Source organism: Aristolochia californica, unplaced genomic scaffold (assembly GCF_029961685.1).
Source record: "Aristolochia californica isolate CCGP_79_NKW_82.1479 unplaced genomic scaffold, dmAriCali1.0.hap1 SCAF_15, whole genome shotgun sequence".
NCBI classification, from domain to species: domain Eukaryota; kingdom Viridiplantae; phylum Streptophyta; class Magnoliopsida; order Piperales; family Aristolochiaceae; genus Aristolochia; species Aristolochia californica.
Window position 1 is genome coordinate 24161573 of NW_027181826.1, and position 141044 is coordinate 24302616.

At 36.8% G+C, this 141044-nt stretch overlaps 12 protein-coding genes and 1 long non-coding RNA gene across 21 annotated transcripts in view; 5 read left to right on the forward strand and 8 right to left on the reverse strand.

Annotated features, from left to right (window-relative positions):
* Positions 1-347: 347 nt before the first annotated feature.
* On the reverse strand, positions 348-1042 carry LOC137951286 (cell number regulator 10-like). Its single transcript, XM_068797872.1, has 4 exons — positions 979-1042; positions 794-892; positions 505-717; positions 348-400 (listed from the first exon to the last, which is right to left on the reverse strand). Exons 1-4 carry the CDS (start codon positions 1040-1042, stop codon positions 348-350), a joined length of 429 nt encoding a protein of 142 aa, XP_068653973.1.
* A 388-nt stretch (positions 1043-1430) lies between these two features.
* LOC137951644 (membralin-like protein At1g60995) lies at positions 1431-18865 on the reverse strand. The gene is made up of 14 exons (XM_068798455.1): positions 18380-18865; positions 17718-17780; positions 15594-15995; positions 8304-8367; positions 8134-8195; positions 7825-7919; positions 7659-7738; positions 5184-5270; positions 4738-4854; positions 4563-4648; positions 4324-4430; positions 4146-4237; positions 3769-3845; positions 1431-2201 (listed from the first exon to the last, which is right to left on the reverse strand). Exons 1-14 carry the CDS (start codon positions 18542-18544, stop codon positions 1788-1790), a joined length of 1911 nt encoding a protein of 636 aa, XP_068654556.1. The 5' UTR covers positions 18545-18865; the 3' UTR covers positions 1431-1787.
* A 1797-nt stretch (positions 18866-20662) lies between these two features.
* Positions 20663-29610, forward strand: LOC137951678 (anaphase-promoting complex subunit 5). Its single transcript, XM_068798509.1, has 20 exons — positions 20663-20833; positions 21078-21237; positions 21329-21450; positions 21628-21871; positions 23200-23359; positions 23488-23566; positions 23720-23805; positions 24577-24709; positions 24813-24845; positions 24992-25246; positions 25366-25443; positions 25534-25790; positions 25997-26056; positions 26298-26365; positions 26560-26665; positions 26759-26900; positions 27033-27131; positions 27207-27471; positions 28827-28894; positions 28994-29610. Exons 1-20 carry the CDS (start codon positions 20663-20665, stop codon positions 29141-29143), a joined length of 2736 nt encoding a protein of 911 aa, XP_068654610.1. The 3' UTR covers positions 29144-29610.
* A 1596-nt stretch (positions 29611-31206) lies between these two features.
* Positions 31207-34771, reverse strand: LOC137952177 (uncharacterized). Of its 2 annotated transcripts, XR_011112196.1 has the most exons (4): positions 34221-34771; positions 32596-32784; positions 31846-32396; positions 31207-31607 (listed from the first exon to the last, which is right to left on the reverse strand). XR_011112196.1 is itself a non-coding variant. In XM_068799248.1 (3 exons), the coding sequence occupies exons 1-3, from the start codon at positions 34398-34400 to the stop codon at positions 31908-31910; spliced, it is 858 nt and encodes a 285-aa protein (XP_068655349.1). In that variant the 5' UTR covers positions 34401-34771; the 3' UTR covers positions 31207-31907. The 2 variants fall into 2 exon arrangements, 1 of the variants encoding a protein (XP_068655349.1); XM_068799248.1 differs by having other exon boundaries at positions 31207-32396.
* An 18286-nt stretch (positions 34772-53057) lies between these two features.
* On the forward strand, positions 53058-59620 carry LOC137951519 (probable potassium transporter 13). Its single transcript, XM_068798221.1, has 9 exons — positions 53058-53368; positions 54748-54982; positions 55066-55314; positions 56130-56180; positions 56445-56705; positions 56786-56838; positions 57332-57446; positions 57576-57830; positions 58287-59620. The coding sequence occupies exons 1-9, from the start codon at positions 53324-53326 to the stop codon at positions 59255-59257; spliced, it is 2235 nt and encodes a 744-aa protein (XP_068654322.1). The 5' UTR covers positions 53058-53323; the 3' UTR covers positions 59258-59620.
* Positions 59621-59997: 377 nt separating this feature from the next.
* Positions 59998-61061, forward strand: LOC137952212 (uncharacterized). The gene has a single exon (XM_068799290.1). The coding sequence runs from the start codon at positions 60221-60223 to the stop codon at positions 60824-60826; it is 606 nt and encodes a 201-aa protein (XP_068655391.1). The 5' UTR covers positions 59998-60220; the 3' UTR covers positions 60827-61061.
* Positions 61062-69041: 7980 nt separating this feature from the next.
* Positions 69042-76970, reverse strand: LOC137952012 (snRNA-activating protein complex subunit). Of its 2 annotated transcripts, none has more exons than XM_068799054.1 (12): positions 76857-76970; positions 75871-76078; positions 75535-75587; positions 74800-74866; positions 74656-74717; positions 74216-74372; positions 71635-71723; positions 71452-71542; positions 70632-70727; positions 70290-70415; positions 69937-70200; positions 69042-69460 (listed from the first exon to the last, which is right to left on the reverse strand). In XM_068799054.1, the coding sequence occupies exons 2-12, from the start codon at positions 76009-76011 to the stop codon at positions 69176-69178; spliced, it is 1431 nt and encodes a 476-aa protein (XP_068655155.1). In that variant the 5' UTR covers positions 76012-76078; positions 76857-76970; the 3' UTR covers positions 69042-69175. The 2 variants fall into 2 exon arrangements, with proteins under 2 accessions (XP_068655155.1, XP_068655154.1); XM_068799053.1 differs by having other exon boundaries at positions 75871-76101.
* A 2020-nt stretch (positions 76971-78990) lies between these two features.
* LOC137951422 (probable LRR receptor-like serine/threonine-protein kinase At1g56140) lies at positions 78991-86001 on the reverse strand. The gene is made up of 23 exons (XM_068798071.1): positions 85920-86001; positions 85755-85826; positions 85517-85588; positions 85265-85336; positions 84878-84949; positions 84491-84562; positions 84319-84390; positions 83860-83931; positions 83702-83776; positions 83541-83612; positions 83326-83397; positions 83161-83226; positions 82923-82988; positions 82664-82708; positions 82316-82377; positions 81471-81847; positions 81132-81330; positions 80895-81050; positions 80684-80802; positions 80382-80592; positions 80037-80268; positions 79704-79854; positions 78991-79617 (listed from the first exon to the last, which is right to left on the reverse strand). Exons 3-23 carry the CDS (start codon positions 85525-85527, stop codon positions 79222-79224), a joined length of 2670 nt encoding a protein of 889 aa, XP_068654172.1. The 5' UTR covers positions 85528-85588; positions 85755-85826; positions 85920-86001; the 3' UTR covers positions 78991-79221.
* A 3901-nt stretch (positions 86002-89902) lies between these two features.
* Positions 89903-99477, reverse strand: LOC137951423 (uncharacterized). 2 transcript variants are annotated; one of them, XR_011112128.1, is made up of 3 exons: positions 99418-99477; positions 98425-98655; positions 89903-90187 (listed from the first exon to the last, which is right to left on the reverse strand). It is a non-coding gene; the product is annotated as an uncharacterized lncRNA (long non-coding RNA). The 2 variants fall into 2 exon arrangements; XR_011112127.1 differs by having other exon boundaries at positions 98425-98693; positions 99418-99442.
* Positions 99478-101604: 2127 nt separating this feature from the next.
* On the reverse strand, positions 101605-109705 carry LOC137951421 (probable LRR receptor-like serine/threonine-protein kinase At1g56140). The gene is made up of 24 exons (XM_068798070.1): positions 109528-109705; positions 108408-108594; positions 108253-108324; positions 108015-108086; positions 107799-107870; positions 107409-107480; positions 107023-107094; positions 106851-106922; positions 106393-106464; positions 106235-106309; positions 106074-106145; positions 105859-105930; positions 105689-105754; positions 105451-105516; positions 105192-105236; positions 104842-104903; positions 103992-104368; positions 103657-103852; positions 103420-103575; positions 103209-103327; positions 102908-103118; positions 102564-102795; positions 102231-102381; positions 101605-102144 (listed from the first exon to the last, which is right to left on the reverse strand). Exons 1-24 carry the CDS (start codon positions 109625-109627, stop codon positions 101767-101769), a joined length of 3069 nt encoding a protein of 1022 aa, XP_068654171.1. The 5' UTR covers positions 109628-109705; the 3' UTR covers positions 101605-101766.
* An 11535-nt stretch (positions 109706-121240) lies between these two features.
* Positions 121241-130109, reverse strand: LOC137951681 (COP1-interactive protein 1). Of its 6 annotated transcripts, none has more exons than XM_068798520.1 (10): positions 129976-130109; positions 129783-129876; positions 128897-129056; positions 128025-128147; positions 123443-126691; positions 123095-123337; positions 122867-123025; positions 122441-122599; positions 122169-122309; positions 121241-121678 (listed from the first exon to the last, which is right to left on the reverse strand). In XM_068798520.1, exons 4-10 carry the CDS (start codon positions 128118-128120, stop codon positions 121436-121438), a joined length of 4290 nt encoding a protein of 1429 aa, XP_068654621.1. In that variant the 5' UTR covers positions 128121-128147; positions 128897-129056; positions 129783-129876; positions 129976-130109; the 3' UTR covers positions 121241-121435. The 6 variants fall into 6 exon arrangements, with proteins under 6 accessions (XP_068654621.1, XP_068654622.1, XP_068654620.1 ...); XM_068798521.1 differs by having other exon boundaries at positions 129770-129876; XM_068798519.1 differs by lacking the exon at positions 128897-129056 and having other exon boundaries at positions 129990-130109.
* A 2216-nt stretch (positions 130110-132325) lies between these two features.
* LOC137951682 (pentatricopeptide repeat-containing protein At2g35130) lies at positions 132326-136397 on the forward strand. The gene is made up of 8 exons (XM_068798523.1): positions 132326-132558; positions 133137-133336; positions 133429-133661; positions 133796-134045; positions 134549-134694; positions 134808-135013; positions 135108-135232; positions 135614-136397. Coding segments are annotated over exons 1-8 (1809 nt in total). The 5' UTR covers positions 132326-132556; the 3' UTR covers positions 136261-136397.
* Positions 136398-139226: 2829 nt separating this feature from the next.
* LOC137951934 (glycine cleavage system H protein 2, mitochondrial-like) overlaps positions 139227-141044 on the forward strand; it is a 2607-nt gene continuing 789 nt past the window's right edge. The window contains exons 1-3 of the mRNA XM_068798929.1: positions 139227-139347; positions 140619-140707; positions 140796-140966. Coding sequence (XP_068655030.1) covers positions 139272-139347; positions 140619-140707; positions 140796-140966 — 336 coding nt within the window. The 5' untranslated portion in view covers positions 139227-139271. The remainder of the gene's footprint in view (positions 139348-140618; positions 140708-140795; positions 140967-141044) is intronic.

Genomic DNA, 141044 nt, shown 5'->3' on the forward strand with positions numbered 1-141044 from the left:
ATCAACAGGAAGCCTTGTTCTATTATTGAAGGTAAGATTCCTATTCAGGTCATGTCACCATTTGTTCATTTGTTTCCTGTACCACCTTGTGTGTTTGATTGTGTCTGTTTTACTCATGTTTTGGGGTCACCCAAGGATAAAACGTGTCTCATCAGGCAGTCAAATATGTCTTCTTAGGATATTTTTGAACATAAAAACGGTACAAATATTTTTATCAATGTAATATAAAAACATTTGTATCTGAGAATATTATATTTTTCGAGAATATCCCGTTCATCTTATTTATCTAATTCGAATGGCCGAATGAAATCAAACCAACAGAGGCCTCCCCATTGATTATGTTTCCATCATTTACGCATTGAAGCCAGCATTGGAGCAGCTTTGGGTGGACCTGTCCAGCCTATTGTGTATGAACCAACAAAAGTAGTTTCTTCATTAGCACCAACCAGGTAAAAAACAGGGTAGATAAAATAAATGAAACAAGAGAACAAGTATCATCTTTACCATTGGAAGGGTCCAACCCGCGGTTCTTGAGCTCTTCATGTTCCTGGCAGAGTGCGCAAGCCTCACAGCAGAAGTGAACACAACAGTCGTTGCATGGCTCAGGAGGCAGCCCTCCGAAGTTAGTTCTCAACTTCTCTCTATACATGCAGGAGTAGATCCACTGGCACCCAGTCATCATCAACAGTGCATATATGCAACCTTGTTTGCAACAAGCTGGAGCGAAAATCATCAACAAACTGTTAACTGCTAAGAAATATTCTTTATTTGTATGTTGGTGTGAGTTACTTACAACTTCGTCCTTCATCAACCATCTCGGCAATCTGTCCAAAGGTGATACATGGGCAGCAACATGTAATCAAACCTGCAAAATCATTCGAACCTGATCTTTCTGGTACAGGAAATAAACAAGCAAAGTGAAAAAATGGAAAAACCGTATAGGTTGAGCTATAGTACAAGTGCATGGTGACCTGCAACCACAGAACTGTGCTGTCCACACAGGTGACTTGGGCTTAAACATGAACATGGCTGCCGCGAACATGATATACCAGTTTTACGGAGTAATATGCAGCTACCTCTGGTTCAGTCCTATATAAGTTTGTTGCGTTTGAAGAGAAGAAGCTTCAATTGAAATATTTTAATCTTCACGGGGACAGCTTTGAAGTCATGCCGATGTTTACGAGTTTGAAAGATGGAAAACTGCCGGCTTGATCTTGATGTTGAAACATATTGCTATTATATAAGAACAATTTAAAAAAAACAATGATACCAATGTAAATTATAATTTAGACTGCAGACCTTCATCATGAATAATCAAAATTTTAAACAGGGACTAATCCATACATTTATTGGCTAAGAATTATGAACCATTCAATCTAATTACCGAAAAGAAAGAAAAAAAAAAAGACGAGTACCTACAAAAAGTTGCAACTTTGCTCTGTGAAGGTATCAGGTTAAGTCGAGAAGTATTTACAGAATTCACCTTGTTTTTCACTATACTAAAAACTGTGGTCTTTTGATTACGTATGTATAACTTGTTCTTGTATAATTACAAACTCGAGCCACCAAAGCACACTTGAATAGGAATGATACAATTGGTTCAAATTTCTCACACAGGAAGTTCTCCTTCACCAAAAATCCTGATTCATTTGGACGGTTTACTTGTTGGGATGGCTCAGTATAAACTCGAGAAAAGCTGTAAATTTCTTATATCAGGAAGTTCTTCTCCACCAAGAATTCTGATTCATTGAACGGTTTACTTGTTGTGAAGATTCATCATAGACTTGTTAGGTGTCTCGCATATCCCTGAACATGGAGAAAAAGGAGACATGGCTCTCTGGAGTACCTCCTAGGATTCCCAACAGTAAAGAACTGAAAGGGTTTAGTGAATTTGAGTTGGGAGAGGTGCCTGGTTGTGGTGAACCAGCCGGTGGGAACTGGAGTGACCTGCTTGTTGTATCTGTGTTATCGGTGACCAACGGTTCTTGAGGACTGGAGCTTCCTGGGCCATCAACAACGGGATCAGGTTGGTCACTGGCCGAATTGAAATCAGCTGCAGGTCTAGTGCTGGAGGCATCATTAGCAGGTATTGTGTTCCTCATGTTCACCCTTGCAATGTGCAATGTTGACGTGAGAATTGAAGAGGTGATATGAATGCCAGGCTGCTGCCGGTTCCACATGAATCTCTCCAAGGCTGGAACCTGATTATAAAGATATGTAAGCAAAAACTGGATAAATTCAGTTGGTAGTGATAGTTTCACATGTTGAAATAGACTAGGATATTTTCTTGTCCACGCAGCTACCGAAGTCAACCCAATTCAAATAAATGGAGATCAGGTTACACATCCTAGGTTCAGTGTTGATGCCCTCAAAAGGCAAAGCACAAAATTAAGATTGCAAAGGCTGGGACCGGCATCAGACAATCATAAATGTTTAACTGAACAACTAATATCTTATAGAGGCTAAGTTAGTTGAGTATAAACTTTTCACTTAAGAGTTCTGTTATAAAACCCAGACCGGACCAACTGGTTGAACCACATTCAACCAGAACTGGCCCCACGTCCAGGTTATGGTCAGTAAAACCCAGGGAAAGGGGAAAACCCGGCTGAACTTGCGGGGTTTGCCGGTTAAACCAGCAACCCAAGTGATCCAGCTAGATAGCCAGGTAACAACCATGTGAGAGGGAAAATTGACCGCTTTAGGTTTTATAACATTGATTTAGAGTAAACAACTACTGTAAAATTTCTACAACAAAGCCTCTTCTGGAGGATCTCCCAATCCAAGGAAAAAAGTTTATGATATTGTTCAGTTGGTTCGTTTGTCAAGAGGTTGGCCAATACAACCTAAAAGACTAATCGGTTAAGTGCGGAAAGTCACCGCTCACAAGAGTGGACGGAACCACTCTGACACCCACCCCGCCCATTCCAACTTAATCAAGAGAGATGGACTGGAACCACCTCTGACACCCACCCCGCCCCTTACCGCTCCCCGCAGGATTCGAAGGCAGGACGTGCCGAACCGGGCTCTGATACCATGTCAAGAGGCTGGCCAATACAACCTAAAAAACTAGTTATTTAAGTGCAGAAAGCCAACCTACTCAAGAGAGGTGGACTGGAACTACCTCTGACACCCACCCGCCCCTTACCGCTCCCCGCGGGATTCAAAGGCGGGACGTGTCGGACCTGGCTCTGATACCACGTCAAGATGCTAGCCAATACAACCTAAAAGACTAATCGGTTAAGTGCGGAAAGCCACCGCTCACAAGAGTGGACGAAACCACTCTAACACCCACCCCGCCCCTTATCGCTCCCCGAGGGATTCAAAGGTAGGACGTGCCGAACCTAGCTCTGATACCATGTCAAGAGGCTGGCCAATACAACCTAAAAGACTAGTTGTTTAAGTGCAGAAAGCCAACCTACTCAAGAGAGGTGGACTGGAACCACCTCTGACACCCACCCCGCCCCTTACCGCTCCCCGCGGGATTCGAAAGCGAGACGTTCCGGACCTGGCTCTGATACCACGTCAAGATGCTAACCAATACAACCTAAAAGACTAGTCGGTTAAGTGCGGAAAGCCACCACTCACAAGAGTGGACTCTAACATCGTTAAGAAACAGATTAGGCAAACATAACTATATTTTATACTCTAAACCTTATGTAAGCTAAGTATTCAAGAATGCATGAATGCTTTTTAGGCATTACAAGTTTTAAAAACTGGACCAAACAAATGAACATACAGTGGAATCCAGATGCAATAGAAAATAATCACCTCAAAGTGGTTCCAGAAATAAAGGATCAAGTGATACATGAACGCTGCAGTTGTTGCAAAAGCCAAATATGAAAAACCTGAGAAAGTGACAGTGACAGGGAAAGACAGACAGAAATTAGCCAACATGCAGTGGAAAAATGACAAACTGAATGCAAGTTTGATAGACTAACAGAAAATTGAAAAATGAATCCAGGATTCCAACTTAATAGACAACTAAACGGTTGGACATGCCAACGTAATCTAGCAAATTCCATGAAATCATTCCTGGGAGGAGTGCATTTTACAGTACCAAAGATAAAATGAAAGAGCACCATTATTTTGGTCCACATCAGAAAGGAGAAAGATGAAATTCTGAGATTAGAAGAGAGGAGTCATACCATAAGGGTAAGAAAAGAAGTAAATGTGAAACACCACGAAATAGAGCAAGAAGAATCGAGGAAAGAACTGTATTGACAATGGGGTCTGGACACTGCAAAACCCGTAAGTCATAATAATGTTAGATTACAATAATTGCATGTGAGATACGTGAGTGTGTAAGAGAGAGAAAGAGAGAACCTTATCAATGAAAATAACTCGCATAACCAGACAAGAATTAAGACCATGAAAGCAAGCAACTGGTCGTCATAAAACTCAAACAGAAAAAATAGGGTTCCAATCATAATCTGCAAGAATAGCAGCTTATTTTATTAGTAATAAAATAATAATAAAAACTGAAACAGTCAATATTATGTCCCCCAAACAAAATATTCTTTCAAGTGGCAGCAATATTAGTTGAAGTAGGAACAGTAACTAACAGGCACAAAGACAAGCGACTCAATCACGTGCACAAAGACTAGCTGAAATGTGGGAAGCTGATGTCGAGCATGGTGTTGGAGCTGCACTGCAAAAGTTTAAGTTTAAAAAACTCATTCATGCTTTCAATAGATAACTACATAAAGAACACATGACAGGCCCAGGACTACTACTGACCTGTAAACTTCAGCATACGTGACTGTGTCTCCCTCAAAGTGAAGGAGACTGACATAGTTGTGGTAAAAAAGACAAACAATGACATGATAAGCACACCACACTTGGTCACAAGGTAACCTACAGAATCAATGAAAAAATTTTAATCCACAAATTGAGTATTCCATCTTTCATTTTATTTTCAGGAAGAAAAAAACAGAGGAAAGAAAAGAAAGTGAATCTTGATGACTGTTGCTAATCTGAAGGTAATTGCACAAGCAAGTAGCAAAGAGGAGTCTACGCCTAAGTAGCTTGGGTACCAAAAAGTTACCTTATGAATTTGCAACAAATTCTAAAGAAACTAGTCACCATATTTCACTTTATAATACGAATCATAGATGTTCTACACAGACTTCCCTATCATGAAATCAGAAAAATTCATCCATTGGTCAGGAAATGGCCCAACATACCTTCAAAACCTTTAGAACCTTCCACTGGTTCATATGCATAACTAAGATCATATATCTTCTCCCTTCTCTGAAAGTTATACAGATATCCTGCATGATTTCTCCAATAGGTAGATAAATAAGCCAAATTAAAACACCCAATACAATGATTTGAATGTCATCAAATGAATCAAACAAAGAGCAAAAAATGTGAATATAGACCAATCCCACTGTATATATATAGAAACAATATTTTTTTAATCATGTATAGCCAAAAGAAACAAATTTAAAGAATAATATAAACCTAAATCTCTATCTGATCCTTGGCCCAATAAAAAAAAATTCCACTGGTCTTTCAAAGTGTCAAACCTCCAGAAATCCCCAAGAAATACATAAGAGAAACAATTCCATCTAGGGGTGGGCAAAAGTCGGATCAGGTTCAGGTGTTTGAAAACTTGAACCCTGACCCTGAAAAAATCCAAACAATAACCACTCCCACAACCCCAAGCACAACCCAATCTCTATCCCCGGCCCATCCCCGTATCCTTGACCCATCCCCACTTTGGCCAATGACCCAATCTACCATTCATTTAATATTTAAAATTTTGATTTAATATAAAAAAACATTTATATTACAGAATAAAAATTAATAAAAAATGCCCCCAAAAAATAAGAAAATCTTTCTTTTATTTTTAAATATATATAATTGTAATTTTAAAAAAGAGTATATAAGTTAATTAGGTCGGGTTTGGTAAAACTCATCCTTGCCCCAAATGCCCATGGTTTTTTTCCCCAACCCTCTCCCAGTTCCACAGATGAGGAAGAAAACCCGAACATAAGTTTTTTAGGTTGGATCAGATCAGGTTCCTTGTTTAACCCGACCCAATGCCCACCCCTAATTCCATCCATCAAAATTGAGGAGGCAAAATGCAATTAATCCACTCTTGCACGTAAATTTCACCAACAGAATTCAGAAATATTTTTTTCATTTTGAAAATGTTTTAGACATAGAATTCAATAATTAAGGAATGTGAGATATCCAACATTTAACTTTCTTCTCAGTTCTAAGAGCAAACAATGAAGCAATCCAATAAAATATTAGTAAGTGCATTAAGAGCAATCATTGACCTTAGAGGCCTAGGCAGAAAATTGGATATGAAGTTAAATTGCTAATTTAACTCTCTCACTTTTTTTGTCTTAGAAAAGAGTTACACCAAATAATCTTTGCTACAAAACACAAGTTTTGAATCTTTTTAGCTCTAAAGTTGCAATATTAATTGCCCTGGAATTCATGATGTGCCACTTAGAGCGCGACAAGACGTCTTTCACATGCTTCGACGTGTGGATGGTACATTGGGCATGATGATAACCATTAGGGAGATGGCATTTCATGCTGTGCAGTAGCAAACTAAAGTGTCAATGAGGGAACTGAAGCATTCACACTTCAGTCCACATTTCATGCAATAAATGATTTCACAATGCAAACATGGGTTTCACACTATTGTCTACCACAGCATTCACGCAATGGTCCACTGGATCGTCAAGGCGTAGACCCAAGTGTTCATGCATTGGTGTTGCATTTCATGCTTAGGTAACAAGATCAGGAATGTGCATAATGCTGGTAAATATAACGTATCGATCGATACATTTTGGATTTTGCCCTGCCTGATACACATCTGTATCAGCTGATACATATTGGATTTTTCTCTGCCAGTACACATTTGTATTGGCCGATACAGGCTGATACAGGCCGATATAGGGGGAATGTATTAGCCAATACATAACAGATTCTGAGCTCCAATATGTATCAGGAATTCAATACACCTATCGCTACACATGGTTCATGCTACAATAACCAAAGCATTCACATTATGGTTCCATCTTTCACACCGTGGTTCTGCCTCTTAATATTTGTTAAACTTTTCTTTTTTTTTAGTGTTACTTATACACGCATACCACCTTTACCCCTGGTAGGACTTGAACCCCAAGACCTCACACTAGAAACTCCCCTTACAATTGCACCAAACATGACACATGCGTGTTACTTGTGGAGCATGCAAGGAGAGACATCTAGCTCCCAGATTTGTATCACAAACAGTCCAGAACCCAATAGGTGCAGGAGGGGCCAATCCTATCATATACAAGGGGAAAACTTAGGTGGGTAAATTACATCTATAGCTAGATTGAAAGAGGATATATTAATCTTCTAACCGTTTAGGTACCTTCTTCTTTTTACTTCAATTTGCAAATCCAGCTTATGTGCATGCATACCACCATCAATAAATTATATTCCTTTGGTATATGATATAAATAATGAAAATGACCCTAAATCCAAAACTAAAACCACTCTTTCAGTAAGTGGGTATGCATATTGCCTCTAAGTACTTTAACATAGTTCTTTCTTTCAATTAAGCACACATTTTAGTTTACCTATATAAAAAAGGCAAGCAGTCATCAAGAAAATCTAAAAGGGCAAATAGAATATATAAAAATTCTTACCTTGACCAGAAAAGCTTAACAGACTATTCATTAAAATAGTATCATAACCAATTAGACCGTTTATGAGAAGTTGCTGCCACCTGCAAAACAAAACTAACCTATAATCTTATACTAAAGATGTGTGCTTCATTCCAAGAAAAGACTCGGTACCACCATGTTACTTGACCTGTTGCCAAAGCAGGAATGTTGAGCAGAAATGGTAATGTTTATTGTTCGTACATTATGCTGAGATTTAGCATCTTCAGTTAGCCCGAAATACCCCTGATCAAAATATATAACACATTCATAAACTTCCTCTACAAGGTTCATTGTCTACAGGAAAACTTCAACTAGAATGCATCTATATGTTAGATATGGTAGTGAAAAACTCCAAAGAAACTGCTTCTATTGTTTCACTCTTGGAGGCATAGACTATCCATGTTCCTTTCTAAAACAAAATTCATTTAAACAAAGAATTCTTAAAGGAAAGTACTACCTTCTCAACTGCATAAAGATATGTTGGTTCAAATGTTTTGCTTCTGTTCTCAAGCCACTGAACTGCAGGCAAAAAGAATAGTTCATTTTATTTTTTCAAATCAGTGAACCTTTATCAAAATAAAAGAGATACTGGAATCAACACTAATGTATCTAAAAATGATCCACTACCTTCCAAATGGTTGCTATTTGATGACTTTGAATTATCCAGATGCATATCAGATCCTGCAGTATTCTGCAGTACAAACTACATTTTAAAGACCCATTGAGTACATGTATACTAATGCTCAAACTCCACAGGATCTACAGACACATAATTATCATTTATCTAATTCTCATGAGTTAACAACTTGAACAATTTAATTAAAATTACATTTACATAATTCAGCCTCACTATGAAACTCTTTTTTCCTTTTATGTGTAAAATAGTGCCTTTCCAACTTTCTTGCATTCGGAAACCTTCAATCACAGAAAGAGGCTTACTCCCTAGATACATAATTTTTATCTTATGTAACTAACACAAATTACTTACCAAATTATTGTAATTATATATACTTAAAATACTTATCTCATCAGATGGCATATTCCTGTAAAGAGAACAATCATTACAAACACAACTTTTTTTTTTTGTGAAATGTGATTTTATTAAGAGAACAAAAGGAGGAGCTAACTCCTAACAACAAGAGATTGCAAGGAGGCTCTTTGTTTGGCTAAAACATTAGCCACAGAATTTGCTGATCTCGGAATGAGAGACCAAAAATAGTCAAATAAATTGACAATATCCATAATTTCAAAAAAGGCGTCCCAATGGCGCCGCGGAGGCGCAAAGGAATTCTCACACCAACCAATCACCACCTTGGAGTCTCCCTCAATCAGGATGGGCCCGGAGCAATGATCGCGGAAAACACATAGTCCATTAAGTAGGCTTTGAAGCTCGGCCGTCGTGGAGTCCGCAATACCAAGAGGGCTGGAGAAGGAAACGATCTAGTTCCGAAGAGAATCAAGAATCACGCCGCCAAAACCCACTAAGCCAGGGTTACCGAAATAAGATCCGTCAAAGTTCAACTTAAGGACACCAACAGGTGGAGAGGTCCACTCAGAAATAACTGGGGCTTCAAAGAAGTGTGGAGCTGGGCAAGACACCTCCAATTATTTCTGATGGAAGATCTCGAGAAGGGGGCAAAGGCTTTTCGAGAGTGAAGCCAAGTAGCAATATTGCCTGAGATGGTTTCAATGATTCTATCTTGATAGCTGAACTTGGCATTGAATCCCCTTTGATTGCGCTCTAGCCAAAGCCCAAGGGGATGAATGCGGAGAGGGCAGAGATCATAAATTTTCCAAAACTCGGGACAAGAGTCCCTACAAGCATTTGGCAAGGGGCGGCCAAGTCTTCTGGGAAGTAGAGATGGAGCCCAATTCGGCTAATAATCGACGTTCAAATCTCCCAAGAGAAAGGGCACAAGAGAAGGATGTGGCTAACAGTTTCTTCATTGGCATGGCAGAAAGGGCAAATGGGGTCAACCCCAAGCTGGCCACAAATTTTGAGATTATTAGCTGAGAGAATCTTGTTGCGATATGCACACCACATGAAAAATTTTATTTTAGGGGAGCGCTAAGATGCCAGTCAACTCCAATGCATGCTTGGGACCACGAGTAATCCCGCCTCGAATAACAAGGTAAGCGGAGGAGACAGAGACTGAGCCACTTTTATCTGGCCACTAGATTAATTTATCTAATTTGTTAGCTTGAATTCTGGCTGGTTGTAAAGCGTCCAAAAGGCAACTGGCTTCAAGACCTTTTAGTTCTGATAAACCACGACGAGGTTGAATTTTCCATCCCCCATTATCGGCGACCTTAGCAATGGTAATATTCCTTAATCTTGAAATTCTGAAGCGGCTAGGAAAGTGTTCTGAAGAGGCATATCACCCAACCACCAGTCTTCCCAAAATCTGATATGATGGCCATCACCCACATAGAATCGGACTGCCGATGAGAAAATTGGAGTAAGGAGATAGAGAGATCTCCGTATAGGAGATAATTGCCTTCTGTTTCCCCCTTTGGTCCACCAATTCGAAGTAATGCCGAGCTTTGATAGCACCATATTTTTCCAGAGGTTTAAAGCAGATGAGTTGAGTCTCCAAATCCATTTTAAGGAGCAAGGCACAGTTCATGTCTTTGGTAAGCTGGATTCCGAGACCTCCAAGGCTCTTTGGGAGGCAGACTTCCTCCCAACTGACCAAATGGCACTTGAAATCAGGGCTGCTTCCTTTCCTGAGAAAACCCTTCTTCATCTTATCCAGTTGCTGACAAATAGAAGTTGCACAAGGCCAGAGGGATAAATAATGGTTTGGAATGCCAGCAATGCATGATTTTAAAAGAGTCAACCCTCCAGCCTTGCTTAGTAACCGACCCTTTCAGGATGCAACCCGCAATTCCATCTTTTCAATAACTGGAGTCCAGAGGTCTCTGCAAATACGGCCCGTGAACTGAGGAAGACCGAGGTAATACAAGGGGTGGAAGAGATCGAGCAACCAAGTACTTCCACCATTTCTGAGAGGGAATTTGGGTTGATATTGAACCCAATCAAGGAGGTTTTACCCCAATTTACTTTCTGACCTGAGCAGATTTCGAAAAGTCCCAAAACCGCCTTTACTTTTCTGATGTTGGCCATTATTCCTGCTCCGAAGATCAAGGTGTCATCCGCATATTGAAGGACAAGAATATTGAAAGCCGAGGAACTACTAGTTGGATGTAGCCATCCACATTCTCTGGCCGGAAATAGTATAGCAGAGAGGAATTCCACCAAAATGTTGAAGATGAGAGGGGAGAGAGGATCTCCCTGTCTCAATCCCCTCAAGCCATTAAAGCATCTGCAAGATGTACCATTCAAGACTAGAGAATACGTTGAGGAGTATACGTAGTTCCTAATCCAATATCTCCAACGATCTCCGAAGCCCATGCAAGTCATGATGTCGTCCAAAAGGGCCCAGTTTACCTGATCGAAAGCCTTTTCTAAATCCAGCTTTCGTGTAAACGTCGGTTCCTTCAAACAGGTAAAATGGTCAAACAACTCATGTGCCGCCATATTGGAGTTCAAAATGTTTCTACCCTTCAAGAAAGCACTCTGACCATGGTTGATAACTAGAGGGAGCATAGTTTTGAGCCGGTTTGCAAGGAATCTAGCAATAATCATGTAAGTGCATGAGATCAGACTGATAGGACGAAAGTCACCTGGGGTCTCAACATTTCTCTTATTGGGGATCAGGGAGATAAAAGAGGCCCCCATGCTACGAAAGGAGATGTCATTCTTAAAAAATCCCTCAACCATGTTATAAATATCTCCCTTGATAATTGGCCAAGCACGGTGGTAGAATTCATCATTGAATCCATCTAGGCCCAGTGCCCAGTCACAAGCCATGCCCATGACTGCCTTTTCAATTTCCTTCTGAGAGAAAGGAGCTTCGACAAGAGATGAAGCAGAGTGAGGGAGGTGGCCAAAATGAAGTTGTTGAACTTTGGGTCAATTAAGATAATTATCAGTTAATAAATCTGTGAAAAAACTGAGCAACTCATTAGTAATTTGAATCTTATCCGACGTTACCTCGTTATTGATGCATAAAAAGGTAATTCGATTGGATCTCTTCCTCATCAATGCAAGGGAGTGGAAAAATTTTGTACTGGCATCTCCATCAGTTAGCCATTTAAAACAGGCTCTCTGCCTCCAGTTGATTCTTTCCTGAACTAGGATAAATTGCAACTCCGTTTGAAGCGAAAGACGAGTGGAAAATTCAAATTGAGTTAGATATCTTTGCTCTTCTAATGAATCTAACTCAGCGATGCGGTTGAGGAGAGAGGACTTTTTTATTTCTAGTTGATTGACGACGCCGGAAGGACCATTCCTTAGCTTTATCAAAAGAGGCCACTCTGGTCTACCCCAAGCCAGCAAGCTAGACCACCAGTTTTTCAAAAGCACATCAAAATCAGCATCCAAGAGCAAGGTGTTTTTGAATCTGAATGGGGGGGGGACCCCATCTTCCACACGAGGTGGATAATAGGATGGGCCAGTGATCGGATCCTACCCGATTGAGGACTCTTCCGGAAATATCATAATAAAGATAAAGCCAAATTGAATCGGCAAGAAAACGATCCAACTTCGAGAGGATAGGGTCTTTCCCAAGAGGATGATCTCTTCCAATTCTCCATTACCGATGAAGTCAATAAAACCTTCATAGAAGATGAGATGTGAGTAGTTGAAAGTAGCTTTTCGTCGCAGAAACGAGTAGCATTGAAATCTCCAGCAAAAATCCATGGTAGAGGCCATTGGAGTTGAAAGTCAGTGAGCTCCTCCCAGAAATTCCTTCCCTCGCGATAATGATTAGGACCGTAGACTCTAGCGAGACACCACTGAGAATCAGAACAACGATCACGGAAATGAATCCCCACCGAGTAAGTTTTGTGAGTGGTGTTGATTGCATCAAATAGGGAGCTATCCCATAGCACCATGATTCCACTAGGATGGCCGATCGAATTTACGGTCTACCATTGCAGTGAGGGGCAATTCCCAAGGTCACGGGCGAGGTTGTCGTTCGGACTTTGACATTTTGTTTCTTGGAGCACCACAATAGAAGGCTTGAATTGTGTTAGGAGGCGACAAATAATTGCTCGCTTTTGTGAAGACCCTACTCAGACATTCCAAGAGATCAAGATCATTTGGAACTGATTTATTGAACTCCCACATCATCTTTCCTTCCTGGAATCTATCCATGGAAAACCACTCCCAAGAGACAAGCCAGATTCATCATGTTTTGACATGTTTCCTTGTCATGCCAACTTCGTTCAGATTGTAGCTCTGCTGCCATCCTCTCAGTTGGAGGGAGGGGAGGGTTGAAATGGTTAGGGGGGGATGATCTGCTAGCCAAAGCAGCCTCTGATTGGTAACGGGCGGGCCCACTTTTTTTCCTTCTTTGATAGGTAGCCAAAACTAGAGGAGTTGGAAGATCCAAGTTGAGCTTGGTGTTAGGATTGGGCTCAGGTTTTTGATGGTAGTGTTATTGGATGTCCTGGTCCAGCAGGAGCAGGTGGTATATTCAGAGGTCACAATGGAGACCCCATTCTTTCTTATGCGGGTTCGGTGGGCATTGCCGATTCTAATACTGTTGAAGTTAGTGCTCTGCTGTTTGGCCTCCAAATCTTCAGAGATTGTCTCCATGGCAAGTTAATCATTGAAGGCAACTCGAAGACGGTTATTAGTTGGTGTTCCAAAGATAGCCTCCCCCCTTGGCGCCACTGGCCCATCACTGATAGTATTGCTGACATTGTATCTTCTTTGCATTGTAATTGGAATCTCATTCCTAGATCAGCCAACTCTCTGACTGATAAATTGGCTAAATTTGGAACTTCCCAACAATCTCTCATTGTATAGGAAGGATTCCCTCCTTTGTAATTTGCTCTTTTGAGCTTTTGTCTTAATAAAAATCAGCATCATTTCAAAAAAAAAAAAAAAAAGGATTGGGCTCAGGTTCTGATGTGGTCTCTGGATCTTGAACAACGAGTGGGGGAGGCATTTCAGGTGGCTTCTGTGTCCTGGGGATGAGGCTGGGTGTTGTTTTTTCCATGGTGTTTTGAGGGGTTGGTGTGTCCGTTGCCAGGAGGGGGGGGGGGGGTTGGTTTTGCCATGGTTCCAAGTAAATCATGTCTGGACAAGGGCTGAAACCATCGGAATTGTTATCCTCATGGTAGCTGAAAAGGGGGTTTTAGAAGGCTGGGGTGAAGAAGTTTGTTTGATGGTTATCTGGTGGTGGTGAGAGGTCGGAATTTTTCTGGTGGGTGGGGGTCCCGAGATCATTTTCTGGGTTTGAGATGCTCGAGTGCAAGCAGCGTTACCAAGACACAGCTCAGCTAGAGATTGGTGGTGTGTTATGAGGGGGAGGTGGATGATTTTTGAGGTTTGTTGGGGAATGGCATTAGCCGAGGTGGAGGTATTAATGGGGTTAGCTATCAACGTTGTAGTCGAGGTCTGAGGGGGGAGGGTTGTATTTTGAAGGGAATGGGTGGGTGCTTCGAGGTAAAGGTTAGAGGTGGCGTGTGGGGGAAGGGGAAGGTTGGCTGTCGAGGTAGCGTGAGAAGGGAGGGAAACTGCTGCATTCGAGGTTGCAGGGAGGAGGGGGATATTTCGAAAAGGCATTGGGAAGGCCAATTTGGCTTTTCGAGGTGTTAGAAAAAGTTGGAAAGGTGTTTGTGGGAGGTTCGAAATTTGAATTTGAAATGTGGTTTGGATTTGGAATCGAATTTGAAAAAGAATTTGGATTTGGATTTGAATTTGAATTTGAATTTGGATTTGGATTTGAATTTAAATTCAACAAATTCCAGGTTGGGTCTGGGTTGGTGGGATGGTGTGATCGACTCGGCCGAGCGATGACTTGGTCGTGTCAAGGGAGGGGGAGCAGAATGGCCTACCTCCGTGAGTTGGAGTTCCGACGAGTCCACCGTGGAAAATTCTCCAATCACCACCTTAATCCAGAAGAAAACTTCTCCGATCGCTGTTACAAACACAACTTACATCACTTTTTGTTACCCTTATGGTAACTGACAGGTCAGCGTTCATAGACCAGCAAGCTCAATGGTGTTGCCTCAACAAATGTGCATATTAGTTGCTCGAAATGGTAGTGGCATTGGGAAGGCCAATTTGGCTTTTCGAGGTGTTAGAAAAAGTTGGAAAGGTGTTAGTGGGAGGTTCGAAATTTGAATTTGAAATGTGGTTTGGATTTGGAATCGAATTTGAATTTGGATTTGGATTTGGATTTGAATTTGAATTTAAATTCAAATTCAACAAATTCCAGGTTGGGTCTGGGTTTGTGGGATGGTGTGATCGACTCGACTGAGCGATGACTTGGTCGTGTCAGGGGAGGGGGAGCAAAATGGTCTACCTCCGTGAGTTGGAGTTCCGACAAGTCCACCATGGAAAATTCTCCAATCACCACCTTAATCCAGAAGAAAACTTCTCCGATCGCTGTAACAAACACAACTTACATCACTTTTTGTTACCCTTATGGTAACTGACAGGTCAGTGTTCATAGACCAACAAGCTCAATGGTGTTGCCTCAACAAATGTGCATATTAGTTATTGAAACATTCCAAGGGAAGTGCATCTAATTTTTAAAACAGTTCCATATGCCAAAACCTATAGTTTTAATTCATGAATAATCTTTTGACCTTTAATACAGAAACTTTTAAGAATATACAGAGCTTAATGATTTATACTCACAGATGTTAAATTCAAGCATTTTAATGCTAGATAAAGTGATATTTTACTGGTTGTTTAAAATAAAAAACTGTATACATAAATGAACAATGGCCAATGATAAAATGCAGAGATAAAGTTATTTGCAAGCAGATAGAGAAAGGGAAGGAGGGAGAGAGAGAGAGAGAGAGAGGTAAAGGCATTTTTCTCAAGGTGCTCACCCATAAACGTTTAAAACTCAAAAGAGAAGGAAAGAACTTCTGACATTTTCTGTAGAAGTAAACAACCACTGCTCTAAATGCACCTTTCACAAAAAAGGGACGACCCACTTGTGATAGTTCTATGTCGCCCCTACTTTCTGGTTCATTTACAATTTCCTTACTATCAGCTGTGTTTTCTACCGAAGGATCGGCAAATTCTCCATCATTCTTCCGTGATTTGTGCACTTTGCTCCTACTTGAACCTGAAACTATCCAATTTAACCAATATTTAGCTGCCAAAAATGACATTCCATCTGCTTCTAGATCCAATACTTTCAAACTTTCACTTGAGCTTTTCTGCTGAGGAACATTCTCAAAATTATTGTCAAATGGATTATGCAACCAGAGTCCACCACTAGCAATCTACAAGAAATAATAAATTTGTGTCAGGAGAACAAGGGAGAAAAAAATACAATACGGTAAACCAAGCTTTCAGGGAGTTAATTGATACACTCATATTAAGAACCAAACCCAATAACCTCTTTTTCATTCTTTTGAGTAGGTGATTGGACTTGAATCCACAGCATCAAAGCATGCAATGTGCTTGCTGATCAATTAAGATTAATTTAAGAAGATAGCATGCCAGAAGAATGTAGAAGTTGAATATCATGAAGTATGAAGGAGAGAAGAAAGAGAGAAGAAGAGGAAAAGAGAAAGAGAAAACTGCTCGAGGTGAGGCAGCAGTCATTGGGGGGAAAGTCAACCCCCTAAAGCTCTATATTAAATTAGTAAAACATTAATTGGATAGTCCAAAATACCCCTCTCCTACACACTTCATAACCCAATAATTATAACTCCAGTTCAAATAAAAGGAGTACCAAACTGAATATATAAGCACATAAAGACATCTAACCTACGAGGGGTAAAATATAGTAAAATCACCAATATGCCCCTGGATACATAATTTAACAAAGAATAGAGAGAATACTATACATGAGACTACACAAGTACATAACTTCTTTCAAACAAACCAAGCTACATAAGGGAAATATTTGTTTACAAAACAAGTTGACAAAGCTTGATAAAAAGCAAACCACGATCAAATAAATAATTGCAACAATTTTCAGGTTCAATCAACTTGTCCAGTTAGCTTGTTGAGTCCGTTTTTGGTTTTGGTGACTTGTTTCTTTCAATTCATTCAATAGTCTCACCATCTATGTTCAATATTTCGTCCTTTCTTCTCCTATATCCATTGTCATATTCTACACACAATCAGTTCATTTTTATACATATTTTTTAAAAATCAGCAGAATTGAAGGCCTGAAGTAGGAATCACATTCATCCAGCTATCAACAAGATAAATTGTAGCTATTTGTTTGACTTTGACTAAAAACACGCATTTCAAGTGATACGAGCAGCAGAATAGGAGAAGTTAATTTCTGGCACGGCTGTGCCACGTTGAGTGACTTCCTATATAATACACCCCAAAACCATTCTATTAGAAACCGAACAAAGAAGAATTCTATTAGAAAAAGGGTGAATAGTAGAGCTGAACAATGAAGCAGTCATTTGTATAACATTTCATCCTGCTATAAGAAATATCTAACAAAACTACATCTAGCCCATGATGACTGGAATGGATGAAGAAGTACGGAACATGAATCCATGATGAGCACCCTAACTCTGGCAGGCTCGAGCACATTGGGGTGTAAGGACTCCTTGGAAGCTGAGATTCAGGCTATGCTTACAGTATGAGAATTTACAAGGACCAGTTCAGCATGCCTCGGAACATTGAGGGAGAATCATTGAATGAAGAATTCTGCAGATCCTCTATGACGTTTGCAGCAATATTACAGGAGGCTTAAGATCTTTCTTTCTTTTGTAATTTCTCAGAATCACACTCTTAAGTCGAGTGACAGAATTGTGGATTCCCTAGCTAATGAGGGAGTTTGTTATCAACAACTTGATGTAGAGCAAAACTTGCTCTTTTGATGATATGTGGGTCTTAGGTGGTGGCTGTTTTGGCACCACAGCCCCATATTCTCTTGTTTGGGCTATTGATGGAATCAATATTCTAAAAGAAAAAAAAATTACTAAGCATGATATTCAAGCCTTGTAGATACTACAGAATTGACATCAGCATACCTTGATCTGGACTAGGTCTGCATCTGTGAGTTCAGCTCCAGACAGCTCACTTGAACAGCCAGGCTTCACATGCAAAAGTGGCCAGTTGATAAGCAGCAATGACAAAAACACAATGAAGAAATGAACAGGAGATGCACCAAGAACTTGCTTTCAATTTACATCTTTTCTTGCCAGTTGTACTACTCCCGCAGGATGAGCAAAGCACATTAACAAAGAATCATGAAACTCTCCAAATTCCACAAGTGAGTTAATTTCAACTTCATGATTTCAACAACAAGCAACAGAACACCGTACATGAAATTTACCAGCTCCAACACCGGCAAGATAAACTTCAAGGTCCAACAGAATGAAAGCTTCCATAATGAATTTGACGGTTCCAAAGAATATCAGAGAAGCACACAAGCAATATCATGAGCCAAATCGGCCCCTTCAGAACCTTAGATTCTTATTCAAAATCAATGAGAAAAAACAGACAACTAGACCATGAGAATAGTAATTCAAAGTTATTCGTCTCATAATACCAGACTAACAAAGAACTCTCACGATGACACCTTCCCCCCAGCCGATTCCATTCTATACAAGCTACCCGAATTTTCACTGACTCCATCTCCAATAAAACAGAAAGAAACAAAGGCTCCCAGCACCATCAGAGACTCGATTACCTGTTGAACGAAGTTCATATGCATCACGACCAACGAACAAAACAACGCGATAGCAACTACAAGAAGAATATACTCCATGGCAGTTCTGAATTTCGGAGTAAGAACCCGCAGAAGCATCCCTGAAAGCCGCGCATGTACCCGAAGGAACGTCTGCTCGGGATCCATCCTATATCCCTGATCCCCAGCTTTCTAGGGTTATGCGAGAGAGAATACAAAGCCGAATCGAAGTTCCCAGAGGAACGATATTCGAATTCTTCAGAGACTCGAAGGATATCTTTATTAACCTGAATGATGCCACCTGAGATTTCCAGTTTTATTCAGTTCTCGGTGGTTAATCGACTTTTTTGTGATGTCGGCTTCCTACTAGATTTTAATTTCGCTTCATTTCTCTGCGCTTGGTCGAACTTTTGACAGCGACTGGCGTTGCCCGATCAGCTGAATTGTTTCGGATTTTGCTGGAAAAAAATGAAAAATAAAGTGATTCTACAGTGTTCTTGTTTAGACGTTGGAAGTTGATAATCGATTTGTTTTCTCTTTTTTTTAGGGCTACGTTTAGATTATATAGGGATTTTTATTAAAATAACCAACTTCGACGCAGGGGGTCTGGGTTGTCCTATGGGGAGCAAAAAGAGACTAAACAGTTGTTGAACCCAATTCGAACTAGGCTTAGTCGCCTGCCTAGGCATCCATTAGCAAACGGATCCCGACCCACATCACGATGAGGTATGATTCATAGTGACACTGCTAAATCATATGTGGTTCTACCGAGGGTATTTATTGAATTTTGACTTAGTAGGTTATTGGTTCAATGGGACTAGTGTGTAATGGAGGGTGGGTTGAGTGTAATTTAAACTAGGTTGAGTCGTTTGCACAAGCATCCATTAACCAATGAAACCTGACCTCCATCACCAATGAGCTTCGGTTCATAATGACTGCGAAATTATATGAGGCTCTACCAGGGGTATTTAGTGAATTTGGACTTAGGCATTTTTGCATAAATAGGTCTAGTTCATTTGCCATAGATTTTGAGTTTAAAAATTTTATTAGTGTTATAAAATGTTGTTTTATGTTTTATTGTATTTGCCCTACTAGGATGGGTGGAGAGTCTAATTAAAGGTAGGTGAGGTAGCCATGGGTGGGTTGAGTCGAATTCAAATCAGATTAAATCCTCGGGCGTCCATTAGCTAATTAAACTTGACCCCATCACTAACAAGATACAATTCTTAGTGACTGCACAGTCATATAAGGTTTTACCAGGGGTATTAGGTGAATTTGGATTTAGGTAGGTTATTGCATCACTAGGACTAATGTGTAATGGAAGGTGGGTCGAGTTTAATTCAAATCAGGCAAAGTCGTCTCTATTGACGTCATTAACCAATGAAACTCAACCCCCATCACTAATGATGCACTGTTCGTAGTGACTGTAAAATCATATGGGATTCTACCAAGGGTATTTGGTGAATTTGGATTTTAGGTGTTTTTGCATAAATAAGATTAGTTTATTTGATATGGATCTTGCATTGAAATTTTTAAAATGTTATTGAATGTTGTTGAAATCTTTTGAAGTACTATGTAATGATCTTGCCATGCGATAAGGAGATTCGGGTGTTATAAATATGGACCACGTGGTTTTTTTTTTGTTTATGTTTTATTGTGTTTGTCTTAGTTACTACGACTGGGTAGAGTCTGATTAAAAGTAAGTAGGATAACCAAGGGTAGGTTGAGTCTAATTTAAACCAGGATGAGTCATTTGCATGAGAGTCCATTGTTCCAATTACAAGTTCCATGTTCCCATAGTTTGGTAGACTCTTGCCTAATATCAATGGATCATATTAGCCTAATTGTCTCACTTTGAGACATGGTTTGCTTTATAAATGAAGGTTGCCCATTTATGGGGCACTTGTCCAACTCTTGAGCTTTGAAGTAGTATGTGACAAGATCAGGATCGTCCATTTATGGCATATCTGCCTTACAAGATAAAGTCCAGGCCATCCATTACGTGTGGGTCATACTTATATCGACGGCCACGATTCTGTCTCAGCGGCCCAGGAAGTCCCTCGTTGGGCCTTGGAAAGATTGGGTTTTCCCGTTACAGAAAATCCGGCCGTCCTTTTTCAAACTCTCACGAGCCTCATATATCTAAACCCTGGATTTTAATGAGGTTTCCATTTTTGTTTCATTTTTCCCGGCTATTTTTAAAAAAATCAGGAGCTCTGCCGCTCATCTTCTCCGTATTCTCGGCTTGGATTTTCCGTCTCTGCAGTCTGAAGCCGCTCAACTTCCATGGCGGGCAGTGTAAATTCTATCGGATCCTTCGCTCTGACTCCCCACAAGGTCTCCATTTGCATTCTCATCAATATCTACGCTCCCCCTTCGCAATCCGCTATTCCGTTTCCGTTCTCCTCCGTCTCTCAGCATAATCGCCTCGGGCTCTTTTTATTAGCCGTCACAAAGGTACTTAAACTGTCTGCATTTGCTTTTCTGGTTAAACATTGCAGGTATCTATTGCTTATAGATGCCGTTTCGCACGAGTATTGCTCGTTTTCAATTCTTCTTCATCGGAGAGAATTTAGCTGAAGTGATGTTAATGCATTATTTGTCTCTCTTTGAGTGTTATTGGCTTCTGCCCCTTCTGTAGTTTAAAGTGTTTGCAAACTCTTCATGACATATTTTATCTTATTTTATGATTATTGAACAGGCTTGTGATGATTTCTTGGAGCCGTCATTGGATGAACTCACAAATCTGCTGTTGACAGTTGATGGGTCACTCTATGATTGGTTGGGTCAGCATTTAACAAGTCAGCTTACTTCTTTATCTTCACCTGATGACTTATTTAACTTCTTCAATCGCCTTCGCAGTGAGTTTAATCTTTCAAATGTCTCATTTCCTTGTTTGCGGACATTACTACATCTGTAAACAATTCAGACAATTCATCAAATTTTTACCAGATGTTCTTACTATCCCTGAGTTGGGCACCGTGGAAGATGATCAGACTTATATGGATCCGGCCAGTCACCTTGGAATGTTTCTACGTCGTTGCATATTGGCCTTTAATTTATTATCATTTGAGGTATTGTTGTTCTTTGGTTTTTGTATATGACAAGTTCGTTCATGTTCTTTTAAACAACTTTTAAATTTTGGAGATGTTCACTAGTGTAGACGAGCAAAAATGTTGCGGACCAACAATTACACCTTTATTTATGACCTGATTGATATGACTTTCTCATTCCACAATAAACGTTTCCAGGGAATGTGCCATTTGTTGACCAATATAAGGGTATATTGCAAAGTAAACGATCCTCCTTATGAGTTGCCAGAAGAAGATGACTTTGATAATGAATCAGAGTCATTGGATGAGGATGATGAAGGCCTCGATCTTGAAAACTACGAATTTATGAAAAATAAGCGTGATTTTGAGACTGGATCAAGTGCTGGAGAAGGCTCTAGTTTTCATATTCATACACCCAGATCACTCTCTAGAATAGTTGACGGTATGAACTACATCCACTTGTATTTCCTAACCTTTTTATGTACTATAGAGCTGTTTGAGCTTCAATGGATTTGGATCTTACTTCCCTGTCAGTTTAGGTTATAAAATAATTTGAGACTGTGCCCATTTACATCCTCTATATGCATTGGTTTCTTGTGGTATATCCATCTATTGCAAGTGTTTATGAAAACCTGGGTACTAAAAGCTCATCTGATATTCCTTCTTACTTTTTGTTAGGGATCTGCTCCCTCCTCCTTTGTAATTTTTCACTTGTTAACATATATACATCTTTATAAAAAAAAAAAAAGAAGAAGAAAAGGTCATCTGATATTCCTTTAGCAACAAAAAACTTTAGATTGCAAATCCTTCTTACTTTTTTGGTTTCAGATGCCATTGGGTTGCTTCAGTGTATTATTGGTTATTCAGCCTCTGGGCTAGGATATTTGCTGATTATGCATTTTTTCTTTTTAGCTTTTTAAAATCATTTTCTTCCATATTAAGAAGAAAACTTGTTTATGAAAAGGAAAAACAAGTATATTGAAGATGGACCAGTTCCTCCCAGAACAACTAGTCAAAGGTAGGAGTTCTCTCCCAATGGATAAGCTTAGGATCTTGTTGAGCCAAACAGGTGTTGGATTATTCTTCCACAACAACCTCTCTCACTCTTAGACAATTCCCTGAGACATGGAGCACATGTACAACCACAGAATGGTAGGACTTCTTTAGCCACTAAAGCTCCTCCACACTTGCAGGCCTAAACAGATAACTTGGCCTGAGATGTGAAAGACATACATATGGCTCCATGGAGAACATATACAAGGGCCATATAGAACACATACACAGACCACTAAACCAAAATAGACAGGCTTGGAGTAGCTCTAATGCCATGTTAATGTTAGGGAGAATCTTCTTGAATGAGTAAACAAAGTTAAGAGTCATCTTCCCAACTAGTAACCAGAGGATTTCTTACCCCAAACTAGTGTGGGCATTCTCCAAGGATGACTTTCTTGTTCTCAGTAAAATAGCCTAAGATGGGCTGCACAGATCCAACCACAAATGTTGTGATTCTTTTCCCACCAATAAATTTTGTATGAAGATTGCCATCACTCAACCACCACTGTAAAAACTTAAAAAGCCTTCTGTTTTTCAATTTCAGATTCCATTTCATCAGTTTATGGCTATTTAACATTATCATTAAAATGATCAATTAATGTTTGAGTCTGTTGGATTAGTATGTTTTTTACTCTCAGCTCCTATTCTGAAAAGAGAGCTCCGAATAATGAGGTAATAGTTATCATTGCAATTAACTAACTTAAAATGATTAAGCAGATATCCAAGTTTCTGTAGCATCTAAGTTTAAAGATTCTGAAGATGATGCTCCACACACTGAGGTTGATAACTCTCTGAATGATCAGCAAGGTGGACTATTTTTACGCTCAAACTGGCAAATACAAGGGTATCTGAAAGAGCAAGCTGATTTGATTGAGCAGTAAGTAACTAACGATCCCTCAATTTAATAATGGAGATGGTGGCTTTTATTGACATATTGCTCTTGTCAGAGCTGTTTGCCCTGTTTTGCTACTGGGCTCAACTATAATAGCTGTTTTTTTTTGTCAGGCATGGCAGCTCGTTTCCTTTAAATCCATTTGAAGCTATCCTAAAGCAGCTTCAGAAGCTAGCTCCAGAGTTACACTATGTAAGTAGTAAAACTGGATTTTACAGGGGTTATTTACTCTTACAGGAAATGCTCTGCTGTGCTGCTTATTGTTTCAGGAATGCTTTTCTAGACTGTCTATGTTAATGGAAGTACTTTTCTTTTGTTTATATGACCCATTGGGCTACCTTGCAGATTCACTATTTGCGTTATTTGAATACTCTTCACCATGAAGATTATCTCTCTGCTCTGGAGAATATTCATTGCTATTTTGATTATAGGTAGATATTTCACTGCCTTACGCGCTTCATTTAGCATAATTATATAATACAACATGACAAGGGTATGTAATGTAATGTTTTATCTGAACATAATTTTTCTCTTAAGAGTATTTTTCATAACGTCAGTTTTCTAAGGCAGAAATATGTTTTGATCATGTTATCCTGTTGATGCAAATTTGACTATTGAAAGTTTATAGTATTTGCCACATCCTCCTCTACTCAAGTAGCTTTGAAGCATGTTCTTTGCTTGGCAAATGCTCTGGCAGACTCCTTGGCCAAAGTGGGATCTCTTTTTTAACATCGTGCTGTTAATGTTACCCATCTAGGTTAACTTTGTATTCTTTTTTTTTTTTTTTTCTTTTCTTGCTGTTTTGGGCACTTTGCCCTTCTTTTAATAAAATTCTCATCTTTCAAAAAAAATATACTATTTTGAAAATTTTGTCAATAGCCAGTTGCAGCTCAGCAGATAAGTTAATTTTGGAACCTTCACTCAGTGCTAAACTTTAAGCAGTTCTTTTTTTGCTTCATTCCTCTTCCTTGCTATTTTTTTATTTTTTATTTATTTTTAAAGACAATGAAATAGGGGGAATTCATCAATGCGCCTGAAATAGTGCAGAAGATGCAACTCTATTATTAATTACTTGATACTCAATCATCTTGATTTCTATTTTTTTGATTATTTCCGTTTTATTTTTTCTCATTTATAAGTCTTGCAAGAAGCAGTTTTTAGTGTTTAGTGAAAGATTCTAATTTAAAGCCGTGTGACTAAAGTGCAGGGATGGAAGGAATTGATACTGTATCTCCTTCTTCACCTTCCGATTTTCCCTTGGGAAGGTACGAGACTGCTTTACTGTGTTTAGGAGTCATGCATTCTCATTTTGGGCACTCAAAGCAAGCTTTAGAGGTAATTTCACATAAACATTTGTACACTTGTTTGCTTGTTGTTGTTTTTTTTTTTTCCGGGGATCTTATTTATTGTGTAAATGAATCACTCAATTACTTTCCAGGCACTAAATGAAGCAGTTCAGATTTCTCAACAGGTAACTCTGGTGTTGGTTTTTCAATTTACTCTTGTTTATAATTTTTTAAAGATGGTGTTCAAACAAGTTTGCAAGTATAATCCTATATACATGCATTCATATATGTATTATGGTTTGATTATCATAAAAAATGTTTCTCCATGCAGAATAATGATGATACTTGTCTTGCATATACATTATCAGCAATCTGCAACCTCTTGTCTGAAGTAGGTGTTTCAAGTACAACTAAAATAATGGGCTCCACCTATTCACCTGGGATTGCTAGAAGTTTGGGTACTTCATTGTCAGCCCAGCAGCAGTTACTAGTACTACTGGAGAGGTCCCTCAAGAGAGCTGAGAGCTTGAAGCTAACACGTTTGGTGGCCTTCAATCGGCTTGCTATGGCAAAATTTGATCTCAATGTAAGATGCATATTGGTTTATTTTATTTAATGTTCTTTTATCTTAAAAATCTGAAAAGGAGGCCCAATGATTGTCTTCTGATCTGGTGAAGTTCCACCTCAACATCTTTTCTTTTTCAGTATGTGAAAAGGCCATTAATATCATTTGGGCCCAAAGCATCTACAAAACTCCGAACTAGCCCAGTTAGTGTCTGCAAGGTAACTGAAACATGTATTGTTATGATGATAATTAATCTCCCTTCTCTTTTGAAAATGGAAACTGATATTTTAATAGCGTGTTTGTGACAGGAACTGAGACTAAGTTCTTATTTGCTTAGTGAGTTTGGATCAGATGGGGCTTCACTGACACTTGATGGAGCTTTTAGCACTACCTGGCTTAAGAATTTACAAAGAACAAGAACCCCGTCCTTGCATGAGAATATGTTGGAAAACGACTTTGATGCATTCCACTTTGGAGCACAGCCTAACCCGATTCCTGGCTCTATACTACAACTGGCTGGTGCATCTTACTTGCTTAGAGCTTCTTCCTGGGAGCTTTATGGCAGGTACCATAAGGCAATCTATCCTTTGATTGTCTAGTGGGTAGATTTTGAGTCCAAATATGAAAAACTCTTAATTTGTTGTTTTTTCTTGTAGGTGGTAGTTATTTGTGTTTGGAAGTCATCATAAGTGATAATGAGGTTGCTTTGGTTAAATAAATCTGAATGTTCCTACAGAAATTTACCATTTTCTTCTTTCATCCCATTTTCAGTGCTCCTCTCGTTCGACTAAATGCATTGGTCTATACAACCTGCTTTGCAGATGCTGGAAGGTAATGACCAAAACTGATTATTTTTATTCTTTTATTGTTATTATTGTAGTCAAATACTTATAATGCTTTGCTGTTCTTAAAGTTTCCTGCTTTGCAGATGCTGGAAGGTAATGACCAAAACTGATTATTTTTATTCTTTTATTGTTATTATTGTAGTCAAATACTTATAATGCTTTGCTGTTCTTAAAGTTTCCAGTAGGCAAAAAAGATTCACTTTATTAATATCTTTCTGAATTTCCAGTTCAACGGATTTATCTCTGGCATATGTGAAACTTATCCAGCATCTTGCAGTGTTTAAAGGATACGAAGGTCAGTGTCTTTTGTGTCAATAATATTTAAACAGGCAAAAACTTGGCTTACATATGGGTTAAGGAGAGCAGTTTGTACTGTGGCATTTGAGTAAATAATCTTTGAGTGCTTAAGCAAACTTGTTCTGCAATTCTTCTATGGGCTTAGTCAGAATACCCCTTTCTGATGAAGATTCACATTCGAATTTTCTGCAGAAGCATTTACTGCTTTAAAGTTAGCAGAGGAGAAGTTCTTATCTGTCTCGAAATCACGAATCCAGCTTCTAAAACTGCAGTTACTGCATGAACGAGCTTTGCATCGGTAAGGCTACCAAAGATGATGTTACACTCGGTAACCTCTCTCTGCCTCTCTCCCTCTGTTTCTCTCTCTGTATTGACTCAGGAGCTGGTCCAGGGGACATCTCAAATTGGCCCAACAATTTTGTGATGAGTTTGGAGTGCTTGCTTCTTCTGTATCTGGAAGTGACATGGACATTAAAACTGAAGCTAGCATTCGGCATGCAAGGACCCTTCTGGCCGCAAAACAGTACAGCCAGGTACTTCTTCCCTCTCACTTATCATTAATATTGTTTCCTAATATCCATAGAGAATTAACCATTGGAATGTTGTGCTTCATTTATTGCTGTACATTTTTCTGCGCTATAATCAAGGAGCTAATTTCAATACAGGCAGCTGCTGTAGCACAATCTCTTTTCTGCACATGCTACAAATTTAATCTCCAGGTTGAGAAGGCCACTGTTCTTCTCTTGCTTGCAGAGATTCACAAGGTAAATTAGCATGTGTTTTGCAGTTATATGTTAAATATACATATGAATTAAGTAAATTGTTTTTTGCTTTTTCAGAAATCTGGTAACCCAGTGTTAGGTCTCCCATATGCCCTTGCAAGTCTCTCATTTTGCCGATCATTTAACTTGGATCTGCTTGAAGCCTCAGCAACGCTGATGCTTGCTGAATTGTGGCTCTCTCTTGGACCAAAGCATGCAAAACGAGCATCAACTCTTGTACATGGGAAACTTGCTCTGATCCTTGGTCATGGTGGACTGGAGTTACGTGCTCGAGCAAATATTGCTGTTGCAAAATGCTATTTATCAGATCCAAAATTTGCAGGTATGAGAAAATGGACTTTTACCCACAGGATAAGGAAACCCCTGGGTATAGCCATTTCGATTTTAATTGCCCAGGAGTATGTTACAAAGTAAAAAAAATTGAATAAGAAACTGATGGAAGTCAGGGGTATTTTAGTAATTTCATGTGTGAATAGTTCAGTAATATTACAGTTAAGTTTGTCCAGATATTGGTCTATGGTTGGTGTGGTTTAAAGTGTAATTTTCTGCTTGCTTTAATCCTTATTATTCATTGGTGTGCAAGTCGACTTATGAGGGGCATTTCTGTCCAGTTGTAATTTATTACTTAAGTGAGGTTAATAACGAGATTCAGGGGTCTACTTCTGATCCCCATTGGGAAGGCTGCACATTGCAGACCTCTCTTCTTCATTCTTCAGCTTATTTCATTTCTTTTCTTTTTAATTATTTTTCAATCTACCTACTTGGTATCAGAGCAATCCAGTCCGTAGATCGAAGCCTAAAGTTAGAGTTTTCCTTCCTGAAATCTGCGACCTCCCTCCAGGTTGAATTTTTCAATTGCTTTTGTTGATAGAACTTAAAGGTTATGAACTAGTCAGTGAAGTTTTTCTCTTTTTCATAAATTCAACATGGTATCAGAGCAAGTTTGTAAATTGATACTATGTCAATTTACAAAGATGATGTGTTTCTATCACTCAATCAGGTTCTAGGGTATTTTTTTCAAGTTCTTTAAACTCATGTTTTTTCCCTTATTGTTTCCTTATTGAATTTCAGTTAGCCTTAGCTCGTTGTTATTATCTATTGTGAGACCTCTACTATTCCCTATCTCGATTTGTCATAATAGACAGTATGATTGCCAAAATTAGCTCCTACAATTGCTAATCCAGTGTGGTCCTAGATTAGCTCCCATGACTTGGATGGTCCTTACCAGAAACAGCAGTGTCTTTCACCTTGTCATAGAATTCAGTGTTGCAGTCTTGCAAGTAATTACAAGTGGTCCTAGTCATTGATGCAATGATATATATGAAGTGTTCCGTTTTCTCAGTAAAACATGATTGTTGGGTATTTGTGCAACAAAAAGTGGTAATTGCATATCAGGATCAACTTAGCATAGGGAAATGGAATTACATGAGTAAATAAATGAAATGTGTAAGAAACCCAAGAAGAAGCATTATAACTGCCTACGGGCAGATATTTTATTTTTTCTCCAATAGAAAGAAAAAGAAAAAGAAAAACTTAGTGTCAGTCAAATTTTCTTTTCATTCTTCTCATCAGTTCTCGACAACTAGGTTATTTATTTTAACTAAGACGAAGTGATTGTTCTATTCTTAATCATATTTACTAGCTTCTGCTGACTTCATTGTATAAACCATTTGTCAGTTTCTGAAGATCCTGATGTGATGCTTGAACCCTTACGAGAAGCCATCGAAGATCTTCAAATTTTGGAGGTGCGCTTAATTTTCTCATTGTTGCAAGTAGAAGGGAATGTTGGGAATTCTCTGTCCTCTTCATGTGTAACTGATTGTGATAATAATCTTTATGTGCAGTATCATGAATTGGGTGCGGAAGCCTTCTATTTAACAGCCATTGCCTTCAACAGACTAGGGAAGTTACAAGAAAGGGAAGAAGCAGCAACTTCTTTCAAGAAACATATAACTGCTCTAGAAAATCCGGAGAATGTAGGCACACACATGTGAATGTTGAAACTATAGCTCTCGGGCAAAGAAAGGATATCAAATACTCATTCACTATAGGAGGTAAAAAAAGCTTACATGGTGTGATCGATCAGCCTGACTGCTGGAGCTGAAAACCATGGAGCACTTACCGAACTTGACTGTCTAATTTCACAGTGAGCCATATCTAGCGAGTTGCAGTTCTCTTTGCCAGGTATTCTGTTGCACCCTTCGTTTAGACAGTTTTGTAGGTTCACTGAGGCTTGCGGATCATGTAATAACGGGTTTACCCATTTGGGTGCCTGTATATAATTCTGAAGATGGCTAGTTCTTGAACTTAAACATGGAAGCTCATTAAAAAAAGAAAAAGAAAAGGAAGAAAAGATCTTAACACGAGAGTTCCACCTAATTCTATTTTGATTTTAATCATGTAGATGGAGCAGGTTAAAAAATTTAACAGGGACCTTTTCCCCTATATAAAGACCATCAATGCCCACTTCTTCAAGGACTGATGTCATTATGAGATGAAGTAATCTCGATTATTTGTATGTAATGCAAATTTATGGTTTCTGAATTTGGGTTAAAATTAGATAATTTCTGAATAGAAAAAAAGAATCTTGACCTAAGTTCATGTAAATGTATGTGTACCCAATTTTTATTTTTACCATCAAATTTAAATTAAATAACTTAAAATTTAATTTCCTATTTAATATTTTATGCATCCAAGTTGGTGTTATTTGAGATTTTTAATCAAATTTGATGATAAAATTAAATTAATGATATTTTCAAAGTAGTGTAGTAATAAAATTCTTTTCAATTGAGGAATTATTTTAAAAAAAAAAAGTTGGGTACAATCAACCTCTGCTCTACTTGAGTTCACCTTTTCAAAATTCTTTCTAAATATGAAAATTTAAAAATGATCAATTAGATCAATTTTAGGGAAAATACACGGTTGTAATTGGAGCTTTTCTTTATTTTCGACCTCCCAAGTGATCAGTAGGCATAAAGAAGAAAAATAACATGAAAGTCTTTCAATTTCAAGCTACCTTGGCTTCAACCATCTTCTCGTACTCTTCAATGGATTTGAAGAGCTCGGAGTAAATCCTCTTCCTAAAGCCTCCACAACCTCCTTTTTTATGTCTTCTCTTCCTCGTCCTTCACCATGCACTCCACATACAGTAATATCCCCAAGAAGACTTATCAGGACTTCAACATGGATGACAATACTAATCTATGTTGTATTTTAGTTGCATTGAGTGAGCAAAATGCTATTGTGTTGTACAAGGAGAAGATGGTTTGTTTGACAACGGCAGAAATCGTACCGAGCATGAAATTGCTCAAGGTCATGTTCATCTGATAGGGGTTATTCTCGAACCATCGCATGATGAACCAAGTGTGATTCCAATGGTGTAAATGACACTGGAGTTCATGATTCTGACAACATAAGTGGCACTGAATTTGACACCATGGAAGGCAAAAAAGAAGATGTAGTAAAAAATGCAATTTACAATGATGGTTTGGTGGGTGTAGAGGATGCGAAATTAGATAGTTACAAAGATATAAATGTGTTTCCAGGTGAAGAAGAGGAAGATAATTTCATGGGGCATCAACGGTTTGAAAATTTGTTTTGGGCATTTGGTCCCTCTATAAGTTGGTTTTGAGCATTGTAAAAATCTTACAAATGTTATGGGACACACTTATATATAACAAATACCTTGGTATATTGCTTATAGCAACTGTATTAGATGATGGATTATTTCCATTAATATTTGGTTTTATTGAGTTAAAAAATAGTAAGTCTTCAAATCTTGTAAATGAAATAACCAAGTTGTAAGGTATAACATCAAGAATCCATGAAATGGATGCAAATGTTTGTGAAAAAATTCATGTAAAAATCTTTACAAATTTCGAATTTCTCTGAACCCCAAGCTGCTGATGTGAAAAATTACAAGGCATTGTTGAATCAAATTGCTTTAGGGTTTTAATGAAGTTGAAAGTTGAAGCAGGCAATCAAATTTCACTGTAATTTTACCATAACTCACAGAAATTGAAGAACATTCAAAATTCAGATCATAAAATCTCTATGATAGTACATTTATGTGACACATTTCTTTAAATTTAACCCACCTGTTCCTGAAGCTGTTGCTCTTGACTCAGAAATGTTGGCATAGAATTCCTTGATGTCATCATGTCAAAGACTTCCAGCAGATGATATCGGCTTGGATAATTACTTGAATGAAAATAACAGTAGCCGAAGACACTGGAATGGCAACAGCACCAAATCGAAACAACTAAAAGGTGTGAATTTTTGGTGCCTGATCTCTTGAACAATAAATGAAACATGAGCCCGTTTACAAGATGAACCACTTTGGTCGTAAATACTGACTGCCACCCTCCTCTGTTCAACCTGCTTGTTGTAAAATTTCCCCAGCTTGGAGGCTTCTGACGGTGGTCACAACTTGTTAGGTTTAGACTAAAACAGCAGACCCTGTCCATCAAAATACCATCATATCATTTCCCTTGTCATTAGAAGTCCAAGGTGTAAAAGTATGGAGTAGAACTCCAGGTAAAGCTGAAGACTTGAATGGTATAGTGTACAATACATCCAGTACAGAGATTTTATCCTGCAGCAACTCAACCAGGACTGTCAATTTCCAACACCCAGATAGATATTCCAATATCATCAGTTAAGAGATTCCAATACTTCAGTTGGTGAGGAGACTGACCATCACAGCATTGCAACAATCACTCATTTGAGTCTTGTAAGCAGATAACTGCAAAAGGGGCTTTACTTGACATGGCGCACCCCAACAGTTTTCACACGGAACCGATATTGAGGTTGTGAATCCTCTTCTTCATCCTCTCCATCTTCACTTGAATCATCTTCCACTTCATCCCACCTAGAGTAATCCAGTCTGGAATGACCTTTTGGCTTTGGGATCGTTTCCCAACCATTCGGATTCAATTTGGACAATTCTTTCACATTTGGAACTTGAGGGGGATGAACTTCAGGTTTAAGAATTGGTGATACAGTTTTCTTAGCCACTTCTATGTCTGGAACCACTGGAGAATGTTCTAGTGGTTCTTCTACTTGTGGAACCACTGGAGGATGACCTTGTGGTTCTTCTACTTCTGGAATCACTGGAGAATGTTCTTCTAGTTCTTTCTCTCCACTATCCTCTTCTTTTTCTTCAAGCTGGTCTTCTTCCTCTTCTTCCTCTTCAAGTTCAGCAGCTAAGGCTTCCTCCTCTTCAGATTCAGGTATGGGAGCAAGTGACTTCACAAGTAACAGACAGCTAGATTAGATGGGTGGGATGAGAGGAGAGGATCACATGCTAATTTTGCATCCAATTCTCAACTTCCAAGTGTTTAATATTGGCTTAGTGCCTGAATCATTAAGGAGCCAATTAGAATTTTTAAGAAGGTTGACTTAGGTACCATTAAATTGAATAACACAAAGCTGGAAAAAGACTTACAAGTTGTGTTTTTAGTTGAGATTGCAAATTCTGATACACTTCGGATGAAGGGTTTAGCTCCACGAGCCTGTTGACATCAAAGAGTGCAGACTGGTACTCCTTAAGGGTGACAAGTGTCTGGGCACGCAACATCAAGGCACCAGTATGCTTGTAATCCAGCTCGAGCACTGATGTACATTCTTCAGCTGCCTAAAATGGGATTTTCACCAGCAAACAATAAGCACAAGAATAGTCCCAACCCATGCCACAATGCACATGTAGATATTTTTAAGCAAACTTTGTAAGTTTGTTGAGATATAATTTTTCCTTCACATGTTTTTATTGTCTTTTACAGATGCAAGGGAAGCTTAAAATTCATTTAAAAAAAAAACCCTGTCCACAAGTTAAGGAAAAGCATATACATGAAAAGGGTGCAGAGCAATGTGAGCAGAAATTTGTAGAGTCATTTTGTTTTCAGAAAAGATTGAGTTCAAACTAAAGTCTCATGTCCTGTTTCATGGAAGTGTCTACGATCAGTTGCTTGAAGTCAATGTTTTGCTGATATATTTTCTTTGCCCAGAAATAAAGGTCCCACTCACAATGTTGATTCAGGTTTCCATTTCAAAACAATGCTTTGTGTAAAACTGACAGGATTTATAGGAATGTCCCAGGAGCAATGGCAGCAGAAAACTATTCAGAGATTTTGATGAAATTGTGTATCACACTGCACTTGTTGAGACACAATTGCAAAGAGGTACAGCTTTGTTCATCATTTTTGGTCACTGGTTTTCTTATTTTCTAAAATGTTCCCAAACTTGTAAGTCTGCCAACAAATTTCTTCTAGTGTAAATCATTTAGGGGAGAAACACTTTATAGTGATTAGCTTATCATGGTTCGTTTCCATTCAATGCCTTTGCATCTACACAGTCATATCTAAATTCAAAATAAGTTTTCTCACAAGCTCTTTATCTATAATGTTAAAAGATAATCAGTTTAGATAAGCTCACGGTTAACTAATAAAAAAAATTCAAGCCCAGCTTTCTATTATGTTTAGTCCGATGCTTCAAAAGGTAAACATCAAGCCATTGAAAACTAAAAGCAAAATATGAAGTGCTGTTTACCCTTCTAAGTTTGCTGATTATTTAGCATTTCTTGATCTTCTGCTATGTGCTCTGTAGTAAATGTTGCGCCTAGTCATGTAAAGCAGTCTCCGTATAATTAACCATGTTTTCTCACATCAAACAGGACTCAAGCTAAGCTAACAAAGAAGAATAAAAGAGAACATCCAATACAAATTTGATGATTTTCTTCAATCAAATATCCAGTATTATAATTTGACAAAACCAAAAACATTTTTCTTGGTTTTCATTAAAATCAATAGAAAGATCCAATAGGAAACAAACTTTCGGAATTGAAATATTTGAACAAAATTAAATGAAGTAAGCAGCTCAGTTTTTCAAAATCATCCAAATATTGAAGTTCCAGATAGCAAAATATATCAGGAACAAAAAATCGACATTACTGGAATTCCGACTACATTAAAATTCGAAATTACTCATCGAAGACAACAACTTTATAAACAATCTCAATTAAGTTTATTAAATCTTAATCAATTGAAAAAAAAAGAAAAAAAATGGAATATCTACCTTCTTAAAATCGTGCAGTTTCAGAAAACACGCTGCCCGGTTGCTATGCAGCGCAATCTTCTGCGCCTTCGTCTTAGCCATAGCAAGTGCTTCCGTATAGAACTCCAGAGCATCCTCATGCTTCCCGTCACGGTACATCTGATGAGCTCTTTCAATCTTGTTAAACGACGCAGCCGCCATCGCCTATAATCTTCCCGTCTCAAATCGATCTCGTCTAACACAATTTACTCCTCCTTTTCGATCACACACCCGCGGAAAAAAAAAAAAAAAACTAACTCAATGACGTAAAAGCACAACAGAATCCAACAAGATAGTATCTTCAAAACCCAACGCACCAGCTCCTATCTGAAACTATCTTCGATACCCAGATCTTGATTCCCGGTGACAGAATTGACGAAAGGTTTATGTCAGAAACGGGTACCTACATATCATTTGGAGAAGTACGGGACCGAAAGAGGGAGATTTGGGAATATCCCCAGAATCTGAGGTTTGATTAACCCTACAAAAGAGAGCGCTTGGAGGTTTTACCAAAAAAGGACAAAGGACGGTGAAGTCGGAGATCTTATAAGCGCAGCAATTTGCGAGGGGCGCCGTCGACGGCTATTTAATCATATAGGGTGGCAGAAGAAACAAAAATCTGGAATTCCAGGCAATCAGCATTGGAACGTTGGCCTTTTCTTTCTTTTATATGACTCCGCCATAAAGATGAAATAATCATGTCCAAGTAGAATACCTCAGATGAAAGACGTCTCGGACGTATTTTTTGTTCCGTTTTCTGGGTTGTATCCGCACTGACACGGCAGCCTGAGCCAGCTCGCAAGCGGTTTGATTCGATTGATTCGGACTCAGTCTGATTCAGTCTACCTGAATCTTGAGCCGAATTCGAAATCCCGGATCTTGACTGAATCAAGGTTCGGTTAAAAAACTTGCGAGCTGGCTTGTTAATTTAACAAGTGGTGCGGGATTCGGGAGAGTCGAGACCGGGGAGCGCCTAGCGGAGCGAGAGTGAGGGCGAGGGGGGAAATTTTTTTCCTCCCCTCGTCACTGCTGAGCCCCTTCGACTGCTACTGTGGCCGCCTCTGTCGCCGTCGATAACTACCTCGCCGGCCGCCTTTTGCCTTTACGTCGCCGTTGATTATGTGGCCGCTGCTTGCTTCCCCCCCCCCCCCCCCCCCCCCCCCCCCCCGCGTGAAGATGATTTCGCACGTGTGACTTTTGCTTGTGCGAGATCATAAAGTGAAATTTTTTTCTTCTTAAATTCTCCTTCCTCATGGCTTTTGAAAAAAATGAAAATACATTTAGTAGAAATAAATTTCTAGGAGTGTCTCATGGTTTTTGTAAATATTTTTCTAATTAAAAATTCTTATTAAAAAATAATATAATTTTCTAAGTAAGATTTTCCTGCCAAGATGATGGGCTAGAAAATCGTATAGAATTTTTTTGAATAAGTATTTGACAGTTGATCCTGTAATACTTTTAGCATGAGGCAATTTTTATAGTAATTTTGTGTTTGACATTTTATTTGATTAAAAATTTATAGATAAGTATAATATTATATTAGATTGATTATTAATTTTTATTTATTTCCCTATAAGAGGCAATAAGAGGTCCATTTAACTTTCCTAAGAAAATTTTAAAACATTTCTTTTAATTTTCTAATAAGTCACTAATAGTAATAGAATTTTATTTAAAGTTTTTTTTGGAAATATGTATCATAGGAAAAACATTTCTAGTAAATTTTCAACTAGGGACTCTAAGGAGGCCATAGTAAATTTATGGCCATATTCAAAAATTACAAAATAAACTAGACGGCATTTGGAGTAACAAAAATTAATATTAGTGCGTTCTAATCCATTATTGAAATTTGAATTTCCCCTATCATTCTTTTTCTAAAATGTATGCATAATTTTATATATAATTAGTTGACATATATTTTATATAAAGTATTAAATGTAGGTTAAGCTCGAACTCAGCTAGAGCTCGATTAAAATTATTAGGCTGGAGTTCGATTACAATTTTTGGTTCGAGGCTAGGGTCGGTCGAGCTCGAGTTCAAAATATTTAAATCAAGCTCGACTTGAACAAGGTTCAGACTCAATTGGATTCGATGCCACCCTTATACCCAATTTTAAGTAGACGTCATTCCCAATTTTATATAAAATGTATGCATAATTTTATATACAATTTATTTGACATGTATTTTTTGAAAAGTTTTAAATGAATGTTGAAGCTCGAGCTCCATAACAATTTTAGGCTCGAGCCTAGGCTTGGCTCGAGCTCGAGTTAGAAATATTTAAATCAAGCTCGCCTTGAACATATGCAAGTTCGGGTTCAGCTCGACTCCATGCCACCCCTAGCTAGGTCGGCTCAAGCTCGAGTTCGAAATCTTTAAATCAAGCACGGCTCGAACATAGGAAGGTTCAGACTTAGCTGGATTCGATGCACCCTTATGCACCCTTATGCCCAATTTTAAGTAGAGGTCATGCCCAATTTTATGTAGAACGATTCCAATTTTATGTAAAATGTATGTATACTTTTATATACAATTTATTTGACATATATTTTTTGAAAAGTTTTAAATGTATATTGGAGCTCGAACTCGAGACATGTAATTTTTGAAAAGTTTTAAATGAATGTTAAAGCTCGAGCTCGGCTCGAACTCGGTTAAAATTATTGGGCTTGAGCTCGATAACAATTTTAGGCTCGAGGCTAGGCTCAGCTCGAGTTCGAGTTCGAAAATTTAAATCAAGCTTGGCTCGAACATAGGTAGGTTCAGACTTGGCTCGACTCGATGCCACCCCTAATGACGAACCAGCAAAAGTGCTACCCTTTAAGTTGCAATGGTAAACCTCCACTTAGAGGCTGTATAAGAGTCAATATATCAGGGAACACTCCATAGGCCTCATGAACCCAAAGGTACCTAGTTCCTCCTAACCCACATTAAACCTAATGTTGGAAATGAATTTATATTCATTCACAAAACTTTAAATAATACTTGAATAAAACCCAAATAAATAGATTGGCGTTGATTACTTTTTTTTAAACTGCTTCACCAATCATTCTAAATCAATAAATTAATTAAATAATATATCAATTTGGCTTGAGGTGTGTAATAATCGTCTTTGAAAGAGATTCACTTCCTATATTTTTTTGTTCAAACCAGACCGAATGGAGGATTTTTCCTCTTTTTCTCTCAAGAACTCATAGTTCAAATATGCAAGTCATACCAATGGTTCAAATTTGTAACCATTTCATCCAACGGATGTTGATCCTCATACATCCCAATGGTCGAATTAGTCCGATCATTTCAAAAACTCATTCTGCACTGACTCCACATGTCATACGTGCAACATGCAACGCCCACCCGAATATAAGTGTAACACATGTGAGACCATGCACACGTGCACACATAGTCGACTTGTGCGCACATGTGACTTTGTCTCACCCACACTCAAAGGAGGTAAGAAGTTTGAGGTTTATAGGTCTCTTAAGTCCCACTTTGTTGAATTTAGGAGCCCATGATTGAAACCTAGAGCAAGATGAGAGAGGAAGAAAAAAAAAAACAAAGAGAGAGAGAGAGAGAGCTCGTGTAGAGATGAGAGAAGAGAAAAGAGAGAAAAATTTAGACTAAGAGAGATATTTTTCACAAGTTGAGAAGTGGAGAGCTTGATTGAACACTTCAACCAAGACCCCTATTTATACTATTTCAATTACATATTAAGAGATATGATAGGATCCCTAATATCCCTAATTACATCAATCATGATTATCCAAATGTACATATATCAAGGGAAGATAAATCGATTAAAATAATCAAGGAAGATTGCCAAATCTTCCAACTCATGTGATAAAGATTCCAGTTTGTGTGATGACTCATTAAATCACCTCACGTGATCATGGTGGTCCCACCAGCTCGTGCGATCATGATGGGTCCCACCTTATAATACTCCCCCTCAAGCTAGGGGTTAGAAAATATCGTAAATGCCCAGTTTAATGTAAATGGTGGACAAAATCTTAGAAGTGATTGATTTGGTTAAAATGTCTGCAACTTGCCCATGTGAGGAGATATGTTTGAGAGATAATATTCCGGCTTGGAATTTTTCTTGTATGAAATGACAGTCTACCTCAATGTGCTTTGTTCTGTCATGGAAGACTAGATTTGAGGTGATATGTTTTGTCGATTGATTATTGCAATGTAGATCCATAGGGGTTTCTTTATAAAATCCCAATTCAGTGAGAAGGGATATGATCCATAGAAGTTTACTAATTGTGTATGCCATGACCCTGTATTATGCTTCTGCACTAGACCTTATAGAGAAACCCTCTTCTTGGAACTCCTTTCAAATATCACAATATTCTTTCTCGTGCTTGCTAGTGAGTAAGTTGGTTTGTGCATGTATTGACTCACCACACTTACTGCATATAATATATCCGACCTTGTTACACAGAGATAAGTGAGTTTCCCCACAAGTCTTTGATATTTTTCAATATCCACATCTTCTCCAGTGTTTGTAGATTATTTTGTATTTGGAATCCATAGGGGTTTCTACTAGTCTACACCCCATCATTCTTGTCTCCTCTAGTAGATCAAGGACATACTTTCTTTGAGATAGTATAATCCCATGTTTAGACTATAGTACTTCAATACCTAGAAAATATTTAAATTCTTCACATATCTTTTCTTTGGTTTCCTGAATGCCCTCGGAATCACTACCGGTTAAGACAATATCATCAACATATACGGCCAAAATCACTTTGCCTTCAGGTGTGTCTTTAAGAAATACAAAGTGATCTACGGAACATCTATGAAATTCGGCCCGTATGAGTGTTCCACCTTGTCACACACTTAAACAAAGCAATATTGGACTAAAGAAAATGAAAGAAGAGAAAGAGAATAGAGAGGGAAGAGAGGCTCACACTCAAGCCTCTGACTTGCATGTGTGTGCCTTTCAATTTTTTAAAAACCTTTGACATTTTCACCTTTTTAAAATAAAAAAAAGTGACACTTGATTAGATCAGATAATGTTCAAGTAGTCAGTATATTATAGTTTTTTGTGACATGTATCTTTCGGACTTGAACCTTCATCTAGTCGGTATTTCGCCACCCTCACTGGTCCTAAGTGAATGAATCTTGAACTTGGACTTTATTTATATGTTTTGAGAATACCGAACAAATAAGTGTTAATCTTGGATGTCAGTTCCATCTGGGTAGTGTGTTATTGCCATGTGCATGTATTTTGTCTTATGAGTGCCCTCTAGGGAACAAACCTTAATTATTTGATAGATTACGGCCTCACAATCACACTCACACTCACATTGGTGATATCTCCAAGTGTATTCTACAACTCTATACCATGCTATATTAGTCTCGGTGTTATTAAGGTAATATACCAACTTCATAACTAGTATTGTTAGGCACTTCATAGAGATGAGACGTGAATTGAATTTACTTTAATTTTCTACTCATATCAGTTACTCATTCACCTTGTTTTCCCATTGAAACTTTGATTTGGGATTTTCAATCAGATAGATTGGCTTTCATCCCATCTCCCTTGAAGCATATTGTATTTGTCTTCTTGACAAGCCCTTGGTTAGATTATCTTCCAAGTTTTTCACTGAGTTAATATAATTTAAGGTTATAACTTCAGTGGATGTGAGCTTCCTCAAAATTTCATATTGAAGCTCAATATACCTAAATGACTTTGAATTATAATTTTTATTTTAAAAATTTATTATAGTAGCTTGATTATCACAATTAATTAAAATAGTTGGAATTGGCTTATCCATCATGGGAATGTATAATAATAGACACCTAAACTATTCAGCTTCTCCACTAGCCAACTCTAGGGCTACCATTTCAGCCTTCATAGTATATCTAGTGATCAAGGTTTGCTTGGAAGATTTACAAGCGACTGCTCCGCCACATTATGTAAATACAAACCCACTAGTGGCTTTAGTGTTATTGGAATAAAAAATCCAATTAGTATCAATGTACTTTTCTAGTACAATAGGAAATCCAAAATAGTGTATTCCATAATTAATAGTACATTTCAAATATTTAAGAAGTCTTTGAATAACATTGTAATGAGTTTTATCTAGGTTACTTGTATACCCACTTAGTCTTCCTATTTGTATAGTTTGATAAATACATTAGACTTCCGATCATTTGAGAGTACCCCAACTATGAAACACGATCCCCACCATTCTTCTTTAATTTTATGATAGAATCATATAGTGTGCCCAAGTCTCATATCCGAACCATTTCAAAACTTTTTCCTCATAATGTGATTGACTCAAAGCAATCTCATTTTTATTTTTAATTATTCTGATTCCTAAAATTATATGTATTTCATATCAAAATTATCATTAAGGTATCTCTTTACCTCTAATATTTTGATTTTTTATTTCCAAATATCAAAATATCATTAACATAAATACGTAAAATAATAAAAGACCTATTGTATGTTTTCTCGTACACACATTTATCAAAATCACATATCTTGAAACCATATGATAGGATCAACCGATCAAAAATTTCATATCATTGCCTATGAGCTTGTTTTAGACCATATACGGATTTGACTATCTTACACACCTTATTCTCTTGACCGAGAATAACAAAACCCTCTGATTGTTCCATACAAATTTCTTCCTCTAATTTTCCATTGAGAAAGATTGTTTTAACATCCATCTGATATATTTTGAGATTATATGATGCAACCAATACAATAAGCACTCAAACTGTTGTTATCCTAGTGATCGGTGAATAAATGTAAAAAAAGTTCATTGCTTCTTTTTGACTAAATCTTTAGCAACTAATCTAGCTATGTGTTTTTTTATGGATCCATTAGGATTATGTTTTCTTGTGAAAATCCATTTGCATCCAATTGGTCTAAAGCCCTAGAGGTAAGTCTATCAATGCCCATGTATAATTTGAAATAATTGAATCCATCTCACTTTCAATTGCCTCCTCCCATAGGGGTGAGTCACTAGATTTAATTACTCTCATAAAAGTCAATGAATCTCTTTGAGGAGAGTGTAAGGATCATCTTCTAAGTTCTTTTCGATCCTAGGTATCTTACTCCACTTAAGTTTAATTTTTGAGACTATTTCAGTATCCTCGTCGTGGTATCTAGAAGTTTCTCCTACTTGTAATTTTCTCTTTTCTTTAATAGCAAACACAATTTAAAAAAACATAATATCATCAGATTCTTTAATAGTATTTACAAAAAAATTAGGTGAATATACTATTAAAAACTGATACGCTTTGTTATTTTCTACATATCCTACGAAAATTGCATCGTAAGTCTTAGAACTCAGTTTCATCATCTTGTTAAACTTAATCTTATATTTAGTAAGGCAATCCCATACTTTAAAATATTTAAGACTAGGCCTTCTTTCCCACCATAACTCGTAAGGTGTTTTCTAACTATCCTTGTATGGAATATGTTAAGTAGTTTATATGTTAAAAGTAAAACTTCTCCCTACATATTGTTGGGAAGACCTGAACTAGATAACATGGAATTAATCATGTCTTAAAATGTTCTATTTTTTCTTTCAGCAACTCCATTAGACTCAGGAGAATAAGGAGTTATGGTTTCATATATGATACCCTTTCTCACAAAATTTCCAAATTTTATAGAACTATGTTATCCTCTTCTATTTAACCTAAGTCTTTTTTTTTTTTGGGTGGTGGGGGGGGGGGGGGGTTGCTTTTCTACTTTATATTTATAAAATTTGAATTGTTTAATGCTTATCTTTAGTCTTGATCAAATACATATAGCAGTGTTTTGACATATCATATATAGAGTACCTTTTTCCTCTTTTGGTCAAAATATTGCTTATCTCACATATGTCACTATGTATAAGCTCTAGTAGATCAAAGCTTCTACTTGTTGAATTAAATGACTTTCTAGGTTGTTTTGATTGTACACATATCTCACATTTATTTTTAAATCTAAGTTCATTACTCTTTTTAAGGTATTCATATTTACGTGTTCAAGTCTACTATGTCATAAGTCAAAAAAATATTTGACATGACATAAGATGAAACTTTGTTCTCATTAATACTTTTGGTAGAAATTATATTTAATTTATATAATCCATTAGAAACATAACACTTCCCTAAAAAAGACCCACCCTTAGTAATTACAACCTTATTTGACTCAAACACTATTTTGTAACCTAGTTGACTTAGAAGGAAATTCCTAATAAGATTTTTTTGTATGTTTGATACGTAATGCACATTGTGGAGAATGAGAGTATTTTTCGGGAGTAAACTTCAAATATGTTTCTCCTTCTCTGATCACTTGAGCAACACTGGAATTACCCATTATAACAGTTCTCTCTTTGACTTTCTAGTAGGAAGAAAAAGAGGAAATATGAGAACAAATATGGACAATTGGTCCTATGTCAATGCACCAATCTATTAGATTAAATGCCAAATTTATTTCTAAGTTAATCATAACTAACATGTCATCGGTTTCAATTGATTTAGTTTCAATGATCATGTTCACTTGAGGAGTTGTTCTATCACCTTGCCCTTTAATTTTTCTAAGCCTACACGATTTAGCAAAGTGACTCATTTTCCATAGACTTGCATGCCTTCTTGTTTTGTTCCTTTTGAATTTTTTATTTAGGCTTATCAAGATATTTCTTGGGTTTCTTTTTTATGAAGTTAGTCTTCTTTGATTCCATCAAAATTTCTTTTCCACTAACTTCATATCAATTACCAAATTTTTCTCTTGTGTTTTTCTTTTATTTGGATTGACACCAATACTTCGTCTAATGTGGCAAGATGCTTCATTTAGATCTTAAAGTCTAACTATGACGGAGGAAGTTGTTCTATGAGGCCAAATGCTTATATTGTATCAACTATTGGAATACCCTTGGTGATAATCTAGGCAACAATGTTTTGAATTTCATGTGCTTGATGGATCACTTATATGGCATCTACGATTGTATAAGTAAAATATTCTTCTGTGAAAAACTTTTGTTCATACACAATTTCTTGCCCATACTTTGTCTCTAAGATTTTCCATTAACCTTTCGTAATTTTAGCATCAGAATATAAATCATATAAATTGTTACTTAGTGCACGAAGGATCAATCCACACACAAATATCTATGTTGAACACCTAATCTCACTGGTTCATGGTCTTTTGGGCTTCTAATTGGTGGTTCACTCACTATTACATGGAATAACTTTAGAGTCGCTAATCAATATTCTATTATCTTTTGCCATCTACTAAAATTCTTCCCATCAAATGATTCGGGCTTTCGTATTTTTTTAGTGAGTTTTCAGATTTTCCCATTCTAGAAGTTGAAATCTCTTTCAAAATTGTTGAAAATGAATTTAAATGCATTGGCAAAACTTCAAATAACACTTAAAATAAAACCCAAATAAATAGGTCAGTGCCAATGTGTTCCTCTTTGACAAACCGCTTCACCAATCACATAAATCATTTAATTAATTAAAATACCTCAATTTGCGATGAGGCGTGTAATCACCCGTCTTTGAAAGAGATTCGCCTCGTATAGTACACTGGATGCAAGAAATATTTACACAAAATACAATGGACCTTTTTACCCTCTTAAACTTGCACAGTATAAGTGAACCCGTGTTATGGTCCTAGGTTAAGTACCTATGTCTTCCGCTCCTAACAGGCTGGTCTTTTGGGTAGTATTGGCTAGGTGCTTAACATTTGGTATTAGAGTGGGCTCCCACGTCATGAGTTCGAGTCCCGGGACGCGCAAATGCCAGATTAAAATACTGGTAGGTCCTTGTGATAAGCCCTGGGTCGGGCCAATGTCATTGCGCCGGCGCAAAGGCTGGATTAAAATACTGGTAGGTCCTTGTGATAAGCCCTGGGTCGGGCTAGTGTCGTTGCACCGCCATGGTCGTCGGCTCACGATGGTGGGGTATGATGTTATGGTCCTGGGTTAAGTACCTATGTCTTCTGCTCCTAACAGGCCGATCTTTTGGGTAGTATTGGCTAGGTGTTTAACAACCCGCTAACTCTAAAGGATTTTTTTGACTGTTTGAATCGGATCAAATGGAGGATTTTCCCTCATTTTTCTTAAGAACTCTTGGATCTTTCTCAAGAACAAAAAAAAAAAAAAAAAACACCATAATGTTTTTCAAAGCCCACAACTTCTTTTTGTATCTCTCTCATGTTCTACAACTTTATTTATAGAACTTTCTACCCATTTAGAGAAAATCCACCCCTTGATCCTTGGGTTGATCTAATTGTCTAGATATGTAACCTCTTTGATTTGACGATTCATATATGTAACAAATTTGTTTAGACGCTTCAAATCTGTAATGTAATGAACTGTCCATTCATATTTGTAATCATTTGATCTAACGATTCAGATATCTGACAACACAATCCAACGATTCATATCTATAATCGCATGATCTAACAATTCAGATCTATAACCTCTTTGATTTGATGATTCAGATCTGTAACAACTTTATCCAGACGGTTCAAATCTGTAATGGCATGATCTGACCGTTATATCTATAATCATTTGATCTAACGATTCAGATATCTGACAACACAATCCAATGGTTCATATCTATAATCGCATGATCTGACAATTCAGATCTTTAACTGTCCTACCAATGGTTAAGATCTATAGCCATTTTCATCCAATGATCAGATTAGTTTGATAGTTTGAAAAACTCATGCTTCCTTGGGGTCTCCCTTAGAATTTTCATAAAAAGGCCATTTTTTAGTCCTCCAAAAATTCTAAAAGTTAGAAATAATTTTTCATAAGCTGTTACAACTCTAATATTTTATCAATTTATCATATTTTATATTTTCTTAACTTCAAAGTAATGCCTATAGAGCCACTATCTACATAGAACAGGAGTGCATCCAACACCTAGTTTGAGTCAATTCTTTTATTTTTTACACAAGTAATTTTTTAGCTACCCTTAAAAAGTGAATAAACTTTTTCTATTGCCCCAAAAATTAGGCTTGTTTGCCTTCAAAATTGAGTGGCTTTTTTAGATTTAATCTATTTTTATTGGTGTATGGAGCTCTATCATTTGGCTAGTAGTGATGCCTTCTTTCCTCATATTTGTTTTTTGCAAGTTGGGCCTCTTGAAAAAAAATGATCCCCAACTTGTTAAGCACCTAACCAATACTACCCAAAAGACCGGCCTGTTAGGAGCAGAAGGCATCAGTACTTAACCCTAGGACCATAACAGTACACCCCGCCCTCCGAGCCGACGACCATGACAGCCTTTACACAGCAACGGGGACCGGGTCAAGAGCCCATACTCCCTTACGACTCCCCGCCAGGGGCGTGCGGTCCACCTGCACATGCGGGAACTCGAAGTCGGGATCTATCGCCTGCTCTAATACCAAATGTTAAGCACCTAGCCAATACTACCCAAAAGACCGGACTGTTAGGAGCGGAAGGCATGGGTACTTAACCCGAGGACCATAACACAACTTGAGGGGGAGAAGTAAAAGAAGAAGTAAAAAAAAAAGTATTTCGTAGTATTTTATATAACCTACCATGAGGAATTCCACCAATTGTACTAACATTTTTATATGTCTAGAATATTTAAGTAAAAGGAAGAACAAAAGATGAAGAATTTGCATATTTTAAAGAATTTTTTCAACCCAAAACGTTGAAAGATCAATGAAGATTTAAGACCATGAATTTTTTCTTTGCAAGTTGAAATCAACAATTCTAGCTTGAGGGGAGAGTATTGGAGAGCAAATATGGAAGAGTTTTACATGATTCTTAGAAAAGAAAGTCTCGCAATGAAAGAATTAATATGATAGAATATTATAAGAGTCTCATAGAAAGAAGTCTCACAAAAAAATGTTTCGGTTATGAGGTCTTTTAGTTCTATTAGTTTTCTATATTAGTTGTTTGATATAGTTTTAAGTACGGGTTCTATTATGGGTTTAGGGTGTAATTGGAATATGAGTAGTTTAATTATATTCTAATTCTAGGTGTTTTCTCTATTATAAATAGAGATCCAATGTACTAAACTACACTATCGATGAATTATTTTCCTCTCCTAAAATTTCAACAATGAGAAAACAAAATAGAATACCTTATTCAAAGCCAAAACTATTCTATAGGGGGGACAAAAAAAATTTAGAACAAATAAGAAAATTCAAAGAAAAAAGATTAAAAATAAATAAAAATAAAATAGAAGCATGGAAACAATGAGAGAAGGCCAAAAGGGGAATGGTGGGCACCAAAGAAAATAAAAAAGGAAGAAACATGGAAGATTAAAAAGAGCATACATGTACCAAGTTCTTCAAAAGGATAAGTCATTAGTGGAGGACTAGCTTCGCTCGGTGAGCATTGTGAGAAGAAGAGATGGGTTTAAGGCATGATCATGGGATTAATATTTGATTGTTGTAACTTTCGCTATGCATGGTTACCTATCTTGGAATTTGATACATGTGGGTTGATACAGGTGATGTCTCGGCCTATGTATATACTAAAACCATAATAGCATGGTTTCCTATCTTGGAATCCAATATAGGTGATATCTCAACCCTGAAGGGTCTTATAATGCAACTTCGCAAGTTATGGTCTGATACATGGTATTTTTTTTAAAAATAATTATTAAAATTCATTCACTTCATTTGCTTAAGATATATACAAAAAATTGGTTAAGTACTTGAGAATGGAAAAACATTTGAGATACACCCATTTTACAATATTATGGGTTGAAGTCTATTTGAGTTAACAAAAAACTTAAGAGTACGAGTTATTTGGAAAGGGAAATTGGAAATAAGTGACAACTTTAAGTTTTTGAATACTTACTATCAATATTTCTTAGAGTAAATTCTTTGTAATAAAATTTATTGTAATATCAAACATAACCATAATTTCAAATAATGTAATTTAGTATTCCTATTAGTTTAATATTATTATATTATCTTAACTTTTTATTTATCATATTAATTTAAAAACTAGAAAGCTAAAAAAATTGAACACAACATGGTACAATAATAGCCCGTGAACAATAAAATGAATGACTAAAAAATCTTATTAGCAGTTTCCTTCTAAGTCGTGGTTTTTTTGTATATTTCATACGTGTCATGGTTTTTGTACATTTGACTATGTAAAATGATCCAAGCCACAATTAGTTAATGAACTACAGTCATGAGTAGAGGATAATAAATTGTCACCATCATGACCACATTCCTCCTTGTCATATCTTACCGGTGTTTATGAATATAATGTTATTACTATTTTAGAAATATATTTAATATGAAATTAAGTTAAGATAGAATATAATTTTGAATTAATATTTTACTATAATTTTACTTTGTATTAATTATAATTTATTTTATTATATTCTAGTTTTTTATTAAATAAAATTTATTTACATTAATTAAAATTTAATTATGTATTATAAATTAAGAAATAAAACATTTTAAAAGGTTAATATAATTTTATTTTTAATAAAAATGTCCTACTTATTATTAATTTAATTTAATTAATTAATTTACTTTGAGTTATAATTTTATCATATAAAATAATAATTAATAAATGTAATACTACATTAAAATTTTATTTTTTAAATGTATTCTAATTAGATATTTAATCTTAACCAAACTTAAAATTTGATTGTATTTTTTATGTGATTTATTTTGATATTTAATCTTAAGCAAACTTAAACTAATTTGATTTTTAATTAATTTTGTAACAATAAAAAACCTAGTCTGTTTAGGAACAATATGTAACCTGTGAAATTTTATACACCACTTTTAGGAAGGGTAACGTAGTTTATCCTCGATAGGAGATGTAACTTGTACTACTTCGGCCAAAAATCGACATGTACTAGCTTTGACATGTTTTGTAACACACACACACACACATATATATATATTCATTTATATAACTAAGGAGAAAAACACTTAGACAAAGATGGGTATATGTATAAGACTCCTGAATCTTACTACAACTAGTGGGACTGTAAACCATGGTAACTTTCCTAGAACTATAGTTTTATTGCAAAATGTTCTAGACTTAATATAGAGGGAGTCTAAACTTGAGTGGGCCATCTACTCTCTTGAAGCTAACTACTTGATAAATATTTGTTGAGATAAAAAATAAAATATCTTAAATAAGAGGTTGTTCTCTAACCTGAACAGGACTTATTCACGTACGTGAATTACTTGCACTCTTACAATATGTACATCCTCGTCTCCACCCTTTCCTTTTCCCCTACCCTATACTCCCTAATTTCTTTTAAGAACTATAGGAAGTGACTCACCAGATTGACAAAAATTTATAGTAGGGTGAGTTAGATTGAGGGTCAGGCTTGTTCTTCTACTTTAGTGAGTCCCTCATATTTGTTGAGTTTAACCTTTTGATTTCTAAAAACCAACTTGACACAGCTAACCTAACCTAGTTTACATTAGAGCTAAATCAGGTTGTGAATTTGAGTAGCTATACCTTTTAAGAACTTTATATGTATTTGTGGATGTACAAAGGAGACAAAGGAGTTGGTTTGTGAAACGATGTGACTGTCACCACAACACCAAGAAAATTACAAGTGAATTTAGGTCCTATCTATTGTGACCATATGATATAATCTCCACAATAACTTCAAACCTCCTTTGTAGTTGAAGTTAGTTGATTCAGTTTTGATGCCTTTGGCAATCTCCATTTGACATTTGGATGCCAATTTTAGTCTTGTGCATACGTATGGCTAACGAGTTGTGACAAAGTAATGCCAAGTACGAATTGCTTGTTGTGACTTTGAAGTGAAAATTTGGTAGAGTATCATCGCTCCAACGATCCAACCTTCTTCAACATTCCCAAGTTGCTCAACAATTTGCTCCTCCAAAGTTGTTGTTTTTGTCATATGATAGACAATGACTTTTGGAGAATTTGATTGTGGTAAACTATCTTTTCGTGATGACTGGAGATTCCTCGTTTTGGTTTGAGGAGAACTATTGCAACGCTTTTTAAATTATTTTTTATCATTATGTGGGGCTTAAATAATGATGGAAGTGCTTATGGAGTTTTGAAGTGAAGTTCTTCACTTACAATTATTGTAGACCTTACTTACGGTTTTTGGTTAATCGAGTAACGGGACCTGAATAAGTTGTCAATATGGTATTTAAAAGAACCTCCTTGTTTTGCTTTGATGGCCCCATCACAAGTTGTATGTCTAACTATCTCATTGGGTTTAGATGGATGACAATCGGGTTTCCCTTATGTGGAATTGATTGACTCAAACTTGAATTTGAGGCTTTGAGATCATCACACTTTTTTGCCCTTTGAGATGTCATGATATTGGAGTTGATTTTCTTTTCTCGTGGAGAAAGAGACGAGAGGTAGAGATTGCCCCCTTGGGTATGTAAAAAAATATGGACATACAAAAGAGTTAGGTCTGTGAAATGGTGTAACTGTTCATAACACAATAGTACAATGAAAATTACAAGTGATTGTACATTCTAGCTCTAGTGACCATCTCATTCGATCTCCATAACAAATTCGGACCACCTTTCTAAAAGAAATTAACTAATTTGGTTTCGATGCCTTTGGTAATATTTGCTTGATGTTTGGATGAATATTTTGGTCCATACTTACGTTTGGCAGATGAGGTACCATTCCATGTCCATCACTCACCCAAGATCTTTGAGTCTGCACTATGTCTCTCTGCAACTCAAACGGTTGCGAGAACAGAAATGGATCATTGTCGTTCACAGCCCTATCTGCAATTCTGTTGTTATGTATTGAATTCCGACAACATCTCCGTGGCCATATACTGGTGTCCGGTGAATCCATGCACAACGCCAGCAGCGGTCACAGAGTGTTTATCCACTGCCTCATGCATGAACTAAATCAAGCACCAAGGTCCCACTTCAATTCCAGTGAATCCGTCGAATTCCGAGCCGATTAATGCCTCAGTCAGGTGATCTCCCAGAACCGGCGATTCTCTCCAAAGAGGACGACGAAGTGATGAACACTTTTGCTGAAACTTTTGGCGACCCATGTGGGTTCGGAGGTCCACAGCCTGCTTAAATGAATTCTAAATCTCCCTGTCGGTGTTTCGGAGGTCACAGGAAGCTTCCCCATATTCAACACCGCTCACTCCCGCTTTAAAAACCGTCTGGTGCTTCATTGAACTCATAAAAAAACACGGGGGAACGGATGCGGCGTCCTATGTTCGACAAAACGCCTAAGAGAGAGTGTTCGATCGAATATTATAATTCCCTGAAAGGGTTGTCTATTCTGATAGCAAGCCATTGCTTTTTGTCAGCTTTTGTGAGCTTTATCTCTCTTTTCGTCCCTGTGAGCTCGAAGACACCAACAAGGTCGGTCAAAACTCGAAACAGCTTTACTAAAAGATAGTAACATGAATAATTTTTTGTGTTTAATTTAGAACTGGGAAGGCATATGTGAAAAATATTATCATTGTTATAACCAAGGCTAAATCCGAGCATAATAAACCCTAATCCGAGAGTATATTCACCACGAAACATACAAACCATATAGAAAACGCAATATGGGCATAAATAACAGTAAATCAACAGCAAAACACAAGAGGCAATGATCTTACGTGGTTTGGCGACAACCTACATCCACGGGAGGAGACGAAAATCCACTAATCAAAAATGGGTGAAGCTTTGCGGCTTCTAGCATACAAAAACTAAGCTCTTACACAAAATCAAACTCCGATTTCTCCCTCTACGAACCCCTCTTTCTCTGAGCAGAAAATCCCCCGAAAAACCCTCGTCGTCTCGACCTCTTCTCCTCAAAAACCCCCAAATCAGAGAACTCCCGATTTAATCCTGTAATCGGGTCCCGACGCGGATCTGAACCGGGTAATCGGTTTGGGTCAGGTAATCGGATTCAAGACACCCGATTAAAAAATCTCCACCTTGGCTTGAATTCGATTACTTATCTCTGAAAAACTGAATCTGTCTATCACCATCTCCACATTGCCTCCTAGGGCATCTGAATTGAACAACATCATTACTTGTGACCGCTTTACGGTAGTTAGAGGGCTCTAGAAACTGAACGGTTTTACTGTCTCTACTAGTAACACATGGAAAACCCCACTGCAATCTCTTCCTGCAACCACTGCTGCCTCTACCTCTGGCAACGGCGAGTCTCCACAACTCCAGCCTCTGGCAACGGCGAGTCTCCATGACTCCAGCCTCTAGGCAACGACGAGTCTCCAAGACTCCAACCTCTGGCAACAGCGAGTCTCCACGACTCCAGCCTCTAGGCAACGACAAATCTCCAAGACTCCAACCTCTAAGCAACAACAAGTCTCCACGACTCCAACCTCTAGGCAACGATGAGTCTCCACGTCTCCAACCTCTAGCAGCGACGAGTCTCCACGACTCCAGCCTCTAGCAACAACGAGTCTCCACGACTCCAGCCTCTAGCAACGACGAGTCTCCACGATGTTCCCAAGAGACCGGTCTGTTGGGAATACTTGATTAGGCACTAACAATCATAATATTTAAACTTGGATTCTCTTTGTCTCATTGTCCCCCAAAAAGATACTCATGGATACTTCTTTTTTTTTCCCCTTTATAACAAAATTAACAAAATTAGCAAAGAAGGGCTTCTTATCACCTTTTCATCAATGCCTCTTGGCAAGGGACTTGAGATGCTTTGAAGTCATTCTCAAAGGCCATCATGTGTGTGCCATACTCTTTGGTGGTTCAATTTTTATAATTGGGAGGTATACTTCCATGACAGTTACTTACATACTCAATCATTTTAAATTCTATTCTTTTTAATTTTTTTTTAAAATCAAAATAAGGCAAAAAGTAAAAAAAATTATTCTAACCCATATTTTTTTTTCTTTTTTGGTGTGACAATTACAACGGGTTTATACTTGGTTACCTTCAAACCGTCAAAAACTCGAACTCAAGACCTCCTTTAGAAAACCCTCAATACCCCGTTGAGCCTCGTCCCGAATGTCTTTTTTTTTTTTCCTTGTTATTATTTGAGGAATACTTATATTCTAAATAAAAATCAGATTATAGTCCCACAAATTACCAAAAGATCTATAACATATCTCCCTAATTTACATTTTTTTTGCTAATTGGCTTTTGAAGTAAAATATTTTAAAAATTAGTTCACTATTTTCCTCTAAGATTTATTAAATAAAAAAAAATCTTATATCCAAAATCATAACAATCAATCTTGATATGAAATTGATTCAAGGTTATCTATACATATAGAGTAAACATAAAATCAGGCTTGACCCCGATTCTCCTAAGATACAACTCAAATAATTCTTAAAATAATATGAAGTGACAAATCATATTAACACTCAATGTATATAATATATCATTTTAAAGTAAAAAAAAAAAAAAAAGGGACCTACCCTGGTTAAAACGTTTTCCTTCTATTTCCCCAAGAGTCCACGTCAACCGTCAATGTTCAAAGGTCAAAAGAGTCCATTTACGTTCAAAGTCCAAACCCCACACATGTGTCCTGTGACGTGTGACTTGTGAGCAACTTCGGTCTTCCCTTTCGCCGTCCCGCTCCGTTCCCGTGTTACCCGGGCTATCAAATAGATCCGCTGGGGCCCATAACTTCTCCACGTGGGACTAGTAGGCGACCAACTAGCTAAGTGCACCACCTTTCTCTTCCTTTTACGATCCGTCTCTTGTTTTTGCCCTTTTTCTGTTAATTGCTTTTATACCCTCACATATCACTTAATCAGTTTTAAACCCCTGAATAATATCCATACTTCTTGCTATTTCATGCTCCTGGCTTCAATAAAAAAAGATAATTTAAAAGTTATAAAAACCCTAGAGATGTTTTGGCGCCCTCAGATAATATTCCCATTGTTTTGCTTACAGGACACGTTGTCTTGAACCGCTCTTTCCTCCTGCTTTCTCTCTCTCGTGTCCCGATCCGGAAGGTCACCGGCCACCGCGCAGCGGAGGAGTAGGATTGGAGAACATCTTTGGAGCATTTTGGAACTCTTTTGTGCTCGGTGTCCGGATTCTGCTGGATTAGGCTTGCCGTCGAAGCGTCACTGGTGACTCTATTCAGTGCTGGTGAGAAAGTTCGCTTTTGGGAAAGAGAGAGTTGGATATACGGACTGGTGGTGAGGGGTTTTGACGAGTGATGGATCTGGAATCTGGTTCGCATCCGGGCAAGTTTCGGAATCTGGTGAGTTCGTTCACTGTGCTAATTTTTGTTTTACGTGGTTGTTTGGTTTGTTTGAATTGCTGCTCCCGGCCTCTAGATCTTCTGCTTTTTCTCGAACTATGTGATTTTGGAGTGTGGTCTATGTTTCGAATTTTGTGTTAGTCTGTTGTGGTTGGAGAATCGTTGGAAGAGGAAATATCTCTTCGTTTGACTTGTTTGACCACTTCAATTTGACGTACTTTGACAATAACGGAGATTTTGATCGCGAAGTGTTATTTTTCTGATTGATTTCCTTGCAATTTTTTTTGGTGCTGTTTTTGTACTTTATTTCGCATTCGTTGAAGTGTTTTACTGTTGGCACTTGTCCATTGACCGTCTTTCACTTCTTATTTTCTTTCTCTTATTGCGACCATTTTGTACAATGCGCATTCTCCTGACGGTTTGTTATCTCGGTGCTTCCAATGTTTGTCAATGTGGTTTTTAGATGAGTTTTGTTTTTCTCATGGTTCTCTGATCCTACATCTGGTGTTTTGTTAATTAAATTGGCTAAACCTGTCGATTTTTAACTCGTTACCTGGAATTTTTGTATTAATTTTAAAATGATCTTTTGTATTTTCTGTTAACATCTGGAGAACAGATTTTTTCCTTTTATTTTTTTTCCATTTCTCGTCGTTTATGTGAGTTATTCTCGACGAAATTCAAACTTTCTTTTATCGTAGTACTCTGCTGAGACATCTTTCTATACCAAAGGCTGCGCTAGAATGTAACTGGATGATGTCGATCTCTTTTGCATGTTGTTAGTAATCATTGACAGATTCATCTTATATGCTATTTGATTGCGTTTTGGAGTTACTTTGCAAAAAGGTTCTTTCTTTCTCTCGTTCAGTTCTTCATCGAATCTGAGTTATTCTATCTCACAATTATTCTTTAGGTTCACATTTTGTTTTGTCTTTCTGTTTGAGTTGATGATCTTTTCTCACGGGAGAAGTTTTTGTTCAATCGTTTCCATCTCTGCGTCCTCCTTTAGAAATCGTTTTTTTAATAGGAATTTTGAAGTTAATGGCCCCATTTGTTGATTTTTTTTTGCCATTTGTTTTCTTCTCTTATGTTTTGCTCTGTTCGTTGCTTGAATTTTGAGTTGACTTTTTCATTTTTTTTCTAGTAGTTTTCAATATTTCCTTGCATATTCCTATGTCAATGTTTGTACAGCATAGTACTGAATCTTTAAGAGGCAAAGTCTGAGACGGCTTTTCTCCGTATGCTTTACTCTTTTAAGTTTAACGTCTGTGGATTGGAACTTGGCGGGCTTTTCTAAGGCCTCTGTGTCTTTGATTTATCATCCCATCTTGTCTTACTTCGCTAAGTATGTGACTCATTTCTTTGGTCTTATTGATTGGCAGAAAGCATACAGAACAACTCTATCCCTGGTTTTGCAGAGCTTTGGAATTGTCTATGGTGACTTGACCATCTCCCCCATCTATGTCTATACAACCACTTTCTCTGGGAGATTGCAACTTCATGAGGATGATGACGACATAATACTGGGGGTGCTTTCTTTGATTTTCTGGACTCTGACTCTCATACCTCTGTGCAAATACATTGTATTTGTATTGGGAGCAGATGACAATGGTGAAGGTGTGTAACTAAAATCTCTTAATACTGGTTTTCCCCCATGTGGTTTTCTATCCAACTATCAGTGAAGGCTTCAACTTCTCCAGGTGGCACATTTGCTTTATACTCGCTACTTTGCCGAAACTCAAAAATGGGTCTTTTGAACACACACCATGCAATACATGAGCAGCTGTCAACTTATACCTCATGTTCGTCATCTAAGGAGACTAGGACCAGTTTGATATTGAAGGAATTCTTTGAGAAACATCGTAGCTCTCGTATTGTGCTTCTGCTAGTTGTGCTTCTCGGGACTAGCATGGTAATTGGTGATGGGGTCCTAACCCCAGCAATGTCGGGTATGTCTTCTAATGACAACTGGATTATTTAGTTGTTACTGTGGGGTTGAATACAAATGAATTGATAAATTCTCTTGTTTAAGTAATATTACAGTTTTGATCCATTTCAATCTTAAGGTTTAAAAGTGAACTTTTGTTGTTAAAATTATTATCTACGCTTGACTTTTGTTATTGCTAGCATCCAATCAGTAAAGAAAAATGTCTTGTTCCTGAAAGTGTCAAATGAACCTAGAGTGGTACACAGGTCGTGGTACCACAAAGTATAGTTTCTATACTAAACCTTTCTTGCCAGTGATAATGGATGGTAAATTTTTTCCTTGAATGCACATTACTGGAGAGAAGGATCAAATTTTGCATATATGACTTGTCAAATTTAGGGTGTCTAAATATCACTGGTGGCATAGTTTGCAGCACTACTTATTTGTTAGTTACTTGTTTGTATTTTGTTCATTGATAGAAGCATCCATAGAATTTATTGAAATAGTAGGAAGATGTTCAGGAAAAAAAGAAAGAAAGAAACAACACATATTTGAGCTTCTGCTAGGCCAACAATCTTTTGTGAAGTTTTTTCCCTTTCTTTTATTTTTATTTTTATTTTACTTTTTCATGAAACAAATGTGCATGTTCAAAGTGGTTTAGTAGTTACGAATGATTGACAATTATGATTTTCTTATTATTTTGAGGTTAATTTCTGATATTCATCTCCTGGGATATTGATTAAATACTGGGTATTGTTGCTTTCCCAAACATAAGCTTGTATGATTGACTCAACTTTTGTAGGGAACATGCTAAATTTTTTCTTTTTTTGGTTCCAGTTTTATCTGCAGTTTCAGGTGTCCAAGTCAAGATTCCCCATCTTCATGAGAGTAAGTAAAGCTAGAGTTTTCTGTTATTATCTGTAACTAAATATGCACATCATTCAAATCTTGCTTTTGTGAGTGGTTTTGGTCAGACTGCTTGTAGATCGACAAAGTTTCACAAATTCTGGGAAAAAAGTGCTTAATTTGAAATTATTGATGACATCTCTTCCTTGTGTTTAAGATTGCAAAGCCTTTTGTTCTTCAGGTTGTTTGACCTTACATTTTGTTGTTTTTGTTACCATGGTGTATTAATCTCTTGAATATCTGCAGGTTATGTGGTATTTACTGCTTGTATTATCTTGGTGGGGCTCTTTGCTCTTCAACACTTTGGAACACACAGGGTTGGCTTCCTTTTTGCTCCAGTTTTGATATTATGGCTTTTCTGCATTAGTATGCTTGGTATTTACAACACAATCCGGTGGAATCCAAAAATAGTCTATGCTTTGTCGCCATATTATGCATTTAATTTTTTCAAGAAAACCGGAAAAGATGGATGGAGATCTCTTGGAAGCATTGTGCTTTGTGTGACAGGTTTGATTTTTTGTTTATTTTCTGAGTGCATTCTTTATTTCATACAAAATGCTGTAGCTTAGATGGGCCCATTTTTTCAGGTGGTGAGGCAATGTTTGCAGACCTAGGGCATTTCTCTCGATTTTCTATCCGGGTAAGGCTTCTTTCCATTTCCATGGGGAGCTTCCTTTGATTTCAAAATAATGAATAGTGTGTACTAGGAGCTTTAAGTGTTCTACACAACTTTCATTCAAACATCAGGCTCCCTATTTTTGTTTTACGGCAGCTTGATCCTTGAATTTGTATTATCTGATGCTGAACAAAGATCAATCCAATACATCTAGTAATTTGATTACCACATTACTTGCAATTTCTTCTATATGTTGGATATGTATTTGATAGAGTAAGTCTAGGGCAACCAATACCCAAAACCAACAAACATAGGGGAGGAAATGTACACTTTGTTCATTTCAACCAAGGAATTGGAAGTTCTTTTCCTGCAATGAACAGCCTGATGATACTTTTCTGTGGCTTGTTAGATCAAATGTTTTAATTATCTCCATTCCATCTAAAAATCTAGGAGTCACTGCGAATATCTCAATTTTCATCATGATGATTTACGGATATGCATTGTCTTGTTATGGCAGATAGCATTTACGGCATTTGTTTATCCTGCACTGGTTCTGGCATACATGGGTGAAGCTGCCTATCTCTCTAAGAACAAAACAGATCTCCACAGGAGTTTCTACAGAGCCATCCCTGGTAATACTTTGCATTTCATATATCAATCAGTTGAATTATTTGTATAATCAAAATTTGCCGTCTACATTTATATCAACACTCTTCTTTCATTAGGATTGATTGTGTTGCATTTATTTTTTCTCCATGTAGAGCACTTCTTTTGGCCAGTTTTTGTAGTTGCAACATTGGCTACAATTGTTGGAAGCCAAGCAATAATTTCGGCCACCTTCTCCCTTATCAGCCAATGCAGGGCATTGAGGTGTTTTCCCCGTGTGAAAATTGTTCATACGTCAAGCCAAGTTCATGGGCAGATATACATTCCAGAGGTGAACTGGATCTTGATGGTCTTGTGTCTTGCTGTTGTGGTTGGATTTAGAGACACACACTTGATTGGAAATGCTTATGGTATGTACTTCCCAACTCTGATTACATGCAAATGCTTTCCTTCTAGTTGTTCATGTGAGTTGTGGGTCATGTTTAGTGGAAGATCCTAAATGAGCCTTTGACCATTTCTTTTGTTAGTTTGGCTGCACTAGGTTGTGTCGTTCGGGCCATTGGACTGGATATTTTGATTTGGGCCTAGTCTATTGTCCGCCTCTGATTTTAGGAACCCAGAATGCAAACTTTGTAATTGTTGTTTTGCTTTTGTAAAATTTGCTGCTTTGAACTTGTTTAAGCCTGCTGACCAAAATGTAGTCAGATAAGAAGGTGAGATATCTCTTCTCTTGATCTTGGTGGTCATGGCTAGGATTCATTCTGAACTTGCTTGGCTGAAATTATGTGTTATCAGTTTCCATAATTTCCTCCTGCACCTAGAAACAGTTTTCTGTTACCTGATCTTATGCTTCATTTTTTCTACAGGGCTTGCAGTGATTACGGTAATGTTTGTCACCACGTGCTTGATGTTTCTTATAATTGTTACCATATGGAAGAGATCTTTACTAGCTGCCTTTCTCTTTGTTTCCTTCTTTGGGTCCTTGGAACTTCTCTATTTTTCTGCCTCCCTAGCCAAAGTTCCAAAAGGAGGTTGGCTGCCCCTCATCCTCTCCCTTTTTGTCTTGTCAGTAATGTCCATATGGCACTACGGTACTTCAAGAAAAGAGGTATATGAATCACAGAACAAGGTCTGCGTAGACAGGCTTTTAAGCATGGGACCTAGCCTGGGGATGGTGAGGGTTCCTGGAATAGGGTTTATATATACAAATGTTGTCTCAGGGGTTCCACCAATGTTTGCTCATTTTGTCACCAACTTTCCTGCATTCCATCAGATCCTCATCTTTGTCTCCCTTCAATCGCTAACAGTCCCTAAAGTCCCTGTATCTGAGCGCTTTTTAATTGGCCGTATTGGTCCTCCAGAGTACAGGTTTTTCCGTTGCATTGTAAGGTATGGATACAAAGATGCCCGAAGGGATTCTTATGACTTTGAGAACCAGATAATTATGAAAGTGGGAGAGTTCTTGCAACGGGAAAACGAGGGAGGTGGTGCCTCTGCAAATTTTTCAGTGATTGGGACACCATCAGGGCCTGTTACAGAGGCAGTGGGGCCAGTTTCGCTTAAGGATGCTGGTGTAGCTGGCCGTCGCAAGAAAGTGAGATTTAAAGATTTGGGAGTGAAAGAGGAAGTAAAGGATTTGGCAGAGGCAAAGGAAGCTGGGGTAGCATACATGATGGGGAATACTTGTGTTATTGCAAGGGAGACTTCATCGTTATTAAAGAAGTTTGCGATTGATATAGTGTACAGTTTCCTCCGTCGGAATTGCCGGGGTACCGCAGTTGCTCTAGCTATACCATATGCCTCATTGATTGAGGTCGGTATGGTCTACCCTGTATAAACAAGAGTCATGACGAGTAATCTTTTAAGTCTCGTCAGATCAGCAGATGCATTGGGTGCAACTGACTAGAATCCCTGGATGAGCAGCAAACCTGCATCTTTTATACTGAGCAAGATTAAAGGAAGAGCAAATAATTCTCATACATCCTAATTTTGATTTTCTTGATGCCAAGAGGTGAGAACTTGGTGGGAAGATAATGCAGTTTAAGGGTTCCATTATCTCAGAATCGAGATTCTCAGGAGTCGGAAACAACTGGATGAAACTCATTTGCAGTTGGAAACTAACTAATGTCCATGTGCCTCTCTTTTGTATTCTTCGCTGATAATTTTCACATTTTTTGTAATATATTATAATCTGTAAATAAATGGGGTATTTAGCTCTTTTTTTTATTTTTGTTTTCTTTAAGAGAATGCAGGTTCAAATCACAAATCACTTTTACCCTATGTGATCCCAATAATTATACATGCACACCTTGGTTCATACGTGTAATTTTGAATTGTGAACGAGCAACTTAAATAAGCAAATGGCTGTTTAAGAACGATCTGTCCAGTCCTGGTTCTAGTGGGCCCAGTAGTTTGAAATTTTCTTTCACTCTCAGTCGTCGGATGGCTTCAATCAATGCCAGGTGTACGGCTAGTGAAACCCCTATCAAATTCGACCGTTACTCAGAAGCAAAGAACCGCAATTTAAAAACTCACGACGCGCCCTCCTAATCTTGAACTAGATTTGTCAAATCCAACCGTTGCAAGATTTTAAACGATTCGACCGTTCGCGTCTTCCGATCTCCTTATCATTCCCTTTCCGGCCTCCGCTCCCAAATCTTTTCCTTCAACACTCACGGTAGTTCAAGGCGCCTCTGAATTCAAAAACTTCACGAAGCTCTGTTGTGTTGATTTGTTCCCGATTCTCTTCAACGTATTTCCTCGAGCGTCTCACTTCCGTCCTTCATCCCAAGAATCATCCATGGCGTTCCAGGAGATTGTCTCCCCGAAGAACCCCAAACCCCCTCACCCTCTCCACCAGATCGCCGAAAGTCCCACGCACAAGCTCTTGCTGAAACAATGGTTGAAAGAAGAAGAACTCATCTCCGCCAGGATCGCCCTCAAGGAAATCCGAATCGATGCCACGCGCAAGGAGATCACCCAGCTCTACTGCTTCTTCTTCCTTTTCCACTCATCCGTCCTCCTCCTCCTGTTCGGCGCCGCCGCTGCTCGGGAACCCCATGCCATGTGCCATCGGTCGTGGATACCGTCGGTCTGTTCTCTCATCTGCTCGCTGGCCATTATTTGGGCCATTCGTTACAAGACTGATGTCGAAAGCCACATGGAAAAGCTGCTCGAGAGGGAGAAAGAAGATGTGAAGCTGTTGATGAAATGTGTCCAGGAACTGAAGAAGAAAGGGACGGAGTTTGATCTGTTGAAGGAGGTTGATGCGTTGAGGAGGGCCAAGAGTCTCCGAGTGGAAACAAAAGCGGTGAAGAAATGGTCGGTTAGAGACTTCGTTACTCTGTTCTTTGTTGCGGCTTCCTGTTTGGTGTTGGGGCTGACCAGGGTGGTGTTGTGTGATTAAGGTTCTGAACAGGCTTTCGATTTTGCGGGAGACAATCTATCTGTTATAGGTTCAGATGGACCGATTCTTTTGGGTCAAGGGGTTGAGGGCAATCTCTTCTGTCGACAGAAGGTTCTTGAATTCTGTCAGCAAAAGATGTTGGGTCGGGAAGGAAACATATGCAGAATATTTTGTTCTGCTTCTTGTAATCATTGAAACTCTAACATCGTAAATAAATTTGTATTCTTTTGTTTCAGTAATTGTTCTACATTTGTGTTTTCCAGTTTTTAGCAGTATTCTGGAGAGAAGTCTTGTACTTGTTTTTCCTGTGCTCTTCTTTAGGACACTCTACTGAGAATGGAACTTCACAATACACCATTCTAGTGAAGCAGCATAGGAGAAGAGCACTCGGGAAAAACTTGGGATTAAGATCAGAAGAAACATGAGATGGAATAAAGAGCATGGAATTTTGATCTCTTTATCCTCTTCTCTCACAGGTAAGAGAGACTATGCAACTTTATTCTGTTATCTTTTGCTTTTTCTCTGGTTAATATTAAGTAGTAGATTTATTTAAGGCAAATGAAAGAATTAGATTCTCCAGCTCTCACAGCCATATCTTCTCCGTTGCTGGCAGAATGTTCGATTCTTTATCATCCCCGACGGGCAAATAAACCTCTCTGGTTAAAATTGAGAAAGTATTAAAAAGGCTTGAAAGTAAAATAGTGAAAGAGAACAAGATGAGATGAGATACAATTTCATCAGAGGCAGACATGTCATGTAACTTAAAAAAAACAATGTGAAGTATGAAAGTCTGGAGGGAGTTCTTCCCTATTGAAAAATTTGAAGGGAAATTGAGAGCTAAAAGGACCCTTTATGCTCTTAATTTGAGCTCATGTTTCTCTACTTGGCTGGATTCTAAAAGATAGAAGGGCCTTCAGACAGTATAATACCTAGTTTATTTAGTGTAATCTACTTTCAGACAGTACAATCTGCGTAATTTAGGGTAATCTATTCCATCAACCACAATCGTGAACCAAAACGAAGTAGATTTTCAAACAATGAATTCATTATTGAATGGACTACACATAAACAGTTACACACAAAATTTCTCACACTAAATACAGCTGTATCCTCACGCACTCAGGAAAAACACGAACAGAGAAGAAAGGGGAAATAAAGGCTAAAACACAACTAATCTTCAAACACAAAGGAAGACAGAGAAATGGCAGCTAGCAAGACTACCCAGAACACCAGTTCTCTTTATGCAAAACATCTTCTTCATTTATTCATTCATTCTCAAACCGCTGACATCACTTCATTTTTTTCATTGGGTGGCGATGAATGAGTGAAGGGTTGCACTCCCGGCGGCGGAATCGGCATGCCGTAAGCCTGTAGAGCAGTGCGGACGTCTTGCCTTCCGTGTGCTCTCCCCAGAAAATAACATCCAAAACCGGTCAGTAGAGCGAGAAGAATCAAAGGCAGGGAGATGACCAAAACGAAACCCATTTCACACAAAACCGAAATTTCTCAGCTTTCGCCTGGTTATAAGATGGAGAGGAAAAGGGAGAAGAATTTTTCGTCGTTTCAGGCTGGAGGATGGATGTCTGAAAGACGGGGAAGACGAAGAGAGAGAAGCTCACTCGCATGCAGAAGTGAGAAGTCAGAAGAAACCGGATTGAAGGAGAAATGACTGAGAATTGAGAATATAAATGCAACCCAGGGTGGTTGTACTTTTCTGGAAGAATCGCTCTGTCTCGCTGGTGATGCTTCAACGGGTCCCCTCAAGAACTGAGAACAGAGTGTGTAACGGATACTTTTGGGACTACTGCGTGGGACTGAGGACGTCGGCCACCAAAATGATCTCATTTTTGCATTAAAGGTTGGAATGTTCTGCTGTTCAACGAGTATGGCGATGGCGTTGTAAGTCTTAAATCAGAATTTTTTTTTTAAGTCCTGTATTTTCAATCTGTATCAACATCTTGTCCATTAAACAAGTAAGATTGTTTGTCTTGTAAAAAGAAAAAGTTTACAACTTTCTCTTTCTCTTTTCTTTTTCCTGTTACTCAAAAAACCTTTTTCATGTGTATAGTTTTTTAAACGAGAAAAAGAAAGGGTAGAACAGATTCTTTTGGACGAAGCCTTTCAACCTTTTTTTAGAAGAGAAAGTCATGTAAGGGTGTTATTTTTTTAAAAGTTAAATTTGGTTAATAAAACGAAGAAAGAGTTTTAACCGCACCGCACGAAAATTCTTACGAGGAGAAAAACCACACTGAAATAAGCCATTACATGTTCTTCGATTCTTTCAGAGAAAAGCTAGAGGTGAAATCAAACAACGAATACCAGTCAACGAATTGGAAAGAATTGCATACTAATGGACATCAGACACACACTGATCGATCTTCTTCCTCGGTTTCAAACATTGGCAACAGCATTCCCTTGCTTCATGTACACAGGATGAGGTTGCATTGGGGAAGGCGAGGGGAACGAAGCATACGGAGGAGGAGGAGGAGGAGGATGCTGAAGATTGAAGGGCGGAAGTTCTCCTCCTGGCGGACCTTCAACTGGCGGACCGGTCATCTGAGTCATCAATCGTCCCTCTGCTCGGCCTTTCTCCCTTCCCATTACATAGCATCCAAAGCTCAGGAGGACAAGGAAGACAACGAAAAGTGGGGATATGATTATGACATACCCCATTGGTACGCACCTCTTCTTTCTCTTCCCCCTGTAGTTTCCTCTCATTAATTCGAGTATAAATAGTGTCAATTCTTAACAATGAAGAAATGATTAGTCTTGTTTTCTATCAATTCTCTGATTTGACTTTTACTTGCTCTGGCAACTGATAGTTTTTTAATGGCTGTTCAAAGTCTACGCTGCCAGCAATGTGATTCCGTGGAAATCCTTAACAGACCTTAAATAAAATGAAAATGGGCAACGAGGGGATCACTAGCCAATATCTCTAATAGACATATAACCAAGTTGGACAGAAACCTCTAAAGGAAACAAAATTTGAATAAGAATTTAGATCAAGTAGGCGTTCTGGGATGTGTTAAAGTTGTCTGATTAAGGGTATTTAATGAAGAAAGAGCTCGAGTTTTGACCTGGTGAAGTGTGCAACACACTGCAGCACATCTTAACTCCCTTCTTTCTTATCCCCCTTTCTTCTCTTTTCTTTCATTTTTAGGATGTAAACAGGTTAGAGCTGTTTCCTGGTAAGGATTTTTTGTTTTTGTTTTTTGAGAATGAAAGTTTGGATATGGAAAACAGTGAGTGCTGTTTCCCTTTTAAAATATGGAATAGAACAAAAACAAGGTCAACCTTTAGTAGCTTCATTGGCAGCAACTACTGAACAAAGCAAAGTTTACCAATTTTAGTGTTTTTGTATTTAGAGCATTTTCTGACAATTGATTGAGTTCACTGCTGAAACTTATCCAAATGTGCCTTCAGTTGATAAAATGTTCTCTCCCAGCATTTGATGAAAATCTAACTAGAATTTCGGCCAAGTTTCAGTTACAGTATTTGTATAATCTACATATAGATTTCCAACTTTCCTTACATAAATACACACAGTGATTTGAGTTTGATAACCCAAATCACCATCCTTGTCCTATGATTTCTTCTAACATTGCTCTCCCATCTGGAAGAGTGCCCTACACAATGAATAAGAAAATGACTTTTTAACTTATCACTAATAGATAGCTCATCTTGATAAGATCCACTCAGGTATAATATCTGCTGCATCTACAAGCAATTTATGCAGGCTGCATACCTTATAAACTGATCCAAAGCCTCCCTCACCTAACTTGTTGGCAGGTTTGAAGTCTTCAATTGCAGTCTTTAGCTCAGCATAATTAAAGGAGCATGCTTTTGTACTTACACTCATAAGTTCTGCAGATTCATTTACAGAGATGAGAAAAAAAAAAAAAAGAAGAATATGTGCTCTATTGGGGATTAATCTTCATTCAGAACACAAGCACATGCCTGTTTTTGTAGCTTGATGAAGGGGAGGAATTGCGAACTTTGCTCTAGAGGATTCTCACTTAGCAAACCGGTTATACGGATTGATGTAGATAACTTTTAGACTAACTGTGAGCAAAACCAATTCAAGATTTTTTCTGTTCCTGAAAAGCCATTAGGTTTTTTTAATTCTAGTAAACAGGGACATGATGGGATGACTTTCTGTTGGAAAGCGTAATTCTTTTATGTTTCTATCTTGTTGTGTAGTCTGAATTTGCAGGACTCAATTGAGACATAAATAATAGGAAGCACTCACATGGTGTGCTGAGCAATGTGCAAGAAGAGTTGCTTGAGGACAAAACTTACTGTAAAAGTTGAAGATTGAAGAGTAGAAGAGAAGAACGGAGGAAAACTTAAAATTAGATCTTCTTGGAGGTCATGCACAACCCCCCTCGCGCTCTATTTATTTAATAGAGTCTATTTAAATTACAAAAATACCCTCAATTAAACAATGAAACCGTATCTCCTTATATCTCCCATTCTATATATCTTATGTACATGACACTTGAACCATAGATACAATTCAACATGTAGAACAAGATTACATAAAACAATAAATCTGCTGATGTGATGAAATGATCAAAATACCCCTGGTCTTGTTTTCCAACACTTGCAACGTGTCTTGCCTCTATTACATAGGAAACTTTGTTGGATGCAACTTAATCCTGGAGGCAAAACACTGAAAATTTTAGAAAAATAAAGTAGCAAAGGCTGGTATTTTGGGTTGGTCGTTGGCGCCCAACTACTAGAAGAAAAAGTTTCCTTCGTAAAAGATCTCTAACTTATCCGAGATCTTCTTCTTTGGTATAATTACTGATTGTTAATTTTCTCCTTGCCTAAAATATTTAAGGCAAATCAAGGATTGAGATTGACTTGGTGAAGTGGTGCCTAAGACACTAAAAGAAGTGCAATTTTAGCTCCTTGACACTTCCATCATTTGATGACATGAGTGCCACCTTACTTAGGATACCAGACCATTCTTTCATCTCTCACATTGAGGTGTCATCTGCTATGTATTCTAGTAAGAAGGGTACACCTTCTACCACCAAAGGGCACGGTAGAAATTACATATGAGGTTGAGCAAGAGGTGGTAGGGCTGGCTTTGGTCCTTTGAGATCTGATAACCGGGTCTACACTCATTGTGGTGGACTGAATCATTTAGTGGAAACCTATTGGAAGCTTCATGACAAACCAGGTTGGGCAACTGCCAACCAATCCTTGTTTCATGACAAAAATTAAGAAAAACCTAAGTTACACAAAGGCAGGAAGATTGTAATCGATGATGATTATGAATTATTGCAAAGAATGAAGGCTCTGATGGCATCTTTTCCTGGATCTTCTACTACTGCTTCCACTACTGCTTCAGGTATGATATCTGCTACTTCCTCCTCTTCATCTTGGATAATTGATTCAGGGGCCTCCAAGCATCTCACGGATAATAAAAGTATGTTATATTCTAGGTCTCCATGTTTACCAGACAAGTTTGTTACCATAGCCGACGAATCCCAAACCAAAGTTCTTGGGAAGGGATCCTCCTTTGTCACACCTTCGCTTGCGCTTACTGATGTCTTATTTGTTTTCTAATTTCCCTTAAATTTATTGTCTATGAGCCAACTAAAAAAATGTTTCAATTGTTCCATCACCTTTTCACCTTCTTCTTGTGTTTTTCAGGATCTAATAACAAAGCAGGCAATTGGTAAAAGTCATAAATAGGCGGGCCTTTATTACTTGAACTTGTCTCCGATGACTGCAGTTTCCACTTATCAGACAGAGGTAAGATTATGGCACAACCGGTTTGGACATTCATTAGCAATATCACTTCAATAATTATTTTCTTTTTTGAAAAAACTTGTCTATCTTAAAATGTGAAGTCTATTAGTTGAGCAAACACTAGAAGACAACATATTCTCCTCAAGTTGAACTTAAAAGGTGTTACTCCCTTTTCATTAATTCACTTCGATATATGGAGATTATTGAGTGTTTCAAATATTTTACAAGTTAAGTATTTCGTTACTTTGTGGATGACTTCACTTGAGTCACATGACTATTATTTTTTTTTTAAAGAAAGGTTTGATTTTTTTTCAATATTTATGTCATTTCATGCCAGGGTGAACACTCAATTTGGTAAGCCCCCATACTTGAAACGCGTAGTTCACGACCCTCGCTGCAAATTGCACCAACTCACAACGTGTCAGTAAATTCACTTCAAATACAAACTAGCCTCTCCTATCCAGATGATCTCTTTCATGGCTTCTTCCATGAACCGGCCTCAAGAACGACCAACCTCATCGACTAAACATTTGGAGAAGTTCGGTTCATGAGCTGAAACTCCCATGTTTCCTAATTCAGTTTCCGTTCACCGAGTTTGAAGAGAGGAACAGATATGGAGCTGGGATAGATTTTTTATTCTCAGTTTTTCCAAACCGACAGAATTATTCAGCAGAAAAATCAAAAGAAAGAAAACCTCCATCGTCGATATCTACCAGTTTAATCTTCTTCAACTTCCAACAGGTAACTAGCATAGACAAACAAGTCCCTCCCCTCAAAAAACACGAAAAAAAGAAGAAGAAGTAAAATTCACTACAGAAGGCAAAAGTTTCGGTGGCTTTAATTAGTATTTACCGTCTCCCGGGTCCGTTCTCTGCTGAGATCGGCAGCTCCCAACAAAGCAACTGAGAAAAAGAGCAGCGCAGAGAAGGAAGATCGGGAGAGTCGGCGGAATCTCATCTCAGCTTTCAATAATTGCAGACAGATTAGCGAAATGAAACCAACAAGCTGTTTTTGAGCTCTTTAACGAAGGTGGCAGCGTAAGTCGAAGGCTGATGGCTTTTCTTGAATAAAAAAACCGGCAGCCATTCCCATAACAATAAACAACTCCCATGATTGTCTCTTCCGGTAACCTCTTCAACTGTGATGTTTGCTCCTAAGGACTAATAGATAGTGATCATGCACCAATCAAGGAGGAAGCCTAAATAAGACCCATTTAGACAAAGGAGAAGGCTATCATTGTTACTTCATAGGAGTCTCATGCATCAATTAATATACATCAAATTTTGAAATGGGCAACACAATACAAATACAATTTATGTATTAAGTTTTAATATTTCTTACGATATAGCACCGGCATGAGAAACATGGTGACAAATTTTAGAAATGTTAACATATCGTATCAAATTTTGGAATTGTTGATACAATATTCAAAATTTACCCGATCAAAATTTAGAAACCGCATGAGGGACTTCAAAAGCAAGGGGCATTTTAAAATATGCCGCTTGGATAATTTATAAAACATATTTATATTTACATATTTTTTACACATTAATTATTTATAATTTTAGAAAAGAATAATAAAAAATAGCTTGATGTGAGATGGATCCAAAGGGGTAGGAAAAAAGTCCTAAAAAATTCTTATTCTATTTAGAACGGAGAAAATGATAGAGTAAGGAGACTAAGGGTCTGTTTGGAACCCTTAGAAAAGAAAATGAGAATTTGATTATTATTATTCCCAAAAATAGTTCGTAAAAATAAAGAATGATCAAATTCACCTTTTTCACTAAGTATTTTTTGAAATTATAACGATCGAGTTCTCATTTTTTTTCTTTTCTGTTTCAAATAAACCCTAAAAATGTAAAAGGAGTTCGAATTTGAATTATCAAAGAATTCAAAAAATATCTTAGTAGAGCTAGGTCAATTACTTCAACCATGATACCTCTCTTGACTCTTTGAGTCAAAATCATCAAGTGATTATTTAATTTATATTATTCACCATCATAAGATAAGAAAGCAAGACCTGGTCTTTTGGAGTTTGATTCCAAGCAGGTTATCTTTCCTTCTCTCTTATTGGAATTACTCTTCTTCTATGTTCTCATTTTCAGGAGTTAACTAAGACCTCCATAATGGACAATGAGACCGAGACTGAAAATTAAGCATAAACAGCTTCCTTCCTGGTTATGAGTTACTGGATAAGAATGGAGAAGAAGAAGATTGATTATTTGACTAACCACTCTTGAATTCAACAACTGACCAACTCAAATACTAGAAAAGTGCTTGTCATGATTAAATCAAATGATCGAAATATTCTGTGAAGCTGCTTGACTTGTCTGCATTTTTCTCATTCCTCGCCTTTGAATTTGCTAGGATATTATACAACGAAGTTAAAAGAGTTATTTTCTGTTTTGGGGAGTCAGAACATCTCACTCTGGAGAGTCAAATATCTGAAATTTTCACCTTTTCTGCTGTTGCTTACAAATGAAAGAACTTATCTCACTCTGGAGAGTCAAATATCAGAATAGAGGATTCAGAAAAGAACAAAAATGGCAGTAGACATTCTAAGCTGTTTCAATCATGATGATAATCTTATGCATTTTGATAATCGTATACATTGAACTCATTATAAATCAGAGATCCATCTTTACCATAATGGAGAAGGAAATAGCAGTCATCACAAAAGTAGGAGGGATTTTCCTGAGCCCATTTATCATCAGCTGTAACCTTTGTGGCAAAATAAATTTTGCAGATGGAGCATTTCTGGTGCCGTAGTCGAGGTTGAAAAATGCGGATAGGATATGCAGCACGGTTTTGCACATCATCGGCATGGATCAATCGCATATCTCTGATAACAATAATGTGCTTGCAGTCGCCCTGAATCATCATGAGTAAAGCAAAGTCAAGTCCAGAATATAGCGCTTCTGGAAAGCAGGCACATAAACAACCACAACATAGTAAGCAAATGAAATTGTGAGCTTCAAAAAGACAAAGCTTCGAGTGCTCAGTGAATATCATCAACTGATAGCTCAAAGTCAGATTCTATACTTGTTGCTACATGGCTCATGTCAAATAGTGTAAGGAAACACGTCTTTTAGTATGTTAATTTGAATTATCTGACCTTTTTCCCTATAACTGAGGTAATTGCAGGTTGTAAACAGTTACAGTGATAAGCCTAAAGGCCAAACACACAGTGAACACCACAACACCAAGCAGAAAAACGGTGATTTTACTATAGTACGAATCATACAACCTGTTGACTAGGTATACGCATATCACTACCAACCAAAATAGTTAGCTCCAAAGGAAGAACCGACATTCAAAGACTGAAAGCAGGCAATGAAAAATAGTACCTGGTGACAGTAGAGATACCCACAACCCAATTTGAAATGTAAGTCGCAAAATCTTGCTTTATACATATCAACTGCTTTAAAGCTGGGCAAGTGGGACGCAAACCCAGTTCCAAACATGGATTTTTGCTTCTTTTGCAAGCTATTAGAGGTGATGGCAGATTCCCATTTTTCTAGTGCCTCTTCCTTGCAGTTTCTGAGCCAAGTGAATATGGGTTCACTATAATCAATGGCAGAGGGATGTCTGAGATCATTGTAAAATACATCCTGGGCATGAAGAAATTATCAGGTCTAGGTTAAAACATTTAATCAGCTTCAGTTGAATGATAGAATAGTACATAAATGAATCAACGTACTTCAATCAGGAAATACCCAGAAGGATCATACTGCTCAGCTTTATGCATCAACTCGTCTGTCACACATGAAATATTGTCCTTCAACTGGGTAAGAGTCTGCTTTCCTAATACAAATAATTCTTGGATCTACAAAAATTACATTCAATGTCAAACTGTGATATGATAAAAGAAAAAAAAAAGAAACTAAATCTGATAAATGACCAAATAGATCATGGTAATCCCACTAACAATTCCATAAAATTATATTCCAGAATGTGCCTTTTTTAATTGGAAAAAGAGAATGTGAATACAATTAAAGAATAAAAACAGTTAACCCAAATTATTGTTTCTTTTGATAAATACCTTCATGTTTGTTCTTCTGTTATGGTAAATCTCTATGGTGAGAACAACATCTGGATAATGCACTGGTACATATTCATGTGTACAAGATGACTTAATCTGCAAGGAGAATCAAATATGCATCAAAGATCCATTGATAGGAAACTCATTACAGTATGCACACAGAAAATGTATACCTATAACTCTAGTTGATGCTTTTTGGGGAAGCCATATATCAACTCAGAGGAATCTGGTCGAATTGTTACTGAACAGAGACAAGAGTAGTACATCAATTTGGCATGATTTGCAAGTTAGCTATCTCACCAAGTTGACTCACATCTCAGACAAAAGACCTTGGATTGACCAGGTCAGACAAAGTTATACCCTCCAACTGGGATTCAAGACAACTTAATATTAACCAAGAATCAAGGTCTGTAGTTAATGTGAGACTCATATTGGATGCTTTATAGGTCAGTGTTTTACACCTTTTAAATAGCTAAACCAACCTACCTAAAGCAGAAACGTACTCTCTAAGTCATCAGAAACTGAATTCCTACTAATGAGAAGCCCATTCTAAATACATTCAGCGTAAATTGGAAGTGTAAACCTCTCATGCATCAAGGAAAGTAAGAAGAAAAAGACACTTCCTTTCTTCCTTAATGTCAAGAAATGATTTAATAGGTGTATTAAAAATATATGAACACATATTTCAGGTCCCCTATCTACATATAAAATACTGTTAGACAGAGATACTCCTAGAACAAATTGGTGCATATTGCCAAACAAAAAAACTGACGAGAGAGCCATAGGTAAAGCTTTAAAACAGATTTTTTTCCGTGCAAACCTTTGCTGCAGAAGCAATGAACCTGAGAGAGCTAATCTTTTCAATTTTCTCTGAGGTAGGAACTGGGGCGTTCACAATAGTAGTACTGCCCCTGAAGCAAAATAAATATTAGTGAATATAATACTCAGCAGCATGGCAAGATTTTCTCATGAACGTCAACACAAAATGCATGAAAATCAATACCTGAGTGAATGTAGCTGGGCAGCTGCTTTGTCTTCATCTTGTTTTTTCTTGATTTCTGCAAGCTGTTTAACCTTTGTCAAGTAACCACCCTGACACAAACAAAAGTGATAGCATGTTGTTTACACGGAAATTGAACAAATGGAACACAGAAAAAAATATAGCTCAGTCCATCTTCAACAAAGTTGCAGATCGACCCCAAAATATTTCCTTTTTATGAGAACCAATGATAGGTATACATTTAATCCCCTGAAAATTCAGAAACTACTATCCATTTTAGAAAAATTGAACCGTGTAACATCAGATTCAGCCAAAGTTAAAATGAGCATTTATTTTACGAGGATATATGTCTTCTATAATCATTGCAATCATATAGAATATCTGGAAAGAAAGAAATAGAAGAGTTTTCTAAGGTAAGCGAAAAACAATTGGAGGAATTATTGAAGCCACCATACATAGTAAGCTTTTTTGTGCAACCGAATTTCATGAGGCCTTCCATCTTCCTGGCTCTCTTGTCAAAAGAAACTAGAGGGATATCATTAATCCTTGCAATGACACCATACCCAACATCACAGTGTAGGAGACCCCCCCTAAGGGGCATCTCAAGCTCAACTTCAATGATAGTTCATGATCAACCTGGACACAGCTTGGGGGGAAGTGGGTTCAGGTGCTGCTATTCAACTTACTTTGCTCCCTTTGGCCAGTTTGATTCTACTGTGGCTTCCTTACTTCAGGGCCTCTGACTCTACACAGAGAGATTCTCCTCCCCTCTTGTTGTTGAGGAGGACTCGGGCAGTTTTCATTAGTTGGGCCAATGGCAGCAAGCACCCTCCCGGCCGCTTTTGCTTCTTGATATACTTCCATGAAATTGAAAACCTTTGTAGAAATCTGAACATTTCTTGGTTGCACACCCTTAGGAATGCAAATAGCACTGCTGATAGTCTAGTTAGGGAAGAAGTCACCCAGCAGCTCGCTGTCAGCTCTTCATTTCCCATTTGTGCTTTCTATTTGTTCTGTCGTTGTACTTTGTATTACAATTATGTAATCTGTAATTGTTCTCCCTTTTTAATGGAATTCCCCTTTCTCGTTGTTATCAAATAAATATATGTAACCTATAACTGGTGTAAAGAAGAAAAGAAACCACAAAAAGAGATGCCTGATATTCAGCAACTGTCTAAAAACGACCTCCAGTAAAGATTACGCAACAGGGACTATCTACCATAACGTTTATTCTAGCAGTCTCCATCCTTCTCTTGCATCCTAAGACGCAATCTCTAGACAAATGAGACATCATCCCTTTAAAATCCATGTTCTACATGCTTGGGACCTAACGCCATATTAATAGTTTCAAGACTAATCACTCTTGACAAGTGGAAAAGAAGCATGAGAAACACACCATCTTATAAAAGTCATCTCAAGAAAGCTGTCACTTACAGGATCCGGTTTCCGTCTTCAATTTTGCTTACCTCTCTCTTTTCCTACACCTTTCTTGAGCAAGCACCAATGTTCCCTCTTGGTAAGGTTCACGATAAGCTCTGAATTTTCGTTGACAGCTCTCTCTTGCAGCATCGGGCAAGAGAGAAAGTGGACAAGTTATAAGGGGAAAGTTGCTCTCTCTTGCAGGACCAATGTTTCCATCTTGATAAGGTCGGCTATAAGCTTTGGATTTTCTTTGGCAACTCTCTCTTGCAGCATTGGACAAGAGAGAAACTGGGACAAGTTATAAGGGGAAAGTTGCTCCATTAGTGGTGTCAATGAGACTGTTTTCCACCTCATGATTTATTGCCCATTCATTTCTCCGATCTGGTTCCGATCTACAATTTTTCCTTCCTCTTTTTCCTAGTTTTCATGAGTGCAGGCTAATGACCATGTCGGTAAGGATGACCATAAGATGTGGAAATTTTAAATGGCAGTTAGGCAAGAGAACTTTTTAAGGGGAAGGGAACAGGGAAAAATAATTGCTCTAATAGTGGTGTAAATGAGACCATCTTTCAGTGCATTCTTTGAAGTTCAATAATATCCCAAAATCAATCATCTTGCAAGAAGTGCCACAGCTTCCTACAGGGTTCCTCCCCCCTCACTCCCTCCCTCCCTTCCTGTTGATGGATTAAATTCACATTTAATGATAGCTGTAAAGAGAACCTTAAGGTAAGCTCAGTTAGTAATGTTATCAGAAGCTGAAATGGGAGTATATTTCTGGTATTCTCCACTACAGTTACTACAACTTGATAGAAACAGAAACCAAGCCGCTGCTTCACAGGCTTCAGTCGCACTCAGACCGGTTCTGAGTCACTGTAGTTGAAGGTGATTCAGCAATTGTCAATTGGTTTCATAGAACAAAGTTTCCCCTTGTTGCTTGTTTTGGTACCACAATGAGCTTGTGGGGAACAAAGTTTCCCTGTATTGCTTGCCAACGATTGTGAGCATCATATAGAATGACAATGTCTTTTATTTTTTTTATAATACATACAATCAATCTCTGCTGGAAAAAAATAAATGAGATCACTAAAAACCTAATCAATCTTTTAAAATGGATTTCCAATTCAGAGAAAGTAAATAAGCACGGTGCAATATATTTACGTACTTCAAGCTCTGCAGCACGAGTATTCCTGTCAAAAGCTCTTCCTTTTTTCTTCCTCCTCTTCAAATCCTGGCCATTTTCTCCAGAACTTACTTTGTCACACACTTCAACAGCAACAAGCTCAGAAGTGCTGCAGACTCTGTCAGAACTTTCTAAACTCCTGCAGAGAAATAGATTACGCTTTGAAATTTTAATTTCCAGCAGCTACTACCTTACACATAAAAAAGGATAACCTAAATAAAATACATATGAAGGGGAAAACTGTTTTTAAATAAATTAATTTTTTTAATTTTTAATTTTTTTTAATTTTTAATTTTTTCATACAAGAGAGTGCATTGTACAGGAATTCAAGATCTTGGGTACAATCAGCTTCTTCACGAGTCAACTAAATTTCATCTAGGCCGCTAGAGGATAGTTAATGTGAATGTCAACATTTAACCTACATCTCATTATTAGACAGCTCTTCTGAAATCTGTGCCTTTCCTGCTTCTTCAAGTTCACCATCCTGCAGCCAGCCACATAAGAAGTCATTAAAGAAAAGATCGTTTGGCATTTGGTTGTTTTATAGGAATGTGAAGAGAGTATACATTGAGTGCTTCTTTCAAAGCCTTCTCCACAAGTTCTTCCTCAGTAAAAACTTTAAGTTCATCAACTCTATAAACAAATAACATGTCAGATAAGTAATTTGTGAAAGATAACTAAATTAAATGGTAACTCTTAGTTAAGTTAAAATGGTAAACCTTTTTTCACAACAATCTTTTTCTTAATAACTTAACCTAGCATTATATACCAATAATAGTTGTCAGAAACATTGGTCAAGCCTAATTGCACCTCTCTTGTAAGAGGTGGGACCTACAAGAAGTTACTGCCACAGGGTAATTTGTTGTAAACCAAAAGTTAAGATAGAGACTGGAGCTTTGAAATACATCTATTTGTACATAATGTTTGCCCATGCAGCTGTCAGTTATGAGTTACATTGAGTACATCAGTGGCCTTTGATTAAGAAAGAAATAAAACATGTAGCAGGCGAATTAACTGCATAAAATTGAACTATAAAAAGCCATTCAAAACATATATGACATGTATAGAGAAGCTATTAAAGATATACATGGCAAGTTCAAATTCTTTCTTCTTCACTCCATTCTCTCCACAACTCCTTCACACTCAACATAATGTAATAAAGGTCGTTTCAAGTAATGACCAATTTTTCACTAAAAAGATTATATAGAAAACACCATTTCAGTAAACACTTATAATCCAAAACACATACGTAAGTCACAAAATGGTAATGAAAAGCTAAAACATCAGAACAACTGACTTACAATAGTTCTTCCTCGAAAGTTTCAGAACCTAAACACAATTCTGCTTCCAAACTCTGCATTTAAAACAAGTGGAGAAAAGAAAAAATCAAAAAATCTGTTAAGATTGTAGTTGACATCAAATTTTAATGATATGTTAAGAATGTAGTTTCTTCAACACCTTTTTCTTTTAGTAAAGGGTGAATTTTCTTGAAAAAAGGATTCATGTGCAAAAATTACATACCAACAAGTGAGAGTTCCAGCACATTTGCAAGAGTAGTTTTACTAATGTTCCACTAATAAGAATAACAATGCATCGAAGAAAGAATGACATTTAGAAATTTCATAGAGAAAAGGTACCTGGAGTTCTTCCATTATGGAGGCTTCAAATTCAGCAATGCTGGTCATAGGACTCACAAAAGAAGGCCCATAGATGGGACCACCTCGAGGGCATGAAACTGGAAGATCTTGTTCATGTTGGTGGTATTCCTCAACCACCATTGTTAAGGCTTGCAAAGTGATTAAGCTTATCTAGGACGTTAAGAGACCAGTTTTCCGTGAAGCAGATCTGAGAGTTCGGAAGTCAAAAAACTGTTGACATTGAGCCTTTATTTAGTTCAACATAAACTGAAAATGGATAATGAAAATGAAGAAAAAAATATGTTAGACAAAAAACATAAAAAAAATGCACGTTCTCCTGTTTTATTGAACATATGATGTAAAAAACCCTCGAGAGGGATCAGCAAATTTTCCAATAATATAATATGAGAAACCTTTAAATCTATTATAAGGATTCATCAGAGAGAAAAAAATAAGGTTGGTAATAATGGATTAAGAATCCTATTTACAAAAAAAATCTATTTAACATCTCAACACGGAATGAATCTCACGAGCACTTTTACTTGATGCGTGCCTCGTTTTCCTTCATGAATGACAAGACAGATCATTAAAAGTGAGCTATTTTCTTCATCTTTCTATATTAAATTATTGACTCCTCAAATTAAGTAATATAACAGTCACGAATTTCTTCCCATGAATGAACAGAGGCAATATTTCAAGCACACGGGGGAAAAAAAAGGCGAGAAGCACAAAATAAACAGGACAAACCGATGCCTCCTCCTGATCAAGATATATATAAATAAGAGAAGAAAGTTAATAAGGACTTTGAGAGAGTAAACTCACCAAAAAATCTCTCCAAGAAGAAATAGGGTATCGATGTTATTAATCAACACGACAAAATCAACACAGAAACAAAATTCTCTAAGCTCAGAGAGGAACCAGAATAAGAGGAATTGGTGAAGTAAAAGGAAAGCCAGTCGAACGAACGTGTACAAGGGAAGGAATACCTGTAAAAAGAAGAAAAGGAAAGAGTGTCGGGTCTTCTGGCAGAAGTGAATGCTCGTCCGTATGCGAGAAACGCCAGTTTGATGAATTACGGCGCCAGAGGCAGAGCCGCAGAAGGGAAGCTCGTCGAACGTACAGTAAGCAAAGCTTGTGACATGCGAACCTAAATATAAAAAGTACAATATCATAATATAAAAATATACCGGAAAATATAACGGAACTCATGTCCGTAGGGGATCAGACCTGAACTAGCCGGGTCGGGTTTGATTTAAATATTTAGAACTCAGTGTTGACCCGAGTCCTAAAATTGTAATTGAGCTCCTTAAAAATTTGCATAAAATATATGTCAAATAAATTTTTATAAAATTATGCATATATTTTACATAAAATTGGGTATAACCTCTATATATTAACCCTATATGAAATTATTTATATATTATATATAAAATTATTCATAAAAGTTGTATAATTATATATAAACTTTATTCAATAATCAAATACAAAAACATTCCTTCTAAAAGCAACGCTAGTTTTGTCCATTTGTAATCAATCAAATCGTTTTGATTCATGGACCAGATTATTGAGACAGAGAAAAAGTTTAAGAGAAATGGTTTTAGATGACTTAATCGCATGCCCATTTTTCGTTTTTTCTTCGGAGCATAGATTCCTACAGCCATAGTTCTGAAACGCTACCAATTTGTTCTTCTGGAAAACTTGAGTGAAATTAGCATTAAGAGAGTACTTCAAATAATAAGAGGAGGTACAAATTGCATCCAACATCATGCAATTTTTTTACCAATTTGTACCTCAAACAAGTTCATAAAAATTTCCAACCTTCTAAAAAACAAGTGATAATGTTGAACCAACTACCAAGGTGTAAGCATATTAATTCCATTGCCAGTACTAAACAACTAAAGACAAATGCATTTTTTTATATCTTTCAATGAGTAGGATAGATTTCTGAAATACTCTTCCTACTTAGGGGAAAAGGAGGAAATGTTTCCACTTAAAAAAATATTTCTACCACATGATATAGGAACATAAACAACGAGAAACAACAAATTTAGTGTTCTAATGGAGCTTCTTGTGGCAAATGACATACAATGTACACAGTACAGTGATATGAACTAGATTCTTCACTATTGTTACCATAACAAGGTTAAGATAGTATTTATAATAAAAAAAATTTGACATGTGGGGTGGACAATAGTGGAGTGACGGTGACAAGGACGTCGAGCAATAGTGATGGTGACTACAGAAGCGTCGAGGAGGGGGGAATGAGAGACAAAGATAGAAAAGAGGGAGAGAAAGTTGCGAGAGGGGCTCGGTGGTGATAAGGGTCGGCGACGATAGATGGGGGGAGGAATAAATCAGAGACTAAACGAGTTGGGAACCATTAAACGAGCTTGATATGGGTTCGAGATCCAGATAAACCAAATCAAACCAAGCCAAGCTCGAGCTGCTCACAAATCGGCTCAGTTCGATGCCACCCCTATCCTTAGGTATTAATTTAAAAATTAAATTAAAATTAAAATATTACAAAATCTTATTATATATTTATTTATTATACTATAATTTTTTTGTCGTTGTTCATTTATTGTATATTTATTTTTATTAAAATTATTGATAAAATAAAACTAATAATATTATTTATAATATAATAAAATAGATAATATTATTGCAAATAGAATAACGACTTCAGGTACCAAGACCAATTATAGGGAGCACCTATGGAGAGTGAGAGAGAGAGATAAGCATCCATAGAGATTGCTGGTTAAAGACGATAATGAAAAAAAAAAAAGAATTGCATAATATTATGGTGATGAGCAATTGATTTACGAATATTACCTGATTGCTGCCAAGTTATTAGGTTATAACCTTATATTACACTATAAATATAATATATTCATTTATCATTCGATAGCTCCAAGTCGGGAGTAACGCTCAACACAGAATAATGGAGGAAACAAAAATATTTGTTTATTGTAAATGGTATAAAGTTGAATCCAAGACCCATCCTAAAATAACTAGTAACTTTAAAACCGTCTTTCCAAACTAATAAATTTCAGATTTTTATACTCGCTGATTTATGTACGATTATTCCTTAACACTCTCCGTTACGAATTTTTTTCCAACTAATAAACTCAAAATCTTTATACTCACTAATCCAAGTGAAACTATTTCTTAAGATACAGGTGATCAATCTTCAAGTTTGACAGAAATATACTAAAATATGACAAGCTACTGCACAAAAATATTTATGTTCGTCCAAAAACTCTCATAAACTCTACCATCACCCCCTCAAAATGGAAACATATAAGAATGTCTTAGTACGTGTTCATCGGTATTTGGATGCCCTCCTCAACATCACCGTCCTTCTCCAACGAGGCCGTGCGGCATCGGTTTAGGGGCGAAAGGAGAACTGTCAGTGTGAACCACCATGCTCACAGTAGGTGATATATTGTCTTGGCTCTCTGTAACTGTTCCTGTTGATAATCCGGAAGTGTCACTGCTCATGAAGCTGCTAGTGAGTTCATTGAATTGCAAGTCACTCAAGTACCCAGGCTTTGAAGTAACAACCCCAACTTCAATGTCGCCGGACAGCATCCTCACCACTCGTGACATCGGTGGCCTTAATAAAGGTGAAGCTTGGGTGCATAGAAGAGACACTGTGATGATTCTGAGTGCTTCTTCTTTGTTGAACTCGGACAAAGCTGGATCAACTAGTTCCAAGTCACGGTTGCTTTCATGTAAGCACCAGGCCTAAGACAGTTGGAGAAGAAAAAGGCTAAGCTGTAGCAATGGGTATCAGGGATAGAGGAAGAAAGAGAAAGATTAAACCATCTAACCCATTCTAGGAGATACATCTTCTGTTGGTCCAAGCTCGGGTCCACATTTGGCCTTCCACTAAGAACTTCAACAGCAACAACCCCAAAGGCAAAAACATCGATCTTTTCTGTTAGATGCCCTCGCATGGCGTATTCCGGTGCAAGATATCCACTAGAATTCCAGACGACTCAAGAGATTATAATGTAAGTAGAGAAAATGTAATATCATAATGAGAACAAAAGGAACTGAAAAATTGTGACAAGAACAATTTCTCGTGTATCATCCAGACAAAAGAAAGATAAACTAATGAAAATAAGAACAGAAAAAGAGAAAGAAGACAATAATTCTCTTACAATGTCCCTGCAACCCGAGTACTGATGTGAGTCTTCTTATCATCATACAATTTGGCTAGGCCAAAGTCTGAAATTTTTGCATTGATATCTGCATCAAGAAGGATATTACTGGCCTTTACATCCCTATGCACAATTCGGAGTCTCGACTCCTCATGGAGGTAAGCAAGACCCCTAGCTATTCCCATGCATATACCAAATCGGGTTGGCCAATCAAGCGTTAAGGTACTGCTTCCTGCAATGTATATCAATTCAATAAGAATAGGTTTTCTTAATTTACATGACCAATGATTTTGAGACCCTACAGGTAGAGTAATATTCATCCAGAGAAGTAGGAAGAAGTTTTACCAAAAAGTGCCTGGTCAAGGCTCTTGTTTTCCAAGTATTCATACACAAGAAGCCTCTTGTCTCCCTCCATGCAGCATCCATACAACTTAACAAGGTTTCGGTGCTGCACTGCAGATATAGTAGCAATCTCTGTTACAAACTGACTCTTTCCTTGGTGAGAAGTAACTGAGAGTTGCTTTACAGCAACAGCCCTCCCATCTGAAAGTGTACCCTGTGTATGAAAAGAAAAAAAATGAAACTCATGATTGCTCTTTGTGGTTTATAATTGCATGATTCGAGTAGCATTTATAATAGTATCTTACCTTATAAACTGGTCCAAAGCCACCCTCTCCAAGCTTATTCACAGGATTGAAGTCATTTGTAGCATTCCTCAGTTCAACGTAACTGAATGTGTCTGCTTTTGAATTTAGACCCATAAGCTCTGTTGATTCAGATAGAGAGATAAGTCACGTTCATGGTCTCTAGGGCACAATTTTAAGTCAGTAATGATAATATTTAGCAAACAAGTACTACCTTCATCTTCATCAAGTCCTGTCCTGCTTCTTCTCCAAATTATAATTGCAAATACTGATATAAAGATAAGAAACCCAGCACCAACTGCAAGCCCAACTACCAAACCAGTCCTATCCTTTTTTCCTGATTCTTGATTTCTGACAGTTGGCTTAAAATCTGGAAATTCCTTAAATAATCAATATGGGTCTTAGGGGATAACTCTGACAAGAAATAATATTTATGCCAAAGGTAGCTTACTTGGTTCTACACTGATGGCCGAAACAGATGGACCATAAGTTCCTTGGTCTGGTATGCAACATGTTCCCTTACCAGCCCAAAAGAGATGGATGTCAAGATAGCTATTAGTTACATTCGTCATGAAAGTCTTTCTGACTGCCCTCAGAGATGACCCATTTGCCTCTTTCCTTAAGTCAAAATCTTTCAATACCAATTTTCCCTGGATAAACAACCAAGAATCTTCTGAATGGATGGAAGAATTATTGCAATTAATTACAGCAGGTCACTGGCTCAACTAAATGCATAAAAGCTACGTAATATGTTTGTCAACAAGTTACACTCCTGAATCATTAAAATCACCTGGACATAAATGTCAAAAATGCGTCTTCCGACACTCTTCCAGCTATTGGTATTTTCTATTTTGAACTCTGCAAATTCCAGATTCAAGGTATAATTGCCATTCTCAAGCCCGAGGCCATAGTACCTTAATGACCCTGGTGATATTCTTGCTGTTTGGAACAGCTCTGAGTCCAATGTATTTGTGAATTGGGATGAAGAGGATATGGTATATGATGCATTTTTATTTTCCATAAATCTTCCTGTGTTACTGACAGCCCATTTCTGTGAGCCAGTCACACTGTATGATGCAGGACCCAATCGATCATTATCAGTTTCAAACATTGTGCCCCGAGAAGATGTGATACTTAGACCACCACATTTGACTGCAAATGAAGAATCTGAAAACCAATGGAGGATAGCATCAATAAAAATATGGGAAGGAAAATATTAAATGGCATACAACTGGAAGAATTTATAAGTGAAGAGTCAAATATTTTTGTCTCAACCAGAGAATAGCAACATTAATGCTGAGGGGATGCACTCTTCTACAAAATATAGGACTGACTTAATACAAGTTTATTGCTCTTTAAAATATGAGTTTCTTGAGGATTGGCCCATTGTCTATGTGAGATCTTGGGTTCAAATCTCTTAAGTGTTTGGGATGTAGTAAGAGTGCATAACTGGCATTAAAAATAACTGAATTTTTCATTGAAATAGATTATAAAAGATAATCATCTTGCAAGGAAGATTTTCAAGAATAATTTTCTTCTAAGAAATGATTTCTCATTTAAAAACATTTGGAGTGGACAGAAATTGAATAACCTGATTAAGAAGCCATCATATTACTTATAAAGCAGATGACTTACAGCGTGGAGAAAGTCGGTTGCAGGGAAAGCTTCGCTGTAGACAATTTAGTCCTGAAGGCAAACTATAGATATGCACACAAAAATGAATATTAGCACATATGGAGCAAGTTTAAGTGTTGAATCCAAGAGGATTCCAGTATGCGTTCATAATATATCCACTTTGACAGTCAACTCGAAGGTTTTCTTGGTGGATATACTAAAGGAAGAATATATTTGCCAGTTGATGACTACCATTCCCCAAGGTATAGTGAACAACTAAGAGATCAGACATACTATTCTGTGAACTAGAACTAGGCAAGTAAAAAAAGATAGCCACTCATTTCATATAAACACAAGGCATATAAATACCTGCTATTCCCATTAGCAACAACAAAGTTATTTGCAACCAAGTTCCTGCGAGAAAAATTATAGGATCTCATAATTACTTTCTTCCTATTTTGATGAGATGACAATGGAATACCTTGCATTAGGTATAAAACTTTTTTCATTGATTAACAAATTCTCTATGGATAAGATGCAGAACTGTTGTCCTGATATTTGATAAATGATTGTGACAGAAAGTTCCAAAATGTCAAATTTAATATAATAGGTTTCTTTTAAAACTTACAGCTCTAAATTATCTTCGTTGACCCAGGATGGGAAGGTTCCTGATAATTCATTGTATGACAAGTCTCTGTATCCAATACATGCAATAAAAAAAGGTCAAGAAAAACAGAAAGGCAAAACAGTAGGAATTAGGCATGTGTGTGCAAAGTTTATATGCAGGCACTTGGATAGTGGTCAAGGGGAAGATTGTTGACTGACTTAGATGGAAGAATAAGATTAAACAGATAATATCAAATTACATGGTCTGGAGTGAAGAGCTTTTTTGTGTGGGGAGGCTACCAGAGAAGCTATTGTTCCCCAGGAATCTGCTCATCAGGAGGACATAGCAAAGATTAACAAAAAATATAACTATAGGCATGGCAAATCAAAAGAAAAAAGAAAAAGAAAAACAATCATGTGTGTACAAGAAAGCCAGTTGTCTCAGATTGAGCAAAGAACTTGGAAGTTCACCAGTTAAGTTGTTGAAACTTAAATCCCTGCAGGAGTGAAAGCAAATATACTTGTAAGGACTATGCTTTAACAGATTGTTTTGTCATGAAGTTCAATATGGACATTAACTGCACAAAAATAAAATTAAGAATTCATAACATTTCTATGAAGTATAACAGAGTCTACATACAAATGCTGTAAAAACTGATACTCCACAATGTCTGATGGAATGCTGCCAGAAATCCTCGCATTTCTCAAAATACTGGAGAAAGTAATTGCTGATTGGTGAAAAGAAAGAAAACTAAATTGTGGATATGCTTCAAGAAAATGTTTAGGGTGAAACAGGCTTACAGGACTCCTAGAGACTTCATATCCTTGATAAATGCCAGTGATGAAGTAGTCCCATTATATATGTCACCTATCCTCCTGTAATATGTTCACAATTAATCTCAAATAAATCAACCTAGGTGAATATTAAAAAAATTCAAAAAATAATGAGATGAACTCACAAATCAGTTAAAGAGGTCAAATTGACAAAGCTTGAAGGTATTGGTCCTTCAAAGTTGTTTCCTTGAAGCCTTCTGCATAAATATTTGACCAGTTTTATGGTCAGGAAAAATTGCATAGACTTGATTGTCCAGGAGAAGAGAGTATTTCACATCCTCAGTCATATAAAGCCATTTTAGAAATTTCAGGACAAGTTCAGATATTTTTGAACTTCTACAGGGCTTTTCCAAGACTATCAAGCAACGGGATTTGACCCATCAGTGATTGCTCAGCTCAAATGAGTCAAAACTAGCCTCACAATGGTCAGCAGAGTATGGGCTAACATTTCAAGTTTCCTAATTGCTTTCATGACAGCCGGCAAACTGTCTGGCCTATATTAATAGCTGATCAGATAACACTGTTGATATTTCAAAACTGAAACTCAGGAAACCAAAAAAATCTTCCATAGGCTTTTAATTTACAAAGTGGTTAGATTTCTCCAATTTCCAATGAAGTTGGGTATGTTTCCGTTGAACTGATTGTCTGAAGCCCACCTGAAACCCAATTAGAAAGTTAATACATTGTTAACACTGAAGGAACTCACTATTAAACTATAGTAGTTTGGGATATAATTAACTCAACATCAACACTTACACTGTTTGTAGGCTTTGCAGGTTTGCAAATGTAGAAGGAATCTGACCAACAGCTCCTGAACTGTCAATGTAACTGTCGAAGCAGATAAAAAGTATGCATTACTTTCTGTGTTTCTATCGTCACTTAATGAACTAAGGAAACCAAACTTCAAACTCCACTCACATTGATTCAAGTAAAATTGCTTATTAGACTGTAAGAGTGGGAGCTAGCAGTATGGCTTTATGATAAATATCCATAATTATCTCATATTTAGGTTGCAAGTTGTACAATTTATGCAGCTTTCTGCAAAAAGGCTTCTTGGACAAGTTTTTTGAATTTTTAAGAATATTGCTAGAAACTATAGAGTCGTGAGTGTTTACAACAAACAGAAAATTAGAGATAACTCACAGTTGCTGAAGGTTTCTTAAATTCCCGAGCTCATCAGGCAAAGGGCTAATAAATCTGTTTGAGCTAATACTCCTGACAAAGAAAAACTATAAATAGGCAGTTGAAGATAAATCCATCTCTTAAAAGTTGAATTCTGAAATGGGCAAAACCCTCAAGCACCAAATACTTGAGCCCTGTTTCAGCCTTGGTCTATGGGCTCCATCCAGAGAATAAAAAATATTCTATCGATGGGCTCATCTAATTTATATTCCTAAAATCAACTAAATTGAGATAACTAAGGTAAACAACTTTACTTCAATGTACGTATACAAAGTAAGAGAAGAAATGCAACTCTTCTATTCTGTGTCTAATAACTGCACTTATGAGTCTAAGGGGAGCGCAACTCACAGTGAGATTAAATCCTGTAGGTTCCCAAGCTCCTTTGGTATCGATCCTGACAAGGCGTTGATACCCAAACTCCTAATAAAGAAAATAATTTACGAATTCAGTAAGATTAGAATATCTTTGCAAAGAAACTAATTATACCATTTACAAGTTGATACAAAGCATATTTATCTAAAGACTGTTGGGTGCATCAATTTTCCTCTTATAAGATCCTATAATAGCCTTCCTCAAACTGCAAAATCTTCAACAACTTACAAGTACTGCATGCGAGTTAAATTTCCAAGACTGGGTGGCAGGGGACCACTCAAGAAATTTTGACCCAAATTCCTGAAAACAACAGAGAGAAATCAATCACCCACTTCAGAAGATACTCCATATTAGCCTTGAATTGCTAAAGAACAATGGGGTTTTCAGTTTCTTGAACTCCCCAACGTTTTCTCTCACTGATCATCATCGAGTTCAAAAACTACTTGAGTACGGAAAACATTCATACAGATTGGTGAGCCGAGTCAAATTTCCAATCTCATTCGGAATAACCCCTCTTGCGTCCAGCGCATAAACCTTGCTGAAGAGAGCTCGATAGCGTCAGAAACGACTGAGATAGTAAAATGAAGCGCGGGTGGCAGCATGGAGAGAGGATGCTGAAGAAAAGACTTACAGCGCTGTTACGCGACAAATGGTTCCGTTGATGAATGAACAATCGCATTTGACAGCTGGGTTGATGTTCTTATCATCAACGGTGGAAGAATCAGTGGCCGTTCCGCTGCAAATCTCCCCGCTGGTGTTCCACGTCTCCGAAGCAGCTGAAACTCTCCATTGTTGAAATATGGAGTTGATAATACTCGCTGCGCACGGTAGCATTAAAGCCGTTAGTTTTAACTGATCCCTCCCGCCTTCCCGCCTTCCCGCCTTCCCGGACGTTCCAACCCGGTCCGTTTCGAAAACCCGAGCTGATACAGACCAGAACTCTATTTTTTTCCGGTTCTGGCCCGGTTTTCTAAGGCACATCTCAAAGATAGAAGCATGACCATTCACACATGAATGAATGAATGACATTAATTTTATCTCATACTAAGATAGAATAAAAAGAAAATTCAAACTTTTTTTCGTAGTATTCAATGTATGGCTCCTAAGATAGATCAAGGTTTGTCTCATTTGATGACTTATAAACGAGATAGGACCCATTCCCAAACGACCTAAAGAGACTAATTTTGATGCATGTAAATTATAATATTTAATTCAAAATTTTTATTAAATAAAAACCTTTTCTTCAATTATGTAAGTAATTTAGATAATATAATTTATTAAAATAATTTTAAAAACTAATTATCTAAATGATGGGATCAAGACTGTGACCAATTGTCATGCTTTGTCAACTAGTGACACTTGTGAGCATGCTTGTAAGCATATCTAGAAGACTTATCCTTTTAGTCTACAAGTCCTATGACAAGTCCTATCATGTTTTGCCATATTCAATTTGGGTGAACCACCTTAAAATCTGATTGGTATTATCCTAACAAAATCACCATTTGTTCTTTCTAAATTGGCTGTTTACTGAAAATGAAACACGTAAAGTTTCTTCTCTTCTGAACTGGGAAGAGAGAAAGCTGAATTAAATGTTATCTCCTTCATGGGAGGGAAGAAGATCCATTTCAGAATCGTCTCTCTGCAGTCTGCACTTCTGTCTAAATCGATAACAGATGATTGACGAAGAACCCAGAAAAGTAACAGCAATTTGCAAGAGAAATGAGAAGATCTGACTGACCCATCACGAATTATTTTAAAAAACCATCTGGGTCTCTCTTCTTTTCTTACAGAAGAGGAGGAGAAGATATATCGGAGAGATATATGAAGCAGAAACCTGGTTTTGGTTTCTTGACTGTACTTTTACTCTGTGATCGGAAGGTTATCTGGGTCTTACCTTCTGAGGGGTCTGTGGTCGGCTGAGCTTGTGATCTTCCAACATGGTAGAGGAGGCAGAAGAATAGGGCGAGCAGAGCGGATTCTGAGAGGAACTTCATTCGTTTCGGTCTTTCAGAAGTTGGGGTGGAGTTTTGCTTGGAATTTGAGGACAGCAGCCAAAGCCATGGGAGCTGATATCATATTTAAAACATTACAGTGAAAAACAATACAAATATGAACAAAATTCTACGAGGAGAAAGCGACGGAGCTGAGATTGATGACTTTTCTTTGGTCGAAATCAATCAAATAGATTTTTAAATTTTAAAAAATTTAAAAAAAAGTGTCAAATTTTCATTATTTCATTTTCCTCTAGTGTTACAAATGATCTCAAACAAATTGACCAAATCTTAATTAGCATTTCAAGTTTTCTTCCAAAGAAAAAGTCTCAACAAAATACTTTTAGACAAATGTTGATGAATGATCCACATCAATATGTGGAATTGTCAACCCATTTTCTAAAGCAAGGAAAGTCCTAGTGCCCTTAAAGTAGTGGGTGGGTTCAATTACTAAGGCAAGATATTCTAGTTTATTAGTGGCATGGTAATGACTAATGAGAGGTCTGTTCAACCCATTTTCCAAAGCAAAGAAAGTCCAAATGCCCTTAAAATAAGTAGTCCCCTTGCTAAAGACAAGATATTTTAAGTTGTTGGTGGTATAGTAACGAGAGTTCAGACCCTCATATGGTGTGTGAACTATGTAAGCATTTAAATCAGTACAGTTTTGACAAAATACACCTTAGGATAATGCCCCAAAATGAAAAATATGATGTAAACAAGAGAATGTATAACTAAAATAAATAAAAATAATTATTTTATTAATAACAGAAGATGGATTTTTTACGTAGTATTAATTAAAAATATATTTTTACAAAATTAAAAAATATTAGTTTAATTAATTATAAAAATAGGATAATTTAACCAAAATAATTTATCAAATGCTTTCTTTAACAATATTTTAATTACCAGACTTAAATTTCTAACTTAATATAGTAATAAAATTCATGAATATAATAAATAAATAAATAAATTATTTTATTAATAACCTAGGATAGATTATTAATAACACATATATATATATATATATATATATATATATATATAATTAAAACTTAAAAAACATGTTTTAAAATGAACCGAGTTACTTGTAATAGTTCACAATTTACAGCATAAAAACAAACGTTTATGCCTTGGAATATAACAACGAGTTTGTGACTTTAATATTATAATCATCAACTTACTAGTTTAATACATATGAACGACAAAATATATGTTCAAAAGCAATAAGATACAACCATCAATGATTATTCCATATGCTGAGTCGCTATGGCATCTCGAAATTGTGCGCCTCTTGTGGATTCTAATGCACACTGCCTCTGAATGTCTGTTGATTGGTTGTCTTCATCCACAAGACCATCGCTATCTTTATCATCATTTATACCTGCTAAATCAAAACTCATCACCTCCTCTACCAAGCTCATCACACGAATCATCATCTTCCGATTCAAACATATCATTGTAATCTTCTCTACATATATAATTATGTAATATGCAATAAGCTATTACAATTTTTATCTGGATTTTATAAGAAAACGGAGGAGCGCGCCTTTCATCATTTGAAATCGAGATTTTAAAGCACCAAAAGTTTGTTCAATAGTATTCATCAAAGATGAATGCCTTCGGTTGAATAACTTTTTATCATTTCTAAGAAGGTTGTCTCCAAATTCTTGTAGATGATAACGGATTCCTCGATATGGAGCCAAAAATCCTAGTAGATTTGCATAACCAGCATTGACTAGATAATATTTACATATAGTAGAAAATATATTCCACCTAAAATAATTAAAGATAATAATAGAGAAAAAGATATTGAATAAAAAAATATTATTTACCTTCAGGTACAAAGAGTCTATCTTCGCGAGTCAATGTGTTCTTGTGTACACAGGAATCAGCTGATGATCCCTCCCATCCAACAATTACATAAGTGAATTGTATGTCAAATGTACATGTTACCATCACATTTTGTGAGAGATAACCCTTTCATTCCAGAACCTTTGTTATTCTTCAAGTGGGATGTTAGCTTTGATATTAGTTCCATCAATAGCCCCAATACAATCCTAATTATACCATTTCAATTAATACAAATTAATTTTGTATATTCATCTAAAATTGTTCATTAGAGGGTAAGTGATGTTACCTTAAAATACGAATAAAATATTGGATTGTTTAAAACCTTCGAGTGAGTGCGTTCTGAAGGCCGTTTGATGTAATCAGATTGAAGTCTAATAATAGAATTCAACACCTTATTAAAATACCTACTTATGGTCCAATTTGATCTATCAAACATCTCTGCTGTGACAGTATACGATTGTTGTTGACCAACAGTTAGGAGAAAATATGCAAGTTGTTTTTCCACTAAGATGGTCTTTGTGGCTAATACAAATCTTCTACTATTAAGTATATCTACCAATTTGTGAAACACAACTTGATTCATCATGTAAACTTTTCGAAATTTAACAGGTGATTTCTTTAATGACTTTTGCAAATAAAGCAGACCACCAATCCCACAAGTACATGGTACACGTCTATTGCAATGGCTGAGATAATATATTCCCATGGTGAAAAAAATACATGTAAATGCTAACATAGTTGCAATTTTTTCTTTGTCTATCGTAATATCCCTAGAAACCTGCAAATACAATCACCATAAGTACAATAACAACTACGAAAATAATTTATGTTTCTTCCTAAAAGTTATAAACACAAACATACCCCTTTCTTCAATAATAACTTATTTTCAATCATACCTCAATACAACCATATCCAATCACACATCCATTTTCATCCATATTCCCACATTCTTACCTTTAATCACACACCTTACCTTGAATCACAACCATACACAACTATATCCACTCAATTGTCCAAGTCCATACTCATCCACAATATTCATCCACACAATAAGAACCTAACAATCATGAAAACCCAAATCTTAATCATAATGACATTCATAATCTATCAATGATAAGTCTTACAATGTCATAATTAAAAAAAACATCATTAAAATACAAAACACTCATCCCAAAGTAGATAGTGTACTTAAAACTCATTACTATATTTCACCATAACAATATTTAAGCCATTGGAGCCGCTCTTCCACTATCAGCTTCGTAAACATGTCCCTCTTAATTTGCGTATCCAAACAATTCAGAAGCGCGAAACTTCAACTATATTAGTAGGTCCGGAATTTCCACGAGGGCTTCAAACCAATTATTTTCGACATTACCATCTTTAGGTTTGACAACATCACTCAATACCGTGGCGATTTTCTTCATTGCATCAAAGAATATGCAAGTGTCATCAGTGGACATTTCGGTTATCTTTCTACGACGAGTTGAAGTTGGCGAGTTACCACTTCGAGACTGATCAGGTGTCAACTCATTCTCGCTAAGGAATGGTGATGGAGTATCCTTACCTAAATCAACATCCTCGAGCATGTCCAAGGGTGAATGTTATAACCCACGTTGGACATCATTGCACATGTCTATGCTAATTTGACTTACTGTCCCCATGGCTATTGAGTTTCCCACTACCAAAACCAATTTGTCGTAAATCGGGCACCCTTCATGTCTATATTTCTCAACATCTTTATGCTCCTACAAGAAAAAAAAAACATCTTTTAGACCTCCTGGAATAGAGTTCTAGTAATGCGAAAAATACAAAATGTTTTGCAGTTCAGCATGATTTACTGACCTTGATGTAATCTTGCTATACAGAATAACATGCAGTAAATATTGGAAAATGGGCCCAAACCCACACGACCAAGGAAAGCCCACATATCCAAGTGCGTTGAAAGACGAGCCCAAACCCATAAGACCACGAAAGACCCACACATCCAAAATATGTGGAAGATGGGCCCAAACCCACATATCAAGGAGAAGGCCCACATGCCCATACAATGATGACATGATGGTAAATAAAGAGTAATCTTATAGATATGGCACTGATATAATTAATTTAAGTTTCAGGGGTTTTATTGTAATAATGTAGTTTGATTAATCTATAAATTGATCTTCAGGGGAAGGGTTAGGATCATCAAGTCCATAACCTCTTCTTCCTCTTGTTTCCTCTCAATGAGTCCTTCTATCTTTTTCTTCGTGACCTAAATCATGGAGTCTTGAAAATCAACAGTAACTCGTTGTGTGGTTGCATCCCAGCCGAACCCACTAGTATTGAGACAACTCATTACTATTTGGTAAATTTTCTTCCATGATCTTGTTCAATTCTTGAGTTGCTCAACAGTTTTTTTATTAACTACGTCTTCATTGAAGTTATTGACATAATCCATATACACCCCATGCTTCCAAACCCCATTGGGCAACTTGTTCCCCATATTGACCTGCTCAACCAAGAGATCGAGCATTTTGCTATCATCCTCAAAGGTCCAAATATCATATGATCGAACAGTTTGCTGTTTTCTTCTAACTATTTATAATCTAAATTTGAGATGGTCCTCATAGAAAAAACTTTATCAGACAACCTTTACCAGTCATAATAACTAGGGACACATGGAAATACAAATAACCACTTAAAAAAAAACATGTGGTGAACATTTATAAGCCATCCGAATCTCCTCACCACCTCGCAAAATCATTTCATATCACTTCAAAATTATTCAACAACATTCTATAACATTTACAAATTAATCAAATTAATTCTATTGCAGATGACTAGAACAATGTAAAAACACACTCACCAAGTCCAAATTCATCGAACACCCCTGGTAGAGCCCAATATGACTTCGCAATCACTACGAACTGTACCTCGTCAGTGATGGGGGTCGAGTTTCATTGGCTAATAGATACCCATGTAAGTGACTTAGCCTAGTTTGAACTGGACTCAACCCACCCATTAGCCCCATAAACCCTAAACCCACCCTCCATTAGCTCCCTAAACCTAACTTTTATTAACCCTAAACCCTAACTCCATTAGCCCCTAAACTCTTAACCCAAACCCTAATTCCAAAACCTAAACCCTAAACTTTTTACACTAAACCCCCTAAAAGCCCCAAACCCTAAACCCTATAACCCCTAAACCCTAACTTCTATTAACCCTACAATGACCGCGCTTTTTTTTTTTAAAAAAAAAACCTCTAAACCCTAAATACCCTTAACCATGCTCAAAATACCCTAAACCCAAAATTTACCCTATAAAGACAAAATTGAACCTTAAATACCATAAATCCTAACCCTATATCCTAAATTTATGCAAAAACTAAACAATAAATACAAATACCGCACACAGAAAATAAGATTAAATCAAACACAATAGTAAATTAATAAAAAAAAATTAGGGTTTAGGGTTACTTTCTAAAATTTGGAAAACCAAAACCCAATGGGGAAATCAAGGGAATTCGAAGTAGAATTGAAGAAATTGACGATGAAATGGGGAAATCGAAGGAAATCGAAATGGGTTGAATCGAAGGAAATCGAAATCGAAATCGAAATGGGTTGAATTGAAGGAAATCAGGAGGATTTTAAGGGGAAAAGAGAAAAGAAAGAGGGAGAAGGGAGAGGGAGGCCGAGAAGGAAAAGAGAGAGGGAGACAAGAGAGGGAGAAGGGAGAGGGAGGCCGAGAGAGACATGGAGAGGAGATGCGAAGATGATGTAGGGAGAAGAGATGAGAAGATGATAAGAAGGAAGAAGAGATACGAAGACGACAAAGGGACTGTGAAGACGAGAGGAAGAAAAGATCGGGAGAAAAAAAATTGAGGGAGGAAGGGTGAGAGAAGAGAGCACGAGAGAGAAAAAAAAGTCGGAGGAGGAAATATGTGTCCCGAACGATGGCTTCAAGTGGGTGATTCACAATTTTGGGCTTAATCCTAATTCCACGATTTTAGCCTGAGACGATTACCTACGTTTTTCAGATTACGCTAGTGCTGGTGCACCACTAACAGCTTCATTGAATGAACTACGTAATACGGGTGAACTTCATTACAACTTCAATGTTGAGCTACTAATATTTCTTCTATGTAGCATGTCCTCTTCTTCAATCACTTATGCTCTCTAGAATGCCACTTAACCTTCAAATTTATTGAATCCACTGCGGCTTTATCTTTAGCCCTATATATTCGCATATTTAACTTCATTATATTACATTATCTATGAAACATGTGGAAACACCGACATGTTTCATAGATTATAATTTAATTTGTATAAATGAAAAATAATGCTTACAACTAATTATTGATATAAGCTCACCACTCTAAGAAAATTACTTTGAGACATCTATTTGTTCTTACAACACCGTTACAATGCCCATGACAAATAACTACAAATTAATTATTTAAGGAAATTCTTCTCTTGGATACCCACCAAATCAATTCTCTTGAAATTTAGGACTATTTGTGCCATTGCACTAATAATAAAAATGACAATAAATCATTTTTCTTCAACCAAGTTTTGCATTGTAAACTTCTTATTGAAAAATAATTTTCTGCCTCATTTTTTCAGTTTATTTTTCTTATTGGTTCCTATTGGAATAATTGGCAACGAATTTTTTATGCTCTAACTTTTTTTGGACAAGATTAATTGGGTAAAATTTTTTTGTTCATCCCCTAAAACTATAACAAATGTCAAAATATTAGTCACATAGAATTGTCTTTGTCTAAGTTTTTCTCATTGATTTTCTATTTGGCACAAACACACCCTTAATGCACTTTAATTTTCTCTAAATCTATAAAACCATATATAGTTTTTTTTTTTTTTTTGCATTGCTCCAAGGTTTTTGAGTTGTTTGGTAGAAAAACATGTCTTTCTAGTTAATCTCTAACATAAAACTAGTCTAATTTATTTACATAGTGATCCAATCCCCAATTTTTTTATATTACTCTTAATTCAATGGTAGGCATGGGCATCACCTAAGGGGCATCCAAATTGGACTGCCAAAAAAGCAAAATGTAATGGTGTTACATAATGTATGTTATGCAGGTTGTAACACTAGATTTAACTTTAGGGTGTAATGGTACATAGCCCTCCAAATATAAGTTGTTTTAGATGTTGCACATTATACTATACATAACACTGATATGTCCACCTTGTGTCAATTATTATTACTACCTAAAATTTTGATATTAGTAACTATGAGTAATAACAACTATAGTAACATAAGAAACAAACTATCCAGTCATGATGAAGTTAAACCACATATGCTAGTATAACCTTGCAAAGAAGGGAATGGGGGCACTATACAACACCATTGGAACTTCAAACTTGACTATCTTTGAAATGATACCCACTTATTTTTGGGAGAATGAGATCCATTCACCTAGATGAGCCATGTGTGTTATTTTAAAGATAAAATTTTTTTTTTCATTTTTAGCATATCTCAATCCCTTTTCTTCTCTCTATATTGTGGTTTTTAACATATATTTTTTCTCTCTCTCCATTAAATTAACACAACCAAAATCTTTTTTGAAAAAAAAATATATCAACTAGAATCGAAGAAACACAACAAAGTAAAGGTATGAAAAAGAAATGGTCCCCTAGTCCCCCACCTTGTGGTATAATTCCTTCTAGTTGTTATTGACATGATGTCATGGTCACAAACCAATCCACATCTGACATCCAACCATCTAAATAAATGTAAAACAGTCCCCACAAAATGTGGTAGCCCCTGTTAAATGCCTCCTAACTTACCTTTTTCAGTATTTAATAGGAAAACATTTTGGATAGTCTCATTTTTTTTTCCAACTCTCCACAATCTTCTAATCCTATTTGAGCTATTTTAGCTTTTTATCTTTTTCTGAAAATTTTTGTCCATCTGTCTTTACTTGTGATTCCCTTATTTGACAATATATAATCACCTAACATTTCCACAAATTATGTGAGGATCCAATAACATGATCGACTCTTGGAAAAATTCCCCTAGAATTAACTTTATAAGTAAAATAACCACTTTGTAGTGAAATAAAGGCTACTCTAACTCTAGGAAGGCCTCTAGTGGATCGGAAGTACCTATCATCCGGTAATCCTGCCTAATTTGCATAGGCAAATCCTTTAATATTGATGTGTTTATGGTTTTTGTATAATAGTCCTTGTGAGGACTCTTTTTTAAATACCTCAGAATTCTTTCCAAGGCCTGCCAATGCAGTATTCGAAGGTGATGCATGAATTGATTAACAATACTTACTGGAAAGGTCGGGTTACAGTGAGATAGATTAGTTTCCCAATGAGCCTTTGAACCTATCTTTACCTCATCTCCTTCTTCCATGTGTATTTGGTATTTAGGTCCATTGTTGAATCAAGAGATTTACATCCCATCATATTTGTTTCCTCCAATAGGTCTAGCACATATTTTATTAGTTTGGAATGTCTTGCTTAGTTCCTTCTTTGTTTTTCTACTCCACTTTTATCACTACTAGTCAAGATAATGTTATCCACATAGAGAACCATAAATATTGTGCCAGAGCTAATGCGTGTGACAAATACAAAGTGGTCAATTTTACACTTGGAATTTTAGCCCAAGAATTACCTTGTCGAACTTGCCAAACTATGCCCAAGGAGATTGTTTTAAACAATAGATGGATTGCTAAAGTTTGCATACTTTCTCTCCCTCAACCACAAAACCAGGTAGTTGGATCATGTAAAATTCTTCTTGGAGGTCACCATTTAGAAAAACATTTTTGTTGTCAAGATGATAAAGTTCCCTTGAAAATTTGCAGTAAGTGACATAAGAGCACTTATTGAGTTTATTCTAGCAATGAGAAAGAAGGTCTCTTCATAGTCAATCCCAAAGGGTTGAGTAAACCCCTTGGCAACTAGTCGAGCTTTAAGACGAGCAACATTGTCATCCACTTTATGCTTCATAGTGAAGACCACTTGCATCCAACGAGTTTTTTTGGATGGGAATATTATGAGAGCTCAAGTGTAATTGGAATGCATGGATGCCATTTCTTCCTCCATGGTGTTTTTCATCCGTCTTTATCTGTTTTACAAACACTAATTGCAAGCTTACATTCAATTAATAACTTATCATGTGAGTCTTGTCAGCTAGGCAAGAACCAAAGAAGTATTTTTTCCATCTAGCTCAAATGTTTCTAGTAGTAGTCTTTTTCTTTAATTTATTCCAATGTTTGGGAATCCCTGAATATAACAAATATCTCTTATTCACAATATTTTGTTATGATTACTCTCATGTCACATGGTTGTTTTTAACAAAGGATCGCTCTGAAGTGTTTAGTATCTTTACCACATTCCATTCCATGGTCAAGACCCAATCCAGAAAAAAGAAAATAAAGGTACTTCAATCTAACAATGCCAAGGAAAACCTTTCTCACTCATTTCGATCATTTTACAAATAGAAAGGTATTACTCACCAAACCTCATGCACGTATACACCTCAACAAAATAGGATAGTTGAACAGCAAAATAGACATCTATTAGAGGTGGCTCGGGCCCTATTATTTTCCATGCATGTTCTACAGTTCTATTGGCCCTACGTAGTTCTTACTGCTTGCTATCTCATCAATAGGATGACATCTACTATCTTGCAAAACGCATCTCCCATCTCCCTATTCCTACCGCACACAAAGCCCTTTCCACTTCTTCTAAGAATCTTTAAGTGTATTTGTTTTGTTCACAAATCTACTACCGGTCAAACTAAACTATATGCTCTAGAATTAAGTGCATCTTACTTGGATATGCCAAAGTTCAAAAGGGATATGTTTGTGACCACCTAGGACTTCATCGAACCTTTATTTCTACAAATGTAACCTTTTTTTAGGATCAACCATTCTACTCTCATCAAAACTCACTTTCTAAAAGTTTTTTAAGTCCATCCAAAGCACCAAGACCTCTTGAGCCACTGGATGGTCAATTTCTTCATTTGAAGCTTGAAGACTCCTCTCCTCCCATGGATCCTCCATCGCCTGGGCCAGCTAACAGTTCTAAGGTAAACAGTTCTACTCCTCTTCCATTTGGTCCTTTCACATTCCTCCCATTGCCCTAAAAAAAGAACCTCATTCAGTGTTCGTATACAACCATCTACTTCTCATCCTATATCCAATTTCCAATCTACTCACAATTTGTTTCAAAGTTGTCAATCCTTCCTTGTAGCTCTTTCTTCTATCACTCTTCCTAAAGATTTTCAAGAAACCCTCCAACATCTAGGATAGAAAACAACCATGGAGGAAGAAATGACAGTTATGAATTCCAATCACACTTTAGATCTCATAACATTACCATCCGAAGAAAAACTGTTGGGTGCAAGTGGGTCATCACTATGAAACATAATGCAGACTGCAGTGTTGCTCGTCTTAAAGCCTAACTAGTTTCCAAGGGATATACTTGATCCAATGGGATCAAATATGAGGAGACCTTCTCTCCTTACGCTAAAATGAACTTGGTACACATTCCTATTTTACTTGCTACAAATTTTCAATGGGACCTTCACCAACTTGACATGAAAAATATTTTTTTTTTAATGGTGATCTCCATGAAGAAGTTTTACATGACCCAACCAAGTTTTATAGTTGATGGGGACAAAATATGCAAACTGCGGAAATCCATCTATGGTTTAAACCAACAGTTACTGCCACAGGGTAATTTGTTGTAAACCAAAAGTTAAGATAGAGACTGGAGCTTTGAAATACATCTATTTGTATATAATGTTTGCCCATGCAGCTGTCAGCTATGATTTACATTGAGTACATCAGTGGTCTTTGATTAAGAAAGAAATAAAACAGGCAGCAAGCAAATTAACTGCATAAAATTGAACTATAAAAAGCCATTCAAAACATATATGACATGTATAGAGAAGCTATTAAAGATAAAAATGGCAAGTTCAAATTTTTCTTCTTCACTCCATTCTCTCCACAACTCCTTCACACTCAACAAGCATAATGTAATATAGGTTGTTTTAAGTATGACCGACTTTTCACTAAAAAGATAAATTTTAATGATATGATAAGATTTTTGGAACCTGTTGAAAGTAAGTGTGTGTGTGTTTATTCAGCACCTTTTCTTTTTTTAGTAAAGGAGTAAAGGGTGAATTTGATTGAGAAAAGGATTCATGTACAAAAATTGCATACCTGCAAGTGAGAGTTCCAGCACATTTGCAAGAGTAGTTTTACTAATGTTCCACTAATAAGAATAATATTGCATCGAAGAAAGAATAACATTTAGAAATTCCATAGAGAAAAGGTACCTGGAGCTCTTCCGTTATGGAGGCTTCAAATTCAGCAATGCTGGTCATAGGAACCACAAAAGAAGGCCCATAGATGGGACCACCTCGGGGGCATGAAACTGGAAGATCTAGTTCATGTTGGTGGTATTCCTCAACCACCATTGTTAAGGCTTGCAAAGTGATTAAGCTTATCTAGGACGTTTAGAAACCAGTTTTCCGTGAAGCAGATCTGAGAGTTCGGAAGTCAAAAAACTGTTGACATTGAGCCTTTATTTAGTTCTCAACATAAACTGAAAATGGATAATGAAAACGAAGAAAAAAATATGTTAGACAAAAAACATAAAAAAAATGCACATTCTCCTGTTTTATTGAACATATGAAGTAAAAAACCCTCGAGAGGGATCAGCAATTTTTCCAATAATATAATATGAGAAACCTTTAAATCTATTAAAAGGATTCATCAGAGAGAAGAAAAAAAAAAAAAGATCGGTAATAATGGATTAAGAATCCTATTTACAAAAAATCAGTTTAACATCTCAACACGGAATGAATCTCACGAGCACTTTTACTTGATGCGTGCCTCGTTTTCCTTCATGAATGACAAGACAGACCATTAAAAGTGAGCTCTTTTCTTCATCGTTCTATATTAAATTATTGACTCCTCACATTAAGTAATATAACAGTCACGAATTTCTTCCCAAGAATGAACAGAGGCAATATTTCAAGCACACGGGAAAAAAAAAAAGGCGAGAAGCACAAAATAAACAGGACAAACCGATTCCTCCTCCTGATCACGATATATATAAATAAGAGAAGAAAGTTAATAAGGACTTTGAGAGAGTAAACTCACCAAAAAAACTCTACAAGAAGAAATAGGGTATCGATGTTATTAATCAACGCGAGAAAATCATCACAGAAACAAAATTCTCTAAGCTCAGAGAGGAACCAGAATAATAGGAATTGGTGAAGCGAAAGGAAAGCCAGTCGAACGAACGTGTACAAGGGAAGGAATACCTGTAAATAGGAATTGGGAAACGGAAAGAGTGTCGGGTCTTCTGGCAGAAGTGAATGCTCGTCCCGCCAGTTTGATGATATAAGGCGCCAGAGGCAGCTCGTCGAAATATCAAAATATAACTAGGTGTAGCAATAATTAATTTAACAATTAAATTTGAATTAAAATATTGAAAAATAATTTTTTTATATATTTATTTATTAAACTGTATTTTTTTGTTGATATTCATTTACTACATTTAAATTTATATCAAAATTATTGATAAAATAAAATTAATAATATTTATTATCTATAAATATAATAAAATAGATAATATTATTGTAAATAGAATAACTTTTTAAGGTAATTTTAGGACCTATGGCAAGACTTCAGACACAGAGACCAATAGGGTGCACCCCAATAAGACACAAAGACGATAATGGAAAAAAAAAAAAGAATTGCATAATATTATGGTGTTGAGCAATTGACTTACAAATATATCCTTATTCCTGCCTAGTTATTACCTTATATTACACTATAATAATAATATATTCATTTATATTAATATATTAATAAACTTAAATCTTTTAAATTAATATAACCATCTTCTCCCAAATCATAATGGTTGATAGCAAATATTCAATTTTAACTAAAGATGCTCTCACTTAGTAGTGGGTAGGGGTGGCATTGAGCCGACCCAAACTTGTCTATGTTCAAGCTAAGTTTGATTTAAATATTTTGAACTCGAGCTCGATCCGCTCGAGGCTAAAATTGTAAATGAACTCAAATCCGATAATTTTCACCAAGTTCGAGCTCTAACCTACACATTTAAAACTTTGCATAAAATACAAGTCAAATAAATTATATATAAAATTATACATATATTTTACATAAAATTGGGCATAATCTTTATTTAAAATTGGACATAACCTCTATATATTAACTTTGCATAAAATTATTCATAAAAACTGCATAATTATGTATAAACTTTATTCAATAATCAAACACAAAATATATTCCTTTGAAAAGCAATGCTAGTTTTGTCCATTTGTACTCAAATAGATCGTTCTGATTCAAAGATTAAAAAAACAAATCATGGAGACAGAGAAAAAGTTTAAGAAAAATGGTTTTGAATAACTTAATTGTATGCCTTTTTTTTGTTTTTTCTTCGGAGTATGGAATCATACAGCAGCAGTTCTAAAATGCTACTAATATGTTTTTTTCTGAAAAACTTGAGTGGAATTAGCATTAAGAGAGTACCTCAAACAATTTGAGTCTTTTCAAGAGTCATGAGGAAGGGACAGTCAGAGTTCAAGAAAGAGTTGTTTTTTTTTTTCACTTATGATCTTGCACGTGTGAAATCCCACAATGTCTTCATGCGCAGGGGGGGAAAAATTATTTCTCCCCTAACTTAGGTCGCTGGTTTTCCACCGAGACGATGTTGAGGGAAGGGGGCGCCGACAAGGATCTATCGTCGAGGTTGACGGCTGCGATGGAGGCGGCGGCAACGACAAGAGCGACGGCGAAGGTAGACGAGGGGAGGAAGAAATCGAACCGAACAACGGCTAAAGCGGCCACAGCTGTTGATGGCGATGGAGGCGGCCACAGTAGCCAACGGGAGGGGCTCGACAGTGACAAGGGGTAGAAGAATCCCCTCCCCCCGCTCTTGCTCCTGGTCCCGGTCCCGATCCCGACTTCCGAGCCCGTTAACGAGCCGGCTCGCGAACTTTCAAACCGTACCATGGTTCGGTCGAGTTCGGCTCGTTAACTCAAACGAGCCTTATTTGGATCTCGAACTCGGTTTGAGAGCCAAAACCGAGCCGAGCTCGGGCCGCTCGCGAACCGGCTCAATTCGATGCCACCCCTAGTAGTGGGTGTATTTATCATTTGATGTCTACCGATCGCAAGTGTAAATCTCAGCACTACAAAATGCTAGAGGCAACAAAGTTGTTCATTTATTGTGAACATTGTAAATTTGGGTCCAAGGTTCATCCTAAAATAATTAGCCAACTTAGGAACCTTTTTTCCAACTAATAAATTCAAAATCTTTGTACTCACTAATCGATATAGGACTATTCCTTAACACTCCCCCTCATGTGTAGGCATTCTCTAATACCATGTAAAGTTGGGTTAAGACTCGTCCACAATACTTAGCAAACTTATGAAGTTTTTTTGTCAACTAGCAAATTCAAGATCTTTGTACTCACTAATTCATGTGAGACTATTTATTAACAAATAGGTCAATAATTTTTCAAATCGATAGAAATATACTGAAATATGTTGAAGCTACTGAACAAAAATATTTACGTTAGTCCAAAAACCCTCATAAGCTCTACCATCACCGGCTCAAGATGGAAACATATAAGAATGCCTTAGTATGTGTTCATAGATTTAGGGGCGAGAGGAGAACTGTCAGTGTGAACCACCATGCTCACAGTTGGTGATATATTGTCTTGGCTCTCTGTAACAGTTCCTGTCGATATTCCGGAAGTGTCACTGCTCATGAAGCTGTTTGTGATTTCACTGAATTGCAAGTCACTCAAGTACCCAGGCTTTGAAGCAACAGCCCCAACTTCAATGTCACCGGACAGCATCCTCACCACTCTTGACATCGGTGGCCTTAATAAAGGTGAAGCTTGGGTGCATAGAAGAGACACTGTGATGATTCTAAGGGCTTCTTCTTTGTTGAACTCGGACAAAGCTGGATCAACTAGTTCCAAGTCACGGTTGCTTTCATGTAAGCACCAGGCCTAAGACAGTCGGAGAAGAAAAAGGCTAAGCTGTAGCAATGGGTATCAAGGATAGAGGAAGAAAGAGAAAGATTAAACCATCTAACCCATTCTAGGAGATACATCTTCTGTTGGTCCAAGCTCGGGTCCACATTTGGCCTTCCACTAAGAATTTCAACAGCAACAACCCCAAAGGCAAAAACATCGATCTTTTCTGTTAGATGCCCTCGCATGGCGTATTCCGGTGCAAGATATCCACTAGAATTCCAGACGACTCAAGAGGTTATAATGTAAGTAGAGAAAATGTAATATCATAATGAGAACAAAAGGAAATGAAAAATTGTGACAAGAACAATTTCTCGTGTATCATCCAGACAAAAGAAAGATAAACTAATGAAAATAAGAACAGAAAAAGAGAAAGAAGACAATAATTCTCTTACAATGTCCCTGCAACCCGAGTACTGATGTGAGTCTTCTTATCATCATACAATTTGGCAAGGCCAAAGTCTGAAATTTTTGCATTGATATCTGCATCAAGAAGGATATTACTGGCCTTTACATCCCTATGCACAATTCGGAGTCTCGACTCCTCATGGAGGTAAGCAAGGCCCCTAGCTGTTCCCATGCATATGCCAAATCGGGTTGGCCAATCAAGCTTTAAGCTACTGCTTCCTGCAATGTATATCAATTCAATGAGAATAGGTTATCTTATTTTACATAACCAATGATTTGAGACCCTACAGGTAGTGTAACATTCACCCAGAGAAGTAGGCAGAAGTTTTACCAAAAAGTGCCTGGTCAAGGCTCTTGTTTTCTAAGTATTCATAAACAAGAAGCCTCTTGTCTCCCTCCATGCAGCACCCATACAACTTAACGAGGTTTCGGTGCTGCACTGCAGATATAGTAGCAATCTCTGTCACAAACTGACTCTTTCCCTGGTGAGAAGTAACTGAGAGTTGCTTTACAGCAACAGCCCTCCCATCTGGAAGTGTACCCTGCATATGAAAAGGAAAAAACAAAACTCATGATTGCTCTTTGTGGTTTATATTTGCATGATTCGAGTAGAATTTATAATAGTATCTTACCTTATAAACTGGTCCAAAGCCACCCTCTCCAAGCTTATTCACAGGATTGAAGTCATTTGTAGCATTCCTCAGTTCAACGTAACTGAATGTGTCAGCTTTGTAATTTAGACCCATAAACTCTGTTGATTCAGATAGGAAGATAAGTCACGTTCATGGTCTCTAGGGCACAATTTTGAGTCAGTAATTATATTATTTAGAAAACAAGTACTACCTTCATCTTCATCAAGTCCTGTCCTGCTTCTTCTCCAAATTATAATTGCAAATACAGCTAAAAAGCTAAGAAACGCAGCACCAACTGCAAGCCCAACTACCAAACCAGTCCTATCCTTTTTTCCAGTTTCTTGATTATCGACAGTTGGCACAAAATCTGGAAATACCTTAAATAATCAATAAGGGTCTTAGGGGATAACTCTGACAAGAAATAATATTTATGCCAAAGGTAGATTACTTGGTTCTACACTGATGGCCGAAACAGATGGACCATAAGTTCCTTGGTCTGGTATGCAACATGTTCCCTTACCAGCCCAAAAGAGATGGATGTCAAGATAGCTATTAGTTACATTCGTCAGGAAAGTCTTTCTGACTGCCCTAAGAGAACCATTTGCCTCTTTCCTTATGTCAAAATCTTTCAATACCAAATTTCCCTGGATAATCAACCAAGAAACTTCTGAATGGATGAATGAATTATTGCAATTAATTAAAGCAGGTCACTGGCACAACTAAATGCATAAAAGCTACATAATATTTTGTCAACAAGTTACATTCCTAATTCATTAAAATCACCTGGACATAAATGTCAAAAATGCGTCTTCCGACACTCTTCCAACTATTGGCATTTTCTATTTTGAACTCTGCAAATTCCAGATTCAAGTTATAATTCCCATTCTCAAGCCCGAGGCCATAGTACCTTAATGACCCTGGTGATATTCTTGCTGTTTGGAACAGCTCTGAGTCCAATGTATTTGTGAATTGGGATAAAGAGGATATGGTATATGATGCATTTTTATTTTCCATAAATCTTCCTGTGTTACTGACAGCCCATTTCTGTGAGCTAGCCACACTGTATGATGCAGGACCCAATCGATCATTATCAGTTTCAAACATTATGTTCCCAGAAGATGTGATACTTAGACCACCACATTTGACTGCAAATGAAGAATCTGAAAACCAATGGAGGATAGCATCAATAAAAATATGGGAAGGAAAATATTAAATGGCATACAACTGGAAGAATTTATAAGTGAAGAGTCAAATATTTCTGTCTCAGCCAGAGAATAGCAACATTAATGCTGGGGGGATGCACTCAATTTCTACAAAATATAGAACTGACTTAATACAAGTTTATTGCTCTTTAAAATATGAGTTTCTTGAGGATTGGCCCATTGTCTATGTGAGATCTTGGGTTCAAATCTCTTGAGTAATTGGGGAGTACTAAGAGTGCATAACTGGCTTTAAAAAAAAAACTGAATTTTTCAATGAAATAGATTATAAAAGACAATCACCTAGCAAGGAAGATTTTCAAGAATAATTTTCTTCTAAGAAATGATCTCTCATTTACAAATATTTGGAGTGGGCAGAAATTGAATAACCTGATTAAGCAGCCATCATATTACTTATAAAGCAGGTGACTTACAGCGTGGTGAAACTCGGTTGCAGGGAAAGCTCCTCTGTAGACAATTTAGTCCTGAAGGCAAACTATAGGTATGCACAAAAAAAATGAATATTAGCACATATGGAGCAAGTTTAAGTGTTGAATCCAAGAGGATTCCAGTATGCATTCATAATATATCCACTTTGATAGTCCACTCGAAGGTTTTCTTGGTGGATATACTAAAGGAAGAATATATTTGCCAGTTGATGACTTCCATTCCCCAAGGTATTGTGAACAACTAAGAGACCAGACATACTCTTCCACAAACTAGAACTAGGCAAGTAAAAAAAGATAGCCACTCATTTTCATATAAACACAAGGCATAACAATACCTGCTATTCCCATTAGCAACAACGAAGTTATTTGCAACCAAGTTCCTGCAAGAAAAATTATAGGATCTCATAATTACTTTCTTCCTATTTTGATGAGATGACAACGGAATACCTTGCATTGGGTATAAAACTTCTTTCATTGATTAACAAATTCTCTAAGTATAAGATGCAGAACTGTTGTCCTGATATTTGATAAAGGATTGTGACAGGAAGTTCCACAGTGTCAAATATAATATAATAGGTTTCTTTTAAAACTTACAGCTCTAAATTATCTTCGCTGACCCAGGATGGGAAGGTTCCTGATAATTCATTGTATGACAAGTCTCTGTATCCAATACATGAAATAAAAAAAGGTCAAGAAAAACATAAAGGCAAAACTGTAGGAATTAGGCATATGTTTGCAAAGTTTATATATAGGCACTTGGATAGTGGTCAAGGGGAAGATTGTTGACTGACTTAGATGGAAGAATAAGATTAAACAGATAATATCAAATTACATAGTCTGGAGTGAAGAGCTTTTTTGTGTGGGGAGGCTACCAGAGAAGCTATTGTTCCCCAGGAATCTGCTCATCAGGAGGACATAGCAAAGATTAACAAAAAATATAACTATAGGCATGACAAATCAAAAGAAAAAGAAAAAGAAAAAGAAAAACTATCATGTGTGTACAAGAAAGCCAGTTGTCTCAGATTGAACAAAGAACTTGGAAGTTCACCAGTTAAGTTGTTGAAACTTAAATCCCTGCAGGAGTGAAAGCAAATATACTCGTAAGGACTGTGCTTTAACAGAATGTTTTGTCATGAAGTTCAGTATGGACATTAAGTGCCCAAAAATAAAATTAAGAATTCATAGCTTTTCTATGAAGTATAACAGAGTCTACATACAAATGCTGTAAAAACTGATACTCCACAATGCCAGATGGAATGCTGCCAGAAATCCTCGCATTTCTCAAAATACTGGAGAAAGTAATTGCTGATTGGTGAAAAGAAAGAAAACTAAATTGTGGATATGCTTCAAGAAAAGGTTTAGTGTGAAATAGGCTTACAGTACTCCTAGAGACTTCATATCCTTGATAAATTCCAGTGATGAACTAGTCCCATTATATATGTCACCTATCCTCCTGTAACATGTTCACAATTAAAATCAAATAAATCAACCTAGGTGAATATTAAAAAAATTCAAAAAATAATGAGACGAACTCACAAATCAGTTAAAGAGGTCAAATTGACAAAGCTTGAAGGTATCGGTCCTTCAAAGTCGTTTCCTTGAAGCCTCCTGCATAAATATTTTACCAGTTTTAGGGTCAGGAAAAAATGCATAGATTAGATTGTCCAGGAGAATAGAGTATTTCACATCCTCAGTCATATAAAGCAAGTTAAGAAATTTCAGGACGAGTTCAGAAATTTTTGAACTTCTACAGGGCTTTTCCATGACTATCAAGCAAAGGGATTTGGCCCATCAGTGATTGCTCAGCTCAAATGAGTCAAAACTAGCCACACAATTGTCAGCAGAGTATGGGCTAACATTTCAAGGTCCTAATTGCTTTCCCCACAGCCAACAAACTGACTGGCCTTTATTAATAGCTGATCAGATAACACAGTTGATATTTCAAAACTGATACTCAGGAAACCAAAAAAATCTTCTATAGGCTTTTAATTTACAAAGTGGTTAGATTGCTCCAATTTCCAATGAAGTCGGGTATGTTTCCGGTGAAATGATTGTCTGAAGCCCACCTGAAACCCAATTAGAAAGTTAATACATTGTTAACACTGACAGAACTCACTATTAAACTATAGTAGTTTGGGATATAATTAACTCAACTTCAACACTTACACTATTTGTAGGCTTTGCAGGTTTGCAAATGTAGAAGGAATCTGGCCAACAGCTCCTGAACTGTCAATGTAACTGTCAAGGCAGATAAAAAGTATGCATTACTTTCTGTGTTTCTATCGTCACTTAATGAACTAAGGAAGCCAAACTTCAAACTCCACTCACATTGATTCAAGTAAAATTGCTTATTAGACTGTATGAGTGGAGATAGCAGTATGGCTTTATGATAAATATCCATAATTATCTCAAATTTAGGTTGCAAGTTGTACAATTTATGCAGCTTTCTGCAAAAAGGCTTCTTGGACAAGTTTTTTGAATTTTTAAGAATATTGCTAGAAACTATAGAGACGTGAGTGTTTACAACAAACAGAATATTAGAGATAACTCACAGTTGCTGGAGGTTTCTTAAATTTCCGAGCTCATCAGGCAAAGGACCAATAAATCTGTTTGAGCTAATACTCCTGACAAAGAAAAACTATAAATAGGCAGTTGAAGATAAATAAATCCATCTCTTAAAAGTTGAAGTCTGAAATGGGAAAAACCCTTTAGCACCAAATACTTGAGCCCAGTTTCAGCCTTGGTCTATGAGCTCCATCCATAGAATAAAAACTATTCATCGATGGGCTCATCAAATTTATATTCCTAAAATCAACTAAATTGAGATAACTAAGGTAAACAACTTTACTGACATGTACGTATACAAAGTAAGAAAAGCAATGCAACTCTTCTATTCTGTGTCTAATAACTGCCATTATGAGCCTAAGGGGAGCGCAACTCACAGCATGATTAAATCCTGTAGGTTCCCAAGCTCCTTTGGTATGGGTCCTGACAAGGCGTTGATACCCAAACTCCTAATAAGAAAATCATTTACGAATTCAGTAACATTAGAATATCTTGCAATACAATGCATATTTATCTAAACACTGTTGGATGCATCAATTTTCCCCTTAAAAGGTTATAGCCTTCGTCAAACTGCAAAATCATCAACAACTTACAAGTACTGCATGCGAGTTAAATTTCCAATACTGGGTGGCAGGGGACCACTCAAGAAATTTTGACCCAAAATCCTGAAAACAACAGAGAGAAATCAATCACCCACTTCAGAAGATACTCCATATTAGCCTTGAATTGCTAGAGAACAATGGGGTTTTCAGTTTCTTGATCTCCCCAACGTTTTCTCTCACTGATCATCATCGAGTTCAAAAACTACTTGAGTACGGAAAACATTCATACAGATTGGTGAGCCGAGTCAAATTTCCAATCTCATTCGGAATAGCCCCTCTTGCGTCCAGCGCATATACCTTACTGAAGAAAGCTCGATAGCGTCAGAAACGACTGAGATAGTAAAATGAGGTGCGGGTGGCAGCAAGGAGAGAGGAAAGACTTACAGCGCTGTTACGCGACAAATGGTTCCGTTGATGAATGAACAATCGCATTTGACAGCTGGGTTGATGTTCTGATCATCAACGGTGGAAGAATCAGTGGCCGTACCGCTGCAAATCTCCCCGCTGGTGTTCCACGTCTCCGAAGCAGCTGAAACTCCCCATTGTTGAAACATGGAGTTGATAATACTCGCTGCGCATGGTAGCATCAAGACCGTTAGTTTTAACTGATCGCTCTCGGCTTCCCGCCTTCCCTGAAGTTCCAACCCGAGCTGACACAGACCAGAAGTCTATTTTTTTCCGGTTCTGTCTCGGTTTCGAAAGTAGTAGGTTGATTTATAGGAAAGACTCGGGGTTTTTAAGCTTTGTCAACCAGTGACACTTGTGAGCATGCTCGTTAGTTGGAAATATTTATGTCACTAATCAATTCAAACATCACGAGCATGAATATATCAGTTTAGACGTAATTTTCTCACTTAAATACGTAGAAAATTGTGGAAAATTATTCTACAGATGCTTCAAAAGTGATTTTAGGCAAAAAAATATTTTTTTTTCTAATGCGTGTTTGTTCTTGTCAAGGAAAGAAGCAGCCCATTTTTTACCTGCAACTTGCATGCATAATCAAACTTTTAACTTGAGATTGGTGAGCACAGATAAGAACTAGAGCCAGTTATCTGTATTTCCACTACTTCTGAAATCACCATTTGTTCTTTCTAAATTGGCTGTTTAATGGCTGAAAGTCACCTATCGACAGTTCACTGTGCAGCAGTAAATGAAAATGAAACACGTAAAGTTTCTTCTCTTCTGAACTGGGTAGGCTGAATTAAATGTTTTCTTCTTCGAGGGAAGGAAGAAGATCCATTTCAGAATCGTCTCTCTGCAGTCTGCATTTCTGTCTAATCGATAACAGATGATTGACGAAGAACCCAGAAAAGTAACAGCAATTTGCAAGAGAAATGAGAAGATCTGACTGACCCATCACGAATTATTTTAAAAAACCATCTGGGTTTCTTCTTTGCTTACAGAAGTGGAGAAGATACATAGGAGAGATATATGAAGTAGTAACCTGGTTTTGGTTTCTTGACTGAACTGTGACTCTGTGATCGGAAAGTTATCTGGTTCTTACCTTCTGAGGCGTCTGTGGTCGGCTGAGCTTGTGATCTTCCAACATGGTAGAGGAGGCAGAAGAATAGGGCGAGCAGAGCAGATTTTGAGAGGAACTTCATTCGTTTCGATCTTTCAGAAGTTGGGGTGGAGTTTGCTTGGAATTTGAGGATCTGTTGGGTGGAGACAGCACGACTTGTTTTTGGAGCTTTGGCTGCCAAAGTCATGGAGGCTGCTATCATATTTAAATCATTCCAGTAGAAAACAATACACATATGAACAAAATTTGTATGCGGAGAAAGCGATGGAGTAGAGATTTGATGGCTTTTCTTTGGTCAAAATTAGGACGAGACTAAGGATTAAGGAGAGTTAGTTATTTATTTATTTTTGTATAAAGAATAAAATTCAAAGTTCATTTTATTTTCCATAATTTTTTTTTTGTATTTATTGTAAAAAATTAATTAAAAAATATATTTGGATTTAGTAACAATATTTATAAAATTTGAGTGACGTAGAAATGAAAGAGATCTTGGTGAGAGACGTTTTTACTTCATATACGTAATGAGAGAAATTTGATACATTTCCTATGAATAAACTATGGCAAATATCTTTTTTTTCTTATCTTTCTCTAACTTTTTTCCTCAAATTAAATCAATTTAAAAATGGAAAATACAAAATCACGGCTGAAAAATATAAATAATATATTTTTAATTGAACTAAATTTTTTGAGTATTTATCGATTAAGGGAATGGAAACATTTCACTACGATTCCTCTTGTCCAAAAAAAATATTTAAAGAGATAAAAAATGATTTTTTTATTGTTTCAATAATTAAGGATAAAACAATAAGTCGAGAAGATATACAAGACATAGGAAATCAATCAAATAGAATTTTTAAATTTCAAAAATTTTCAATGAAAAATGGGTCAAAGAAAATACGACTTTTCCATCATTTCATTTTCTTCTAGCCGTACAAATGATTTCAAACAAATTGACCAAATCTTAATTAGCATTTCAAGTTTTCAACGAAATAATTGTAGACAAATGTTGATAAATGATCCACATCAATATTTGGAATTGTCAAGATGGTATGAATAAGGTTTGTTCAACCCCATTTTCTAAAGCAAGGAAAGTCCTAGTGCCCTTAAAGTGGGTGGTTCAATTACTAAAGGCAAGATATTCTAGTTTGTTAGTAGCATGGTAATGAGAGGTTTGTTCAAACCATTTTCTAAAGCAAAGAAAGTCCTAATGCCCTTAAAGTTGGTGGTCCACTTGCTAAAGACAAGATATTCTAAGTTGTTGGTGGCATAGTAATGAGAGTTCAGCCCTTGATATGAAGTGTGAACTATGTAAGCATATAAGACAAATTGCACCCTAGGATGGGACAAAGCACATAAAAAATGAGTAAAAGATCATGAGAGTAGCTTAGACCCATTATCATTTTGTATTACTCTTTAGTAACAAAATATTTATTATAATTATTATAACTATTGTTATTATATCCATTATCAAAATTTCAATCATAGTATATTATCATTTTTTCAACTGCCAAATTTGTGGCTTTATCTTTAGCCCTATACATTCACATCTTTAACTTCATTATATTACATTATCTATGAAACACCCACATGTTCCGTAGATTATAATTTCATCCGTGTACATGAAAAATAAAGCTTACAACTAATTATTGATATAAACTCACCAAACTAATCTCTCTTTGTTCTTACAACACCCTTACAATGTCCATGATAGATAACTACAAATTAATTATTTAAGTAATTTCTTCTTTTGGATACCCACCAAATCAATTCCCTTAAAACTTAGGATTGTTTATGCTATTACACTAATAATAAAAATGGCGATAAATCATTTTTCTTCAACCAAGATTTGCATTGTAAACTTCTTATTGAAAAATAATTTTCTTTTCTTAGTTTATTTTTCTTATTGGTTCCTATTGAAATAATTGGCAACAAATTTTTCCTCCTCTTAACTTTTTTTGGACAAGAGTAATTGGGTAAAAAAAAAAAATTGTTCATCCTCTAAAACTGTAACAAATGTAAAAAATATTAGTCACATAGAATTGTCTTTGTCTAAGTTTTTTCTCAATGATTTTATGTTTGGCACAAATACACCCTTAATGCACTTTAATTTTCTCTAAATCTATAAAATCATACATAGGTTTTTCTGTATTGCTCGAAGTTTTTTTGAGTTATTTGTTAGAGAAACATGTCTTTGTAGTTCTTATCTCTAGCATCAAACTAGTCTAATTTATTTACATAGTGATCCAATCCCCAACTTTTTTCTATTACTCTTAATTCGATGGTGGACATCCAATTGGACTGCCAAAAAAAAAAATTGTAACGGTGTTACATAATGTATGTTATGCAGGTTGTAACCCTAGATTTAACTTTAGGGTGTAATGTAACATAGCCCTCCAAATATAAGTTGTATCAGATGTTGCATATTATGTAATACATAATATTGATGTGTCCACCTTGTGTCAATTATTGTTACTATCTAAAATTTTGATATTAGTAACTATGAGTAACAACAACAATACTAACATAAGAAACAAACTATCCGGTCATGATGAAGCTAGACCACATGCTAATATAAGCTTGCAAAGAAGGGAATGTGGCACTATACATCACTATTGGAACTTCAAACTTGACTATCTTTGAAATGATACCCACTTATTTTTGGGATAATGAGATCCATTCACCTTGAAGAGTCATGTGTGTTATTTTAAAGAAAAAACTTTTTTTTAGCATATCTCAAACCCTTTTCCTTGTTTTTCTCTCTATATTGTGGTTTTTAACATATATTTTTTTCTCTATCTCCATTAAACTAACACAAGTAAAATCCTTTTTTGAAAAAAACAAACTATATCAGATAGTGGGCCTCTCTCTTATGATAACTAATTTATTCAGGGTGTGGTCCGACCTCATAACAATGAGAATTGAAGAGAAACACAACAAAGTAAAGGGTATGAAAAAGAAATGGTCCCCTAGTCCCCTCACCTTGTGGCTGTCCTTGGTCATATAATTCCATCTAGTTGTTATTGGCACGATGTCATGGTCACAAACCAAACCAAATATGATATCCAACCATCAAAATAAATGTTAAAAGGTCCCCACAAGATGTGATAGCCCCTGATTTAAATACCTCATAACTTGGCTTTTTTTAGTATTTAATAGAAAGACATTTTGGACAGTCTCATTTTGTTTCTTTTTTCAACTCTCCACAACCTTCTAATCCTATTTGAGCCATTTTTGTTTTTTGTCTTTTTTTGGAACTTTTTGTCCATCTGTTTGTATTTGTGACTCCCTTATTTGACAATATATGATCACCTGGCATTTTCTCATTTTGGTGAGGGTCCAATAACATGATTGACTCTTTGTAAAATGTTGAATTTATAGAAAAAAGAAATACTTTATTGACTCATTAACCTCTCATTATATTTAGAGTACGTGAACCTCTATCTATAATAGAGGAAGGTAGTAGAGTCCAATTACAATAAAACTACCATTGTCCCAATTACACCTAAACTCTAACACTTAAAGATATGTCATAGCATAATTAAATAACTCAATATAGATAAAAGACAAACATAACTCAAATTAGAATTCTTCTAGGATGTGACCATAAGATAAAGATGTCTTTGTGAGCCCTTCTTGATCTTCCAACTTATGTGATAAGGATGTCAGCTGATGGTAATCATGGTGGGTCCTACTTCTTATGTGTTTGGGCCTATCTTGTGGGACTTCCTTAGTCGTGTGGGCTTGGGTCTATCTTCCAACAGAATACTTTCCCTAGAATTTACTTTATAAGTAAAATAACCAATTTGTAGTGAAACAATGACCACTCCATGATAATGACTCTAGGAGGGCTTGTAGTGGATTGGAAGTACTTGTACATAGTTGCATGAGGGCACTAGTGTGAGTCAATGAGCAACCCTAAGTTGGTGGATGACCAAGACTAATAACATACTAAAAATTATGGTTTGATTAATATCCTCCTACTAACATTGAGGATCATGAAAAAGTTGATGATGCTCTTTTGAAAAGATTTAGGCTCATGAAAAGAATGGAGGTTTTGAAATTAATGCATTTCTTTGGGTGAAGTCCCTCATATTTTATGGTTTGGGATTTATTCAAGGTGTATGTGGGTTAATAAACCTCTTAAGGTGTTTAAGAATTGTTGATTTCTAGGGCCTTCCTCGTATAATAATAATAAGGGACTAAGATAAGAGAGAAGAAGGAAAAAGAAAGGAGAGGAAGCGAAGGAGTTCTAACTTGTGAGGAGGCAAGGAGAAGGAAACAAAAGGTGAAAGAGGAGAGAAAATGGGGAAGGAGAATAGGCATGAGTTTGTGTTCAAGAGGTTTGAGCTTAATGATCTACCCCATGCCTTGAGGTTATATTAAGAGTTTAGGGTGTTTACATTGACTCTATAGTTTAGGGTTGAGGCTCTATAGTTTTAAGAAGGTGTTTACAATGACTATCATACCCTTAGACTATATCCTTCAAAAGCAAAAGGACATAAAAGTACATACACTAGTTTATATTATTACAATTCTCTGTCATCTTTATGGAAGTTCTTATTTACTATCTATGCCACCGTGCGTCTTATTTACCATCTATGCCACTCTTCCACATGTGTGGCTTCTTTTAACACCCCTCCTCAAGCCAATGCATAAACATCTTAAATCTCTAATTTTGTACATGTATCATGGAGAGTTGGTGGTGGTACTGCTTTGGTAAAGATATCTGCATGGTGGTTTTCTTATGAAATGTAGTCATGATGATGTCTCCAGCTTATAACTTCTCTCTGATAAAGTGGCAATCGATTTCGATATGCTTTGTCTTTTCATGAAATACTAGGCTTGTAGCTATGTGAATTATTGCCTGATTATCATAGTGAAGTTGCATTGATTTTTTACAAGAGAAACTCAATTCTAATAATAAGGATTTTAGCCATATCATTTCACTTACTACATGGGTCATGGTTCAATATTCTGCATCTGCAATTGATCAAACTACAACTATTTGTTTTTTACTTCGCCAACTAACCAGATTGCTACCCATTGTCATATAACACGTGAAAGTGGATTTTTTGTCATCAGGTAATCGTCCACAGTCTGCATAGGCAAATCTTTCTATGTTATTGTGTCCATGATTTTTATATAATAGTCCTTGTCTGGACTCTTTTTCAAATATCTCATGATTCTTTCTAAGACTTGTCAGTGCGGTATTTGAGGGTGATGCATGAACCGATTAACAATACTTACTGTAAAGGTCGGGTTACAGTGAGATAGATTAGTTTACCAATGAGTCTTTGAAATCTTCCTATCTCTACCTCATATCTTTCTTCCTTGTGTATTTGGTATTTTGGTCTATTGGTGAATCAAGAGGTTTACATCTCACCATACCTGTTTCCTCCAAATCTCACCATACCTGTTTCCTCCAATAGGTCTAGCAGATATTTTTCTTCCTTGTTTTTCTATTCCACTTTTATCGCTACTAGTCAAGATAATGTTAACCACATAGACAACCAGAAATATACTGTGTGACACATACAAAGTGGTAAATTTCACACTTTTGAAATATTAACCCAAGAATTACCTTGTTGAAGCATATATTTTCTTAGTTTGGAATGTCTTGCTTAGTTCCTTCCTTGTTTTTCAATTCCACTTTTATCACTACTAGTCAAGATAATGTTATCCACATAGATAACCATAAATATTGTGCCCGAGCTAGACTGTGTGACACATACAAAGTGGTCAATTTCACACTTTTGAAATTTTAGCCCAAGAATGACCTTGCTGAAGCAAATATTTTCTTAGTTTGGAATGTATTGCTTAGTTTTTTCCTTGTTTTTCTATTCCACTTTTATCGCTACTAGTCAAAATAATGTTATCCACTTACACAACCATAAATATTGTGCCCGAGCTAGTATGTGTGACAAATACAAAGTGGTCAATTTCACACTTTTGAAAGCCCAAGAATTACCTTGCTAAACTTGTTAAACTATGGCCAAGGAGATTGTTTTAAACAATAAATGGATTTCTACAGTTTGCATACGTTCTCCTCCTCAACCACAAAACCAGGTAGTTAGATCATGTAAAATTCTTCTTGGAGGTCACCATTAAAAAAATATTTTTAATGTCAAGTTGATAAAGGTCCCATTGAAAATTTGCAGTAAATGAAATAAGAGTATGTATTGAATTCATTCTAGGAACGAGAGAGGTCTCTTAATAGTCGATCCCATAGGGTTGAATAAACCCTTTGGCAACTAGTCAGGCTTTAAAACGAGTAACATTTTCATCCACTTTATGTTTCATAGTGAAGACCACTTGCATCCAACGGGTTTTTTTTGGATGGTAATATTATGAGACCTTGTGTTATTGGAATGCATGGCAGCCATTTCTTCCTCCATGATTGTTTCCATCCGTCTTTATCTATTTTACATACACTTATTCCAAAATTACATTCAATCAATAACTTATCATGTGAGTCTTGTCAGCAAGACAAGAATCAAATAAGTATTTTTTCCATCTAGCTCAAAAGTTTTTTGTAGTAGTCTTTTTTCTTTAATTTGTTCCAATGTTTGGGAACCCCTTAATATAAAAAATATCTCTCATTCAATTCAGAAAAAGAAAAATAAAGGTACTTCAATCAGACAATGCCAGGGAATACCTTTCTCACTCATTTCAATCATTTTACAAACAGAAAGATATTACATACCAAACCTCATGTACGTATTCACCTCAACAAAATAGGGTAATTGAACAACAAAATAGACATCTATTCGAGGTAACTAGGGCCCTATTATTTTCCATGCATGTTCTACAGTTCTATTGGCTCTACATTCTTACTTCTTGCTACCTTATCAATAGGATGCCCTCTAATATCTTGCAAAACACGTCTCCCATCTCCTTAATCCCACCACACACAAAGCCAATTCCACTTCTTCTAAGAATCTTTGGGTGTATTTGCTTTGTCACAACTCTACTCCTGGTCAAACTATACTGGATGCCCGCGCCTTTAAGTGCATCTTACTTGGATATGCCAAAGTTGAAAAGAGATATGTTTGTTACCACCCAAGACTACACCAAACCTCTATTTTTGCAAATGTAACCTTTTTTGAGGATCAACCATTCTACTCTCATAAAAACTCATTGTCTACAATTTTAAGTCCCTCCAAAGCACCAAGACCTCTTGAGCCATTGGATGGTCAATTTCTTCATCTGAAGCTTGAAGACTCCTCTCCTCACATGGATCCTCCATTGCTTGGGCCAGCTAACAGTTCTAAGTTAAGTCCTTCTTATAGTCTTTCTACTCCTATTCCATTTGGCCCTTAGTATCACACTCGTCCCATTGCCCTCAGATAAGAACCTCACTCATATGTCCTTAAACGACCATCTACTTCTCATCCTATATCTAATTTCCTATCTACTCACCTTTTATTCCAAAGTAGTCAATCCTTCCTTGCAACCCTTTCTTCTGTCACTCTTCCTAAGGATTTTCAAGAAGCCCTCCAACATCTAGGATAGAAAATAGCTATGGAGGAAAAAATGACAGTTATGTCCTCCAATCACACTTTGGATCTCATAACCTTAAGATCCAGAGAAAACCCGTTGGGTGCAAGTGGGTCTTCACTAAACATAATGCGCACTGTAGTGTTGCTCGTCTTAAAGCCCAACTAGTTTTCAAGGAATATACTTGATCCTATGGGATAAAAATTGAAAAGACTTTCTCTCCTTATGCTAAAATGAACTTGGTACATGTTCCTATTTTATTTGCTACAAATTTTCAATGGCATGAAAAATGTTTTTTTGAATGGTGATCTCCAAAAAGAAGTTTTACATGACCCAACCTCCTAGTTTTATAGTTGAGGAGGAGAAAATATGCAAACTGTAGAAATCCATCTATGGCTTAAAACAATCTCCTAATGTATGGTTTGACAAGTGTTGCAAGGTCATTCTTGGGCTAAAATTCCAAAACTATGAAACTGACCATTATGTATTTGTCACGCATACTAGCTCTGGAAAAATACTTATGGTTGTCTATGTATATGACTTTATCTTGATTGTAGCAATAAAAGAGGAATATAAAAAACTAAGGAGGAATTGAGCTAGACATTCCAAACCAAGGATCTGGGTTTACTCTACTTCCTTGTCATAGAGGTTCTATAATCAAAATATGATATAGTCTTATCACAAAGAAAAGATGTGTTAGACTTGCTGGAGGTAACAAGCATGATGGGATGTAAACCTCTCGATTCACTAATGGGCCCAAATACCAAATTACACATGGAAGAAAGAGAAGAGGTAGATATAGGAAGATTTCAAAGATTCATTGGGAAACTAATCTATCTCACTATAACCTGACCTGATATTTCCTTTGTAGTAAGTATTGTTAGTCAGTTCATGTATCACCCTCGAATATCCCACTGGCAAGCCTTAGAAAGAATCTTGAGGTACCTAAAAAAATCTTGGACAATGGTGTGGCTAAAATCCTTATTATCATAATTGAGTTTCTCTTGTAAAGTATCAATGCGACTTCATTATGATAATCAGGTAGCAATACACATAACTACAAACCCAATATTGAGTTTCTCTCATAGAGAAGCTACAAGTTGGAGACATAATTATGCACTACATTCCATAAAAAACCACCATGTCAAAAACTTCACCAAAGCGATACCAGCAACAACTTGTTGGCCCAAATGGCTTCTCAAGAAGGGGATAAATTGAGATTTTCAAGTTAAGAGCTTAGGTAAGGCATGTAATAAAAAAATATGCAATATGGCAATTTCAAAGTAAAACAAGTATTCATACACCATAGGAGACAAAATAATTTTTGTTATCGATGTTTCCCTATTGGTATTTACTGATGTTTCCCTATTGGTATTTACTGCACAAGAACCCTTGTTTGGAAAATTCTACTATTTTAAAGTTCTAATAGCTGGAATTACACAAAGAGATTCCGGCTCTCTTTAGGCATGCATAGCTCAATACACACTAATTACAAACTCAATCTCTTCAAAGAGATTGGCTAGATTCTAGATCTAACTAGGCCTTTCTATCTAGATTAAATAGGTCCAAGATGAACATTTTTCAAATAAAAACAAAGAAAGGAAAACCTTGCACCCAACACTTAGAGAGTATCTTCTCCTTGAGAGATCCAAACATCCACTTCTTTTCAGTACAATGTACAGTATATGGGAGCTTGACTAATGTGAAATATAAAGATAGGTGGAGGAAAGAGTGAGAAATATGCAAGAGTGTAGCTCTCTTTCACTCAAAAACACTTTAGAGAAGGAATTGATTGTCTTTGAGAATAAAAGCTTATGAATTTGACAATAATTGCTTATTAAATTTTCTATGCGAGATTTGGTGGAGTATTTATAATTCTCCAAGTCAAACTAGTCATTTTTTGCCCGTTTTCAAAAATTAGTATATTGATTGATCGATCACTATAAAATGATTGATAGATCAATCGATCATAACGACTTTTTTTCTATCAGGATGTACTTATTGATCTATGGACTGATCGATCAATAAGTTACCATTGGTCCAGAAAACATAAGTTGATCAATCATTACTAAGGGATGATCAACCAGGCAAAGTTCCCTCTGGCAGTGCAATGCAAAAATCAACTTCGCTTCGTTGAAGGATGGCTGCAATGGTTTGAGCGAAAGGAAGTCCATCCTCTCTAGAGCTAACAGCTATGTCAGCCATCCAACTTACCATGAAGTATCCAAAGATGAGTTGCACCCTTTGATTTATCGCCTACATCCAAAAAATGTTGGTGGTCGTCAATCTAGAGTACGTCCCCTTCCTCGGATTGAGGACGTGGGTGACTACTTCCATTATTACCTGTTGTGCCATAGTGAGGTCCTTGATCTTGACCTTGTAGGAGCTTTCTGCATGCTACCCAAATACCAACATGATGGCGTCTTATCAATTTTTGGGGCAATCGGGGTGAAGGTCTTCAGGCCGATTTTCCTTCAAGTATTGGGTCATCCCCATGAATGTAGTTCTGAGAAAATCATTCAAGTCCATAGAATGAATCGACATCATTGTTTTCTTCACATAGGATGAGATTTTCAAGTTGTTAGGCCTGACTCTTCTATCTCAAGGTTTGAATAGAAGACCTTGATGAGTAGAGGATAAATTGGCTTATCTAATTCGAGCAACCCCTTATAGGAGGAAAGCATTCTCCCAAGGCCATGTTGACTTTGCATGACTCTATTTTGCTCTTATTTACGAAACTTGAGAAATACCTACCTCGTTGTTGCCTCGCTCGGAAGAGTTCCCTCCAGTTGGGCACATTCTTGAAGATTTTTTAGGCTTCCTTGATGGGGTCTCCTTCTTTGTTATGAAAGTAAGGAAAAAACTTCATGAAGAAGATGGGGATATCATCCATGAGAATGGTGATCCTAATGCAGGTGATTTAGGAGAAAAATCTAGTGAACCACCTCAAGAATTTCAAGAAAAAAATACTCCTATTGAACAACCCTTCAAAAAATCTTAAAGAGATAAAATTCTTTCTCAATGGTATTCTTCTAATGAATATGTGACATTATTGGTGCAATTGAGTTTTTCAAGAGGCTCTGGTAGATAAAACTAAGAGCATGTGGTTGAAAGGTATGCAAAAGGAGATTTAGTCTTCGCATAAGAACCTCTCATATGAGTTGATGAAATGGCCTACGAGTAAAAAAATCTTGAATAATAAATGGGTTTACAAGTTGATGCAAGAAAAAGGCTAAAAATCAAGTACAAAACACAATTGGTTGTCAAAGGTTTTGAAAAAAAAGAAGGAAGTTGATTTTAGAGAAATCTTTTCACCTCTGGTGAAGATGTTATCAATTACTGGTCCTAGGTCTATCTGTTAGTCCAGACTTAGAGGTTCAATTGATGGATATTAGAACAACATTTTTACATGGTGATTTAGAAGAGGAAATATTCATGGAGCTGTTAAAAGGGTTCAAAGTAGAGTGGAAATAGCCTATGGCATGTAAGCTGAAACAAGTCCTAGGATAATGGTATAAGAAGTTCGACACTTTCATGATGGCTCAAGGTTATAGGACGACTACAAATCATTATGTTTACTTCAAAAAATTCATCATGGTTGTTTCATTATCCTTTTATTATATGTTGTTGAAATGCTAATAAGTGTGCAAGATATGAATTTGATTGATAGGTTGAAAAATGAGTTCTTTTGTCATGAAGGACTTACGTATAGCCAAATAAAAATTTGGGGATGAGGATTTCCTATGATAAAAAAAAATGGTTGTCACAATAAAAATACTTAAAAAAGTGTTTGAACAGTCAAACATAAAATACGCAAAGCCATTAAGTACACCAATTACAAGTCAATTAAAGTTAACTTCTCAATAATGTTTTTCAAGTAAGAAAGAGAACAAAGAAATAGAGAAAATTTCCAAGACCTCTGCGGCAGTGGTTTGCACTAAAACTAAATATTGCCTTTGCAGTTGGTGTTGCTAATAGATTTCTCGTAAATCGAGATAAAAAACATTGGGTTATAATTAAGTAGATCCCCTTATGTATCTCATAGGGTTTACTAGGTTGTGTTTACCTTGGGGGTTTAAAACCTACATTGAAAGGTTTTACCGATGCAGATTGGATAAGTAACTTAGATTGAATAAAGTTCACTTCAGGATATACTTGTTTACTTTTGCGGGGGAAGCTATTTCTTGGCAATCCAAGCTGCAAAAATTTATTTATTTTTCTATAATAAAGGCTGAGTATATTTGCCAATCCACAAGGGGAGGGAACGAAAAAAAAAACAAATTCCCACCCCAGACCAATATCAACCTATCAAAATAAGCAGTAAATTTTCCTCACTACACAATATTGAATAAAAATTACAGAAAAAACGAAAAACAAAAATGCATGACATAGACTAATAGCGCTTTCCTAGAATCACTCCAATGATCACCGAAACTAGAGCCACTCCCAGTATTAATTTGAAGTTCATGGCTGAAGAAGATGAATCCAGTGTTTGAGTAGAAGTTGCAGAAGAACCTGTGGCTTGGGTACCTTCCGTTCTTTTCTTACTCTTCCTTTTCTGAGGAGTTGAAATGGTTGGTTCAAAGTCTCTAGATTTCATTTCTACCCCCTCCTTCAATTCAGCGTGGTCTTTAGCCTGTAATTGATGAAACAACTTTATCAGAAACTATTTCTCAAAGGGTCAATCACGAACAAAAAGATAATTTATCTAGCAACCGCAATATGGATATAATTTGATAACATCAGCCTTCGTGTAAATATAGAGACATTAAGCAACATTAAATACTGCAAGAACAAGAAAATCAGCCAAATTTCCAAAGCTTTTCTTTTTCTTGCTCAAAAAGAAACTGGAGTTGGAATTTTTTATACCATTTCACTATTTTAAAATTTTCCTTTTTGTGAAGAATGTCCACATTTAAGAGTTTGAATATCCTTACAGCTGGAATCAGTAAAAACATGATCCATTTTAGTTCATCATTAGACTCTAGCATATCTATTTGATTCATAGTTGGTTCTATTTAAAGATAAAAATCACTGTTAAAAATGAAGACCTACTGAAGATTTCTGCATAATCTGTTTCAACAAACTCCTAAAATGAGAATAAAAAAAATAAAAAATGTAATCACCTGCTCAGACTTTGAGTTTGCTAACTTCAGCTGGTTCTCAAGTTCCTCAATCTTCTTTGGTAGTTCTGAAGTCTGACTTAATTTCAACTTCGTTTCCCCCAACTCAGCTTGTACAGCAGCCAGCTTCTTCACTTCCACCTCCTGCATGAGGTAAGCAGACCAAGAAAGTTTAAGAACGAAGGTTTTAGTCTTCAGTGGAAATAAAGCTGCGTCATTTTGGAATGAAAGATAAGATGGTCAGCTACAAGCAACTCACTAAGTAGAAAACTCACCTTTTCAGTAAAATTTGCATCAGTGAGTCGTAATTTCTGTTCAAGCTCTTCCACCTGCTTTTGTAGTAGCATGGTTTGCTCATGCTTTGCCTCAAGTTCAGCAAGTGAATGTCTCACAGAAGCATCACGTTCAGATTGTTTTCTTGACTCTGCTTCTTTCTGTTAGGAACAAAATTTATCACACTAATGTTGTTTCCTAGGGAATTACCCATAATTAATGAAAAACATTAACATTCCATAAGTACATAATCAATTTCGGTTTAAAAATAGAACAAAAATTGGCATTCACAGTTTAGTGTTTGTTAATTTGCAAAATTTTCCTTTTTTCTTTGAGGGAACAAAAAGATCATTTACATTTTTAGCCTTAGGTTGAGATAAAAAGTTGCCATATAAGTCAAAGAGGTAAGAACTTGATATAAAAGGGACCTGTTCAGATATGGTGGCTCGAGCAAGATTGAAGTCCTCCTGGAGTTGCATCAACTGCTCAGCCAAACGATCTCTTTCTTCCAGTTTTCTGGCTTGCTCCTCCACTTGGGAACTTATTCCTGCCTCCTTTTCAGCTGCTGCCACCTTGATGCTTTCCACCTACAAAACCAGTCAAAATATAAGATACCTCCAAATTGCAACAAGAAGATGCAAATATGACTCCTGTACCTCTTCTTTGAATCCGGTTTCAACCAATATCAACTGTTGCTCAAGTTCAACTACACGATTTTGCATCAAGGATTGTGCTGAAATACTAAGTTTGAGACCTTCCACATCAGCTATCAAAGCCTCTTCCTTTGACTTTTGCTCCTTTAGTTGTACTTCCAATTGAGCAATAGCATTTTGATATTCTTCATTCGCATGTTGATACTTTCTGGTGAGAAGACCGTTCTCTTCAATCAGAGAAGACACCTGCAAGAACATCTACTTGTAAGGACATTCCTAATTTCGGAAATCAGCTAACATTCATTAATCAAAACAGTTTCTAGAAAAGCCAAAAGGGAAAGAGAAAGGAACCTGGGATTCTAATCTTTGTCCTTCAGCAGCAAGCTGCTGGGTTAAATCTTCTATTATCTTCTTTGAGGAGTGAAGCTGTTCTACTGTTTCCTCCTTCTCAACGAGGATATTGTGCAAACTTGACTGTAAGTCACTCACCTTATTCTCATAGGTAGCTAAGTCTTGGGTAAGCTTCAAGTTAGTCTCAGCTAAACCTTCATTTTCTCTTTCTATTCGAACACTCTTGCTTTCAAGTTCTTTCACAGTTCCTTCAAAATTCTTGAGATTCGATAAAGCAAATTGTAGCTCAACCGTTCGACTTTCATTGGCAAGGGCTGCTTTGCCTGCCTGCTCTTCATAAGTTCTTAACTGAGTCTCCACTGCTTGCAGCTTCTCACTTAATTCAATGGCTTCAGCATCTCTCTGCCCGAATTTCTCAGTCACTTCATTTAGTTGTGACTCTGCATCTTTAATACTGGCCTCCATCACAGATTGAGCTTCTGTGGCCCTTGAGTATTGATCTGTTAAATCTGTTATAGATTTCATATGGGAAACCAGTTTTTCATGTGTATCTTCTTTTTCTGTAAGAGCAGACCTCAGAAGTTCTTCAAGCTCATGGATCCTACTCTGATGGGATTCTAACTCCAGCTTGAGTGCACGGTTTGTTTCAGCCAAGACCTCACTTTCTGCCAAAGATTGTCCAGCATTGTCTTCCAACTCTAAGACCCTGCTTTTTAGTTCATTAGCAGTGGTTTCAAGAGAAGCCAATTTACCAGAGTTTTCTTCCAGTTGTGATTGGAGGGATGCCTCTCTTTCAGCAGCCATTTCCATCTGTTCTTTGTATATAACCACTTGATCATCAAGAGACTTCAGTTTTTCATACAAATCTTTAGCTTCCAAATCTCTTTGAGCAAGGGTCACTGTTGCTTCCTGAAGTTTCAGCTCTGAGTCTTTGGTTAGGGACTCATGCAACAACTCTAGCTCTGAGCTTCTTGCAGTAGCTTGCTCAATGACATTCGCCTGTTGTTCCAGTTGTTCTTCGGCAGATTTAAGCTTTTCCACTACCTGCCTCTCTTGAATACCAGATGACTCAAGATCTTTTTCAATGCCTTCCAATTTATCATTGGTCACTTTCAATTCATTTTGCAACACCTGCAAGAGAGTTTCACTTTCGGAAAGTTTTTCATTAGCACTCTTTGCTGCATCTTCATATTTTCTCTTTTCTTCTTCTAGAACATTCAAGATCTCCGTCAGTTCCTGCTCTTTCTTCTGAGAGGTTTGAAGAGCAATTTCAATACTGGATGCCTTTGCTTGAAAAGCCTCCAATTCATCTCCTAGCTCAGATAACTTGACCGAATATTTTCTTGATTCTGCTTCTATGTCCCCATACTTTGTTTCTGAGATCTTTATCTGATCTTCAAGTTCCTGAATCCTGTAATTTGCAGTTTGCAGCAGCATCTCCAATTCAGACACATTTTTCCTAGAATCCTCGACTTTGGTGCTGGATAGTTGGATCAAGTCTTCCAATTCAAGGCTGCGCTGGTGGGTTGTGTGGGCACGATCCTCATGTACAGCACATTTATCTGCAAGACCCTTCAACTCCTGCTCAAGCTGTGAGTTCTTCAATGACGACTCGGCCAGGGTAGAATCAAATTGTACAATCTTTTCTTCATAATCTTTTAATAGGGCTTTCAGCTGTGCGCTTTCACCCTCGGCCCCTTGTACAACAGCCACAAGTTCTGCAATTTTCTCGTTCAACTCTTTTAGTTCTCTGTCAGCATCACTGTTTTTCAACTCTGCAAAATTTAATTTTTGCAGAAGTTCCAAATTTTTCTGTTCTTCAGACAATAAACGCACCTCTATCGCCCTAAGTTGTGACTTTACCTCCTCGTCTGCTGCAGCAGAAGCTCGAACTATGTCCTCCAGTTCAAGGTTTCTTTGTGTAGCCGTCGCAGCAACAGTGCCCGATTCCTTTTGAACTTCCTCAAGAGATTTAAATTTCTCTTCTAGTTCTGCATTTTGAGACAGAGCTTGAGAGAGAAGCCCATCTGCTTCGGAGAATTTGTCATCTGAAAGCTTCAACTTTGACTCAAGATCACCACATAACTCCTTCAACTGTGAAACATTATTCCTTAAGTCACCCAATTCTGCTTCAAGAGTTTTTTTCTCTTCAGATGCTGCTGCAAGTTCTTCCTGCAAACTTGTAATCACTGAGTCTTGACTTTTAAGGCTGACTTCAACTGATTCCCTTTTCTGTATTTCTCCTTGAAGCTTTAACTCAATGTCCTCCAAGCTAGAAACTTTTGACTGGAGTTCTTCTTTAGTCGATGAGAAGAGGTTCTCTAATGCTTGGATATCTTCCTTCATCCTAGCTTCAGAAGCTTTGTGCAGATTCAGTTCTTGGGTCAGTTCACTCGTAACAGCTTGCCCAGAAGCTATTTTCTGCTCCAAGTCCAAAATATGGGATTTTGAAAGCTCCAGCTCGGCCTGAACTTCAGAAAGCTTCATATTGGTAGTTTGGAGCGCTTCTTCTACTTTTTGATTTTCAGCAATCTTCTCATATAAGCCTTTTAGCTCTTCCTGCAGAGAAGCCATCTGGTCCTCCTTTTCTTTCGCACTCTGTTTTGCCAGTTCTAACAGCCTCTCGAACTCCAGAGCCTTCTGGCTCTCAGATTCAGCATGCGAACCACTTTGGTTATGAAGTTCCTCGAACTTCCTTGCTTCAACTGCCGAGGACTGAAGCTCTTCTTCTAGCGCTTGCATCTTTTTTCTTGAGCTTTCTAACTCTGCTGACAACCCGTCAAATGCTACTTTCACGTCCGTCAGCTCCTTGTGCTTGGATTCCTGATCTCCCAAAGCATCTTGAAGTGCCGTGTGCTTTAAAACGTTCCTTTGTTCAACTTCCTCAATAAGTTCCTGCAATCTCTTTAGACTAAGCTCAAGTTCCGCACAGTGCTTTTCCCTCTCGTCCAACTTTTCTTTTGTGACATCAGCCTCGTCCTTCAATCGTGCTCTCTCAGTTTCAGAATTCTTCAATTCTTTGGCCACTCGTTCAAGTTCATCCCCAACAGTTTTCACCTTCTCTTGTGCTTTCAATAAGTCTACCTCGACCAACGAACTGCTCGAGCTCTGCTCCATGGAAGTTGCAATTTCTCCCTTATCAACCTCCGCTGTAGGTTCCTTCTCTACTTTAATGAATTCTCCATCCAAAGCAGTTTCTTCTACTTGGTGAAACCCTCCATTTGATAAAGTTTGCTCCTCACCTTCTACCTGTACAAATGGGAATTTGCTCGAGTTCTCACTCAAGTTGAAAAAACCAACGTACTTTCATAAACACAACGACTAATTAGTTCGGATCTGCAGGACGGGTTGGTCCAGCTAAAATAGCTTCCTATCAATCATTTAGCCCAGCCTGGTCCACGTGGCACTACTAGCATCGTGGCAAGAAGGGGTTCATCAATATACGTATTCTCATAATAAATCACACAAAAGGGGAGGTGGTTAGTCCACAATGAACTTGAAAGTGAAGATTTCAATTCATCTTAAATGAATTGATTTAACTTTAACTCATCCTTGGGTGTTAGTATATTCAAGTGCACTAGAAAACAAATTTTAATGTTAATGCTCCAAAATGAAAAATATGATATAAACAAGAGAATCGATAACTTTTTTTTAATATATTTAAATAGAACATATGCCTAAACAAATAATTAACCAAAATAAACATGGTTACTATACTTATAAGTGATTTAATGTTAGTATTAAAATATATTAATAAACTAATTAATAAAATATTATATTATATTACTTAATGATTACAATTTATTATAAATTAATATAATAATTATGTGTGATTAGAATAAATTATAAAATAATAATAATAATAACATAAGTGAATATAATAAAGAAATAAATTATTTTTTAATAACATAACATATATTTTAACATTAAAAACCACTAATTTAATGTAGTAATAAAAAATTAATATAATAAATAAATATATACATATATTATTTTATCAATAACATAATATATATTTTTACGTATCATTAATTAATAATATATTGTCACAAAATTTAAAACCATTGGTTTAATTAATTATAGCAATGGGATAATTAAACCAAAATAATTTATTAAATATTTATTTTAACAATATTTTAATTATAACTATTAAATCACTAATTTAATACACTAATTATAAAATGCATATATTGAATAAATAAATAAAATTATTTTATAAATAAAAAATATGGATTATTAGTTTCCTAACTTAGGAAAAATTAAACCACTTCGTCTTCCTCACAACGCTGATAAAGGCGGGTCAACGGGCCAGCGCGCAATAGTGACCGAGGCAACCCTCTGACGGTACGCCGAAAGGGAGAAGAGAGGGAAGCCGAGAGAGAGAGAAGAGTGGTCAGGAAGCTATGCAACAAAGACTCGACCTCCCGTGCTTTGCAACGGAGGTCGAGAGGGAGAGGGAGAGCAGGAGGGAAATGAAGTGAAAATCATTCAACACTAACAGCCTAATCTAATGAACTTAGTAATGCGAGAGTAATTCAAGTGCACTTCATTTGGGACCCCCCAAAAAATAAGTGATGAATACCTTGACTGGTAGCAAGTTTGGGTCTGAGCCAGTTTCTGAAGCTTCGACTCCTTTTGACTGAACTTCAACTGCATTGGATTGAGTCTCTTCTTCCATGCCTTCAATATTCTACAACCAAATATCCTGAAGTTGCAAAAACATCCTTTTAAAATTTAAACTAAGATAACTAAGGTTAACTATATCAAAAGAAATTAGAAAAATTAATCTATTTACAAGAATGCATCTATTTTGTTTTATTTATAACATTATTATCTTTATCTCATTAATAAAAATAACAATATATTAAACAATAAATATAAAATAAGAAAAATAAACTTTAAATGAAATTCAATTTCAATGATAAAAATAAATATTATTACACTTAAAATATATGAATTTAAGTTCATACTTATTTTTTCCCATAATGCATTTACCGTCAAAGCGTTTGTGTCTTCAAGTATTATGGAACGCACAGAATCGAATCAGCTGAAAAATTCCAAAGGCACTGCTTGATAAAAAAAAATAAAAATTATAGTTTTTACGCTTTACTAGTGGCTAATGCCTAACAGATTCCATCTTCGCAAGTAGAACCACGAAAACGAGACGTTTGGACCGACCTATTTACTGCTTATTACTTAACAAATGTAACTTGGGCCCGCTACACGTTGGGGTCCCTTGGCCCCACACATGTCACGTGCCAGTACAAGATTCTCAACTTGGCCGAGTCCGAGCCCGGCGGTTCATGACCTTGGATTCCTCCGGATCCGGAGAGTCCAACCCGCCGTCGGGACGATCAAAATACATACAGATTCCCGACGGAGCTTTGGCCTTTAGAAACTTTCGGAGAAACAACTCATTCCTCAAGCGAGATCATGTCTGAAGCTTTTTCCTACCGAATAAAAAGGTCTGAAATATTCAGAGAATTTGGTGATTTGGTGCTTTCGTCTAAACCAGCACGACTTAGAAGACAACGACGCCGCATCTTCTATGCATTTTTTTGGAAAACCATCACGAATGGACCGAACCGAAAACTCTTCCGTGGCCCTTCACCGGCTGAAAAATAATCCGATCGCCGGTGATTTTTGCAGTGACAAAAACATAAAATAGAAACTGGAGAAATGAAAATACTAGAGAAACTAATCAGATCCGAAGTTCGAAAATGAAAATACGAAAGAGAAGATCATTGCCGATGAAAATAGGAAATTGCTACCCAGACGAATTTATACCTAACTTGGGATATCTATTCTAAGCAGACTCATCTTGTTAGCCTATATGATCAGAGTAATTAGATTTTTTTGTGAGTTAAAACGTTCAAGTTGAGCTTCACATAAAGTCAAGTACAAAATCCAGAGCACGCTTTCCGGCCTGGTTCTACTACTGGGACAAAGAGTTGGTAAAGCAGACTTCACTGCATCTTCACCAATCTGTTTGGACAAAGTAGAGGCTTTTTTTCCGTCAAAAGATCTGAAAACTTCCAGTATCAATTTAAATCATTCGGATGAAATCAAAAGAAAATAGACCAAGCACATCATAATAAAAGCCAATCGCAGCGAGTTTCCAAGTGAAATTCCAGACCGGCAAAGTGCAAAGCTTACCAATATGGAAACGAAAGCTAACATCTACTGCAGTTCTAAACTTTAAAAAACAAAAAAAAAATTGAAAAAGAATCAGATCCAAAAAATGCAGTGGCTCAAAATGACCAAGCAAATCAATCGATCAAAGTGGAAGTAAACTAAAAACGCAAAGAAAAAAAAAAAACAGAGTACCTCGAAACAGTACCTCTTCGCTTAAGATCGCGATTCACCGACCGGATTTCTCCAAATCCAGAAAATCAAAGAGAAATATCAAGATCGGGAACAACGCCGCAGAGATTCTGAAACGACACACAAATCAAAAAACAACAACAACTAGTAAAAACCAGGAGCTACTTCGTCAATGAATCAAAAGGAAACAAACAGAAGAAAACATAAACCTGTAAAATCTTGCCTATGATGAACGATATACAGACAATTTTGGAGAGCGGATGATCTGTTTCCGGTGTCTGTTTTTTTTTTTTTTTTTTTTCTTGACGAAATCGATGGGTGAGAGGAAAGCGGAGAGAGAAGAGAGATTCTGCTGTATTAGTAGCAAAGAGTGCTGGAAGTGGACCCCGGAGAGGGCAGTCCGGTGAGGCGTCGAGAAAAAAACGCTCGAATGTAGAGTTTATTACCAAATAGCCACCATGTACCTTCTAGAGGGGCGCCGAGTCTTACACACTCGCTCTTACGCCAAACTTTCGTTTTTTGAATTTTTTTCAAAAAATTATTGGATTCTAGTCTTTATATATTAAGAGGAAGATTTGAACCTAAAAAATAACTAATTTCTGTTAGAAAATGAGTATTTAGATTTGACGTAATTTGCATGAGTGGGTAGGGGTAATTTTGGAAATGCGGGTGAAAAGGCCGTCGAAGTCGACCCCACATTGGCCGACCAAACCGCCCTTGCCGCGAGTTGGGCAGGACGTCGACTGCGTCCAGAAAGAAAAAGACATTTTCGCTTTTTATTCTTTTCTACTAAAAGAATTAAGCTTTCATTTGTGGTGGCTTCTGCTTTTATTTTGATTGTATATAAATTTATTCCTCTCTGAGAATCTCTTTTTCCCTTTCGGCCATGGTTTTATAACTCGGCGAGTTAACTCTGAATTTAGCATTGTTGCAAATTTTGACGGGATCGGTACTGGGTTCGGGTGGGTTTATGCTAGCTTTCCGAGTCTCCGACTCTCTGTTCATTTTTTTGTTAATGGCGGAAATTCCAGATTAAAAAAAAGGGAATAGAGGGTCTTCTACTTTCCCTTGCGATAACCCAGTGGAAAAGGCTTTCCCATTCTTGTTGATGGTGGGACATCACGTTTGGCAGAGGGAGCCCAGAGTCACGAGTCAACTCGGAAACACGAGAAACCGTCAATTTAGCCTTATCCCAGAAGTCGCCGTCGCCGGCTTTCCCCCGTCTTTGACTGGAGACGGCTGCTTTTATTTCCATGTCAATTGTTTACAGACAAGTCAATTCCATTGGCAAATTGTTCAAGTTATCCTGGCCGTCCATTTGTGGGCCCAAAGAGGTTATTAAAAAAGTAGAGTGGACCGAAAGTGTCGTATTATCAATAGCAAAGACGTGGGCCGTGGGAGCCCGTAGATGGCCGTCCAAACTGGTTGTTCATCACCATTCACCACTAAGCAAGCTGGGCAGGGGTTATAAAAAACGCTCTTTAAAAGACTTTTATGTCAACTAGTGAGGAAATATTTAAATTATTTATTAATATTTAATATTTATATTAGATATTAGATTTTACTTTAATGGCTATTAAATATGGATGTGAAAATTAAATTTTTTATATTTATCACTTAACCAATATTTACATTAAAAATATATTATTTATCATCATATTCTTATATTTTAGATATATTTAAATAAATTATAATAATTAAATGAATGTAATATATAAAGTTTTCTCTTAGGACCTCGTGTGAACTCTCTCACTCTACGTTTCTAAAACTTCAATGGAAATTATGTTAAAAATACAAATAAGGTGGGCCCCACCACACCTAGGGGTGGCATCGAGTCTAGTCGAATCCGAACTTGTTTATGTTCGAGCTTAGTTTTATTTAAATATTTCAACTGTGAGTTCAAACCTAATAATTTTAACCAAGTTCAAGCTGAGCTCGAGCTTCAACATTTATTTAAAATTTTTTAAAAAATATATGTCAAATAAATTGTATAGTGGCGCTCGTGAAGATCTATCGTCGAGGATGATGACTACAACGGAAACAGAGGAGAAGGCAAATGAGGGGAGGAAGAAAACGAATCAAGCAACGGTAAAGGTAATTGGCGAGCACTTGTCGATGGCGACAAAGGCGGCCACAACAGCAGATGGGAGGGGCTACTCCAAATCCCGACTCTCGAGCCACCGGCTCGCAAGCTTTTGAACCGAACCATGGTTCGGTCAAGCTCAACTTGTTAACAGCCGGAAAAGAAGCTATGTTTTTTATTTCTTTTTTCTAACAAAAAATCCTCTGCAAAAAATCCTCTGTCTCTCTCTGTTGCTCGGCTGCTTGCCAGCTGTCGCGTCTACGGCTACTTAACCTCTAGCGCCAAAAGAATTTTAGCGAAGGTGACTTCTCATTGGAGGAGTTGGGAAAAAATTAAAATTAAAGTGATTGCAGTAAAAGTAGGAAATCTGACCATGTTCGCTCCCGTTGCTTCCCTCCAGTTCGTCTGAGGATTACGTTCTAGTTTAAAGTCTGGCCTCAGTTCTCTTTCGTCATTTCTCGACCAAGTATAAAATCTTCAGTGGTTGAGAGCAGAGTTACTCAACCAGATATTTGCCTTTTTCATCTATACTTTTTCTATGAGCTACACGCAAAGATATTTTCGCTCTTATCTTCTCAAATTTATCCGTTCTCCACTTCATAGCCCTGAATTGTCGAGTGCTTCTCAAAACCCACTTCCGACTTTTTCATCAATCATATCTCTTGTATAGATGGCTCTCATTTCGTTCAATTTCTTCTCGTAAGTCCATGTAAGTGTCAACTGCTTTTGTTTGTCTGCTGTTCCAAGAACTTGGTATATTCAGTGGGAGTGAATACGTATATTGAGTGGTGTAATTTTTGGTTTCACTTCCTGTTTCTATTCTTTCTCGTTGGTGTTCATGGACGATTGCTTCAATTAAGAAAATGGGTTGTCATTGGAATGTGATGAGTTTCTACATTAAAGGGTGTAATTTTGTTTTTTTCTTGTTTCTGTTTCTTTCTCGTTGCTTTTCATGGATGGTTGCTTCAATTAAGAAAATGGGTTGTTACTGAAACGTGAACTAATCTCTCTATTTTAAACGGTATAATTTTGTTTTCGTTAAATCTTTCTGTTTCTTTCTTTTTGGTTTTCATGTATGATTGTTTCAATTAAGAAAGTGAGCTGTCTCTGGATTCGAATTCCTGCATTATGAAGCACATTTTGTCACGGTTTTCTTGTTTTTGTGCAGTCTCTGGAAAGTGGCATACCGTTCTCTTTCATGAAATGAGTTCTTGAAGTTGTTAAGCACGAAGTGAGTTTGATAATCTTAGGCTTTTATGTTTCAATGTTGTTGGTTTGACTTATTAGGTTAGCGGTTGAATCCGCACGGAGTCTCCATTACGTTGATTCAAGTTGCAAAATTGCTGGTTTTCGCTGTACGAGCAGTTTCAGTAGGAAAGAGCAGAACTCCTCTGGCACATTTGACAAGCCCAAGCATGAAAGCTTTTTTCTTGACAAACGAGGCATTCTGAGAAGCTTCAACAACAAAAGGTTGTCCAGGAAAAAAGGTAACTGAATGTTGTATGTTGTCCATCATGAGATCTTGTCTCTTTTTCCCCATGAACTAAAGTTTTATTATTCATAAACTATCTGTGATCAGGTGGCTCCCTCAGGGGACGAGGATGGAAATATGGATCTGGTTTTGTAGATGGCGTATTTCCTGTTTTAAGTCCCTTGGCACAAGAGCTGTTGAAATTTCTACAGAAGGAAAGGAATGTGAACAAAATTGGGGCTTCTTTAGATTCTTTATCTCATACTCATACAACCTGGGATGACCTTATTAATGTGGCTGTGCAACTTCGTCTCAATAAGCAATGGGATTCTATAGTGTCTGTAAGAAATTACTGAAAATCTTTATATTCAGCCTGCATATTTGGTACCCTTACCAGCTCTATTTGAATGTTTTGCAATTATATGTATTAGCTATGGATTGAATTTGGTTGAAACATTGTTAAACATTCATCCAGCTCTGTGAATGGATACTGTACAAGAGCACCTTCAAGCCTGATGTTCTCTGCTACAATTTACTAATAGATGCCTATGGACGGAAGAATCAACATAACAAGGCAGAGTCAGTTTACCTACAACTTGTTGAAGCTCATTGTGCTCCCACCGAAGACACTTATGCTCTTCTGGTACGAGCCTATAGCACATCAGGTCTTCCAGAAAAGGCAGAGGCTGTTCTTGCTGAAATGCGAAAAAATGGGGCTCCTTCAAGTATGCTCGTAACTATCATAATCGTCTAGTATAACTTCTGCTAGGATTAATCAATGAATATTTTCTCCTCATCCTGTTTAGGACTACGTATAGGAACAGATGATACTGAAATGTATATTACACTTATCTTAGCAGTGACATAAGTTCTCTAGCAAGATGACTGACTGTCTGCTACATTTTGGGTAGTTATCAATAGGTATGAGCCTGTTGCACTGGCAAAGTCCTAAACTTTAAGCCAAACAATGAACTCAGCTTTTGATCGACTTTTTTTCACCGTTACCTGATTTTAAGGTTTTCTCAGTGCAAATTGTACCACTCCAATTCCATAGATAAAATACAGAGTTGAAAGCATCCAATTAGACCCACATAAACTGGGCCAGCTAAGCTGAGTTGTCGTTTGTGTTGCTAATACATTTCAGATTTCTTACCAAAAGCTTGGCAGTTTTGTGTCGATGATTTGGTTTGTAATGTATTTATGTGGGAACGACCTCAATCTTACTCAGGTACAATTGTCTACAATGCTTATATCGATGGTTTAATGAAGGGAAACAACACTGAGAAGGCACTGGAGATTATCCAGAAAATGAAGAAAGAACGGTGCCAGCCATCTACTGAAACATATACAATGTTGATAAATATATATGGAAAGGTGTTGAAGTAGCTTGACTTCATGTAGTTTTTCCATTTTGGAAATGCTTCTCTGTTTCATAAGATTAGTTATTTTGTGATATGAATTTGATTTCATGTTATCTGCTTTTGCAGACACATCAATCTTATAAAGCCCTTAAGGTATTCCATGAAATGAAAAATGAGAGATGCAAGCCTAATATCTGTGCATATACTGCTCTTATAAATGCCTTTGCAAGGGAAGGGCTTTGTGAGAAAGCAGAAGAGATATTTGAAGAGTTGCAAGAGGCTGGGCATGAGCCTGATGTTTATACTTACAATGCCCTCATGGAGGCTTACAGGTTGACAGTGGACTTAAGCTATGCTCACTAAGAAATCCCTTTTGGTACCATGTCCATGTGAGACTAATTGGTTACACTGTTTTCCATTTAACAGTCGTGCCGGTTATCCTTATGGCTCCGCAGAAATATTCTCTCTCATGCAACATATGGGATGTGAACCTGATAGAGCTTCATATAATATCATGGTGGACGCATATGGCAGAGCTGGTCTTCATGAAGGTACTTAGGTTAGAAAAGGTCCAAACAAGACAATATATTTCGCATAGGAAACTTAGCTTTCATATCAGTTCAACTGCGGGTTTCTAAAACCTCTCGGACAAGTGTCTCCTTTTATATGTCTAATTTTGTTGTTCTTGTCCGTTGCATCTTCCATTTTTCAAAGTACCTGTGATGGGTCTGGCTGAAGTTTGACCTGTTGAAGCTTAATTCTAAATACGTGATGTCAAATTTACTTGAATTTTGAAGTAGTTCCTGCTAATGTCAAAATTTTGTTTGGAGAAGTCCACATTAACAATGTCTATATGTACTAGTTGAAAAGCTTTAATGGAACAAGTTGCATTAACTGTGCAGCATGGTTTACATCTCTTTTCTGTTCTGTAGATGCACAGGCGATGTTTGATGAACTAAAGTGGCGTGGCATGATACCAACACTGAAATCCCATTTGCTATTACTTTCAGCCTACTCCAAAAATGGGAATGTCTCAAAATGTGAGGAGATCATGAAGCAAATGCAGAATTCAGGGCTTAAACCAGACACCTACATTTTGAACAACATGCTCAACACGTATGGGCGGATGGGCCAGTTAGATAAAATGGAGGAGGTTTTGCATGTTATGCAGAAGAGCATCCAGAAGCCAGACATTAGCACCTACAACATTTTGATCAACATATATGGAAGAGCAGGATTTTTTGACAGGATGGAGGAGCTGTTTGAATCAATTCCCAGCAAGAATTTGCAACCAGATGTAGTGACCTGGACGTCAAGGCTTGGGGCTTACTCCAGAAAGAAACAGTACAAGAAATGCTTGGAACTCTTTGAAGAAATGATTGATAGTGGTTGCTACCCAGATGGTGGGACTGCAAGCGTCCTGCTTTCTGCCTGCTCCAACAATGACCAGATTGAGCAGGTTACTACTGTTATTAGAACAATGCATAAGGAGTCAAGAGCAATGCTCCCACTATCATGTGACAAAATGTGCCCTCCTATTAGCCATATCCCCAAGGCAAATATAATATGCTTCAACTGATACGTGATCCATAATTACTGACATGTGACACAAATAAGTGATATACCCACCACTGACTTTAATATCAAGGGTGGATGTTTGTTTTTATATGTATCAGACACCCTACAATAGGATACCTATCGATATGATCCCATATTGGCAGATACATCTCATTTGTTTACCGTAAGTGCAGGGAATTTGAATACACTTTCGCCCATGTATGATATGTGTGGAATTGCACCTTCTCCTACTTTTAAAATCCCATAAATATGATTACATGTATCGTATGTATTGGTGACATGTCCACCTATGCGAGTGGAGAAGAGGAGGCGAAAATCGATACATAATATGGTGACATTGTAAGAAATGAATTTCTATCCTACATCATGAAATTCATAATCAAAATGTAAACGGAAGCATGAATGCTTACCTCCAACTATGACGATCAACTATGAACTTCCAAATGCTCATTCGATATCATCAAAATTTAAACATACATTGTCATTCTTTAATCTTCGTGTATACAATTAAATAAGAGAAGACAAATATGAAATTAATAGAGTTTTTCAATTGACAAGTGCGATACAAACATAATGGGAATCTCAGTCACATAAAATTACCTAATAGAACCGAGTCTCGTGTGTTCAGTGTGTCTCTTATAAGCAATAGGTAGTAGACCTTTAGTCAACGGATCAACGATCATTAATCTAGTCCTAATGTGCTGCACAACCACTTTTTTTGCTTTGACATATTCTCGAATAACTAAATACTTAATGCCAATATGTTTACTACGACTTCCGCTCTTATTGTTTTTGGCAAAAAATGTTACATCAAAATTATTTCAATAGATCCTCAATGGCTTGGAAATTGTGTCAACAATTTCAAACCCAAAAATAAAACTCTTCAACCATACAACTTATGAAGTCGCTACAAAATCTACTTATGTGGTAGAAGTAGCAATTAAAGATTGTTTTGCACTGCTCCAATAAATGACCCCTCCAGCTAATAAGAAAACATATCTTGATGTTGACTTTCTCTAGCAAAATCATAGTTTGAATATCTTATCACCTCCAGATGATCTGATCGCCTATATGTAAGTTTGTAGTCTTTAGTCCCTTGAAGGTATGACATGACATTCTTTGCAACTCTCCAATGGTCCAACCCAAGGTTACTTTGATATCTGCCTAACATTCCCATTGCATATGCAATGTCAAGTCTTATGCAAACCTGAGCATACATTAAACTCCTAACTGCGGAAGCATACAAAATGTTTTCATTTGTTTCCTCTCTGAATCTTTTTTAGGATCTGTTCCAAACTTAATTTGTCACCTTTAACAATAGGTGCAACACCAGATGAACAATTCTTTATACAAAATCTCTCTAAAATTTTATTGATATAGGTTTCTTTAGATAATCTTAATGTCTATGACATAAGAAGCTTCACCTATATCTTTCATATCAAATTGTGTTGAGAGAATTTGTTTAACCTCATGAAGTAAACCTAAATCACTTTTAGCAAGTAGAATATCATCTACATATAGGACTAAGAAAATTATTTTGCTCTCACTAACCTTATGGTATATACATTGTATTCTCCGTAAAAATAATCAAGAGTAGAAGTTAAAAGGAGTTTAAACAACCCATCATCCAAAATGCCATTTCCAACAAGAATATTGTCTTTATACAAACGAAAGGAATTACCAAGGAAATTGAAACTAAAACCATAAGGTTTCTAGAAAATGATGGAAGTCCTTTCAAGGTCTAAAACAAAACCAACATTTAGAACAAGTTTATAAGTTCCAACTGCCTCCACATGTGAACTTATCTTGTTTCCTGAATAGATGGAAGATTCACTTTTCGTCGATTTTAGTTGGTTTAAGAAGCATTGCATGGTGTTAGCCACATGGATGTTGGTACAATGATCAATTCGTCGTATTATCAGAAACATTAACCATATTAGATTCAAAACACAATAGAGAGCTTGAAGTCTCAAACTGATCCTGAATAGCTTGAAGATATTTCTTTGCTTTGGCACAATCATGGATGGATATGTAGATACTCTTCCCAATGTGAAACTTGATAAATATCAAACTTAAACAATTAGATCGTTTTAAAGATCAAATGATGTTTTTTTAATTTGGGTATTGGATTCCATGAGCCTTGGAGGTTCATCCACTCGAAGTGTCAAGTCAAGGTCCATGCAACCCAATGATAGGAGAATTTTATCCTTCCAATCAATATAATTGTCTCCATTCATAGGAATAATAGAGGATGAATCCAAATTTAGAACAGATAAAGTTTAAATGACTATAAAATAAAAGATAAACTTACTAAAACATATAATGAAGCTAAATATTAAATATTTACTCATGTAAATAAATTCAAACAAATAAATCAAGGTGTCATTATAATCTTTCATATGGGTTTAGACTATAATACATAAGTGAGTTATATCACTTTATGATGGGATAAAAAACTTCTCTATAAAGGAATACTCTAGGCTTGTGGGTAATTGGAATTTTTGTTTTGTTTTTGAATATATTTATCTTATCCTAATTAATCACTTAAATATAACATTTACCCTGTGGGTTAAATTACTATATTTCCATGATTAATCATAATTTTTATGTCATTAACTTTATGTGACTAAGCTTAATTTCACTAGACATTTTCATAATTAAGAATATTGTGGCAATTAATTATTTATTTAAATATAAAAAAATATAAAATAAAATAATTGACTAAAATTGATACCAAATATTAATTCATTATACCAAATCGAACGACTCAGTTGCATGGTTTGGAGCGAGCGAGTCATAGCCAACTCAGTCCGAACCAACTCAGCCACATTAAAGCCCATTTTTGTATTTTTACCAATCACCAAAAGTTTCATTTTTAATTCTTTTATTTCTTGTTGTATTTTTTACTTTCTATTTTTTTGTTCTTAAAGATCTTTGTAGAGTTTGCAATGCCGTCGCCGTCCAGCACTCGCCGCTCTCTCTCACTGCAGACGGAGAAGAGAAGCACTCTCTATGGCTTCCAGGTTGTGGGCTTCAAGAGCTGCCTCTTACCTCAGAATCTCTACTTTTCAAAGAGGTTTCTCTACTGGTAATTCTTGCCCTTTCCCTCTTTCCGTCCGTTTCTGTTTCAGAACTTTGTCTCTGTCGGTATTAGTGAGAAGGACATGGATTTTGTTTCGATCTCGCTATTGGGCACATTAAAACGCTAGATCTATGTTGTATTCGTTAAGGGCTCTGTGACGTTTAATGGGTCATATTGAGTTTTTTGTGGTATAGATTTCTCTACTCGCTAGTGAACGAAATGATCGTAATATACATCTTTAGTTTCTGTTTTACCTTGTTTTCGATTGTTCTTTCATCTTTCCTTGTCCTTTTCAAAGAACCATGTTGGTAAAATGAACCTCGTTTTGCACAGATGTTGTTTAGCATTTATCGCTTATTTGAGTGTGCTAGAGATCCACGTAATGTTGGTATTGGTGTATTTATTTATTCGTTGTTCTTTTCTTCGATGCCATTATCGCATATATGGGTTATTGTGTAATCCATTTTCTTCACCGCCGTAGAAATTGAAGTTGCTGAGAAATTCAGATCTTTCTGAAGATTGTGAAATGTGGTATTATTAAGAAGAGAAAGAAAGAGTACAGGGTGGTTAAAAATTCATATTTTTTTGCTCGTTCTATGTCTTATGTGAAACAAGCGCGTCACTGTAATGTTCCTCATGCTTCCCTCTTTGTATTTTTTTTTTTTTCCTGTTTCAAAATCTGTTGGCATCAACTAGCTCTAATATCTCAGAATAAGAACAGAACCAGAGGAAAAGCCCTTTTTTAGCAAATATAATTTCTATGCCTCCAGTGTTAGGTTCCTTACTGTAATCATTGATCGTGCTTTCTCCATTGGTGTTATTCTTGAGAATAGCTCTACCACGTGTACACTTTTCTATTTGTTGCCTGGGAAACCAACTCTCCCCTGTTGAGTTTATTCTTTGATTGTGGCCCAAGTACTCAAATGATGAATTATAGAAATTTTCACCAATAAATTTCTATTAGGGGGGAAGGCAAAAGAAAGTTAGTCCTGTTATTATATTAGATTGCTCTGTATTATATTATGTAGAAAGTTCTAGCAAAGGTCCTCTGCCCATTTCACTCTAGTTAATCAGAAGTTTATTCATTTAATGATATAGGTCCTCAAAGATCCAAATGAATTTCCAGAAGTTTATTCACCCATGTTTTAGAAAACCAACTCGATTCACCTAATCATTTATGCTTCTTAAATTTGAGCATATCGAAGCATCAACATGTACTTTTATACTTCATTTCTTGTGGCTAACTTTTTACTAGGACTCTTTTTCTGGAGTTTCAGTTCTCAAGGACTTGAAATATGCTGACTCCCATGAGTGGGTAAAAATCAATGGCACATCTGCTACTATAGGAATTACAGATCATGGACAGGTTTTAAATCTCCTGTGCCTCGATAAAACTTTTGTTCTTGAAAAATTCTTTAGTTGTTTAATGCTAAATAGGTAAACTTTATGCTCAGGGTCACTTAGGGGATGTTGTTTATGTTGAATTGCCGGAAGTTGGTGCTGCAGTTGCACATGGAAGCTGTTTTGGTACAGTTGAGAGTGTGAAGGCAACCAGTGATGTTAACTCCCCTGTTTCTGGGAAAGTGATTGAAGTCAATGAGGAGCTTAGCAACTCTCCGGGCTTGGTGAGTCAATGCTTAACCCCCAAACCCTTGTGTTGGTAGTGCCTTGATTCTGAAGAGGGCAAATAAGTCTTCTAATCT

What these genes read in the sequence shown, in the direction of transcription:
- LOC137951519 (XM_068798221.1), top strand. Translation starts at nt 53,324, where the DNA reads ATGGATCTGGAATCTGGTTCGCATCCGGGCAAGTTTCGGAATCTG. An exon ending in AGCAGATGACAATGGTGAAG is followed by an intron (nt 54,983 to 55,065) that starts GTGTGTAACTAA and finishes CAACTTCTCCAG; the next exon opens with GTGGCACATTTGCTTTATAC. An exon ending in TCTCTCGATTTTCTATCCGG is followed by an intron (nt 56,839 to 57,331) that starts GTAAGGCTTCTT and finishes TTGTTATGGCAG; the next exon opens with ATAGCATTTACGGCATTTGT.
- LOC137951678 (XM_068798509.1), top strand. Translation starts at nt 20,663, where the DNA reads ATGGCGGGCAGTGTAAATTCTATCGGATCCTTCGCTCTGACTCCCCAC. An exon ending in TAGCTCCAGAGTTACACTAT is followed by an intron (nt 23,567 to 23,719) that starts GTAAGTAGTAAA and finishes GCTACCTTGCAG; the next exon opens with ATTCACTATTTGCGTTATTT. An exon ending in CATGAACGAGCTTTGCATCG is followed by an intron (nt 26,666 to 26,758) that starts GTAAGGCTACCA and finishes GAGCTGGTCCAG; the next exon opens with GGGACATCTCAAATTGGCCC.
- LOC137951644 (XM_068798455.1), bottom strand. Translation starts at nt 18,544, where the DNA reads ATGGATCCCGAGCAGACGTTCCTTCGGGTACATGCGCGGCTTTCAGGG. An exon ending in ATATGAACTTCGTTCAACAG is followed by an intron (nt 17,781 to 18,379) that starts GTAATCGAGTCT and finishes TTGCATGTGAAG; the next exon opens with CCTGGCTGTTCAAGTGAGCT. An exon ending in AGGTTCTAAAGGTTTTGAAG is followed by an intron (nt 4,855 to 5,183) that starts GTATGTTGGGCC and finishes TTGATTCTGTAG; the next exon opens with GTTACCTTGTGACCAAGTGT.
- LOC137952012 (XM_068799054.1), bottom strand. Translation starts at nt 76,011, where the DNA reads ATGGTGGTTGAGGAATACCACCAACATGAACAAGATCTTCCAGTTTCA. An exon ending in CTCGTGCTGCAGAGCTTGAA is followed by an intron (nt 71,724 to 74,215) that starts GTACGTAAATAT and finishes TGTTTGTGTCAG; the next exon opens with GGTGGTTACTTGACAAAGGT. An exon ending in TCATTGCTTCTGCAGCAAAG is followed by an intron (nt 70,728 to 71,451) that starts GTTTGCACGGAA and finishes TTCTCCTTGCAG; the next exon opens with ATTAAGTCATCTTGTACACA.
- LOC137951286 (XM_068797872.1), bottom strand. Translation starts at nt 1,042, where the DNA reads ATGTTCGCGGCAGCCATGTTCATGTTTAAGCCCAAGTCACCTGTGTGG. An exon ending in GTGGACAGCACAGTTCTGTG is followed by an intron (nt 893 to 978) that starts GTTGCAGGTCAC and finishes TTCCTGTACCAG; the next exon opens with AAAGATCAGGTTCGAATGAT. An exon ending in CGGGTTGGACCCTTCCAATG is followed by an intron (nt 401 to 504) that starts GTAAAGATGATA and finishes CATACACAATAG; the next exon opens with GCTGGACAGGTCCACCCAAA.
- LOC137951422 (XM_068798071.1), bottom strand. An exon ending in TTTTTGACATTTATGTCCAG is followed by an intron (nt 81,331 to 81,470) that starts GTGATTTTAATG and finishes TTGTTTATCCAG; the next exon opens with GGAAAATTGGTATTGAAAGA. An exon ending in GCTTTGGACCAGTTTATAAG is followed by an intron (nt 80,593 to 80,683) that starts GTAAGATACTAT and finishes TTTCATACACAG; the next exon opens with GGTACACTTTCAGATGGGAG.
- LOC137952212 (XM_068799290.1), top strand. Translation starts at nt 60,221, where the DNA reads ATGGCGTTCCAGGAGATTGTCTCCCCGAAGAACCCCAAACCCCCTCAC.
- LOC137952177 (XM_068799248.1), bottom strand. Translation starts at nt 34,400, where the DNA reads ATGGCGGCTGCGTCGTTTAACAAGATTGAAAGAGCTCATCAGATGTAC. An exon ending in AACTGCACGATTTTAAGAAG is followed by an intron (nt 32,785 to 34,220) that starts GTAGATATTCCA and finishes ATCCCATTTTAG; the next exon opens with GCAGCTGAAGAATGTACATC. An exon ending in CTCAACTAAAAACACAACTT is followed by an intron (nt 32,397 to 32,595) that starts GTAAGTCTTTTT and finishes TTACTTGTGAAG; the next exon opens with TCACTTGCTCCCATACCTGA.
- LOC137951682 (XM_068798523.1), top strand. An exon ending in TGATAAATATATATGGAAAG is followed by an intron (nt 134,695 to 134,807) that starts GTGTTGAAGTAG and finishes CTGCTTTTGCAG; the next exon opens with ACACATCAATCTTATAAAGC. An exon ending in GCCCTCATGGAGGCTTACAG is followed by an intron (nt 135,014 to 135,107) that starts GTTGACAGTGGA and finishes TCCATTTAACAG; the next exon opens with TCGTGCCGGTTATCCTTATG.
- LOC137951681 (XM_068798519.1), bottom strand. Translation starts at nt 128,120, where the DNA reads ATGGAAGAAGAGACTCAATCCAATGCAGTTGAAGTTCAGTCAAAAGGA. An exon ending in ATGCAAATTTTACTGAAAAG is followed by an intron (nt 122,310 to 122,440) that starts GTGAGTTTTCTA and finishes TACCTCATGCAG; the next exon opens with GAGGTGGAAGTGAAGAAGCT. An exon ending in CAAACTCAAAGTCTGAGCAG is followed by an intron (nt 121,679 to 122,168) that starts GTGATTACATTT and finishes CATCAATTACAG; the next exon opens with GCTAAAGACCACGCTGAATT.
- LOC137951421 (XM_068798070.1), bottom strand. Translation starts at nt 109,627, where the DNA reads ATGAAGTTCCTCTCAAAATCTGCTCTGCTCGCCCTATTCTTCTGCCTC. An exon ending in ATTTGTCGCGTAACAGCGCT is followed by an intron (nt 108,325 to 108,407) that starts GTAAGTCTTTCC and finishes AGCTTTCTTCAG; the next exon opens with TAAGGTATATGCGCTGGACG. An exon ending in TGGAGCAATCTAACCACTTT is followed by an intron (nt 106,465 to 106,850) that starts GTAAATTAAAAG and finishes ATATTTATGCAG; the next exon opens with GAGGCTTCAAGGAAACGACT.